The sequence below is a fragment of the Balearica regulorum genome, chromosome 3 (assembly GCF_011004875.1).
Source record: "Balearica regulorum gibbericeps isolate bBalReg1 chromosome 3, bBalReg1.pri, whole genome shotgun sequence".
Classification (NCBI taxonomy): Eukaryota; Metazoa; Chordata; class Aves; order Gruiformes; family Gruidae; genus Balearica; species Balearica regulorum.
Window position 1 is genome coordinate 105026590 of NC_046186.1, and position 142592 is coordinate 105169181.

General features: G+C 39.8%; 3 protein-coding genes and 1 long non-coding RNA gene across 8 annotated transcripts; 2 read left to right on the plus strand and 2 right to left on the minus strand.

Moving 5' to 3' along the window:
- Window positions 1-2801: 2801 nt before the first annotated feature.
- On the minus strand, window positions 2802-15789 carry BPNT1 (3'(2'), 5'-bisphosphate nucleotidase 1). 2 transcript variants are annotated; one of them, XM_075749295.1, is made up of 10 exons: window positions 15453-15767; window positions 14688-14779; window positions 12097-12221; window positions 8739-8843; window positions 8403-8510; window positions 7844-7892; window positions 6754-6845; window positions 5558-5755; window positions 4581-4686; window positions 2802-3365 (listed from the first exon to the last, which is right to left on the minus strand). In XM_075749295.1, exons 2-10 carry the CDS (start codon window positions 14704-14706, stop codon window positions 3217-3219), a joined length of 951 nt encoding a protein of 316 aa, XP_075605410.1. In that variant the 5' UTR covers window positions 14707-14779; window positions 15453-15767; the 3' UTR covers window positions 2802-3216. The 2 variants fall into 2 exon arrangements, with proteins under 2 accessions (XP_075605410.1, XP_075605411.1); XM_075749296.1 differs by lacking the exon at window positions 14688-14779 and having other exon boundaries at window positions 15453-15789.
- A 46-nt stretch (window positions 15790-15835) lies between these two features.
- IARS2 (isoleucyl-tRNA synthetase 2, mitochondrial) lies at window positions 15836-44746 on the plus strand. Its single transcript, XM_075749292.1, has 23 exons — window positions 15836-16229; window positions 16758-16880; window positions 17952-18108; window positions 19279-19427; window positions 19518-19567; window positions 19666-19775; window positions 19861-19951; window positions 20331-20446; window positions 21550-21719; window positions 22627-22717; window positions 22938-23089; window positions 24102-24262; window positions 31707-31809; window positions 32451-32544; window positions 37912-38020; window positions 38810-38912; window positions 39931-40056; window positions 40496-40627; window positions 41247-41353; window positions 42174-42319; window positions 42483-42673; window positions 44124-44268; window positions 44402-44746. The coding sequence occupies exons 1-23, from the start codon at window positions 15984-15986 to the stop codon at window positions 44551-44553; spliced, it is 3024 nt and encodes a 1007-aa protein (XP_075605407.1). The 5' UTR covers window positions 15836-15983; the 3' UTR covers window positions 44554-44746.
- Window positions 44747-44942: 196 nt separating this feature from the next.
- On the minus strand, window positions 44943-97669 carry RAB3GAP2 (RAB3 GTPase activating non-catalytic protein subunit 2). Of its 4 annotated transcripts, none has more exons than XM_075749289.1 (35): window positions 97417-97669; window positions 85863-85927; window positions 82418-82541; window positions 80788-80869; window positions 78679-78726; window positions 78487-78562; window positions 78239-78340; window positions 76576-76675; window positions 73723-73821; window positions 72712-72860; window positions 71632-71711; window positions 71430-71519; window positions 70470-70609; window positions 68533-68749; window positions 68070-68213; window positions 67718-67800; window positions 67120-67184; window positions 66626-66716; window positions 64363-64490; window positions 63561-63774; window positions 61976-62073; window positions 61010-61115; window positions 59832-59992; window positions 55632-55848; window positions 55100-55273; window positions 54875-54981; window positions 53815-53881; window positions 52959-53029; window positions 51004-51039; window positions 50323-50397; window positions 49865-50083; window positions 48319-48408; window positions 48016-48234; window positions 47147-47305; window positions 44943-46842 (listed from the first exon to the last, which is right to left on the minus strand). In XM_075749289.1, the coding sequence occupies exons 1-35, from the start codon at window positions 97523-97525 to the stop codon at window positions 46696-46698; spliced, it is 4152 nt and encodes a 1383-aa protein (XP_075605404.1). In that variant the 5' UTR covers window positions 97526-97669; the 3' UTR covers window positions 44943-46695. The 4 variants fall into 4 exon arrangements, with proteins under 4 accessions (XP_075605404.1, XP_075605405.1, XP_075605403.1 ...); XM_075749290.1 differs by having other exon boundaries at window positions 73723-73815; window positions 85863-85930; window positions 97417-97601; XM_075749288.1 differs by having other exon boundaries at window positions 85863-85930; window positions 97417-97601.
- Window positions 97670-97965: 296 nt separating this feature from the next.
- LOC142601112 (uncharacterized) lies at window positions 97966-104710 on the plus strand. Its single transcript, XR_012834716.1, has 3 exons — window positions 97966-98342; window positions 103430-103685; window positions 104281-104710. It is a non-coding gene; the product is annotated as an uncharacterized LOC142601112 (long non-coding RNA).
- The last annotated feature ends 37882 nt before the right edge of the window (window positions 104711-142592 follow it).

Sequence of the window (142592 nt, forward strand, 5' to 3'; positions counted from 1 at the left end):
GAGGCTGCCCGGCTGTGTGGAGGCTGCCCGGCTGTGTGGAGGCTGCCCGGCCTCTGAGCGGCCCGTTGGCCTCAGTGGTGGCGGGTGCAGCCCGGCGGCGGGAGCCGCGCCTGATGCCGGCGGTTCTCCTCTCACAGCAGCCCCGGCGGTGAGGCAGAGCCTTCCCGAGAGCTTTGCGGGAAGGCGTTAACTGTAAAAGCTCTAGAGCTGGGTGTCTGGCGGCAGCCGCAGGGATAGCTTCAGTCCATCTTCTGTATGTAATGATACAAGCAGATCACACAGCGCAAGGTATACTGACACATTTGAGAACAGCAGTTTAACCCACCTCTTTTTGTAGAACGTTACTTGATACGTTCCTTGCAAACGCGCTGATTTTGCAGTGGGCCTAACTAGTTTTGGAGTGAATTACAAAATGAGGTGTCAGCTTTTTTTCCCCAGGAGACAGACTCAAGTTCACATTGTTGCAAGGACAATGCAGTGTTGCTGTGCCTTCCCCCCCCTCCCCCAGTCTGTTTTATAGATGGTACTATAGTACCTAATGTGCTGGCAGAGAGGTTCTTAAATGCTTGATCGGTGGACCAATGCTGCTTTCTGCAGCCAGAGCATGACTGCACCTTAAGTGCTGGCTTTTATCCTCGATTCCTGCTACTGGATTTTTATCTCAAATTTCCTTAGTATCTTCCTGTAAGTATGGAAAGTGGTTCCATACATAAGTGTTTTTACACATCAGGTAGAAGCTCGTGTATGCCATGTGTATTCTACTCCCATTGAGGTAACTGTAAATGAGTGGAGACAAATTACAGCAGAATTAGGGGCTTATGCTGAGGAAATCTTCAAACATAGCAAGTTTCAGATGTAAATAAGGAGAAAGAGACATAAATGAAGATTACTAACAGTGGCTTCTATACTTGATTTTGTATTTTAATGATTACATGGAAAGACTTATTAAGGCAGGCTTTGTATTGTCTAAGTCATTCTACATTTTTTCTTAATGTCTTTTGCAAATTCACATGCAGACTTTGATGTGAATACTAAAGTGTGCATACCCAAGAATCCTGCAGAAGTTAAAGGTGAGGATTATGCATAATTGAGGCAGTGAAATTAATTAATCTTGTACTTGCTACGTGGTTCAAACTTCAGTCACGATCAGTATGTGGAATGATTAAACTTATGATGGGTCAAAATATGAAGAAGGCTGTAATTAAGCCAGCTGAATCTGTCTTGCGGGCTCTTACTAGTCATGCGCTTGAGGAGGAAAGGTAGGTTATAGATGAAAGGAGTAGAAGTATTGTTGTTCCTATATATGCAGCTTTAATCCACTGTCCTGATAGCATTATGGACTGGCTGATGATGACAGAGTGAGCTAAGTGATAATTGTGCTAATTCATCTGTAAATGTCGTGATAAGCTGACCTCACTAAGGAAGGAGCTTCCTTAGATCCTTGTCCATGTGTGCACACAGAGAGACTGGCACAGGAGTTGCCTTGTTCGTATCTTTTGGTGTCAACATGTTCCTGCTTGCTAGAAACAGAGCCAGCTTTAAGCCAATGAAGTCATATTAGTGTTACCCTACTGTGAGGAAATGATCTAATCTAAGGACTCGTAAGTAAATCAGAGTTGTTAAATACCTTGTATGATGAAAAGAGAAAGAAATGAATATAACTTGAACACACTGTTGAAAACTGAATTTTGAAATTTTCTACTGTATGGAAAACATAGCTTTTTGTATTTTGAAGTTCAGTGCTAGCTTAAAGATGGTTTGAGTGGATCAAGAGTGTAGTTATTCACAGGACTTAATCTTGTGGGCTGGGAGGAAATGAGAATGGGTGCAGGGCAACATGCAGGCTACTGTACCATTCATAGCGTCAGCAGAGGTTATGGGGCGGGGGGGGGGGGGGGGGGTGGAAGTCATGCTGGGAGAACATAGGCATTCAGTCTGTATGGAAGCAAGCAGCCAAGTTTAGGAACCCTCCCTGACACCCCAAGCCTGAGAACCTGACGTATTCCACTCTCCTATCCACACAGAGAACAGGAAGAAAAGCCCAACTATGTGTTGTCTGTTGAAACTGGCATCTCTTCAAGGCGTGCCTCAGTATGTGTCACATCATCAGGGAAAGGGAGGCCCTAAGACTCCTTAATTTGAGTGAGGGACTTGGGTCACAAAATCTGGAGAAAGCAAAGTACCTAGGGGCCCCACTGGTTCAAGATACTCCAGAACCCTAAATTCAGCTTGAAGAGACTTAATCCATTTTGGCTCAGGTTGCCAATTTTAGCTAGTCATAGGTTATTTACATGTCTATGGTCCACAGGAGGAGGAAGTGGTAGTGTCAGGTTCCTCAATTCTTGGGGCTGTTGGAAAGGTACCTGGACTTTGTTTCTCTCAAAATTTGGACATGAAAATTTTCAAGTTCCAGTATTTCTGTTGTCAAAGTGACGTAGGATGCCCAAAGCTGGACAAGACTCAGGTGGCATAGACCCTGACAGAGGCATTTTAAATCATCAGAGAGGTGCTGGGAACTCCTCCCCCTTTTGCAGTCTCCTTGGGTTCTCCTCAACTGAGGTGTCCTGAACCCTGCTGTATTAACTCTTCACCAATCCTCAGTGGATCCAATGATCCAAGAACCCCAATTTGAGATGTCAGAGGCACAGCTAGACTGTGTCCTGGCTCCTGCAAAACTCAGACAACCCAACTCACCACAGATAGCAATCTTGGCCATCCCAAAACTGAGTGCAGATTGAAAAATTCAAATATTCACTTCTAAGAATCAGAACTGTCAACTTTATAATAAACGGGCTAATCCATCCAAGCAAATTCTTAGTCCATTTGTATTTAACACAATAAGCCCTTGTTGACAACATACAACATTGAACAAGATCAGGTAAATGATTTAACATGATTTTGTGCCCTGAATATTGAGGTGATTTTTGGACTGTAGTGTTACGATTAGCCACAGTCATACCACACGAAGAATGAATACTCCCAAAGAATACGGAAAACTATTGAAGAAATGTGACTGTTTTGGTGTTGCCTGCTAAACAGCAAAACAATCTGATCCAACATATACCTAGAGATTCTGTATGTAATTTTGAAATTATTGAACACCTTAATATAAGAACTCAGTTCAGATTCTATAAAACAAAATTTCAAGCTCAGTTATCTTCTTTCTTCAAGCTCATTTTCTCAGCCTTCCAGGCCAAGTGAAGGTGCTTTACTGCTTTAAGGCACAAGTGATTGTTTAACAGAGTAAGGAATACGACTGGCGTAATAGTCATAATTTCTCAAAGTGGCAAGGACCCCAGCTGAATTCATGTGTTTCACTTCCTTGTTATACTGAAATGAATTTCCATGGATATCAGTGATCTTGCCTGAAAAGAAAAAAAAAAATATTCCAGCAAACAGGAATTGGGAGAGAGATAATCTATTTTATCAGTACAAGTGATGGGGTACACACGCCTGTCTTGAGTTGTGAAATATCTTTGCTCCAAGTTTAAGTGCAACAGTTTTTTATTGACTGAAATCAAATAACTAATGGCTTTATTTTCTTTCAGCAATACTTAAATTCCTTGTGTTTCAGGAAAAGGAAAACAACATCTCTTGTTCAAGAAAAAGCCAGGGTAAATCTATACAACAAACTCTAACGTAATACAGAAATATCCTAGCTGGTTTTAAATGAGTTTCCAGAAATGACTTAAGAGCAACACAGACCTTTATGTGAGCTAATTGAACCATATAACAAGGAGGCTAAATACAGCACTGTGCTGCCCCAGATTGGTTGCTTTTTTGTGCCGAGCTAACCTGTTTAAAGCTATCCCAGTTACCAACACTAGAGCCTGCAGAGGAGTTAAATAATGTCATTATGAAGCTTGTTATCCTTGCTTGACAGATTTTAGGAGATCAAAACCTACAATTTTAGCACATGGTGGTAAAAGGTCTATCAATGTGAACTGCAGAGAAAGTATAATTATAATACTTAAATTCTCGTCAGTGAGACTTTTCATAACTTCCCTTACCCCCTAGAAAGGTAAAGTGGCTTATGTTGGCTGGAGACCACTGATTTTACTGAATTACATGAATGGTCAATTTTGGAGTTTGTACATCTGAGGAACAACTGCATGATTTGGCCTATTTTTGTTGCTTTAAAGAATTCAATGTCCACATATTATATAATATGTTACTAAGAATAAACTACTATATCCAGTTAGTAGGACAGTGTGGTTTTACTGTGAAATAGTATCTAACAGAGAAAAAGCCAGTTTTTCTGAAAATATTAAAATTAATATAACCAAAATTTTGGCATTTGGCTTTTTGAATTATTTGACAGTTATTAACTATATTAGTCCAGGGCAAAACCAGATCATATCATGCTTTCCAGAGCATAATTTGCTGCCACTTTGGAGTTACTGTTGATTTCAAAGGGCTCAAAGCTCCTAGTGAATCGTGACTATTTAAAAATAGATACATACTGTCATTTTTATTTCCAAAGACATGTTTTGAAATTCCTTTTTTTCTATGAAAAATATAAATAACTTTAAATTGATGCAGTTTCACTTATCTTAGAATTTTGAATGCTATTAACTTACCTCCCACAGCATGTAGAATAGCTTCAGGTGCACATGTATCCCATTTCTTGCACCCAGGACTGGCAAATACATAAGCAGATGCCTTGCCTTCTATAAGTTGAATGATCTGTTATGAATAGTGAGTGACAATCATTACAAAGAATCTAGGTATTTAGAAACAGGTAAAAATAACACCAGGAAACAGGCATTAGATGAGTTTATGTACTCACAGTCAGAAAAGGAACACCAGGCATTTCCTTTCCAATATTACAAGAAATTATATTAAGGTTACATTATATTAAGTATTACCGTTCTGCATGATCTGTTTTTCTTTGTTATAAATACAGTCTATAGGATGAAAATCTACTTTTAGTTTCAGAAACAACAACTCGCATCTTGTGCAAGTACTAAGAAAATAAAGTGGAAACTATATCCACCACCATGTTTTGGTGCCATTTTGGGCCTTGCATATTTTGGAGAAAAGAGATTAGAGGGTCTGTTTTTTGACAACCATGACAAAACTAAGCTTTCAAAACTGCACCGAATGAGTATTCCCTATACGCAGAGAAGTTTTACAAAGGAAATATCACTGTGTGCTTCTATTTTTTTTTATTTTTTTCTGTCCTTTCATGTGTGCTGCTAGATAGTTGGAATAAAAACTGTATTGACGTGAACAGGACGAAATGTCCAGTAATTGTGATTAATTGAATTCTTATTTAGTCATTCTGGTCTTATAACTTTTTATTTTCTCTCCTAGAAACAGAATACTGGGGAAGATGGACCTCAGCCATGACCAGCATGGCTACTGTTATAGATGTACCTGTACCAAATTCTTTCTACCTCACAGCAGACTGAATGTTAAGAAAAGTTGTGCTGGGGAAGGAGGAGGAAGTCTCCTGTATATTCATGCAAGTAAGCATATTATTTCTTTAAAAATTCTTTTTCTTTTTCAAAAAGTACTACCGCCAGTAAAACCAAAAGATTTGGAGTTTTCATACCTTGTTTCCTGCTCCTCCAACTCTGATGACGCTATCTGGGTTCAAGGCACTGATGCAGTCATTTACCAGGGTGCTGCTGTGAGAACGGGTGGTGATGATGATGTGTTTCCCAGCAGGTGCTTCCGTGAGCTGAAATCCAAAGGCACCAATGCCCAGGACTCCCCAGATTGTCCTGCCCAACTCAGCACCAGCTCCTGCCTACGAAAAAGGTACACGGGTCCGGGTGACGGTTCATCACAGTGATCAGCATTTAAAGCACAAATGGAAAGGAGTACCCAGAGACATTGCGTATCAGAGAGTATAATATTAATACTGGGTTATACATTTAAACAATGGCACTTAAAAAGAACTACTCCAGAGCCCAGAGTGAAAAATTGGCTCTCTTTCCCCCTAAGGCAATGACACCATTTACCCTTTTCTTATCTGTGACATTGTGGTGGTGCATTACATCCTGCCTCCGATGACTGACAAATTAATATTTGTATATTTCTGTACTTCATGCAAAATCTGTAGCTGAAAATATCTTGTCATTTGAAATGTTTTGTCATACATATCACATACAGAATCAGCTGATGATATGCATTTTGTCAACTCAAGAGGTTTTTCTTTAACTTCTGGTCAGTTTAGTTAATTAGGCTGCATCATGAGCTTTCCCTCGCCTCACAGATAATACTGAAATAATCTCCAAGGATGTGTAAATGCCTGTAGGTTGGCCATCCTGTACTTACACCTGAAACCTGGCGTGATGAACTCTAACCCAGCTGTCAGTGACAGGTGTGCTTGGTTTATTTAGGGCTGCAGATCTATGGCAGTTACTGCACATCACAAATGCACCTAATGCATGGATTTACTAAAGAATTTCTAGCAAAGACTGCAAAAATACCAATTTGTACTTGTTTTACAATATGTACTTTATGTACTGTGGTAATATGTGCAGTACATGTGTAATATGCACTGTATTAGTGTATTACAGAAGCCTCAGTATTCAGTATGGCTGTTAGTAGGTCTCTGAGATTCAGTTCCTGTAAAACAACATTCAAAATTGTAGATATTTAATAAAAACACCACCACCTTATATTACAACATTAACTCCACTACACACTGCTTTTCACTTGAAAGTATGCTAACTAGAAATGGCTTAGAAATGACAGTTAGAAATCACCTAATGCTTTTAAACAAATCAATGCATTTAATACCTCATAGTTGTAGTATGGCTGGTTAATAACTCCTGCTATTGCTTTGCCTCCATAAGCAATTCCAATAAGAACCGTTACGTGGTCAAGGAGACCTGTACAGAAATAATGTGAATGTAGTTATGCTTGGAAAAGATAAAGCATATATATATATATATATATCAAAAACCCTAACCCTTCAATAAAAGTCCACAAATTGATATGCAGGGTGGTATCTTAAAAATGCAAATACCAATCAGGATTTTCAGGTGTAATAGGTTGGTTGATGTAATTTTTTTAATCATTTAGCCTTGAGGTCTGCCAAAAAGAAAAATGCCTCAGAATTCTTTTAATAGAACTATGTTATAATTAAGACATAAGAAGTTTAAAGATACAACTAAATAGCAGTATATGACGACATTCTTCTGTAATTGTGGTGTGAATTCTTTAATGGTATTAAGAACCAGCAATTTGCTGACAGTTGTACATCTCCTTCCCTGAAAAGGGAAAAAGAGAAAATCTGCCTGAAAGATTTTATATTAATCAACTAAAACATGCAGCAGAAGGCTAAAATGAGGTTTCAGCATGTTGTTTTTCACCCTGCCCCCCCATATTTTAGGGTCTATTTCTATGGACACAAATTAGGCTTTGCTGAAAACAGTTTCTTCCCATCACTGTAGAATTATTATTTAGGGGAAGATGGTGTTTTATTTTGAAAGGGCTACAAATACAGCTGTGGTATTTGGGTTGTATGAAGAGGGGGATGTAAATATAATTGAGCATATTCCTGTGTGAATGGGAGATTTAGTCCCTCAATTCAAAGTGTATGTAAGTTTGACTGAAAACTTAAGACAACCTACCAGCAAAGGCAGCCCTTTGCTCCCTGAAATGATAAAAACTGGTGGGCAGTCAGTAGCCCATCAGGAATATTCAATACTGGTTAGAACTGAATGGAATGATTAAAAAATTCAACAGAACTCAAAAAGTACAGAAACATCATCAGCCTTATGAAACAATATTGTATGTAACTTCTATCATAAAACTATTTATGTGTACATGCTATTCTATTACATTGCTATAATTTTTTGAATCGGCAGAATTAGGAGAAGCCAACCTTCAGTGTACTCCTTGGTTCCATCCAAGGGATCAACCCATATTACAAGCTTTAAAAATAAAAAAAAAAAAAAAAAAGGAAAATTAACAAATACAAATCATGTAAATTACCATGCAAAGTATATGTTTTACTGTAGTGCTTTTATTTCCTTATGGCAGTAAGGAAAAAGAGAGATCAAAATTTTTAACATTATGGTATGACTGGAGCCTACAATACTATTTCACACAAAAAAGTTTAAAAACTGACTGGAACTTCTCAGCAAATATCTTAGAGGTATGAAGGCTTAAACTGAACGTGGAAATGACATTACTTTCTTATGTCCAAAGTAGATTCCTTCCAAGTAAATCTGAATCACAAGTTGTAAGAAGCAAATTTCCATTTTCTATTATTGCACACAGGGATATGCAGCATTTCCAGCTCTAGAGGTGTGATCCTCATGACTACATTTCAGACCAAAAAGAAAAATTGGCAACATTGAAATAACCTTTTTTCTTAATACATTCTTAGCTAAAATCAGTAAGTAAAATATGAAGACGTATGTGTAGCATTATCACATTACCTCTTCCTCTTTAATTCCTGTGTACTGAGCAGGACAAGTTTTCTTCAGTATTTCTTCACAGTGACCATCTTCAATTAATTCCTCAGTTACCTCATCATTGGACAGTTCCTAACAAAAGGATTCTTAAAATTATTAGGAAAAGGTGTTGGACTCACCTTGATTTGCCTTAGAACTGTGGATTTGCTTGCAGCTTACTTGACAAAACTAATGCAATAGAAAGACGAAATGGGATGGAAATAATTTATTTTTGGTTTAAACCAGATAATTTCCTAAAACTTGCAAAAGCAAATTCCACCACAAGTTAAATTGTTAGTATGAAGTAAATTAAGTACTTACTTCTTCTCCTATGATTGTCACCTTGGGAAATTTCCGTGCAAGGGAAGCACAAATGCTCATTTGTACCAGTCGGTCAGCTTTGGTCTGCAAGTCATTGGCTCCAGTCTGTCAAAGGAGGGACAGGAATTTGTGTATTTCAAAACATCAACAACAACAAAAAAACCCACTACAATAGCCCCTATGTCACTCTGAGCATCTACCTTGTAATGAAAAAGAAGTCTAATTTGATAAATCATCAACCTAGTAAGTGATCTTGAGAGAGGCAGGATAAAACTGAAAGAAGCAGAGTTTCCCTGTACACCCCAGATCTAAGATGGACTGTTGTGATATTAGAACAATATTTACATACTGGGTTCTTGTCATGCACTGGTGCAATGGTACTGAATATGTATTTGTGCAAATACTACAGTATGTACAGAATAAATTAACACAAATATGAACCTAGATATAGTACAAGAAGAGGGAAAAGCAAAAAATAAGACGTTAACAGGAAAAAATATTTTAAGGCTCACTGGAGACACATTGCAAATTAGGAAAGAGAAGAAATAAAGGGAAGGTGTTAGTAAAAGGTGATTTAAAAGTCCAATTAATCTAGCTTGTTTAAAAAAAAAAAAAAATGATGTATAAACTTCTATATAGTAAGCAATTCCTTATTCTAGGAGAGAAAGATCACGGAGAGCCAGAAGCTAACCAATGCAATTGAACTGGACAGTAACACCCATACATTTTTTCCAGCAAGAAATACTAGAGAGAAAACAGCTGATTTGGTGTCTCAAGATGACATGAAACAATGACTGAAAGCCTTCCCAAAAGATGCAGTGTAGCCAAACGCTGGTCTGTTGCCAAGAGTAATTTCATCCTAAATGTGAATAACCTGCTCTATAGTGGAAGTGGGTAATTTATCAATACTTTCTCGCCTTAATCTTCATGTATGTATGAATGGAGGAGCCCTTTAGGTCTGGAGACAGAGTCCCAGTAAGAAATACTTCTGTTAGCACAGGAATTAAGAAATTCATCCAAGGATTTGCATCTTAGTTGAATCAAACAATTATTTTTTTATCTGCTTGTATCTTATTTGGTGACAACATGAAAATTGTTCTATCCAACTACAGGAATTAGCCATAAGAATGGAATATTCCATTTAGAATCATGTGATGGGTTAATTTTTGCATGCTCAAAATGTAGTCTGTCCCTTATCCAGTTGCCTATTTTTATGAAACTTGATATTTTTCTTTTTTCTTTGAATTTTCCCTCTCATCCCCTAATAAATTTGGTTGAATTTGGCACTGAGTTTAGACTTGGAAAGATCAAGTTATTGCAGAGAATGTCCTTTGTTCCAGGACACCAACCTAATAAAACGGCATAAAGTAGTTCTTCAAAACACTCATCAATAATGTAAGAATGGCTGGACAAAATGTCTACCTCCCAACTGGGGGTGGCAGGGTGGGGGAAAGTAAAAATACTACAAGGAGATGCAATACAAATGGAGAGTTTAGAGTTGACTGGGGGAAAGAAAACTCTGGACATCAGGAGAGGAGCTAGCTAAAAATTCAACTGTCCTTGAGCTGGTTTTCCTCATCTAGATAAATGGATGGGATGTCAGTGTGTTGAAGGAAAAGGAGCATTGTCTTAGTAGCTTTTCTAAAGCTTTCAATACAGCCAGTTGGAATTGGTCTTGATGTTTGCTGACTGCAGAAAGAGGATGGATGATTAGAAGCAACACTTTTCTGTTCTTCTGCATCTTTTCCCTTCAAACTGTAAAGCAGAGGCACATACAGGTTCTCTCTCTTGACATTCTTCCTCTTTCTTTACCAGCCACCTTTGACAAGAAGCTTGCAAGAATTCTGAGATTGCTAGTCCCTCAAGCAGGAACCCCTTCTGTTGATCACTGTTTGCAATCCAATTCTGTGTTTGTAGTATTCATGTAAAGAAAGTATGTATAACCAGTCTTATTTAGAACCAATATCACTTGTTACTTTTGATCATTTTTGTTATACTGTATTTATAATTATTTACTTAATACATTACAGAGATTAACTTAATCTGTTACAGAGCTTAAAATGTGTTCATTTGCTGGTTTTATTATATTAGAAAATGATTGAGCAACGCATTTCTGATTTACTGAGAAATAATATTCACGCACATGCATTTTTTTTAAAGTGAAACTGAATTAAACAGATAAAAGCCAGCATTTATTTTTAGTTAAAATTACCTTAACTTTGCTGGACCCTTAAAAATAAGCTTAATGAAACTTGTTTATGCATTTAACATTAACTGGTTAATCAAAGTGCAGACAGTGCTTCCTTTGTACCTCTGGATGCAAGTATTTTTAGGCTGTCTTGTAATACAGCTGCATTAGTCTTTACAAGAACCTAAAAGCAGGTTATGTGGGAAAGTATATTCTACTCACGTGTCTGAGAATTCTACTATGCATCTAAGTACTTCTGAAAACACAGATCATTACTCTCCAGGTTTGGTTTTTTTTAATTTTCCCCCATACACCTTATTTTAATTGCTTAGAAAAAAAGAATAAGGAAAACTTGCAAATGTTTTCTTAGTGGAGAATATAACTGACCAAACAGGGGGAAAAAAAGAAGTGTTATTTTTGCATCTGCTATCTGAACTGACAATAAAAGTCAAAGAATCATGCTTTTCTTCACAACCAGCTGAAAGTGCTTACAATCAGAAAAATGTAAATACCAGCAATTACTTCAATGTAGAGACCAAAAATGTAGATACTTAACACAGTCCATAACGTTGTGACACACCTGTACCAATTCTAGTACTGCAGCCAAACCAAAGATCCTGGCTCATCAGTACAGCTTACTAACTTACAGCAAATTAAGAACTTCATGCAGATGATTGTAATTTCATTTCTCTTTTCTATTTAGAATTAAATTTGAAGCTCCAAATTTATTTTGAAAACTCTGATAGACAATAAAATCTAAGGTTCTTTTTTGTTTTAAGAAACTAAACACTGATTTATCCTAATCTAAAACTCATCAAGGGCACAGTACTTTAAGCTGTGCTACAGATTTTTGACCATAGGTATGGAATTAATGGGAAAGATTTGTTATTATGAATTCTGATGTGCTCTCCAAAGCTTGTATTTTTTGAGGGAGAGGAATCAGGACAAAATTATGGTGTGTTTTTTTTTAAGTGTCTGAACATTCTTGAGAAATACTGGTCAAAAGACACTTCTCCACACCTCTTCTAATGCTTTATTAAGCAATAGTTCTTGTATCAGAGAGGTGAGGACTGTATCTCCTTCCCCAGTTGCTGATCTTCAGGAATAGGACTTTGACCTGTATCTACTCAGCATTAATAAGAGAAATTAAATTGTAATAAAGTAAAATACCTTCTCCACTATCCCCAGATCTCCTGCAGACATTACATTTCTAACAATTGTTGCAGCTTTTTCCGCAACAGAATATGCAGAGGCGACCACACGCATGAGTAGAGCTGGAGAAGCCATACTGAATGCTGAAAAGAAACAAAAAGCAAACTTGTACATTTCTCTCTTCAAGACAAGAAGGAAAATATTTTACATAACATTCCAAACAGATACAATTCAAGCTGAATAGGAAGGGGAAACTGTGAGTTACTGCCAGGAGTAGTAATGAAGTGAGCTTTGACCTTTTAAAAAAATACAATTAATACAGGGATATAAAACTATTTTAAACAAGATTTTTCAAATATCCATGGTCTCTCTGACAGTGAATCTACTTCTCCTCACTAAAATAAAATTTGGCATTAAATAAGAACAGCAGCAGCAAAAACTTTATCATAAAAGTTAAGAAAAAGTGTGGTTTATTCACAGTTCTCATTTTTTATATATTTTGAATGTAAGGTGTTTTTTTTTTTTCAGAACTGAACCTAGAGAGTTGGTTTGTGCCCAGACTCAAGTATAAGGCTACCAGACAGGATGACAAGAGCAACTTTAAATAAATAAGAATAGTAAGTAAATATAGGCTTTTGTAGATGGCCTAATTGTGGACACAAAGTAGGCTAATGATGTGCAGATACTGCAAACACTGCACTTGTATACAAAAGTTTGTTCATCTAAATGTTACCATCCTTTCTGTAGTTTTTTAACTTCTCTTGATTTCTTTAAGGAAGTCTATTATATCTTCCTTCTTCCCCTCAACACTGCGTGTCCTGTCATTCTTCCTATAGTATTGTATTCTACATCTGTTCCCCAGCACACATCAGTGCAATTTGCCATCCCTTCAGTTCCCAAACAGAAGAATAACTATCGCTTGTGCAAAAGGCTAGCAATCATCCATTCCTCCCAGCTTTTCTCTACCTCAGGAAAAAGAAGTATCGATAACCACGCTGTATTCTTTAAAATGTAGTGCTAATTGCTTTTTATGTTTTACTGTCTGTTTTTTTCTATCTGTGTGGATTACATGCTTTTTGGGTTGGGCTCATGTGTATGATATATTTCCAAGTAAACACTTGAGCACAGAGCTAGAAAAAGAGCTCATTAATCACCACATAGAAGACGATATATTAGGCTTTCCTCATAATCAGTATTTGCAGCAATTGCAGCAAGTATTGCGTAAGTGGCAATAGCTTGTTATACAATACCTTTCCTTTCTTCCTTAAGAAATCTACTCAGTAAAATATAACATAATGAGGTGATAAGGCTAGCTACTGTAGATGATATTGATGTGACCTCAAGTTCACATCTCTTTACAGCAAACAGCAATGTTAGAGATATCAAAATCCCAAATTTAGCTGGTTTAAGAACTTTTTCAGCATTTTAGAAACACTGTACGGTTATCTCTGAAGTCAGAACATCTCTGAAGCTAAAAGAGTAGAGTGATTGTGTAAGTACATTCAAAAAGCATAGTTGCTACTGTTAATTATTATTTACTACTCATGGGTGAGAACAAAGTACCCTGGAGTCCTGTAAAATAGCCAAGGTCCATACCCAAAGCGCACATGTGGGCTATCTTGGACTGGTAACAATGGTTACAGGGGAAATTCTGGAAATACTACCTGTGGCAAAAAGCAGCTCTCAAACAACTGAAAGTTGTTAAGCAAATATGTGCCATAAAACATGGGAAGACAGATACTATTTTAAGTATGTTGAATCATGTGAAACAAGTTAACAGGAAGGAAAATTGAATGTAGTTCATTCCATACTGAAAATATCTAGAATATGAGTGCTTCTGAGAGTAAAAAAAATTAGCATATTAGATGGGAAGTGTGGCTTAAAGAACTGAGCTCAGAAGAAGAAAATTAAGCTTTTATGCTCAGCTTCTCATTCTTCATTTGACCTTTTACCACACATTTGATCCTGCTTTGTAAAATGAGGTTAAAACTTGATTGTTTTAAAGGCTTGATTGATTTAATGTTGGCATTTAATCTTTCAAAAACCTCAGAAAACAGTACAGAAATAGTATCTTATATTCTTGAAGCTTGACCTAAGGTGTTTCTTGAGCACATTTTTCATGGACATTAAGGTAAACAAGTATACTTTCTCTCTGTAGTGAGCCTATATCTGAAATCTCTAAGCAAACCTTAAAATATTTTTATGAAAAACAATATTTATTAAGTGAAACTGAAATGGGAGGTTCAAGACCCCCTCCTCCCCAATACAAAGTAATTAACTAATGAAGTGCAAAGTATGTTATTACTGAAAAGGTGCCTTAACTTTTTACAGAGCTGCATCTCCTGTGTGCCACATTTTCTGGTGTGTTGGACCTTTTTGGTTAGGTTAGTGTGTGTGCTAGTTTTTCATATCTAAACAAACTAGTTTATAAGTTTATGGCACATTCTTTCTGATGAGGGCTATGTCTAATGTATACTTCCACAGCACATTCAAGAATACATTGCTTGCCTTGGACAAACAAGTTTGACTCTTATAGAACTGTACAGTTTACAAAGATTGCACAGCAACTATCCTTCAAATTAAATTTGCATATTACTTTCAAAACATACCTTGTCCTCCAAAGACCATCTATCCTTTCTCCTAGCCTAGCAACCAAATTGTTGAGTGGTCTCAACTTGACAAATCACCCTGCTTTTGATACCTACTAAAATGAATGAGTTCTTCAGTTCCTGTTACACATTTTAACTTTGAAATTTTTAAATATTACAGGATGGCTACAATTAATTAATCAAAACAAGTGTGAAAGCTTTGTTGATGTTGCTATCTCTGTGTCTTTTCTGCAAACAGCCATTTTTTCAAATTTGTAACTCCACCTGATGAGAGGAGAAAACGGACATCCCACACAGCACGGCTTTACCTCTAAGTGCTCAACTGTGACTTCTTCCTCCGTGCTCTTCGAAGCCCAAGTGACAAGAGCTCCCTATTTCTTTACAATAAACTTTGGCTCGCACAGAGTAAAAGATAAACTTTTCATTCTGCATAGCGTAAGGGAACAGGTTTACCCAGCAGAAGTGAGCTGGGACTCGGAGAGGGAATGCCTGGGTCACCTACAGGCTTCCAGTGGGAGAGGGCTGCGCCACCTCCTTTCACCCAAGCGCTCTGAGGCCTTTTGAGTTTATATTTAAAAGAAAAATAAGCCCGTTCCTGGTTCTCTTGTGATTAGGATTCGCGGTGGTACGCTGCCCGCAGTGCGGTCCAGACCCGGCAGCGTTACCGACTAGCGCTCTCTTCACGCGTTTTCAGTTGAGCATTGCGCAACGCGCAGCTGTCGGTGACGGCAAAAGCGCGCTCTGCGCCCGCCGCGGCGAACTCACCGTCTCCGGCCGCGTCCCCTGCGCTCCTCAGGCCACCGGGGTTCTCTCTCTCCCTCTCCGCCCGTCACTGTTCACCAGCAGCGTGCGGGGCGGTCTGAGCTCGCCAGGAGCCCTTCCTGTCGGTCTCCTGGCCAAACGATGAAGTAACCGAAACCGAAGTCCAAGCCCCGCCGGTCAGGTCCCGCCGCAGCAGCAGCAGCCGGGACCTCCCTGCCCGCCGATGGACCCGCCAGACCGCCCCTGCAGGCGGTGCCCGCCCCTATGCCGGCTTCTTCAGAAAGAACTCGCCCCGAGGGCGTCAGGCGGGCGCCATCGCCTTTACTAAATAACCCCGAAACGCCCTAAATCCTTCCGGCTCCGGGGAGGGCTGAAGCGCTCCCCCGTCCTGCCCGTCAGAAAACGTGTCTCCTGCGGGGAGAAAAACGCGTTGCTGCGTAGCGTGTCCCTTCCCGCGGTCCGTCGCCGCCGCGCCGCTTTCCGTAGCGGAGGAGGAAGTGTTTCCCTAGCGCGCGTCGCAGGGAGCCCGGGAGGATGTTTCGGGCCTGGCGGGGGGCGCCGCCGCTGGCCTGTGCCGGGGCGCGGGTCGGGCTGCGGGCCCGGGCGGGGGCCGCCTGGGGCTGGGCGCGCTCCGCCGCCTCGGAGGCCAACAGCCAGCAGCCCGTGGCGGAGAGCAGCCAGGACTCTCAGTACCGGGACACGGTGCTGCTGCCACGCTGCCGCTTCCCCGCGCAGCTACCGGGGCGGCTGCAGCCCGAGACCGAGCTGGAGACGCAGCAGGTAGCGGCCGGGGCCGGAGCCGGCTCGCCCGGGGGGCTGGTGTGGGGCTCCCCAGCCCGCCGCCGCGGCAGCGCTCCCGTGGGGGCGCGGCGAGGCTGGGCCCTGGGGCGGTAGGGCGGGGGTGGCGGGCGAGGTTTGTTTACGGGCCCGCCTTTTGCTGCCGTTAACTTCTTGTGGGCCTGGGCTTTCGCCGGTGCCTGGCCGGGCCGTCCGGAGTTAACGGTCAGGGGAAGAGCTCGGGGTGGGTAGTTAGAGTCTGGATACTCTCAAGTTTGTTATGGCTTCGTTTGGAGAGAGAGTCAGACCCTCTTGGTAGTGGAGAGCCAGAGTAGTAATGTTGGGCTCGGTATTATGCCTGTCTTGGGCTGTTTAAATAGTTTTAAACTACTAATGTTTTCTGTTACAAAGTTAGAAAGTTAACTTTCCATCTTTGTTTTCAATATAAATTTTACTATGAAGCTAAAATGCAGACTTTTTGGTAGCGCAAAGGCCTGTGATGATTTAGGTGTTTTGTTGTTGTCTCTGCAGAAATGTGGTTTTTCGGAACTGTATTCATGGCAAAGGCAAAGGAAAACAAAGCAGGAATTTTGTCTTCATGACGGACCACCTTATGCTAATGGAGACCCTCACGTTGGCCATGCGTTAAATAAAGTAAATATTTACTCATTCATACTGTACTGTGTCAAAGTGGTAAATACTTCCCCACAATGTGCAGTGTGTTCTCCACTCCCATTTAAATCCATAACCCTTTAAAGTGTTCTGTGTTTTGGTAGACAGGGCTTTTAAAAAGCAAGCATCACAGTTATGTAGATATCATACAGTGCCCTGGTGACATACATACCATACCATGACATCAAACCATATACCAGTATATGGTACCTATATGGCTGAGTGCTCATTTGTGAGGCTGACTGTTTCAGTAAAAAGAGAATATTTTTTTCTGGAGAAAGTCCAGCCTTCATTCCTAAGCAATATTAAGTGCACAATTTATTTGTGTATTGAACTTACCACACACAAACATATGGAGAGTGTATATTTTTGTATGTGTATATGTAATAATGTTACTATAATGCACAGTTGAGCTGTGCCTTGCTATTCTTTTTTTCTTTAGGTATTTTGTAAGTTTGTTATATTGCATTTGTTTTATTTTATCTGAGTATCTTCAATGGAACTATAATGACTAAATGTTGATGGTTTTTAAAATGTAAATTTCAGCTTCAAAATTATACTCCTAAATATTTTTGAATACGTTTAGATTCAGTCCTGAGAATGACAACATTACATATGCTACAAAGTGGGAAAGACTTAAATGTGACCCACAGCTTCTTAAGGTACTAGCGCTAAAACTTGGGAGTTGTGAAAATGACAAGTTTTGGTAGGCCATCACTTATATCAAAAAGCAATAATATGCCCTAGGCCAATACTGTAGATCCAGCTCAATGTTTTAAAAATGAGAGTAAGTTGGATTTGTTTGCTTCAAGTCTTGCAAGTTTATGAACTGTGTCTTTCAGTTATACTAAATGTGAACTCCTTTGATCAGAGGTCCTTTGAGGTTCTGCCAAAATACAGAATGATGGGCAAGAAAAAAAAACATAAATGGATGGTTTTAAATGTAAATGTATCATGCAGCCTTTTATATTTGTTAGTAACAGGAGGATCTTAACAATGTAGCTATTCCACATGGGGGAGCTGAAGTGATAACTGACCCTTGTGTCTCTTCAGATTTTGAAAGACATCACTAATCGTTTCTACGTGATGAGAGGTTATAAAGTACATTATGTGCCAGGATGGGATTGTCATGGATTGCCAATTGAGTTGAAGGCATTGTCAGAAGTCAGAGGAGCTGAAAATCTTTCACCAATGGAAATAAGACAGAGAGGTGAACTACTGTTTGCTATGTCTTTATAGAAAAAGTTGGCTTAAGTATTTGTACATCCTACTGAGCATATTTTGAATTTTATGCTTTAGAAATAGCTTTTATACTTTATTGGTTGCTTTTCTATTAGCTGTTGGATTGCTGTACGTTATTTGCCAAGCAGATTGAGTGCAATGTCATGTTACGAAGTGGGATAATTGAACACAGTCTTAACTTGTTGCTGTAATGAACATGCATAGCATTAACCATGGGTTTAAAAATACAGGAGTAAGGCAGAGGATTTGTATTTCTGGTTTGCTTAACTGTGTAGCAGCACGAAACTGATATTTATCAGATCAGCATCCTGTTGGGTTTTGAAGACTGAATTTGCTGAGGAGCTAAAAAGAAGCTCTTCATAACTTGGGAGTCCCTGGGCAGGGAGTTGCACCAGGTTGCTTCCTGAGGTCCTCTCTGACCTCAACTGTTCTGTGATAAAAATTGGGCTTCATCAGGACAGCTTGGCTCAATGTCATAATGCGGGATGTATTTCTTGACTCTGTTTTTAACGATACCACCAAACTATAGGGGTGATCCTTTCAGAGAAAGTTAGTCTGCATTATGTGGAAACTGTTCTGAAAAAATAATTTGAAATACCATAGGTATTGAAAGACAACAACAACAACATTCAGCTGCAGAACTATTTGTAATGAGCAATTTAAACTGCTTTAGCTTGAAATTGCAGCAATGAAATGGGCTAAGTTATTTTCAGATGCGTGTTGCTTTGAAAAGTTTGGATCAGCATCAGCAGAGGGGTTAACTTTCACTCTTATTTTACCTTGTTTGAGAATGCGTTTTGAGAAATTGCTCTTCGTAACTGAATATACTTCTTTTTCCCTCTTCCTTAAAAAGAAAGTTTGTTTTCTAGAGACACTTGTGCTTTATGTCCCCATATTAGTCAAAAAATGCCACTCCTGGATCTTTTTACTCTTTAGAGTAATTTTATTTATGTACCTACTTCTCTGAAATATATATTTTTGAGCCATAGTAATCTGTTTAATACACTTCAGTAATTGGCACACAGTTTCAATATGTTCAGCTTAGACTTTTCTAAAAAATGTCAATAGCATATTTTAAATGGTATTATATTGATCTTAGTGGTCTGAACCATGCGCTTATTGGAACTATTCCCTTCAGCCAGAGAATTTGCAGAAAGAGCAATTGAGAAACAGAAATCTGCCTTCATTCGTTGGGGTATAATGGCAGATTGGGCTAACTGCTACCGTACATTTGATCCAAAGTATGAAGCGAACCAGCTGAGAGTCTTCTACAAAATGTATGATAAGGTATGTTGAACTCTTGTTAAAGCGTGTTTTGTTTTGTCATGAGTTTTGATTCTCCTAACTTTCTTTTTTTCCCCTTCCTTTCCTCTTTAGGGTTTCATTTATCAGGACTATAAACCTGTGTTCTGGTCTCCTTCAGCAAAGTAAGAATTGACTTCTTATTTTGTCTTCAAAATTTTAGCAAGGATATCAATAGCTTTTCATGTTCAAGTGTGTTAACTTAGGTTTGGTATCTACCCAGAACAGCGTTGGCTGAAGCAGAGCTTGAATACAATGAGCAGCACATCAGTCGTTCTGTGTATATGAAGTTTCCCCTGTTAAAGCCGCCACCTAAGCTGACTTCAGTGATAGGTATGACTTCTGTATAGATTTTAAGATGGATAGCTTTTATTTTTGTTATAATTGTAAGTAAACTACTTTTCATTTACATCTGTAGATGGATCGTCCCCTGCTAGCGTGCTAGTCTGGACCACACAACCTTGGACTGTGCCAGCCAATCAAGCCATTTGTTACATGCCCGATGCAGCGTATGTGTCTTTCACTTGGCTCAGTCATCTGCATCAGGCCTTATCAATACTGATCAGCAAAGTTAAAACATTCTGGACTACCAGTACATTTTATTTAAGGCATATTTTTGGGGGGGTTTTGTGGTTTGTTTTTTTTCTTTAAGCGACACAATTTTAAGCTTTGTTCTATCTCTCTTAATATATTATTTTTTTGCTTTAATTTTTATTTTTTAAAGCTATTTCTTCTTCCTGATGTTATGTTATCTTAATTCTTTTAAGATTTAAGAGTGAATTTGACATGTAGATTGTAAAACATACTTTGCTGTCTTTTAGATATGGAGTGTTTAAACAATTTGTAGCTGTATGGTGTTTAATATATAAATATATATTTGCATTGTAGATATTCAATTGTGAAATGTACAACTACTGGTGAACACTTCATTCTAGCTGCAGATAGAGTTGAATCTACAGCTGCTGTTTTGGACACGCAGTTTGAGGTTATATCAACGTGTAAAGGTAGGTTTTAATCTTGTTGATCTTAAGTTGCTTAGAAATCTGCTTGTAGGTGTCTGGAAACAGAATTCTGATTCATTGTCATGAGTTGGGATTTAATGTGTCATTTGTGAACTCTATTAATTTGCCTTTATCAGTGATTCAGTGCTGGAAATACGTGTATCTAAAAAGGAGGTGAGAACGGTGATTTCTGTGACTGTTGTTTTGGTGTCTTTCCATGCCTTCTTTTTCAGAGGGGGAAAAATTATCCAGTTCTCTGCTTAATAATCTTGTTTTTAGCTAATCATAAAATTACCTGGAGGTGGTGTTCTCACAGGTTCCACCTTCTTGAATCACGTGATTTGCAGATAACATACAAAAGTAGAGTTGGATCTTCTTGAAAAGACATTCAATATTAGAACCTCTTTTTATCTTCCCATATATTCAGTAATTAGTTACATTTGTTACCTTTCTGTATTTTTGTACCTAACTGTCTGACAGCAGTTCCTAAACGTGCTCCTTCTAGGAGGAAAGCATTCAAAGAAGGCTGTTTTGTCACATGAAGCATTCTTCAAGCTCTGTGATTCTTGGCTTTTAGTAAGGCTTTAGTACTAAGATTTCTTTAGTGTTTTTTTTAACCTTAAATTGTCGCTAGTTTCATTCATGCTGTACTCTCTTTATTTGTGTGTAATTTAGAGAATTTAAATTAATTGTTGATGATTAATATTAGTACTTAGTGGCAGAACTAGGAATAGATCCCAAATGAAAGGTTTTTAGCCTACAAAATCTTTATCGAGATCTGTTTCTGGAACACCGAGATAGTGGTCCCCAAGGAATGGGAATGTGTCTCTACGTAGAATGTCACTACTAACAGAAAACTGTTGTCTAAGGTCGAAGAAAAGCTTTTTCTTCAAAGGAAAAACCTGTGTGCAAGATTAACAATGCAGAGAATTTGAAAGCATTTGGACAAGGACCCACAAACAAGATAAATTAGTACATCTGAATGTTATCCCCTGCATACACTTGCTGATCAGTTGTTCCATTTCTGCTCGCTCATAAAAGAAGCTGAATGCGTGAATTGTTTGTTTTCTCATCTGTTTGGTTTGGGGTTTTTTTTTCATCCCCAGGTGTAGATTTGGCAGATGGTTCTTGTGCTCATCCCACAATTCCTGGCAGAGTCTCTCCTCTGTTACCTGCAAACCACGTGACAATGGCAAAAGGAACAGGATTAGTTCATACAGCGCCAGCTCATGGTATGGAAGACTACAGCGTAGCTTCCCACCATCAGTTACCCACGGTACTTTAATTTTTCAGCTGCTGCTCTTGATTTCCTGCAACTGTTTGATCACGTGCTGCTAAAGTGATTGTTGTAATTTGTGCATAACACTTGAAAATGTTTTGAAGCATTCATGTAAGTGTGAGTATCACTAATGGCCTGCAGGAATGTAGGACTAACCTTAAAAAAGTGTGTATCAAAGTAAAAGGATGAAGTTTTTCATCCATCTGCTAATTAAAACTCACAGGGAAGTGGTAGAATAGAATCAGATTTCTCTTCTCTCTCTGTGTTTCTGGTTTTTAAGGATAACATAGACAACAATTCTCAGATATACTGGCTCTTGGTACTGACAATTGACTTTTAAAGCTATATCTTGCAGACCAGTAAAACACCAGTTATGTAGGTCATTATTACTATTCTTTTTCAGCAAAGCTTGTTTTAAACACATAAATACAGTTGCATTATGCATGATCAGTTTGTGTTTGATGGAAATGAAGATGCAGGATATTCTTTGTCTCTTTTACCTTTTTTAAGAAGTGGCTGTTGAGATATTCCAAAACCTGATTATACTCATATTTCTGGTTGGGGGTTTTTTTGAGAGTAGAGTTTTTCTTGGGGTTTTGTTTGGTTTTGGTTTTCACTGTTAATTTGGAAAGTCATTGAAATACCAACCAGTGAGTTGATGTAAGACAATTGTGGCATGTCTGCAAATGTAATGGTGCTCCCTTCTTCCGATACATTGAATTCACTTGCCTGGTAGATTACTAAATTGCAGTTCACTAAATCTGAATTGTACTTAAATATAACATACTTTGCTATTCATCAGAAAAGTAGTTACTCAGTAGTACTTGACTCACTTCTGAATACCAAAAAGGTAATTAAGTGCCATACGGTATTTTATTGACATGATTAACATATTTATTTTAAGGATTGCCTTGTGGATGAAGGTGGGATTTTTACCGAAGCTGCAGGCCCTGAACTTCAAAACAAGAATGTCCTTGAAGAAGGGAATGAAGCTGGTGAGTATTTAATGTTTAGAGTAACAAATGGCTATCAGTTACATTCCTGCAAGTATATTTTGAGGATTCATAATTACTGAATATATCTTGAATACGGATAAGGTACAGGCACTTCTTATTATGTGTTGATCATGGAAGGGAATGAATTGAGGTTAAAAGTAGCAGTATCTTCAAATCAGATTTTAATCTTGCCTCCTTTTTTTTTTTTTCCTTCTCTCAGTCATTCAGATGCTTCACACAGCTGGGAGTTTGTTAAAAGAAGAGAAGTATGTGCACAGTTACCCATATGACTGGAGGACTAAAAAACCAATGATTATTCGTGCCAGCAAACAGTGGTTTGTAAACACAGCAAGTGTGAAGGCTACAGCACAGGTATATAATTTTTCTTTTGTATGGAACATTTAAAGACAGCTGATGGCGTTTGGAATCAGCAAAACAATCTTGCTATAGCTCACTCCAGAATATGTTCTTCTCTAGGGTTTACAAACACTAGTTGAAAAGTACTAGTTATTTGTAGAAGTGATGAATGTTGTTGGGTTTTTTGTCAATATTGATATAATCCAGGATAAATACATTGACTGACATATTTGTTCATTGTATTTACAGGAGATGTATAAGTTTCTTAGAGCTACTGATTTTTTTTTCCCCCAAAATATTTTTTAAAATACAATGTTTCAAGGAATTAAATCAGAAGAGACAATTTTATCACTATTAAAATTACCTTTGTTGTTATGGTAGCCTTGCATGGCCAGACATCTATCTTTGCTCCCCTATTAATTTTGCCACAATCCTATTTTAAGTAACTTTAAAACATTTTTTTTTTTAAATGCAGTGCTCTTTGAAATTATGTGCATCCACACAGAAAACTCAGACCAGCACCTTAAGCTGTCTTGGGTAACAGTGATTTCATTCAAATTAGGGCATGAGGTGTTTATTCCATATTCATCTTTATCTAGAATGAAAGAAAATGTGATGGTTATTTAGCGGGGTGGGGAGCAAGTGGTAGCCCACACTTTAATACAGGCAGTATGTATCAAGGTGTGGTTTCAAAGTAGACGGCAGCACGAGGCACAATGAGCTGTTAAACTTCAGATAGAGAGACGGATCCCATTTCTAGCCCACTTTAGGGTGCATCTGCTAGAGAATCAGAGCTGGCAAAAAAAGCGTTGGTTGCTCTGTGTGGAGGTGTTGCTTCCAATAACATGTTCAAACTATGTTACTGAAGAGCAATATGTGGTGAAGTAAATGATATACGTGTGACAGTTGCCCGAGAATGTTATTCAATACTGGGAGTGGGAGTGTGGACCTGTACCTTTCTTTACTGGTAGCAAAAGCAGTGTTTGAATGCTGAAGCGTGTTCAACAGCTCACTGTGTACTTTATAGGAAGTGCTGAAAAAAGTGAAAGTTATTCCTACATCTGCAGTGAACAGAATGCTCGAAATGCTGGACAGAAGGACGTTTTGGTGTATATCACGGCAAAGGTGTTGGGGTGTTCCAATTCCTGTTTTTTATCAGAAGAACACAGGAGAATGCTTGATAAACAGGTATTTGTCTTGCTTTATATACTAAAAAATGAAAGAATGAGCAATGTCTGGTGTGCTGCAGTTATACAATATTATAAAACTTCTATTTAAGTATAAATGCATGCTTTTACTTGTAGTTGTTTTATACACAGAACTAATTCAGCTATAAATGAAAATCAAAAACTCATTTCTAAAGGTAATTCATATGTAAGTAATAGGAATTAATTTACTTAGATACTTAAGTTACCTGAAAAGTCCCCTTGATAGTAATTGCTGCTTTTATCCCTCATCTTCAAGTTAAGCGAGCTGCCAGCAGTCATTTAAGCAAAGAGTAAAATGCAAGTTGTAGTTAGAATAGATTACAACTGTAATTGTAGCACTGTAAATTGAACAATACCGGTATTTTGTCAGAATAGATTTTGCAATTGAATAAGTGACAACGAGATATCCAAAGTGGAATAATCAAATCAGTCGCAGAATAAATAACTGCACTTTGTTTCAAAATAAAATTAGAGTGTTTTTGAAGACCCAGCCTTAATAAACATAAGTGACCTTTAGCTTTATGATTTGGTATGTTGCAAGCTTCCGATGCTAGCCTTATTCCGCCATCTTTTAGTTAATAGAATCCAGAAATTGCCAATGCTGCATTTCAGGAATTCCAGACAATGTAATGCAGAGGAAATTCAAGGTCTGCTTTAAAACAAGAAACCTCAACCAAATACCATCCTTTGCTGTCTTTTGAGTAGTAGAGTTCTGCTTTTACCCCTTTGGGGAACAGAGGTTTTCAATTGTGAATGTTCTCTGAGAAATGATTTCATAAAAATAGTATTGTGGAGTTCCACATTCATTGTATATTTCCAGAATTGTTTTCTGTCTTGAGATATGCTAGTGTAACTCCATTTTATACATCTTAACCTTACAACCATTTATGGAAATTCATTATGGATAATAACATTGCGTAGCTGGAGATGAACTTAAAGTGTTGAAGAACTTTTTTTTTTATTCTGGTGTGTAATAAATAAACTGCAGAGTGTCCAGCATATTTTCCAGAGGCTGGACTGTGCATGTAAGTATAGTATTAGGTGAAGCTGAGGGTGTGGAGTGCAGGGAATGGACTTTAAGCAGTTAGTCCGTAGCTTCACTTAGTGTGGCTGGGTGTGTAGGTGCACAGATACGTACTTTGACTCTCTCTCAGTAGGCAATAACTGTGAGAAAAGACCACAATAACTCTAGTCGTTTATAGTACCTGAATAATGCTGACGCACATCAGGAAATAAAGGCATGGAGGCTCTGTAGGGTGTAAAATCATTTTACCTGCAAAAACTGTTACTATATTAAAAAAGTAAGTCTATGTTCACATTAAAAAATTACAATTTCTGAGGAATACTTATCATAGTCTGTCTGCAGAGTAGGCTTGAGTGTGTTACTTATGCTTGCTTAAAATTATTAAATATGTAGTTTAACAACAAAATAAGAGTGTAAGGAAAAATAGTTTAGCGTTTGGCACTCAGATGTGAAGGGCACCATGAAGCAACAGCTCCTTCAGAATGCAGAGGAGCTGACCCAGCTGGTACAGAAAGCAATTGAAAGGAGGGATGCATGGGAATTCCTTTAGATTGTAGGAAAATTACCTTGAAAGCCAGCGACCTGTATTAAAAAGGGTGTCTTTTGTAAGTGCTTGAGCTGTGGGAGAGGATTGCTGGAGTTGTAGGATATGTGGCAATTGGGGCATTTTGATGTGATAAACTCTGCAGTAGTTTAACAATTTGACCTTTGTGTGTAGTTGTTGGTCTAGCAGTCACCCATGGTGGTGAATGAACAAAGGGACAGTGTAGCGTGTTTGGTTAGAATTGATCTGGAGGAAAAAGAGAGATGTTTAAGAAAAAAAAAAAGGCATATCCAGTATGCTTGAAAAGTAGATTTATTTCATTTGACTGGCAGCTAATAATGCTCATTTATAAGCAGTACTCCTTACTTCTAACATGCTCAACAGTAGAGGTGAAATTTTCAAAGAAAACTGTAAAACATACATTAAATATTTAAAGTTAGCTGTAGCAGACTTCTGTAACCAGAGTAGGAAGAGTGCACAGAATATTGGCCTATAGAAATGACAGGCAAATTTAGAAAGAAGTCTGTCAATTCATAGGTCATTTTCCTGGACACCAGTTCTTACTGAAATAAACAAATTAGCCTAAATGTTTTGTTCCATTTGCATTATTATTATCATTTTGAAATCGTATCACAATAGGTTGCTGACATATTTCAAAAACTTATGAAGTTTCATACTCAGATTGTCTGAATAATTAATAGTATTAAAACAACAGTAAATAAAATAACTTGCATGTCAAAACAAAAGCTGTTTTCTTATCTTGAATGGTGGGTAAACATGCAGTAGCAGCTGCTCCGGAGTTTTTGAGTGGCTATCAAAAGTAACAGCATCTCCACTGGAAGTCAGTGTAGTCCACATGGAGTTGCTGTTACATATGAGAGCACCGATGGTCAGTCTTGAGTGATCCTGTCTATGTATCACCTGTAAAAAGACCTTTTTTTTTTTAAAAAAAAAAAAAAAAATCCCTAAAATAAACAGCCGTGGTTCCCTCTAAGTCAGTTTCCCCTGAATTTGTCATGTGAAAGGTTGCGGAAAGCTTCTCTTTCAAGATGCAACTGCTTGTCTCTAACAGAATATTTTTCCCACACCAGCAATCCTGTCTTTCTAACTTGAAAGCCAAGAGCTAGACTGTAATCTTGTATGTAGTAAGTCTGATGCAAGATCTCCATGAGTCATCCTGTTTGCTGCTGTGGCCCCCCATAGCCCTAAAAGACATTTGACTGTATAACATTGTTGTCTGAGATTATGAATTTAATATGCTACTGAAGATTAGACCCTTTATGTAGAGTATACCACATCATACTGCAATCAGGAGTTAAAAATTAGTATAACAAAACTCTATATGAGAGAAATAAGAGAGAACATTTTTTCATTATTGCAATTTTCAGTAAGAATTATGAGAATACAGGGGTAAGATTCTGTGCGATTTTTCTGCACAAGTGGAGAAAAAAATACTTTAAATAGAATACATGCACAAATAAACACTTACATTGTTTGTCAGCTTTCAAAATGTAATAGATTTTGTAAGAAAACATTCTGGTTCTAGGAATTCTGTAACTCATGGAAGAGAAGTGAGAAAGAGATCCAAAATTAAACCGAGAGATTTGTATTTCCAGTAGTAGCTCAGACCAGGTCATAAGTGTGAGATAAATACTTTAATCTAACCCCACACAATAAATTCTTAACTTTACAAATTCACTGTTCAGATATTGGTAATAATAAGTACTATTGCAAAAATTTTTCTAATGCCTGAGAACTTCTGTCTCCCTCTCTGTGACTTTGATTAACAAGTAACTTAAATTTCTGAGGGGGGAAAAAAAAACCCGCAAACACCAACCTGTTTTTGAAGTAGATCTACCCTGCACTCTAAACTGCTTTGTAAAATATTAAGATATTTCAGTGACTTGTAAGCAATAGCAACTTACCGTAACCTAAATACTTACTGCTGAAGTATCTACGTTCATGCAAAAACGAAGATAACTTGCCGTCTTCACTCTTGCTTGAAAAGAGGTTGAGAGAACATCAGGCACTGTATTCTTCTCCTCCTGACTATATCTTAATGCTGCCTAATTTCTGTTAACACATTAAATAAGTGTTCAGCATAATCAATATCAGACTTCAGAGTGATTGGCTGGTGTCGTGGTAGCGTGAATTGCCGTAGGGGTTTCAGTGTTAAAATGTAGCGAGTGACACGTAATGCAAGTTCTTCTAGATAGTGTATGAATACAGGGCAAAGTTTTACAATGGTGTTTATTGCTAACTCTGAATTATCGTGCTCACGTTGAAGCCCATAGATTATAAAGTGATGAGTAGTTATTTGAGAAAGGTGGTTTTCACTTACACCTTACATAAAAGTACTTTGCAAAAGTCTTTCTCCTTACAACACAGATACCTTAAATATAGTAATTTTTCTCTCTTATGGCAATAGTTAATCATAACTATCCTGGGAAAGGATTAGAGAAAGGGAGGGTTGTTTGTTTCTCTTGGGTTTTTCAAACTGTAGGAGGAAAAAGTATTTGTAGAAATGGGATCCTGGAAATCTTTGGGTTTAACAATCTCCTCTTATAAAATACTTGCCTGTTAATGTTCACTTATATTCTGTAGGGAAACTGAATATGATGAAAAAAACTTGCACTGCTAAAATATCTTTTTTACTTGATTTGAAACTGTGATAGAATTTTGAGAATATCGATCAATTATAAGTTGACTTCACAGTCATTGACTCTTTATTTCTTGTAAGTGACCGGTAACGCAAATCTGACCTTCTTTTAGTTGTTTTAAAACTTTTATCTGTAGCATAATCATATCTGTTAGTTCACGTGTCACGAAAATGTGTCTTTAAAATAATTCTGCTCTTCATAAATTAACAATATAAGCCTTTGCATCGCATAGCAATACACTTGGTAAAAGGTTAGTCCATAGTACATTTTGTAGTAATGGTGTACCTACAATGGTAGACAACTGTTGTGTGGCATTGGCAATGCTTACTTACTGTAAATGAAGTCAGTCGTTTTATGATGTTTTCCCAAGGGAAAATGATAGCGAGGTTTTATTTCCTTCTTGTCCATCCCCCTGCCTCCGATGGAAAGGAGAACAGTTCATCCTCACTGCAGGTAATACAGTTTGCACTAACACAGTGTTTCGGGTGTCCCCCCCTTTGTTAATTTCTCCAGGTATTTGTGTGATAGGCCTGACCTTAATCATTATCTCCTCCACTGAGGAGAGATGTCATTGCAATTAACAGTTGCAATGTCAGAAAACTGGTGGCACTTCAGGCTGTTTGTGCTTTACTTAAAGCTTAGAACATCTGACAAACTAAGATTTCTGCTCTTGTCAAACTGAATCCAGATGGTTGCTGGAAAACATTGTTTGTTAAGAGTATATTCCTACATGTTGTCCAAGGTAGCTCTTAGTTTTGGGCTGTAGCTGGTTTTATCTCCTTTTAAAAATCCCTACAAACAGTGATGTCATTAAATACCTGCTGAGAGCTTTAAAAATTTCTAAGTCGAGTTCATGTCCCTCCACTGAAGTGTATTTGCAGTATAAGAAAGTCACGTAGAAGACAAGCTTAGTTCCTCTTTCCATTTTCTACTTGGTTTATGGGGCACACTGGTAGCTTTTCCATGCTAGTTATGGGCATGATTCATGAGCATAAAAACTTTCTTGCTCTAATTGGATGCCAGAGCCATTAGCTGAGCACTTCTTCCATGAATCGCTCAACATGCACTAACATTTTATGTAGTAATAAGCACAGTTTAGGGTAAATCATCCTCCTCTTAATTTAGCTACTCCATCTTCTGCTGGTGACTTCCATGGGTATGACTTGGCCCATAGGAAGGTCATTGAGACTGTAGAGAGAGCTCTTCAAATTTTCACTTGAAGACAGCTAGTTATCCGTAATTGTCTTTAAAAATACACTGATCTTGCATTTGAGAAGAATTAAAGATGGAGCCTTCTGTTGGCGAGGAATGAAAAATAATGGTCTATGTTGCTTTTTTTTAAAATGGTCCCAGGCGCTATGGTCTGTGTCATCACTGAAGGTCTGGGTGTAAAGCCAGCCTCGTCACTGGAAGGTACTGACCCGCAAGAGAGAGACAAATTCAGTGGAATAGTTTAGTCTGGGCTGAGACAAAAAAACTTCTCCTTGGCTTATTTGATTTTTCCTGAGAGCTTTCTGAATCTGAAGATTTAGCCTGAAGGAGGCAAGCCATAAGGGATACTTACCAGCTATCTGTCAGGACTGGAGTAGTTGTTTGCTTTTGTCTTGGAGAAGTAACACTTCATAACTGGAAGTATAGGCAAATAGGCCTCTGTGCAAATATTTCTGAAAGGAAAAGATACCATTCAGAACCGGAGCTCCTAAATGTTGTTTTACCAAGATAAATGTTAGCAGATATATTACAAAGTCATAAATTGTGTCCTTTCATCATTAAACTAGAAGGTAAATGACAGCCACTCTAGCCTGAAAAGGTAAGAATGGCAATGGTATGCTTGTTGGCTGTGGTTTTGTGAGTGTTACTGGTTAGTGGGTTTTCTCTCCAGAAAACCTACTGGGACATTCTACAGGAATTTACTTTGAAAAGTAAATTGATTAATTGATGATTGATTGATTAATACAAAACTGTTAGTCTGTCATTGTGATTTCATTCCCACAATCAAGAGCAAGATTGCATTTTCTTCTTACTGTTGCACCTCATGTCATGTAATTAAATTATAATTTGTTCTGCATCTTCTTGGAGAACATGGGTTTTCATGCTTAAACTCTGTGTGTAAGAGTCCACTAAATGTTGTAGTGATGTAACTCAACTTATTAGCAGTACAGAAAAAATACTATGCTGAAGTCCAGATACAAAACAGCGTGATGACATTAAAGAAGTTAGATCATCTGCTTTTTGTGTTTTCAAGAAAATTGTGCCAGATTATTGTTTTACTTTTTCCCCTTTCACAATACTGTATGAAGAAGTTAGTTAATTGATTAAATCCTCATTTCTAGACTTCAAAACCAATCTCTGGTCGATTGGGTAACACCAATTTTAGTTGGCAGGTCATGATGATCTGCTGTACTCCTTAAATACAGCAGATGTTTTAAAAATCACCTCTTTAGTAAGTGGTCTATGACAAGTAAGACAAAGTGTGCGAGGTTTGCTTTGTTTTTTAAGCTATCTTAACTTATGTCTAGACTTGGCATTAAATGATATTAAAAATCAATTCCCCATGGCCTTATTACCTACTGGGGACAACGATTGAAAGAGTCATAAATAATGAACAGAACTGCATGCCTTGTGGTTGTGTTATCTGTTCACATCAGAAAAAATGCTTAATTTTTTTTATTTTCCTTATTTCTGTACTATCTATTTATTTCACAACCTTCGTGCTGCCATTTCCTAACTCTCCATTTCCACTTGAGTTCTCAAGGTCTCTTTATCCAGTGGAGAAAAGAAGCCTGTTGTCAAAAAGAGCAAATATTTTGGGGGGAAATAGTTGTTTAGTTTCTGTAAATCCAAGGTGAAAAAATAGCAAGTGAAATGGATTTTAGAAGTTTTCAAGCTGCCGGCATCTTTTTTTGAGTGCCCAGTTATTGAGTATTTGCAGAAAAAGCTGTTTGGAAGATAGGTGGGTTTCTGTATGTCCAGGTTCTACACAACCCTACCCAGCTTGGAAGACAAAAGAAAGAAGTCTTTTTAATACAGGCAGAAAGCTCTGTGGAGTCTTGTCTGGACTAGAAGCTAGAAAATCACAGGTTTAAATAGCTTGATCTCTTTATCAGAGTATCTCACTCCTTTGGATCTGGGATGGTTATAGAAAGGTACAATTAACATATCAATTCATGAACCCCCTTTTTTCCTTCTAACCCAGTGAAACCATCACAAATGTCATCAAAATAGTGGAGCAGCAAGGAACAGATGCATGGTGGACCCTTCCTATTGAACAACTACTACCAAAAGAGGCTGTAGCGAAGGTAATTATTTTACTTCAAATACAGAAGGTGCTTGAGACAGTTCAGTGATGGGAAATAATATAAAACCTTCATATGTTCCTATGATCCTTTTCAATCTTGTACCTCCATGAGAACGTGTCCTGTGAAAGGGATATTCAGAAAGTGGGATCCGAGTATGGCAGAATGCACACAATCAGATTTGTGCCAGGAATTCAGGGCAGAGATCTCCATCCCCCTTATTTTACTTCAGGAGGAAAGTGACATCCTAATTAATCAAATTATGAGCCCAAGTATATATTAAGTCTTTGTCATTAAAATAAAATTAAAATTTTTATTTAGTTCTTCCTAACTTTTTATTGTTCCTTTAACAATAGTATCCTTAAGCTAGCACACAAACTGTAGTGTTACTCTGCCATCTCGGGAGGGGAGGGGAGGGGGCAGTGTTTGTAATTTTTCCTTGTTCTGTTTTGGGTTTTCATCGGTAATTATCTGAAAACTATTGTGAAAAATTACCTAAATTATTTTGTGTTCCCTCACAAAGTTGGTAGCAGAGCCTGTACAAAACTGGTCCAGAAACCAAATCTACTTTATTTCTAGCTTTGGAAAGCATTGATGATACAGAGTATTCCGTTTGCATTGTTTAATAACTGTTTTTCCATTAGGCTGGTGGTCATGATGTTTTGGATTATGTCAAGGGACAGGATGTCCTAGACATCTGGTTTGACAGCGGAACTTCCTGGGCTCATGTTTTGGAAGGTACAGAATTAACATCTTGATCTTTCTTTTAAAATACTTGGAGGACAAAATAAATGTAACTGTTTTGCATGATAGTGTTGGCATCAGTAAAACAGAGTTAGATTATGCCAGCAGCAAACTGGCTGTGACTTCTCATAAAGCTGCTTTTGCTTGTAAAGATAAGGGTTTAATGTTGGGAAACTCATTTTCAGCATAGTTGAAGTTGAGATTTTTCTAATATTCTATTCTGACCAATTCTGCTGTGTGGCACACCACGTATCTTCTAATCAGAACATAACTTGTTTTGAGTATAGAAGCTTCATGACAGAAACGGCTGAGGTACTTTGCTGCTGGTTGATAACTGTTAACAAATTTCAGTTTGTGCTTGTGCATGCTCTGTGAAGCAGAACAAAATTGAGATCAGCTGCTGCATCTAAGTAAGTTTTGTAATTTTAACAGTCTAAGTGTACTTTTTCACTTCTGATTACTTTCAGTAACTAAAGCAGTTTATTGTGGCGTAAAATATTCATACTTGCTATGTGCTATTTATAACTCCTACTGTCAGTAGTTGCTACTCAGCAGGTAGCAGATACATATTTGTATAAAAATATATAAAATATACACTGTTTGCTTGGAGGATAGTCCAAAGCCAGGAGTCCCTTCTAAAGGAGGAGTCTGGTCCCATACATCAAGTCTGTTGGACTTTAAACCCTCAGTACACAATTGTGTGATAACAATCTTGCTGAATTATAAAACACGTTAGTACCAGAGGTTTTTATTTCTTAGCAACGTGGTCAGGCAACAGTACCATTGGCAAACATTCGTTTTCTAGAAGACCTTTACATATAGTAAAGTTCATACTCTTTAAAGATGTTTCTGGTTTGGTTTTGAAAGGTATAACAAAGTAGTGGTATTTTATGTGCACAGTTACATGCTTGCATTCTGTAAGGGCTTAACACCTCAGTACGCAGAAACCACCTCTAATCCTGTGTAGAGGAAAGACAATGTGTTTAACAAGGAATAGCAGAATCAAGACACTTGATTCACTGTTAATTTGTGTAAGGCTCCCTTATGGATTCTGTGATGTCTAATAAATCACAGTACAGACTTCTTCTTTCATGGAACCATTAAAAGTTCCTCTTTATCTAGTCATCTATTTTCATGAAACTTGCTAGAACTCGGAACATCTTCCTTTGCTGCCTGACATGGCTGGAGAGGGCCCCACTGGTTCAAAAGTCGGGGGAAGGACTAACAAGCAGTGTGATTTCGTGAGCCTCTTTGTCTTCAGAAATGACACAAAGCTTGCAGTACTCTTTTCCTATGTTATTGAGGCTCCCAGCCACTGCCAGAAGTGGAAGTACAGTCTCAGTGATTCACGTGAAATTACTGTTTTAATTTACCCTTTATGAAAAATGCACTTTGCAAGACAAGTTGTTGAATTAATAGTTTTGTCTTGTATTTTCCAATATGCTCTAGCTTCTAAAACTTTTTGCAGAACTTCTTCCTATGTCAATAAAAATAATTGGCAAGGCTTACAAACAGGCTGATGCAATTTTTTTCCAAAGTACTCTGGGGAAAAAAAATGGATGAAATCCATGGAGAAATCCAAAACTGCTTAGAGAATATCACAACAGGAAGAACAACGTCCCGTGGCTTAAACTCATGAAAACCCAGAGGGATATGAGAGCTGGCGTGCTACCTGTAGAGTGCTACCTGTTAATTCTGTGGTAGGAGATCAGTGATAACAGCAGTTATCGCTTGCCTTCTGATGACAGTGTCATGCATGACAGTGTTTCTTTCTCCACATGTGAATTCATTTCAGGGCAACTGGAGGATATAGTAGATGGCTAAAACTGTGAGACTAATGTTTATAATTGTTTTGCTCTACCATGAACTCCAGTTATTGAAAATTATAAATCAATGATCTGTCTGTTAGTAACCAGCAGGAATAAACAGCATTTCAAATTTCCCTGCCAGTTCAGTCTCGCAAAAATAAAGTTGTTTTCTTCAGCCTCTCTGCAACTTGGAGAACTTAGGCCTGAGTTTTCACTGGACTTGAACTGACTGTGTCCGAGCTTATTAAATGAGATGCAGCAATTATAAAATTCATCCCTTTAGCTGATGGCCACACAGATTGCTTTCAGAAAATACGGCAGGTTGGGAAGGGGGTGAGGAGGAGGAAGAGGAGAGAGAAATTCTGCAATATGGGGCTTTTGAACAGGTTAAAGGAATTGCTCAGTGACAGCAAGCTCAGTGACCTGAATCATAGGTTGCATGGATACAGTCGTATTTCCAGTGCTTGCCCTGCTGCGTTTCCTACCAGAGACAGGGCATCGTTCTGATGGAAATGACTTAAAGTTGCTCTTTTTTCATTGAATTACAGTTGGCTTCCTCTTTCCAGCCTAGGTGTGGCAAAGGTACTACTTCTAGCTAAATGACAAATTAACCAAACCGTTCTACATCAGCAGTGTGGCAGGTAGGAAGCTGCAACTTACACACTAAGAGCAAAGATTTAGCTACAGTAGTCACAAAACCAAAATTGTACACTCATAACTGGGTCGTGTGTAAATAAATAGTAGTTCCCTTGCACCATCGAGAGCAGATCCACAAGTGTAACGTGCTTTGAAAAACCCACTGCTACTGAAGTTTTCTTCAGTATATACTGTTTGCTTCATTAATGCTGTTTGCCTAACACTCTTTTCACTGAACAGTTTATTGTCGTGCTGTCTAATCCTGTTTCTTGCTATACATGCCTCAAATATTTTTTTTAAAATAACTGTTTCCCTAGTCTTTTATGTAATGTTAAAATTTCAGTCTGAATGCTTCATACAGGAATAAATTTATTTTCACAGTATTGCTGTGAGGTAGAAGAGTGTTAATATACTGCCTCCAAAAAGAAGGTGTGGTAAAAGCAAAATTTGGTTCAAAAGCGTTTGCTAATTTTGAATACTCAATGCTGGGGTGCCTAGGACTTTTTTTCTCTTTTTTGCTTTGAATTTCAGTTTGTGTTCGGCCTTCTGATAGTGCTTATTTCAGTAGCTGTCTTTGGAGTATCTGTTGTAGAGAATTCTTTTCGGTCTTAAAATTCTCTTTCAGGTCTTGACATTCTCCTCATGGGCAGAGGGCCATCTGCACTACAACCTTAAGAATATTATTTTTCAAAATTATTTCATATAAAAATGCATGCTGGACTCTATTGCAATATGGTGATATGCCATTGGTAAAAATCACACAGCTTTTTACCCATAGTTTTGTATCGCAATGATGGTAGTTCTCAACTTCATAACTTCCTTCCCTATCTTATTGGCTAATATTTAACCGAATGAATGTGATTATTTTACAACTTACCTATCTAAGTGTTTAAACTTTTGTGCTGACTGAGAGACTTGAATTTATCTTAGCTGATTCATTCGTGGCATTAAAATACAATACGTTTAATCTAAAAGTCAAAGTCTGTAAGATCAAAGATATGGAATCTTGAAATCCAAACCAGAAGGATCATAAATTGTAATTCTCTTTAATGACCTATGTACTATTCCTCAGTGTAAAATAAACAACTGCAAAGTCTTTTCGGGGTTGTTGGACATACTCTTCCATTTATGAAGGAACATGCGCGGTGTTCTAATTAATTTCTTTGTAACCATTGCAACTTTAACGAAACTGAGGTAGGGGAGTTACCAGTGCACTTAGAAGGCAGGCTTTGTCTATGCAAACCCCGTGTCTGTATTTTACATAGATAAAATGGTGAGGCCTCCATTAACTTTGGAAGCTACATTTGCCAGCCTGCCAGACATACCAGTTCTGGCAGAAGAGACCAATACAGTTTGTAATCAGTTGTTTAAATTCTTCTCTAGGTTGTAACTACTGGCATTTCCATGAAAAGTTCGGTTCTCTAAAACCAGTGGCTAGTAAACTAGTTGTAAATAACAAATGTGCTCTTATACACTTCTTCCTTACTGTAAATATGCTTTTTCTATCTTGTCTTCACAAGTATTTTTGCAGTTTGTTAATACACAGGCCAATCCCTACTTATTCTACTTTTAAAACCCAAACTCTTTGTAGATTTTCTTGAAGGAATAAACAAATGTGTTAAAAACCATAACATCCACCCACGCATTTTTCCTGTGCTAGCTGGAACTGTATAGCCTTGACCTTTGTAATGTTGAACTTCCTTTTATTGCAGGATGGATCTAAATATCGAAACTTCCATTAAGTTAAACAAATAAATCAAGTGTGTCAGCAGCAGGAAGAAACATTGTCTCAGGGGTCCTAGGGAGAGGATAAAAGGAGCCAGTAGATAAAAACTGAGCACAGAATATCTGGAAAATTGCACCACCAACTTTTAGAATCAAAACTAAATTCCTGCCAAATATGTGTATAATTTTGCACGTTTGTAGGCTTTGACTTGCATGTTCTGCTGTGTTTCACATTATTCTGTTCTTACTCTGATGGTGACCGCTCTGGGGCTGTTTAGAACGAGGAGGAACTTCTTGAGTCAACAAGTCTTGTACCTTTTTGTCCAGCGACTGAATTCCACCAGTAAAGCCATTAAAACTTCGCCACCCTCCTCCAGCCTTGTGGGAAAGCCCAGTTTGCTCTTTTGCTTTTCATGTGCGGTCAGCTAATACCTGGTCTGTGTGCCTTGTAGCCCATTTTTTTCTCTGATGCCAATGTTAGCTCCAGTTGTTCTTCTCTAGCATTCCGCTTTTTTCGTGTATTTATAGGGAATAATATTTCCACTGAGCCTTCACTTGGATAAGCTAAACAAGACAGGCTCCTCCAGACCCCTCTGTCCCACACCAGGCTTGCTGTTTCCCACGTTGTCCTAACCCTTTCCTGAAATGTAAATCTAAATCTAGTTGCAGGTGAGCTGCAGTCACTGCCAAAGCTTCCTGATCTTTTCTGAAAATACCTGACGCCTTACACAGGCTAGTCAGGCACGTTACACCTGTGACTTGTATCCCAAATAATTCCCAACTGGTGAAGTTTCTGGTTGTGGCATAGATTTTTATTAATTCTAAAGTATGCGATCTTTTCTTGGGTCCTTCAGTTTGTTTAGGAGTATTTGGAAAGTATTTTGCAAACTTCTTGTGAAGCGCTCTGAGCGTGATAGCATCTGTTTTCATAATTTATTATTTTGTTTGGGGGAAAGCAGGCTTATTTGTTGAATTTTGGAGTTCAGTGATCTTGGATTTAAAATAAAATTGTACTAATCAATCATTTGTATCACGTTCAAGTATATCTCGCACACCGTTTACAAACGTAACTTATTTACTGGGTTTAAAGAGCAGAATAAGTTTTACTAATCCCTTTCAGAGACTTCCTGTTAAGTGTATTAATTGCTTGAAGATACAGACTGATACTTTTAAAAAAATCTTGTTTTTAAAGGTGCAGAGCAAAGAGCAGATACATACCTTGAAGGAAAAGACCAACTGGGAGGTTGGTTTCAATCCTCTCTATTAACTAGTGTGGCAGCAAGGAAAAAAGCACCATATAAGTAAGTGAATGGATTGCAAACACATTGCTAGTTCATTTATTAAATATTGGGCTTTTGATAGTGTGGCAGTAAAGTGTTTAAACAACAGAAATCAAGCCATTATTAGGTATATGATTCGTGTTCTTACATTTTCAGTATAAAGTTTTTCTCAGGTTAGATTGTAATGGATTTATTAATTAATAGATGTTTGTTTCTCAGTCACTCAGGTATGTTGTATTACACTGTCAGATACAGGTCTGTTCTTTTGCTGTTCATCTCTCTCACTCCCGTAACCGACGGGATTATTACGGGAGGCACAGCATGAAAACCTCTTAAGATCATTGACTTGTGAATTGAATGGTAGGCTGTAAGGAATTCAGAATCACTCTGTGCGTGTCTTACACTGGAGCTGTGACATCCTATTTGTCCCCTAGAAGACGAAAAGCATAGAGAATGGTAATGCGGGTCAGTTGGAAGAGGTTGTGTGATTCGGGGAAATGTATTAGCTTAAAGAGTAAATGCTGCTTTAGTCTTTAATTCATCTGAAATACATATGCCTTGGATATCTGCAAACAATCTGTTGCTCACATGGCAAAATTAAACTATGAAAATAAAGGTGTATGCACTATTTGGGTGGTAGTGCAGCATATTCCTGGTTGGTTGAACTTGGCAGATGAAGCCTCAGACTTACCAAAATACAGGATTTTTGTATGTTTTGATCTATGAACATCCTTAATGGAAATGTATTCTTCACATAGATTTTTTTTTTTTTTTCCTGGGATTTTGTTTTCACTGAATTTTTTTCTTCAGGACTCTGGTAGTTCATGGATTTACTCTTGGTGAGAAAGGGGAGAAGATGTCTAAATCTATTGGCAATGTGGTTGACCCTGATGTAGTGATCAATGGAGGCGAAGTAAGTCAAACTCTTGAGTTTCTAAGAATCGCTAGTTAAAATTTTTCATTACCAGATTCTGTAGCTGCCTCGTGGCATGTTTTTCCTTAAGCAGCTGACTTGTAGCAGAACACTGTAATGGTTTTCTAAAGACTTTGGCTACACTGCAATTTCATTTGGCTGGAATAAAAACCTTGAGTTGTTTTGCTTTGGCTGTAGTGCCTAAAAAAACCATCCCACAACCTTTGTTCTGAGCAAAGAGAAAAGAAAATGCATTATATAGGTGTGGAATGGTTATTTTTAACTTGGGAATCTTGTTGATGAAATGATGGGGGGGTTAAAAAAAAACAAATTAAAAAATTAACCTTTGCTTTCAAATTGACTGAAACCTGCAAGCTGGGCGTAGCAGTACAGCAGCCAGAACAGGGATTGCACCCCAGCAATCTGCTCTCAGCCTGGGCTGTTTATTGGCTCTGGGAACTTGTTTCATTCGGGGGGGGGGGGGTGCACTGCAGGTGATGCTCCGAGTTTTTTCCCTCCCCAGTCCTGCTGTTGCTCTTTCTGAGACTGCTAAGCAGATTTTGCAGCGCTGTAGACAAAAGAATCAATCCTCACCAAGACTTGCTTATCTGATTCAGTAACACATGCAAGAGTCTCTATTCTTTCAAAATGGAGAGAAGCCGTTTTCAGAGTTGAAAACAGGGTGGAAAACAGTCTGAAGGGGGAAAAAATTGTAGTTTTAGATATTAACATTGCTATTTTAATGTTAAGCATTCAAAGGATTCAAGGCTGTAAGATGAGTTTATCTCAACTTACCCAAGTTCTAGCATTGCCTGTACGCAGACTGCTGCGAGTATATATTGTAGCCCTGGCTTAACAGTAAATCTTGCTAAAAGAGGGCGAAGGCCTCCAAATACAGCGACCTTCCAGGCGCGCGCTCACAGGTACGTTCGTGGCACTGACGGCGGGGAATTGCTCTGCTCGCCGTGCTGCAGGACCCCCAGCCGTCTCACTCGTGTGCCTTTCTGTCTCTACTTAGGATCACACCAAGGATCCTCCGTACGGTGCTGACGTTCTGCGCTGGTGGGTGGCAGAATCGAATGTTTTTACTGAGGTGTTGATTGGGCCCGTTGTACTTAATGCTGCAAGAGATGATATCAACAAGGTGAGAGCCAAATACGCCAACCCTCGTCATTCTAATCACAGGTCCTCTTTGTATTCGGGTTTGTGTTGGCTGAGTAGAATTCATTGCGAAGCTTTTCAGTCTTTAGACTAAAGAAAGCTTTTCCAAACTTAATTTAGGTAGGTTCTACTGCTTTTTACATCTGTGGATCAAACAGTAAAGTGCACTAAGGAAAAGTAGATTTTGCAGCATGCTTCGGTAATAGCCAGTCTTCTCTTTACTTTTCCAGAGGTCCCTTTGGTGTATGTTCTTCATGATGCTTTTGTAACTATTCAAACAATCAGTTTGAAAAACAGCCAACTTTTTAGTATTCAAACAATCCTCTCAGCTGACACCAGGACAGTCATTATAGAATATTACCATTTTGTGTTTCATCTAAAGTGCAGACCATTAAGGTTTAACTTTTCTGGTTTGTTCCTAGCTTCGGAATACACTACGCTTCATGCTGGGAAACGTGGCTGGCTTCAATCCAGAAACCGATTCCATCCCCGCTTCAGAGATGTACATCGTTGATCAATACATGCTGCATTTATTGCAAGATTATGGCAGCAAGGTAGGGGTAACATATTTAGATGAATATATGTGTAATGTTTTTCATTGGTTATACCCCCTAAGGAAAATTCTTTAAGTATATGAGTAAAATGTATGTGTCAAATAGGCAAATCATGACCACAAAGGTTTCTTTGATGCAATGTGCACTCCTTAAACCCATTTCAACTTTTGAGAGGAAAGCTTTGTTTTCAACATTCTTAACTTGGTTTTGACACCAACCAGTTTTTCTCATTCCCCTCCTGCCCAAGGCCTCAGGTTAGAAGTCTTTAGAAATAGTTAGAATAGGATATAAAAAAAACCCAAAAACCTCGTAGAGCTTTCGGAACCTGCTGTAGTCTAAAACTTAGTCATTTCTGTTACTCAGAACCGTTCTGCTGAATGGGTATAATTTCTGGGGTTCCCCCATCTTCTCCCCTCAAATTTGAATTGAAATTATTTCCTTGTCCTAATTGTTAACTGAATTAACTCTTCCCCCAACAACATTTTAAAGAAAAGATTCTCCCAGACTTTGTGTCACTCATTACAGTTTCTGTAAGTTCAGGTTCATCAGGGGTTGTCACTGTATGCCACGTGATGGAAACTGATACAGCGTCCTTATCTCTCTCTGCTCCCTCTCCCAGGTTACAGAAGCATACAAAGAATATGATTATAGCAAAGTTGTTCGATTATTGCAAGCATTCTGTTCCAGAAACTTGTCTAACTTTTATTTCAGCATAATCAAAGACAGGTAAGTCTGTTCCTGCTGCCTTTAAAAGGGAAAAAAACAAGTTAGTGTGAAATGAAGGTAATAACACTCCAGGTGAATGTTGAGTGAATACAGGTATCTCTGAGAACATTTCAGAGTTGTGTGTTGTGCTTTAGTGCACTGAAGCACAAGGTGAAAGCTCCGCTGCTTTCAGCCGAGTATTTTTGTCACCACGGTGCTTCTGTATTCTGCCCACTAGGGGTACTGAAGGTAATCATGTGTATCCATTTAAAACTAGGTAAAGTTTTGAAGATAGATTCGTGAGTCTGTATTTCTACCTAGAAGTGTGTGCCTCTGGGTGTGGGGAGGTAGGGGGAAGGGCTTTTAGTATTTATCTGGGAAACCCAAGGTCTTTTACTGGACTAAAAAACAGGTAAAGAATCCTAAGGATGTGACTGCTACCTTGGTAAATTTTGAAGGGGCTGTTTCATGGAGGTTATACCGATCCTTAGTTTCCAGAATGCAATAAATGGGAGAGAAAAAAGCACTAATGCTAAATTGTGTAGATGAACCAGAACAGGTTAACAGAGCTGCAGGCTCAGCTCCCTGAGAAAAGATCCTCTTCTATACAGGTGAAGCAAATTAACATGCCACATACAAAATCTCCTATGACATGTAAACAGCCTGTGGTACCTACACTGCTGTGCTTGCCGGGGAAGGGCAACTAGGAAAAGCTTTCCATAGAAAGGCAAGCTAGGTCAGGCTTCAGTAGTTTCAACAGCAGTCCTGAAAGCGTGGCTCTTCAGCAAGAACAGTAACGTGAACGTAGAGATGCTTTCCAGCTTTCATCTCTGTCTTGCAGGCTCTATTGCGAAGAAGAAAAAGATCCTAAGCGTCGTTCGTGTCAAACTGTGCTAGCAGAGGCTTTAGACATAGTAGTCCGATCCTTTGCACCAATTCTTCCTCACTTGGCAGAGGAGGTTTTCCAGCACCTCCCTTATAAGAAAGGTAGAGCATTGTGTAATTTCAATGGACGACTTCTAGTGCACTGTTTAATTGCATAGTTAAAAGGAATGCAAATACAGAGACATGCCATTCTTTTATTCATTTAATAAACAGTTGAATAATAAGACACTAAATTAAAATTTCCTTTGTTTGCTTTCCTTTCCAGACTCAGAGGGTGTGTTTCGTACTGGCTGGATTAATGCAAGCTCAGCATGGAAGAAGCCTGGTATTGAGGAAGCAATAGAAGGTGCATGTGCAATGAGAGACTCTTTCCTTGGGTCCATCTCTGGCAAGAATGCTTTGGAATATGAAGTTGTCATTGTAATTGAGCCTGGATTGCTCTTTGAATTAATGGAGGTAAAAGATGTGACTAAGAATAGTGTTGTCTGTGCAAAAATCACTAATTTCTGTAAACTTTCTTCTCCTTTGTGCTTGCCAGAAAGTCACAGACTAGTTGAGATTGTGTAGCCCAAGGCCCTTGCTCAGGCAGGGTCAAGCTAGAGCAGGCTGCCCAGGATTGTGTCCAGTTGGGATAGAGTTTTCAACTCCCCAACCTCTCCACAGGCCACCACTGCCAGTGTTTGATGACCCTCACAGTAAAAAAAAAAAAAAAAAAAAAAGTGCGTTTATGTTTTCTTGGAATTTCCTTTTTTAAATTTGTTGCCTCTTGTCCTGTCAGCACTGGGCAGCACTGAAAGCACCTGGCTCCATCATCTTTACCCCTTCCCACCAGGTGTTTATATACATTAATAAGATCCCCCTGAGCCTGCTCTTCTCTGGGTTGAGCAGTCCCACCTCTGAGAGATGCATACAAGAGATGCTCCAGTGCCTTCATCATCTTTATGCCCTTTGCTGGACTTACACTGTAAGTTCACATCTCTTTTACTGGGGAGCTCACAACTGGACCCAGCACTGCAGCTGTGTCTCACCAGGGCTGAGGAAGACTCACCTCCTTCAGCCTCCTGGCAGCACCCTAATGCTGCTGGGCACCTCTGCTGTGAGAGCATATTGCTGGCTCACAGTTCGCTGCTTGTCCACCAGGACCCCTTCTCTGCTACGCTGCCAGTCACCCCCAGTGTGTACTGGTGCCTGGGCTGTTCCTCCCCCAGGGGCAGGACTGTGCGTTTCCCTTTACTGAACTCCACAAGACTGCTGCTTGCCTGTTTCTCCATGCTGTTGAAGTCACACTGAACAGTGCAGCTGTGTGGGTATCAGCCACTCCTCTGAGCACTGCATCATCAACAAACTTGCATCACCCAGGTTATTAATTAATATGCTAAACAGTCCCAGCCTCTATACTGACCCCTGAGCTGCACTGCTGGGGCCTGGCCTCTCTGAAAGCACGTGTTCCAGTGCCACGGGCAGTGCTCTTCCAAAGTAATCAGCTTTCTTGACGTGAGGGTGAAAGTAACTTGACAATTCCTGCATGGGAACCTTGGACACTGCAGTTCAAGTCAAGGCTGTACTCTTACTCCTGGCAGGAGTAAGCAAATTAGACTCTTGGTTCAGATCACCCACTCTGATTAGGAACTGCTGTTTCAGCATCTGTTTTAAAGAAGGGAGCATCTTATAGCTTGCAGTGGTAGACCTCAGTTTTGATGCTGGATTTGATTTAAACATAATTATACACATGCATGTATTTAGGCACACACATGTGTGTAAACAAACTTGTGCTCTCTTTGTGACAAGGCTATGACAGCTGTTGCAATCACATACACAGTAATTCTACCCTTGCTTTAACATCTATGAGGAGAATGCTGAGGAACAAAACCAGGTTGCAAGTCTGAAACTTAACTCTCTTCCCTAGGCACTGCAGGCTGAAGAAACTTCAAGTGTTTCACAGCTGAATGAAATAATGATGGCTTCCCAGACAACTCTGCTGAGTGAGCTGCCTAAAGAGACACCTGCAGATGCAAACATCACCAAAGGAACCTTTCTGATTAACTTGGAAGGTAAGAGAACTATTCAGGGCAGGCTACTGTGCTAACAGCTGGTTCTTTTCTGCACTATACCATACACTGCTGTTCACCTGTGGAGTCAAGTATGTGACCTACAGCACCTTAGTAATACTGCTTTCTTTAACAGGTGGCGATATCCACGAAGAATCTTCATATAAAGTTATAGCCCTCCCCATTGCCAAAGCCAAATGCCCTCGCTGCAGGAGGTACACTTCCCCTTCCGCAACCACTCCCTGCCCACGGTGCCTGACAGTCATTGCTGGGAAAGCGGGCAGGTGAAGAAGAAATGCCTGTGCACAAGCTGCTCCAGAGTCCTGAAGTATAAAAAGCAGTGGCTTTTACGGTGGCCTGTAGAACCAGATGCTTAAGCCCCAACCTGAGCAGATTATCATGTGTTTTGGGAGGAAACTTATGTATATATACCTAATTGTGTATAACACTTTTCAGCTTAATAAAGAGTGGTTCAAAATAACTGCCTGATTTACTTGTTTTTAGCAACCTGTGTTCTTTCAAAGTTCACTTCCCTTTAAGTGAAACTCCCCAGTAAAAGAGCTATTGGAACCTCAGAGAACCAGTCCTCTCTACACTGGAGTGCCTGTTCCTCTTGCAAAGCAGAAAAGAAGAAAAGGTGGTGACCACCATTCCCTAAGAAGAAGGAAAAGGCACAATGAAACCTCAAGTTTTATTTAATCAATTTACACAAATCCACAGCAAATTAGACACAAAATAGCGCTATGTACAGAGTATTACTTACAATACATTACAGATTTGATTGGTGTAGTGTGTCAGCTCTGATGTGATACTCAGTTACAGTAAAATCCTTTACACAGCTGTACCAGGATACAGGAATGTAATGCAACTAAGAAACAGTTTTGGTTTTCCTTGTGTTCCATGATGACCAAATCTCTAGTGTATGCATTTCTGCAGAAGTTGAAGTGCTGTCAGGCAAGGTGGTACAGTCACCTGTACAATCTTCCATCTTTCCCCTACAGCTGTTTTAACCTCAGTTATAGAAATCGGTATGGAGGTACCTAAAATGTAGACCAGGGCTGGCCACTTACTATTCTTGACTCTGTGTAGGAAGTCAAACGTAGCATCAAAACTTCTCAAGAAGCCTTCAGCAGCTACATTGAAGTGCAGGGGTTAGGACCTGGGGATGCTGAACAGGTGAAGGAGGCTGGGTAGAAGCAGCCACCTATGTAACATTATTTTTAGGGGAAGTCTAACCCTTAGATGACAGCAGCAGGTGCTTCAGAAAGATAAGACCAAATTCTGTCTCCAGCAAGGCAGAATACTATGAATGTTTCTTAAATATAATGCAAGAGGAACTGGTTACAAGATGGAGCTAGTAATTTCAGCTGACTTCAAGACAAAAACAGTTTACACCAATTTTGTTTTTCTCTCCTGGCTTCCTTTAGGTAGAAAGCAAATGGTACTAACTGATGTAAGAGAATCATGTTTAATACCGCTCCAATAGTGAAGATACTCACTATGTGATTCCCTGTAGGTACCATAAATAAAAGTGATTTTTTTAAGGCTAAAGTCTGCAGTACTACAGCTCTTCAGTGAAGTTGGGTCAACTATTTAAGCAGGTTTTGACTACAAGTTAACATGTGCAGAGATTTATAGCATACTACCTCTTCTACAGTGATAAGATGGAACAATCTTACAGCAAGACATCCCTTGACCTACTTAAACTCAGCAGAGCTTAATAATAAAGGAGAAAGATGTAAATCCAGCTTTAGCTGAAGCCCATACCCTGGAAACAAGAGTGGGAGATCTGGATGAGTGGGTATTTGTGTCTGGAGAAGCAGATTCTCCTTCCCAAGCTGTTCCTCAGTGTGGGCTGTTCTCCCTTTGCATAAGGCCCCAGCACGTTTCATCCTATGTCTGGTACAGTCATCACTGTCATGTACCATGCAGTTACAGGGCGTGAGCCCGACACCCGCTCTAGCTTCTGAGAAAGCAGGTCTGGCTTTACACGGTAACTTCAGAGACTGAAGTTTTTCCTCAGGTGTAATTCTACAGCTTGTTTTGAAAAACAAATTGTACATGGAACATTGAAACCGCAGCTGCCAGCATGAAATACAGAAGTTCACAAGATGTGATTTTGTAAATAGACTAAACCTGCTGTCAAATATATCCAATTTAGACTACTGCAAAAAGCGCTCAAGTCAGAAGTAAATAACAAAGCATTTCAGATACTGACAAGTGTACTAGAAACTAAACATCTTTGTACTAGTGCAGAATTGAAAATATACTCCAATTTAAAATTACCTTCTGAAATTCTGGGATGGAGAGCACTGTTCTTGTCGTTGTTTAACAAGAGCCACAGGGAAGTTTCTTTCTGCCAAGTTCAGCCTCATTGTGTAAAATGATGCGTTACACCACTCCATGGCAGAACTGTGCTAACCAAGGCTGTCATGACGAGATGGCTTCCACAGCCTCTATCAGGTTCAAGGCCAGGCTATACTGCCCATGATTCTCCGGTAAGTGCTCTATGACTTTGTTGACTAGTTTAGCTGTTGTTGCAATCGGCACTTCTACATTTTGCAGTTCCTGGGGGTCCTATGTAAGGGAACAAACACAGCATTAGAGTAATTTTACAGATGATCATCTGCATGTAAGCCCTCCTGAACTTGTCTAAAACAGATTACTGAGGTTTAACAACTCAATTAAGCTGATGCTTTGACCCATGAAACTGCTTTACCCTTCACGAAACAGAACCATCACGAGTAAAAATAAGAACAAATTCCTGTTTCTGTTAGTAAGAAAGGGCCGTTCAGATGTAATCTCTGTCTTGGTGAGCAGAAGCTTCTGAAAAAAAAACCAACCCAAACGAACCTGTTTTCCCAAATTGAGCTTAACTTACCATAGCTTTGAGCCAAGTACATAGTGTTGGAGGAAGCCTAGCGAGGAGTTCCATACCCTCCTTTGTCTGCGTATGAAGTAAAGCGAAGGCCAGTCTCTGTCCAGCCAGTATGAGCAGCTGTGATGCAAGCACTTCTTTGTCAGTCACCTGAAGAAAGGCCTGAAAACAGAAAAATGTCAGTAACTAGAAACCATCTCCGCATGACACAGCTCACTCACACCTCCTCACTGGAGGCTTGAAAAGCTGTATCAAAAGAAGCTTCTCGATACTGAAAGGACAAACAGTTTTCAGACTGCTTGTGTTACCTGTTACTGTAATAAAGCACGTTATTTAAAGTTTCAAACAGCAGAAGAGTAAACAAAGGCAGAGAATTACACTGTACTACACACAGTGATTAGCACAACCACGAGATCTGTTCTATAGTTCAGCAACATATTCCTAACTTCCATATAATCTCATTTGCTTTTCCCCTCAAGAAAGCGAAGGATTTTCTTGTCCAAGGACTAGTAAACTTTTCCTAAAAGAAGACATTACAGGCAAAAAAAAAAAAAAAAAAAAAGATTCCCAAAACTATTTAATATAGTAAGGTAACAAAGGTGGTACTGGTTTACACCAGTAGTATAACTCCCTATCAATTTTCCACTACTTGCTGTATGCAGATTCTTGTTGGGAAGAAGGAAAAATGAGGGTAATTACTGGTCTTGAAAAAGTACTTTTCCAGCCTCTGACTTTTTCAGCCTGGGGATTTTTTGAGCCTGATAATCCTTGCCAATACCCTTCCAGGCATCTTAACTAAGTGAAAAACTAATTTTAGCAAAATATCTGACATAACGATTTTAAATCCAGACAGCATTAAAAGCTGTTATTACCTCTTCACCGAGATGATCCATCCCGTAACTATAGAGTTCACAGACATAATGCCTTTTGACCACGTCCTCAGAGATCTGAAGATACTGAGCCAGGTCCACAGCCAAAGTTGGCCAATTCTTCCCTTTTTCAAAAGGAAACAATTCCTCTTCAGAGACGTCTTTAGCCTCTTGTGATGAACACAGTGTTTGAACTGCTGCACTCACAACTTTGACCAAGAACTTGGAAGCAAAAATTGCAGGTTACGTCAGTATTATTTGAAATTTTAGAATTTTAAGAACTTTCAGTACAAAACTTGTATCTACCTGTTGTCGTATGGATAACACATTTGGATCCATATCCCCACTAGGTAGCAGCTGAATTGAAGTAAGGTCTTTGAAAAATGCATTTTTGCCCTAAAATTGAGAACCAAAGACAAGCCTCAGAGATACAGGGGAATACAAATAATCCATTTTGATCCAATACTAAGAAGCCTACTTATTTTTTACATTTAATTTGTACCGCATCTTCTATTTCTTTTTGAGGACAAAAATTCATATTGTAAGTTAAAGCCAAAGAACAAAACCAACTTTTGTTCATGCAATCATAACATGTCAAGGATTTGCTTTCAAACTTAAAAGTACCTGCCTGCTAAATTAGGTAGCTGATACACTACCAGCTGGAGCTGAAGTCTGGATATTTTTCCTGGTCTCTGGCTCTAGACCAACATACCAAGCATAATACGTAAGGAAGAAATCCAGACTAGCTGATACAAAAATACATTGCATCTATTACCTACTGATATCCTTGACACCGCTTAATTTTAAGGTCTCTTGAACTACAGATTAATCAAATTTCAGGTAAACCCCTGAACAATGGCACATGGTAGCCCTTTTTTCAGCCCATCATGCTCCAGCAGTGATATACTCAACACCAAGCATCTCTGGCAGTTCTGCTCCGTACTAACACAAGGAGTAGGGAAACTGGTACAAAAAAACCTGCGTATATTAAGAGATAGTGATGAATGTGTAGGTCTAGATAGTAGTAGGTAGGACAATGCTTTCCACTAACAGATAAGCAAAACAGAACGGCAGAAGAACAACGGAACTTATCTATGATAAAATGCTAAAACCAGACCCAACTGCTTCATCAGAGCTTGCACACAGACAAGAACCCATGGCAAAAGGAGAGTAGTATTCTGCATTTACAAAGTTCCAGTAAATCATTAAGAAATCTGTGCTGTATTACAGGACTAGACCATTTTCCCCCCAGCAGGAATTAAATGACAGTCTACACCAGTACATTGTGTTAAAGGTTTTTTTAGAATTGTACCGTAGCAAAGCTAGGAGAAGGAAAGCTCAATTTGTGGTACCTGCTCTGTATCAGGATCAAGCTCTGATTGGAGATATCCTGCATTTTAAATGCAGTGACTTTTTTTAGTAGTTTACATGCATTAAATGACAAGCTGTTTATTCTCTTTGAGATGCTCAGAATTCTGGAATAATCATCAGCAATAATGGATACAACAGTGACACTAACATAACATTTCTGACCTTAAATATTTATATTTTCTCTGATCTGGCACTTCTCAAAGCAACTAGAAAAACCTGTCATCCAGTGTTCTTACCATGCAGCATTTTCAGGTCAGCTAATTATTAAGGAGCTGATTTTCATGCAGCTGAGGTCACTATAAATCTTTTATTCACAAGGAAAAGCACCAAGTTTGGGTCTCAGCCTGAATTCTGGTGACAACTTCATTAATACACAACAGTGGACTAAATGTCTTTTGTAAAATGATGCATGAAATGTTGAAAGAGTGAAACTAGCATATATTATAGATATCAAGAAGAAGGATGCTTTCAAAAGACATACCTTGCTATCAAAGAGCGAAAGAGGCTTCACACTCTTCAGACAAAACCTCATGATGGCATACAAGATAGTACATAATACAAACTGGTGTTCAACAAGCGGGTAGTGAATGCGTTTCTGCTCAAGGGCTAGTTCTACTATCGATACCGGTCCTTCTACCGACACCCAAGCATCTTCGGTATCTAACACAGGAGCCTGCATTTCATCGCTACTAACATCAGCCTGCCAGAGCAACACAGAAAAGTGGTCACATACAAAATGGCACCTATATTGGCCTTCTATGCAAAAGCCATGGCTTTAATCACAAGTTCTCTGCAGTGAAATTAAAAAGAAAATTGCATATTGTCTAGAAGTTCATTAATATTTGTCTGAACAGTACAGAAATTACTATAACTGTGTTCTTTAAAATTAAATTTGAATTAGTTAGTTCCTTACTTTCTACACGAAAAATAAAAATTTACCTCTAGCAATGCTTGCAGGAGATCTGAACAGCAGCCAAGAAAAGCTGTCATTGCTGTGTCACCCATACCTACATCCTGTTAACAAACACTGGGATTTAAATTGTTTCAGTTGGAATCAAAACAGGCTTTTATTAGTTCTATATGTTTGAGAAGGCAGTTGTTGACATAAAACACCTTGTTAAGCTCAGTTTATTAAGCTATTGTATTTAAAGGTAAACAAATACTCACTGAAATACAACAAAGAATTGGAAATAATGGGAAAAATAGGAATAAAGCTAAACGTAGCCATTTACAAAACTGTCTCTCTAAAGAAGACTGAATTCCTCAAGTAATCACATCTAGTAAATCTCATTTAATGAGCATATCACTTGTCTTCCAGTAATTTTTAACTAATGAAATTACACATGAAAAATAACAGTAGTTCATCATGTTATAGTCTCAAGTGTACCTTCTATAACATTCAAAGTTATACTACGGTTCTAATTTGATTTGTCAGATAAAGATTAATTTATTTTTCTTAAAATTCATAACATTTCTTAAAATTCATAACATTTTCTCTAGGAAAAAACTCTCTGCATTTTGAGTTTTTCTGAAACTTTCAAGAATAAATCACCAACTGGTATTGAAATTAAGGCATTTTTATGTATTTCTTCCCATTTAGACAAAAGTAGTATTACTTGCCCGTCTGCATAATCTGTCCTTTGGAGCTTTTCCAACCTGTTTTAAAAAAAAATATATATATATATTTCAGCACAATGAAATAATTTTCACCATAAGGTATCTGTTACCCCAGGTTTTAACCTTTTTTTACTATTTTACTAGTATAAAACAATAAAATAGTTCATTACAGCCACATAATGCAACATACTGCATAGCATGCTTTCATCAAAAGATTTGATACAGATCATACAACTCAGCAATGACCATTGCTGATGCCCATATTTAGTTCATCCTTAAAATCTAGGATTAGAAATAAGGCCCCAAGGTCCTCATCCAAATCTCAAAGGCAGCTAAAAAATTCCCAGTGATTTCTATAATACAGAACTAGAACTCTAATACCAAGTGTGATATTAGAAAGAAACACTAGGGAACAAGGGAAGAGGACAGGAAGAGTGCATGCTCCAGCATATTCAGGGAGATAGAGAAGGTCTGATAAGAAAGGTATTACATGCTTTCCATGCTTTGCCTATCTGAGTTCTTCAGAAGAGACACCTCAACCAAATCCTGTTCAGGACTGTTACCATGAGGTCCAATCTGAAGTTGAATTACATGCTACACGTGATGAAGCACATACACAGAAGTGGAAGTTCTCTTCCACAGCACAAAAAAGTTCTCTTCCACACATAAACCCTAAGGACTAATTCCCAGCTTTCAAACATATAGAAATAACTACTAAAAGTTAGCAACATTTGTTACGACATGGTAGTTGTTTGAGGTAACAGATGTGTGCAGAAACAGGTTATTAAAAACCTTTATTCTCCTGCGTGCGAGGTGTTAATTTAGGCAGAGATAATGGTGGTGGATTTACATAAAGGCATGCAGAAAAACCAGAAAAAGTTTTTGCAGAAGAAACATCTCCTACAACTGCATACAACTGAGTCTATTTGCTGAAAGGAACAAAGATGATGATATTCTCTAATTCTTACAGAGTTAAACAAAAAGCAAAAGCAGAAAATGAGAGGAGCGAAGGAGAAGGAAAAAAAGAAGACAAGAGCGCAAATTCTTGTGGGTTTTGTGTTGGGTTTTTGTTTTGGTTTGGTGTTTGTTGTTTTTTTAAAATCACTGTCAACACTTGCCTTTGCATCTGGACTTCTATGCTGAAAAACACTTATCTGCTGCTCTACATCTGGCAAACCAACAGGCAGATTGCCCTTGCACAATTTAAACAGATCTATCACTTACTGGCAGTACTCTTCCTAAACTGTCTTCCAGTCCTAAACAGAATTTTATTCCAGTAAACAGATCCACTGCACATTTCTAAGCATGAAAAAACTGAAGTTTAACAGGGAGAAAACACTGCTAAAATTCAGAGCAAACAAGCTAGAACAGCAGCTGACTTACAATGGTAGCGATAGTTAAAAATGCTCGACAACATCCACAAAGTGTTCTGTGTTTTGCAAAATAAGAGCTGAAACATGCAAAACCTGGACCACAACATTAGGAAAAGCTGCTGCTTGTGGGAACCTGAAAGTTTCATGGCACTAACTTACCAGGAAACAGGCACAGAGAAAACACTTTATTTATTGTTTTCTAACTTAAAAATTTATATACGCACACACACACAGTTTCAAACTGTTTCACAAATACTTTTTGGCTTGCAATTACAAGCTAATGCAGCACATCAGTCTTAAGTACACATCAGCCAGTGCTGATCAACTATTACTTAAAGCTGCCTATCATTCCACGGATTTGATATTTCAAAATATGCATTCTATCAATTCCAAAATTTAGCTACATAGTAAGCCAAGTAATCAGGGCTTTTCAATGCTTAAATCCAAACTTATTAAAAAAATATTCCAAACTTACTAAAAAAAAAAAATCCAAAAAACCTCAAATAGTTTAAAAGTACTAGTTTCACTTTTCAGTTAACAACAAAAATTCAGCCTCAAAAAATACCGTCACAATACTGCACTCACCTTGTCCATTAGGTACGTAGCAGAAGAAAGCCTTTTTACTATGAATGTATTCCACATCATCAGAGCGATACCTAGAACAAACAAGCACTTGTAAACTCCAAGTGAATAGAGAAGAGATCTTACAAGTATGGAGTGGAAAGCCATGGGCCAAAGTTCCTTAATGGGGGGGGGGTGGGGGGGTGGGGTGTTTTTAAAAAAACAAACAAAAAAACCCATGGTGAATGAAACAAGAAGGAATTGAGAGTTATCCTCACTGCTTTATACTTGGACTCTAAAGTTCAGATTTCTCAGGAAGAGACTACCGTGGTGATCAAATACAGTCAGAAGTGAATGAATTGTTCATTAAAATTATTATATTTTGCAGACTGGCTTAAACATTGTAGGTACACAGAACCTTTGGCGGTAAGCATTAAGGTTTAAGACTAGTGCTTCAGGCATAGAGTGCACCTTGTTTGCATACGTAGTCTACAAAAAAAGACAATTATCACATTAACTAAAATAGAGTATCAAGAAATGCAACAAATGAATGAAAAGTAATTGCAAGAAGCATGTGCCACTATTTAAATATAAATAGTTTCAGAGCAATTTTATTTTAATATGTGTTTAGTTAAGCACATTAACTATAAGCAACCAACTTATTTTCATAGTTCTGATGGAAACTCAGTCTCAATATGAAAAACAAAAGCTTGAATGTCAGAAAAGCAGAAAGCTTTGTGGGTTGGTTGGTGTTTTGGGTTTTTTTGCCAAAATGGCCATCGCTACTATGAACTGCATACAACTACATTAGTTGACAAACAGTCATTTATTCTGTTACTTTACAATTTCAACAAAGATCATTTTTAATAATCACACTTACCATGCTGAACATGAGCATTAATGATGCATCTTAGATGATCTATAGACCTAATGAGAAAACATGCTTCCTTATGGGAAACAAAAAAAGTAAAAGAACAAGTTATTACATTATTCAAATCTTGGTTTAGATGTGAACTATTGATTCTTAAAGGACCTAGGTAGATTACAAATATTTTTGGACAGTTATAAAACCTATAAGTTATTCTGATATTGCAATCTTCTCTGATAAACATACACACACATGGCAAAGCATGTTTCAGTAATCATGAAACACACATATTTCGGCACTATTTTCAGGGCTTTGGTTTAGTACATGTACTGCTAACATACCCTTTGCTGCAAGGTACCTCTACTGACTGCAATCATTTTTCAAATACAAAATCCATTCGTGCTAGAAGGATTAAATTTTACTCCATTTCATTGTCATGGAGTAAGTTGTTAACAAACCCAAAGAAACCTTCTATTCTATAGCAAGGTGTTACGCTGCACAGATCTGAGTGGTGCTAATTTCAATTTTAATATCATCTGAACTTAGGACAACATTTTCCAATATTAGAGAAGCTACAGGACAGCAGCTGAAAACAGGGTATTTTTTTTTCCCTTTCTCTTATGACAATTGCTAGCAGTGGTCAGGAAATCTAAGAATATTCAAGGAATCTCTTTCCTCTTTAAATGGAATGGATTTTAGTCTAACAAATTTAGTATTCTGTGATCTAGTTTAGCATATCTAGAACAGAGGAAAGGTTCATCGCTATTTTGCAGTACTTAAACTGTTTTGTACTTGCACAAAATACAGTGAAAACCCTTTTCATGCTGCTTATTTGAATCCAGTTTCCACACTTTCAGTTTTAAGAATCTGATAGCTTAGAAACAAACCGCCCTGTCTTTTTGAGGTGCCATTCAGCCTCAGGACTTGCATTCATTTTCTCAATTCAATTTCTGCTTGCCACTTATCACAGAAAAATTGTAGCTAGTCACTTCCAAAGTCAATCTTCTTAATGAAAACTTTTATTACAAACTTGGTCTTAACCATTACTTCCCCACAAATGAAATTGTTTTACCTCTGGGTCCTTATTCCACTGCACTACATATTCCCAACAGCAGTGTGCATGGAGTACATCCACTTCAAGACTACATGGAAATTGCTGATATGCTAGTTGCAGCAGCTCTAGAAAGAAAATCTGAAGTTACAAAACAGACCTCTTCCCTCTATAGTTTCTGCTACTTCACAACTAAAATGTCTCTGCAGACATTTAGAATTTGAAAAATTCATGTTCTTTTCTTACCTAGGATTGTATCCAAGCCTGCATCTGCTTCTGATTCCTCAAGAAAGATATTAGGATACATTTCTACAGATTCTTCAGTACTACCCGTATTATTTTTGTGTTGGGCCAAATTCAGTACAAGAGGACTGAAGCCTTGCTTAAAAACCCACTTTGCTACGGTGTCAGCAATACCTCCTAGGACATTAAAAAAAAAAAAGGTATGAAATATAGTCAACATATCCCAGAAGATTTATGGTTCAGAATCAAAGGACAAGAGGAGAGATATGAGTTTTAACTACTAACATTAAGTGCATAAGCATAGCTCTACCAATTAGAAAACTTCCTAATCAACTCATTAGAGGTTTCCAATGCAGCTGTTACAGTAACACCCTTTTACAATTTTAAAGCTGTATTCTACATGGTTTGCATTGTTTTTTAAATTACGTAACCAGCAGAACAATTTCCAGTGCGGCGTACATCATTAAGTAGGTAAGGATGGCTCAGAAGTCTATTATAAAGACAATCAACTGTCTTTCCAAGAGGAAAAACGTACCTTTTCCAGCTTCAAGCAATTTCTTTACAGAAAGCCTGCCCAAAAGCTCAGTCTGGATTGATAAAACTCTTTTTGTCCTTTTGCTCACTTTGCTATGCAGTAGTGTTTGAAGTATCAGACAATCCTCTAACTGTTTCAGCAAAAGTTTCCAATATTCAGCATCTAAGGAAAGTGCTTCCCAGGATTCCGTGTCCGAACCTACAATTATTTGGGAAAACTAACAGAACATAGGAACTGCTTTAGGTCTGTTCACTTAAAGTAATACAGTTTTGTTTGAAAAAAAGGCATAGTATTGAAATTGAAAACTATATCCCAAGAGCTGCTGCATTTTAAAGAATAATTTAGTTCAAAGTATGTACATTAACTACTATGCAAAGATCAAATAATATCCCACACTGCTCACAAGACACACAGATTCTTAAATAAAAGCCTAAGAAAATAAAAGGACCTGAAAGGTCATCTTATAGGCCCATTTTTAAGTTCATATTTAGTTGAAAAGTAGGCCAGAATCCCTTTGACAAGATTTAATTTTCAATCCTCCACTAGATACACATTCCCTACATACATGATTAATCTACCTACATTTCAATTTCCTACCATATTAAAATATACATATATTATGCACCCAGAAATACTGGGTCATAGCACATCACAGTTCTGTGCATTATTTTTACAATTCTCATGGCTATCAGCAAACGCTCTGTCAGGAAGCCCAAGAATCTTTCCAGTAGGGTGCAGATCTGATTTTTAGCTTTGTGCACCAAGCCAGCAAGCTCTAGAGTTCTCTGGCCGTTAACACTTCTAGGCTTTAAGCCACAGGGTGGTAGGAAAAAAAAAAAGAGGAGGGAAAAGATAAATGGCTTTATGGAAGGGAAGTTTTGAGGGAAATAAAGCTGCTGCTTTATTCTTTTAAGAGCAGAAGAGAGGGTGACAAAGGAGAGAGCATATGGGTAAAGCTACATTCCTATTTGGGCAACACTGACAATTTTAATACACAGAATTGCAATTGTTAAGATTAATGTGCAAAAATACTAAGACACTTCCCAGTAATCTGGTTACAATTTATAGGGCAGTCTATTTCCAGGATTGAACATCACCTGAACTCCATCTAACCTGTTAAGACAAGTAGTAAAACACACATATGCCTAGTGCTATTTAGGAATGGAATAACTTTTTCCATCCTGAATTGCAATGCTGTGTGCAGTTTCAGTCTTCATCATGACTTTGTTAGAAGGTGCTTATTGCCAAGAAAAACAAACACCCATCACCTTATGAAGGCATAGTAACATAAGTGCTAAGAAAATTTATCAGTATATTAAAAAAATAAAGTAGGAAATTACAACTATGTTAAAATATGTTTACCATCCCAAGTTTAGTGGACTTCTCAAATTTATGTGGAAACTGTGTAGGCTTTAAGTTTTTCAACATCATTTGCTATCAAGGGCAAATCACTGTATAGTTCCCATCACATATTTAAATAAGTTTAGTAAAGAACTGTGATATATCATTCAATCGCCTCAGCATAATATTCTTCAAATTCAAAAACAAATTTTCAGGCTTGCAGGCCACCTGACCAAGAAGACCAAGCAGATGAGGGTCTCTATAGACAGACAGGAGCAGCCTCATGTTCACAAGCCCCGGTCCTCATGGGGGACTTCAACCACCCTGATATCTGTTGGAGGGACAACACAGCAGGGCATAAGCAAACCAGGAGGTTCCTAGAATGCATTGATTATAACTTCCTCTTTCAAGTGACAGAGGAGCCAATGAGGAGAGGTGCCATGCTGGGCCTTGTTCTCACCAACAAGGTGGGGAATGTGAAATTCAAGGGCAGACTTAGCTGCAGTGATCATGAAATGGTGGAGTTCAAGATCCTCAGGGGAGCAAGGAGGGTGCACAGCAAGCTCACTGCCCTGGACTTCGGGAGAGCACATTTTGGCCTCTTCAGGGATCTGCTCAGTAGAGTACGTTGGGACAAAGACCCGGAGGGAAGAAAGGTCCAAGAAAGCTGGTTTGTATTGAAGGATAACCTCCTCCAAGCTCAGGAGCGATGCATCCCAACAAAGAGGAAGTCAGGTAAAAATGCCAGGAGGCCTGCATGGATGAACAAGGAGCTCCTGGACAAAGCCCAACACAAAAAGGAAGCCTAAAGAGGGTGGAAGCAAGGGCAGGTAGCCTGGGAGGAATACAGAGAAACTGTCCGAGCATCCAGGGATCAGGTTAGGAAAGCAAAAGTCCTGATAGAATTAAATCTGGCCAGGGACTTCAATGGCAACAAGGAAAGCTTCTATAGGTATGTCAGTGATAACAGGAAGACTAAGGAAAATGTGGGCCCTCTCCAGAAGGGAATGGTAGACCTGGTTACCCAGATATGGAGAAGGCTGACGTAACGCAATGATTTCTTTCCCTCAGTCTTCACCGACAAGTGCTCTAGCCACACCGCCGAAGTCACTGAAGGCAAAGGCACGGACTGGGAGAATGAAGAACCACCCACTGTTGGAGATGATCAGGTTTGAGACCATCTAAGGAACCTGAAGGTGCACAAGTCCATGGGACCTGATGAGATCATCCACCAGTTCCTTCAGGAACCGTGGATGAAATTGCTAAGCCACTATCCATCATATTTGAGAAGTCGTGGCAGTCCAGCGAAGCTCCCACTGATTGGAAAAGGGGAAGCATAACCCCCATTTTTAAAAAGGGAAAAAAGGAAGACCCAGGGAACTATGGGCCAGTCAGTCTCACCTCTGTGGCTGGCAAGATACTGGGGCAGATCCTCCTGGAAACTATGTTCAGGCACTTGGAAAATAAGGAGGTGATTGGTCACAGCCAACACGGCTTCACTAAGGGCAAATCGTGCCCGACAAATTTGGTGGCCTTACTACAATGGGGTTACAGCACTAGTGGACAAGGGAAGAGCGATTGACATCATCTACCTGGACTAATGCAAAGCATTTGACACTGTCCCGCACGACATCCTTGTCTCTAAATTGAAGAGACATGGATTTGACAGATGGACCACTGGGTGGATAAGAAATTTACTGGATGGTTGCACTCAAAGAGTTGTGGTCAACAGCTCAATGTCCAAGTGGAGATCTGTGACAACTGACCTTCCTCAGGGGTCCATACTGAGACCGGCACTGTTCAACATCTTTGTCAGCGACATGGACAGTGGGATCAAGTGCAGCCTCAGCAAGTTTGCCAACGACACCAAGCTGTGCGGTGCAGTCAACATGCTGGAGGGAAGGGATGCCATCCAGAGGGATCTTGACAGGCTTGAGAGGTGGGCACATTCAAACCTTATCAATCTCAACAAGGCCAAGTGCAAGGTTCTGCACGTGGGTCAGAGCAATCCCAAGCACAACTGCAGGCTAGGCAGAGAATGGATTGAGAGCAGCCCTGAGGAGAAGGACTTGGGGTATTTGTTGTTGAGAAGCTCAACATGAGCAGGTAAGGTGCGCCTGCAGCCCAGAAAGCGAAGTGTATCCTGGGCTGCATTAAAAGAAGGACCAGCAGGTCAAGGTAGGTGATTCTCCCCCTCTAGTCTGCTCTTGTGAGACCCCACCTGGAGTACTGTATCCAGCTCTGGGGGCCCCAACATAAGGAGGACATGGACCTGTTGGAGTGAGTCCAGAGAAGGGCCACAAAGATGATCAGAGCGCTGGAGCACCTCTCCTGTGAAGGCAGGCTGAGAGAGTTGGGGTTGTTCAGCCTGGAGAAGAGAAGGCTCCAGGGAGACCTTACAGCAGCCTTCCAGTACGTCAAGGGGGCCTACAAGAAAGCTGGAGAGGGGCTGTTTACAAGGGCATGTACTAATAGAACAAGGAGTAATGGCCTTAACCTGAAGGAGGGTCAATTTAGATTAGATATCAGGAAGAAATTCTTTACTGTGAAGGTGGTGAGGCACTGGAACAAGTTGCCCAGAGAAGCTGTGGAGGCCCCATCCCTGGAAGTGTTCAAAGCCAGGCTGGATGGGGCTTTGGGCAGTCTGGCCTAGTGGAGGGTGTCCCTACCGATAGCAGGGGGGCTGGAACTAGATGATCTTTGAAGTCCCTTCCAACCCAAATCATTCTATGATACTATTTGCCCACGTTAGAATGATGACAACTGAATGTTGAGGATGTTATTCTATTACAAAGACAGCAATTTGCACGGACCTGATACGGTAAATAAATTATAATGGGGAGGTCCAAGATGACTTACCTTTTTCTCTGTCACACTGTCAATTATCTGTGCGGTTACAGAATGTCCAACGTGAGCAGATAACAAGGCAGCTGCATTATTTTCAGACTGAACACAAGCCGTACGCATTTGCTGCCACCAGGGGGAAACCGACTGAGTGTCCCATGACTCATCTATGGCAACTGCAGAGAAAGGGAGAGCAGGAAACTCAACTCGGGTCACTAGGTGTTACGACTAGTAAAGCAACAACCAACCCTGAAAGCAGCTTGTATTAGAAGCAATTTCCAATTACTCTACGTTCTCTTTTTGTAGATATGTAGCATACAATTTCTAGATTACCACACAAATTTAAAATAAAGAGCAGAATGTGAATTACTCATTCTCCAAGTTTCACTTGCAGGACACAGGCAATAGATCTAAATCACTTGGTAGTAAAACCTGCTGCACGCTTACTAGATCTAGGGAATATTACAAAATGACACTTCACAACGCAGACAGCTTCTTTTGTGATTTCAAGATGCCACATGTATTCAACGCACTCAATGGCTCTCTTCAGGCTGCCTCATGTTCAGCAGAATTAATTTATTCAGACAGCAGCACTTGCTTGTTCAGGCTTCCAGTTTCAAGCTAATAGTGGTGCCCTACGGTGAACTAGACATAAAGGAACCTGGCACAGACATATCCATAGCAGCTTTGTGTGAGGTAGGAGAATCAGTATTTATTCATTACACAACTTACCCCAAATAACAGCAGGCTGACTTTATAGAGTACCCTTCAAGTTACAGAGATGTTCAATATACAAATGCTGCTAGAATAATGGCGTCTCAATGAGTTAAAGCAACTCAAAGGACTTCTGAGAGCCAGTCAGCACAAGGGAAAAGGGCAGGACTATATACCCCAAAAAGGGAGGAAGGGGAGCTGGACAGCCACCTTCTGGTGCCAAGTAGTTGTGTCAACTTAGTGGAGAGTGAAACTGCAGGGCATGAAAAAGGCATTTAATTGTGACACTCCTCAGATTTTGACTGTATTTTAATTAGTTCATCAACATGCAGCATTTAGCTCTGTTACATAATTTGGGGGGGGGGGGGGGGAGGGGGACGGGACATGACCCTAAGTGATAATATAGGCTAGTCAGAGTGGCAAATTTCTAATAATAATTAGTGTCAGCTGTGTTTAAGTGTTCCAAATGCACATTTCACCTTTCATTTTGCTCAGAAGTGACAGCACAGCATGAAGGCAACTGACAGAATCTGGTTTGTCTAGAATATCTTTTTCCTTGGAAAGCCATAAATTGAGAAGGAGTGACTGTAAAAAAAAAAAAGAGAATATAGAATTAAAGCAACAGAATGAAACTCTAATATGGCAAGATACCTAATGCAAACACTTTCTCAAACAAATTTTGTGTCATGGAGCAGAAATGTTATATCCATGAACCCTTGTTCTATTAGCATAGAAAGTTAAAAATACATTGCATAAGACACCCTATGACAGACTTTGAAATGACACAGTACAATCTGTATCTTTCATTTAGAAAGGTATCTCAGAAAACACCCTCTTTTGAAGGCACAGCGAACTAATTCCAGTATATTAGCAATCTCAACTTGGTAAACATTAGTAGTTATTAATATTACAGCTGAAAATCTCACACAGGCAAGTGATACTGAAATAGGTATTTCCATCATTATGTAGTAGATAGAAAAGTAGCAAAAGACTAAAATTATATGCAGATGAAAGATAAAGATGATTGTCTGAACACTACTAGCGATTCTGAAAAATTTACTTCTAATTCTTTTCAAACTTCCTTGCTTGCAAAAAGGAATTGTAACAAATGAATCAGTACCTGAAAGTAACTACTCTGCTAATTTTTGATTCTTTGTAGAAGAAATCTTCAGCAAATCATCTTGTAGTCCTAAATGCATACTCTAGACATTCCTACTAGAATACTCACGTTTTCTACTAGAAGATTTTCTTCCCTTTTTTTTTTATTTTGTCATCTCTTAAGCAGGAACTATAAATATGAGCACCTAAAAAACTGAATGTGGGAGTATTTGAACGCAGCCTGAATACAGCATTAATCCAAAGGTCAACATTCAGAACTTTTTCCTTCAATGTTTTGTTTTCAAAATACTAAATCAGATTTTTAAAGTATGTAATAAATATCTTACCAACAAGATTTGAGGGCTAAAACCTGCTGATTCCAATGCATGACACATTTCCTCTGTGGAACTCTCCCCGCACAAACACTTCCAGAAGAAAAAGCTGCCTGAAGCAACAAATAGTTGACATTATGAATGGCATCTAAAGCCACAGCCTGTCTCCTCACACTTCTATGAAAGATCATCTATTGATCAGGTCCCAAAGAGTGCAATACAAAGGACTAAGTTACATCAGGACATCCTAATGGTTTACCCTTTGTAATAAACCTTCTTCTCCACTAAGGACTTAAGTGTTCCTACCACTACAGGAGTCATATAGAAAATGGATTTAACACAAAACAAAGGTTTACATATTTTGTTAAATTCAAAGAATGGCTTGAAGTGTTGGCCAAGTTTATCTATGGAGTAACCCATAACTGTGTGGCAGCATGTTGTATCTTAGATAGCAAGCTAGTGGTACTTCAACCAATTAAAAAAACCCCAAACAATTACATAGTTCATACCTTACCAGCACTACAAAAAGTGTGAAGGTCCCTTTGAGGCAGAGGAAAATTGGAAAAACAAGATCTTCAAGAAACTATCTAAACTGCTCAGCATGACATTCACATTTCAGTTATATTTGTTTACAGCTGAACACCCTAATACATTACTGGTGACCCCTGTCCAAGCAGGTGGGGACAAGAGTACTCCTCCCCCAGTTCTTAAAACCAAGTATAGTGTCATGGTAAAGAAAATGCAAATTTTAAGATTACTTAGAAACAGCCTTTGATCTTCATATAGATGAAAGCCAAGCTCTTCTGCTTAACTTTTCAGTCCCAATTCCTCTCAAAGTCTGACAATTAAAGCCAAAAGAAGCAGGAGGCTACAAAGTGAATACCATACAACACCTGTGCACAGAATTCGGTGTTTGCTCCAAAATTTCCCCAGAAAAGAAGTCATCTGGAAAGGCAGTGCCTTTGAGACAGATTTAACTCAAGCTGCTTCCACTAGTTATTTCTCAAGAGCCCCTCAAGGACAGTCCAGAATAGATTTGCAAACTAAAACAGACCACAGACAGCAACCCCATCCCACACCCCACCAGACACCCCAGACACTCTCCCCTCCATCCATAATATTTCAGATCAACATTGTCCAAAATCTCCTCAACTCCACAAGTGAAGGGTCCTTATTCCTTCACCTAACAGCCCTGTGCTGCCTCTGGTCAGGTTCCCCATCTCTGAGGCTAAAGTCAGTTCTGTCACTAACTGAATTCAAGGGGCTGTGATCACAAAAGAAACAGCAGGATACAGCTGCTCTGTAAGGTACCTAGTTACCACTGTTCAATTTAGTGGCGTTAATAAACGAATGAACAGTGATACCATCGCTTTAGGGTAATTACATCCACAGATGTAGTTAACTAGTATTAATCCATCCATCTAGATAGAAAGACTTGTCCTATGGCTAAAGGTAAGAGTCTGGAACTAGCACTGCCACATGCTACCTCAAGGCAAGCCAGCTTGGTAAGACCCCCATATTAAGGCTAAAAATATTTGTACTATCTTAGATTATATAATCACTCTTCAAGTACTTTGACAAACAGTTCAGTAGCTCTTACCTAAAGCCACATATTCTCCGTCTTCCATATTTTTCACATTAATCACATCCTTTTCATACTCCAGATACTCTAAGAACATTTTCACAGACAATACATCATCCTTCTCATCAGCAAACTGAACAGCAGTTTGGGTGTTTTCTTTCTTGTAGTTCTCCAGTAAAGTTTGAAGCCTATGAAAATCTTTTTCTTCCAGCCGAAGCAGTTTAGCCAAGTCCTTAAAACCAAAAGCCCAAAAAAATGCACATCACAAGACTAATGCAAATGGATGTTTTTCAAAACACAGTAAAAACTAAAAGAAAAGTCAGAAGAAGAAAAATATTTTGAGCATTAAAAGTGTCTTTAAAAAGGACCAAAATGATTGAATAATCTCAAAATCAGTTATGGCTTTTATAAATGTATAAGCATTTTTATAAATGATATCAAAAGCAAGCCAAATTATGATGCTACACAAGCAAATATCAGAATTTGTCATTTCTACTGGTCCCAAAATACCCTTCCAAATTTAAGAACATGCTATGTACTTTGGATAAAGGACTGAAATCAGGACATACTGATCCTATTTTCACTTCTATCTCAACTTTATGTGACTGCTAATATATATTACGTAGATTAATTACTAGGCATTTCTACAGTGGTAAAAAAAAAAAAGAAGGCATTCTAAAACAATTACTGCATTAAAAGTTCCAGGACACAAAACCAGGTAGCTTGCTTACCTATTTATTTTATCCGAGGCCTTGAAAACATTTTTATGCTTAAATCATCACTTGATTCTGTAAGACAACTGAATTTTGAAATTACTCACATTATCTGAAGGTGAAGTGTCTTTCTGTATGCTTTGGGAATTTAGTTTGCTAACTAGTTCATAAAGGTGTAACAGCTTTAACTTGTTTGCGCAGAACTGCAGTAGTCCTTCATCCACACACTCAAGCTCTGAGGAGAAATAAAACTGCATTTGAACTTGAATATATAGCCTGGAATAGTGAAACATACTTTGCAGCTGCATTTAACTCCTCCTCTATTAGAACTAGAGGTGTCTCAGTGTAATTTATTTTTATGAGGAGTATTAGAGAAAGATGGCAGGCTCATTTTTAAACTGAAGGAGGCTGACAGTGTAGAACTGAACAAATACAGATCTCTTGTTTTTTCCTGGTCTAAGGCCAAATCAGAGATTGCCAAAAAACTGAAATACACTAAGTCTCAAATATATTTTATCAAGAATACCAAACTATAATCTTCTATTCATTTGGCCAATATTGTAAGTATATTTCTTGCATCAGAAATGACCTTGACATCTACTAATATGAATTCAATTTAAACTCTGCAATGCACTGCCTTTTGTATTTCTACAGTCTTAGGCTCAGAAATTTCGTGTATCTATTGACATTCCGATTTCAGTAACAGTAATCGGAATATAGGAAACTAACACCAACACAATGTTGAAAAAAAAATCTCTATTCCAACTTATTCATTTTTAAAGAAAGCAGTTTATATACTAAAAGGACCTTTCTATACCAAAGTTATCTCTGAATATATATCATCTTCACCTGAAACAGCTTCTAAACATATTTCTCCCTCTGAACCCTTAAATACTTTTGATACATTGCTATTAAAAATCCTACAAACAAGAGAAACACAAAGAGCTTGCTATACAGTCACTTGATCTTTTCTTCCCAACCACAGCATTCACAGAGCCCAGCATCTGCTTCACATTATCTTTTATCTACTAAGCACAAGCAGAAGGATATGCCACTACTCTTCGGAAATTAGAAAGCTGGAACATCAGCCAAGTTTGTTCTTTATTGTGACTGCGAGGAAGTAATGTTATGCATGACAGTAAGAGATTAATGATGAAAAATACAAAGTCAAACAAACAGATCTCAGTAAGTATACAGTTCTGTCAATCTCTCTTCAGTGTAAAAGTGCATGTTTCCATTTTTCTTTGGGTTTTTTAGGAGCTCTAATAGAAATGCATAATGTTAGTGATTCAGAATACCAGACCAAAATTAGGTAGAGAATTGCATGTGTGAAGCTCTCCTCTATCTACTTCAAGAAAATGGTTAAAAAAAGAAAAAAAAAAACCCACACCACACACACACAAACTGATACAAGTGAAAGAAAGATTTCCTCTCAAGGCTTTGAAACTATGAAAACATGTTGTCACGTTCTCACGGAGGCAGGACAAGGGACACAGCCTTTCTTAGTAACAAATGGTTTATTCAGGACTTCCACACAACAGTGGTAGGGCTTTCTTGACTCCTATTGCTAAATCCTCATCTTCTAACAAACTGAAATGAATCCAGTGATTAAAAAAATAAAAAAAAAAAAAAATTTTAAAAAGCAGACTTCTATTGCTGAGAAGTCCCAACACATGCAAAGGAAGTGGCAGGCACATGCTTCTCCAACTCTATTCCTCAATATCCAGCTGGGTCTCCAAAACGTGGTCACCTCAAGCACAAAGAAGGATCATTCTAAATTGGGAGAACCAAGTGTATAATTTCAAAGAAACAATCTCGCACATTTTCAGCAACAAGATTTTGAATGGGTAATGACATTTCCTGACATTGGCTCTGAAATCTCCAGCAAAACATATGAAATACAACTTCAGCAAAGTTTACCAAGAGATATTAGACATCTGGCCAGAGCTCAGATCCTCAGTGATAAGAATTTTGTGTTTCCAGTACATAAAACTTCACAGATCCAAAGAACTATATATTTACTGCCTTCCTTGGGGAGAGAGAGAGCAAATTAAAACTTCTACAGGCAAAAGTCTGTGAAAGCTTCTTTGTTGTACTGGATGCAATTACCCAACCCAGTTGTTGGTTAGTTTGTTTTGGTTTTTTTAAGGTACTAGGCACATAGCAAGCATAGCAAAGCATACTTACTAGCAAGCTATTTGTAGTCTGCATTAAAAAAAAAAATAAAAATAGAAGCAACATCCTGTGATACCTAGCAGCAAAACTAAGCAAACCAAGTCCGGCCTCCCTGTGGAACAGTTCTACAATGTTACAGCACTGTAGACAAAGTGCAAATGCCTCTCTCTATTTGCAAAATAAGTATCGACCTACCCTGTTTTTTTAAATTATCCATTAATGTCTGAGTGATGTTTGTGAGAGATGAAAGTGGCACACGTTCACTTGTCAATATACTCTCCAGAGCCTGTTAAGCAGACATTCAACAGAATTAAACATTTATTTAATTTTACTGTAAAAACATATAAGGTAAGCCAACAATAGCACAACTTTGACAATGATTTTTCATCTGTATTTTGTCTTCGCATACACTTGTAGCGTAATTTGATCCTACAGAAAGGTCTGCTCTCTATTACTTCAACTTTTATCACAGAAGATGCCTTGGGGAAGTCACAAGTCAAAATTAATTCCAGGCAATATGTTGTAAAAAGAAAAAAAAAAAGAAAAGCAATATAGCTCCATTATCTGCTTCAAGTAACTCTAGGAAAAAATAACATATTTTGAAAGATTTAAAAATATTTAGCACTCTAATCTGACAACAGAACGAGTTTTTCCCTAATATTAAAGTATATAGGCTTCTAAATATTCACCTGTTTCTTTGTAGCAGGGTATTTAATATCAAGTATTAATTCCTTTGCTTCAGCTTCAACCAAATCTGCAAACAGAGACAATCACAACTAAATTAATATTTCTCAAATGCATTCTGAAAAGCAAGTCAACCCGCACTACAGTTAAAATGCACACAAGTTCATGCTATAGAGTTGAAGACACTATTACAAAAGTTGCCAAAGTAAATTTGAGGAAAACAAAACAAAACAACTGTTCAGTGGCATCTTGTACTCCAAATCTGTCTTCTGTAAGAAATATATATTACTTACAGGAAGAAGAATATCTAGAGTCAAATGCTGAACTCCATTACACAGCATAATGGCTCACAAATAGACCATGTTTTATGCAAGCAGAGTTTAATAAAGATTTACATGGCAGACAAGGCTTATCCTTGACCCTTTACAAAATAAATTTAATCTGGTAGTTTATTAAAAAAAGCTACTTAAAGATCATAATTCATAGCACATCCAGTTGTCAGAATGCACCGCAATCACACCCACATTTGTACACTTGCAGGGCAGATAATACAAGAATCATTTGTTAATATACAATCTTAAGAAATTATTCAGGAGAACCTACCCAGATCGGAGGTTTTAGCTTTGAGTAAAGTATTTAACTTCTTCACTAGATGCATATCCTTTGCTCGCTCACTCTTTTTATCACTGAAGGGAAATAATTTTGAGTGTATGAGTGAAGGGAACTAAAGTGAATGATTGTGAAAAAAAAAAATACATTTTTAAAATTATTTATGCTACTTCAAACTTGATTTTCATTAATGTGATGTTACCTTAATGCATACAAACCAATGAGACTATTACCAGAGTAATATTCAGCATGAGAAGGAACACCAGAACTGCTGTCTTTACATAAAACATTGCTTCAGAAAACAATAATAAAATTCATTGTGTTATACAGAGCACAAAGTCCTTACCTCAGTGCTAAATGGAAAGGTACGTGGACAGTTTTTACGCTTCCAGAGACTGGATCAACAAGGCATATCTGGTAAGTCTGCGGCTGCCAACCCTGACTGGTCACATTGTTTAAACCCATTATTTTATAACCAGGATACAACAACCTGAAATCAACAAAAAACACGGCCTTTGCAGTGAAGAATGAAGTTACCAACCTTCCCTTTCCACATACTGAATAAAAAGAAGAAAAATTTTATAAAACTAAGGTTTAACAACTGCTAAATGTGTTTATCAGGAAAGACTGTAAAGTGATGAAACATGACAAAACCTCCTTCTGTAAAACAACAAGCTGCATTTAGTAGAAACACTGTGGGCAACGCAAAAAGCACCTGTCAGCACTTTCCACTTTTACCACTGGCATATCCCAATAGCAGTTTATCGCAGCAGCACAGCCAATATGCCTACTTGCTAACTGGTTCTTACCTACAATATTTCCCCACGTTGAAGGCTCCTACCCGAGGCCCTTGCTGCGTGCTCCATACTTCCAGAATGCCTCTCCTCGGAGCATAGATCACAAGGAACTGAGCCACTCTGCTTGGGCCTTGTGCATTTCCAAAAGGTGAAAAATCCATCTTCTCAGTTTCCCTCTCATGAAGGTCCTCTACAGTCTGTATCCAACCAACTTCAGCATCACGGTATCCTTTGTAAGAGAAGACACAAGTTCATCAGCGTGCAGAAATTAATACATGATTAGTACACATCACTACCCACTTAAGTACTATTCCAGCAAGCTGTCTTGAACTTTGTTTCAAACTGTGCAACTCTGGTCAGACTCCTGGCAAGAACTGTGGTCCACTGACTCAGAACAGGGCCCACCAGAGGACAACTCAGAGCCAAACACAGGCTCCTGCAAAGCTCTGGGGAGAAACAAGTACTTCTGGGAGAAGCCACAAAAAAACCCCAAAACTCATCAGGTTTGTACTCTGGACATTACACCAATGCAAAAGCTTCTCGGAAAAGAAGGATCTGTAGTAAGCGTCCAGATTTCTCACGTTTCAAAATAACACAAGGAAGGAAATTTGCATAACCTACATAACAAGATATGGAAGGTTTTCATCACTAAAATGCAACTTTTAGTAACCCAATAAAAACACTCATCTTCCCCCCACCCTCTCTCTCTGGGTAGTGCAAATACTTTCCCTCATAAACTCTTCCTAAACAAAGAAGGCAGAGATGCTCTAATGACATCAATATGTAATGGTTTAGTAAGTAGAAATGAAGACTCCAAACCACAAGTGAAATACTAATGTATAAAACAAGCTTATAAAAGGATATATTATACCAAAAAAGTTGAAAAAAGTATTCACAACTCTGTTAATGAGAAAAGCTACGATTCGAAAGATTTAATTCAGTAGACAGCTTTGCTCAAAACGAAAACCCCAGTGCTATTTCACATCTCAACAGCTTCACTGGGGAAACACTGGCAAATTGTAAATGTGTGTCTGACTATCAAATAAAGCTTAGGACTCTAATAGTACTCTCTAGATAATATGAAGTTCTCTGTAACGAAGAAACAAAGTCCAAGAACATCAGAAAGCACATATTTTAGCTAATAAGCTTCAAAATATGAGAAAAGGAGAATGCACAGGGGAAACATGATTACTCTAGTTATTACACTCTTAGCATGTCGCTGAAGTAGCTACTATATTCATGACCACTAATCTTCTGAACTGGTAGTGTGGGAGAAAGAAAGAAGAGCTAGAGATTTTCTATCTGTTCTTAAAACTTATCTTCCATCTCCTAAATAGCTGCAAAATTTTAATTCTATGGAAAAAATAAGAGTTATTGTAACATTAAGTATAATTACAATTTGAAAGCTTAACATCTCTATTTTTTTCAAAAAGCCCTCAGTTTAGAAGAGGCTGAACACTCCCTTCTTGCGCAGTCACCATGATGAAATGAGAATCTAAAGTTGTATATCTTCTTACTGATTTTTCAAACTTCTGTCTATTTTCTCAGCAGAATTAAAGAAGATACTAGAGCTTCGCAAGAGAAAGAATTTTGGAGAAGAGAGCTAAAGCTCTTCTGAAAAAAAATATTTGGTCAAAACTTTCTGTTAGGATACAGTCTGTGGGGAGAAAAAAACCCAAAAAACCCCAAACACACACCCCATAAAATCCATACAGTAGAAACCAAAACAGACTAAATTTTTACTATATGCCATATTAGGACTTCAGAGATTGGTAAAACAGTACCCTTATGGACTTTATATTACATGTGCCTTTAATATTTGGTTTGTAGTACATTGTGTTATTAAAGTCTTTCGTAATAATGGAAAAACACTTGGAATTTAAGTCTGAACATAAGCAGCCAAGTATTTTGAAGAATATTATTTGCTATACTAATATACACTATCATACCTTTCCACATGCGAACTGCAAGTCCTCTTGTAACATCCAGTAAAATAACCCTTCCAAAATCATCTGTTACTGCTGCCAGTGTGTTACACGGAGAAAGACATATTCTTTCACCATGGCGACGGGAATCTGGAAGTCCAAACCTTAAAAAAAAAAAAAAAATCATCAAGCAAAACCACTAGATACCTATTTTTCTTCAGAAATAGTAAACAGAGTATCTTATAAGGACTAAGATTTCTCTTTTTTTTTTTAAGGTAACAACAGTATGGGTAAAATTAAGAGCAAAGTATGAAAAAAGTTTTTGTGTTGTCTACTGGGAGATCTTGTAGGTCTGTCAAAGTCCTACTGAAAATCAAAGTTCAGAAACTAGGATAAGGGATTGCCTTGTCATACACTGTCAGGCACAGATCTCAGAGCAGTCGGTTACTTTGTAAGCCCTCTATTGCCAACTAGTCTTGAGAATACTTAAAAAAAACCAAAAAACAGGAAAACCAACCAGGAGTTGATTTACTCTTTTACCAGCTTTCTTGAAAACATTAGGCTGCAACCTGTTGTTCCCATTCTCCTCTCTCCACAATCAACAGGGAAACAGCATACCTCCCAATTTTTGTGAGGGGCTTTAAACTATCTTAAGCAGCAAGCACTTCATTTGACTTCTTTGAAGCTCTTCAGAGATAAACTTCAGTACTGATATTTGTGAACTTATACCATCATTAAACTGTGCTTTTACAGGAATGATGAACCCCCACACCGGAAGTGAGAGAGATGAGTAATTTGTCCAGAATGATAAACTGAAATGAAACAAAGCTTAAAACAAATGACCTGTAAACTGCCTAAAACAAGTGACCGCTGCTTAAAGTCAAGAAAAACAAACATGTTCATCAATTATGCACCTTTCGAAATAATTCAAACAATTAAAAACACAAGAAATTTAAATCAACTGAGACAGTATGCAAAACTTACCTCACTGCCAGTGGGGTTGCAGGTTCAACTTTTGGTTTCTGTTTTTGGGCAGGTTCTTCTTCATGTTTACTCTTCCAACCAAGCCAGCCACTTGCAGTAGAAAAATGCATTAGAAGAATCATACTAACGGTCCTAAAAATCCTCAAACTATTATGCAGCTACTAAAACAAAAATAATTTAATGTAATTTTTTATGTTATTACCTGGCAGCACTAAATAATGCTGAAGTCAGTTTACTTGCAACTGCTAAGGCAACGTGAGACAACAGTGGCTGTGAGCTACCCTGAAAGAAAGGAATAAAGTGTTTAGAAAGTCAAGAAATAGTCAGCTGTGAGACACCCTGAAACAAAGGAACAAAGTGTTTCAAAAGCCAAGAAATAGTTCTTACACTGAACTCAACTGCAGAATAGTTTTTCAGGCCTCCTATGGACTTTCAGCTCAGAAAGCATAGCTTTAAGACTCTGCAAAATTTTAATTCATTGCCCCCAGAAAAGCCATTCTGACATCTCTTTACCATTTCAAAATCCTCCTGCAAGTCACTGGTAGCTCAGTATGTTTGTCTGCAACAGAAGTTGAAAAAACCCTGTGTATGATTTATCATGGAGAGTTAGCTGGTGTATGGCTTTGGCATCCTTGCAAATAACGAACGTAAGCAGTTTTTTTTTTTCATAAACATATTGGAAAAGCAAGCACAAAAAAAATCAAAATTCCAATTCTAGCATTTTCAATCAACTTTTGATCCTTATAAGGATAGCACACACGTAGGGTCTGAACATACAAGTCACACAGCTACATTGCCATCCTTCTCCTCCAATAGAAAAGAGGACGACGTAAGTGTGCTACAGGTATCATTAAGCATAAGTTACAGTTTTCTTCTACAAGCAGTAGTTCCACTCTATGAAATCACCACAGTATGTATACTCAGGCCATATGTGTACACATGGAGCAAAGGCCTCCAAAAATCCATAAGATGCGTGTTTACATAAACTCAACCTAATTTTTTAAAAAAACCTTAGGTTACTTAATTGGCAATAAATTAACAACTGAAAAAATAAAAAAAATTACTATCACGTTCGTTTTAAGATAAAGAAGAAGACTTCTCATTAGCAGGACCCTGTGGTAGGTACTGCTATCACATCTACTCCAAATCATTCCAGTTTCAGAAAATCAAGAAGAGGGGGAAACATCAGCATAAAATGAACATAATACTTCAGAAATACCCATACACAAAAGACAAGGATTAATTACTCAAAGTTTCAGCAAGTCAGCTTTGTAGCACATACCTCCAGGGCAAAAAAGAAACCAGTGAAAGGATTGGATCCAACAGTAACATACTGAGACATAGCAGGTGGGCTGTTTTTTATGGCTGCATTATATCCACCTATATTGGAGGCAGTCTTCATTTGATCAAAAGGAGACAGCGTCATGATGCCTAACAAAAACATTACAGTGAATGTCTTATACTTTCAGAACAAATGCATGCAATTGCTCTAGAAGACTAAATATATTCCTATCTTCTTGACTGACCAGCCAACATTCAGGGGGAAGGGAGGAGGAGCAGCTTTTACCACAGAAATTCCAAAGAACACAGCAGAACTAACTGAATGTACTTAGGTTAATTATCAAGCACAGTAAGTTTGTTTAGAAGAACAAAGCTTCAGCTGAGTTCAGCAGCAAAAATACATCTATCAAATTCACTTCACCTGCCTCGTTAGCCCCCTTCTGACCTCTTACTGCTTTTGTGAAAAGCATTCAAGAGAAATTAAGCTTACTGTCCCTCAGATTCGCCTGTCTGACAAGAACCCGGGCTTCTGCAAATTCCTAAGGAGTGAAAGTCTTTGAGAACCTAGAAGTCACTTTGTCTTTTTTGGAAAGGAGTAATCCCAAATTTTAGTTTCTTCAGGTGCTAGACTCAGGAAAGACCCATACCAGTCTAAACTTGCCTGCCAGACACCTCTTTAACCTGGCAGAAACAGGAATAACTGCATCTTATCTAGTCTCTCTTGGCTGTCTCTTACCAAACAAGAGAGGACAAGACAGCTACAGCTGTAACACCTTTTCTCCCCTCAAGTGGAAAGAGGAGGCTCAATAAGACTAGAAGAAAAAGTGAAATATATTTTTGATGATGGTTAATGTCACTACGACAGCTATTTCTATCCAAATAATACCACTAAGTGCTCTCACCCCACATTTAACAGGACAAAAACATTCAGGTTTTTTTAAGCCAAATATAAGAAATCACATTTAATTCAATAATTTAAGCCAAATATTTGAAATTAAACAGAAATGCTTACCGATACTAGCATGGTCAACAATCGTATCCACATCTTGCAAACCCCATTTCTTATAAGCTAATGGTGGAGGCTGCACATTCTCATTGCCAGATGCTGCAGCTGACAAAAGTTGATAAAACACAAAAAAATTCCTACTGAGTCAAAGACAAAGAAATAGCATAACAGAGGGGGGAGAAATTGAAGGAATCTGAAGCCAGAAAATAACTTAGTTTTAAATTAACGTACATCTGAACATCTGCTGAGCTAAAATGGCCTTTTGAATTACATACCTTAATGAAATTAAAACATTTTTTAAAATTAACTGAATAAAATTGCACAAGATATTACATCACACCTATATTTTGTACTTGCTGAGAGCTTTGTTTTACTAGTCACTTATGGTTTAATATCGTGTACAATTTGAAAAATGCTACTACAATTTACTTCCGTGGTCTGGGCATGTTTAAGTGGAAACTCCCCTACCAAAGCACTTGCAAAGTCAGCACGTTCACTAGGTATGTAACAGTGTGAGGTAAGAACAGTGGTAAAACTAAAGCAATGACTGAAACTCTTCAAAATACCTATTATGACAAACATCAATGACCAAGAATGAAAGAAGATAGAGCACTCTGGCTGCAGATATTACAACCAGCTGTAAGTGCTTCTCTGCAAATGGTGATCACTCATTGCAAGATTAGAACATGTTCTGGTTGTGAAAGTAGATGGATACTTCTCATTACAATGTCTGTCTCTTCTTTCTTATTTGTTGCATGATTCACAGAATATCAGTTTTTAAAGTTCTGACTTAGACGAGTTTTGCCTTCTCCTATGTTCCATGGAAATGCTACCTTTTCATTAAGAGGATAAGAACAGACATTACCAGATAGACCCAGGGAACCATTTAGCATGGTAGATCAGGATCCGAGCAGATCTAAAACCAGATGTCTAGGGAAGACTATTAGAACAAGGACACATACCTGATGTTTCCCTTAAACCAGCTTCTAAAGAGACCTCAGCCAGAGGTAAGCTCCAAGCACTCAGTAAAGCTCCATAGCTTGCTTCTCCACTAATCTGTCAGTTTTCCTCTGAGCCCAAGCAAGCTTTTAGCATCCACATCAACCTCAAGCAAAGAATTCCACAATTTAACCTCACACTGCATAAACACCCATCTACTTTTTATTTCGAATTTACTATCACCTAGCTTCATTTCATGCCACTTCATCCTGAGCTGGAAAAAAGAGTGAACAATCCATTCCTATTGGCCATCCCCATATGATTCAGAGAAGAGCTGTCTCGCTATAGTATTATTTACCACTCATCCCTTCTATGTAAGATTCAAGCCTTAGTTTAAGGGTGCTGCTGTCCCAACAGTTCCTAATGCTGTCAGATTCATTGCGCTTCCCACCTACACCCAGCCTTACAGCTGTCTGATGATGTGGCCTGCTGTATGGGAAACAAGAATCTGACAAATATGAAGTTCAGTGAGAACAACCATCAGGAAATTGCAAAAAAAGGTTGCCCAAAGAGGCTGTGGATGCCCCATCCCTGGAAGTGTTTAAGACCAGGTTGGATGAGGCTTTGGGCAACGTGGTCTAGTGGAGGGTGTCCCTGCCCACAGCAGGGTGGTTGGAACTAGATGATCTTTGAGGTCCCTTCCAACCCTAACCATTCTACGATTCTATGAAATTCGGGGGAACAATTCAGCAACAGCATCTGTTTAACATTTTACCTTGCAGAACTGTAACAGTGCTGTACTTGTGCAATCTACCACACAGTACTGTTACACAGTTCTCCTCTCACCCCCGGTAACTGACCCTGTTTCCAAATTAGAGTACAAACAGGCACTATACTAAAGGAACAGAATCAAAGGCTGCGCAATCAAAAACCAGGTATCAAAAGCTCTTAGACATTAACTCAAAGAGCAGGGACCATTACAGACATCATCATCACATCATTTATCACTTCCCAGAAAGTCCTTACTGGGAAGAAAGCATTTCACTGACAGTGAAATCAGCATCCTGACATCCTAAGAAGCACCTTAGCAGTACGCTGCGGGCTAACCCCAGCGGGCAGCTAAGCACCACACAACCGCTCGCTCACTCCCTCCTGAGATGGGGAAGAGAATTGGAAGAGTAAAAGTGAGAAAACTTGTGGGTTGAGATAAAGACAGTTTAACAGGTAAAGCAAAAGCTCTGCATGCAAGCAAAGCAAAATAAGGAACTCATTCACTACTTCCGATCAGCAGACAAGCATTTAGCTGTATCCAGGAAAGTAGGGCTTAATCACACGTAACTCTTACTTGGGAAGTCAAATGCCATAACTCTGAATGTTCCTCCACTTCGTCCTCCCCTCCTCCCAGCTTTTATCACCAGGCATAACATCACATGGCATGGAATAGCCCTTTGGTCAGTTGGGTCACCTGTCCCAGCTGTGTCCCCTCCCAATTTCTGGTGAACCCCCAGCCTGCTCGCTGGCGGGGCAGCGTGCAGAACAGAAGCAGCCTTGATGCTGTGTAAGCACTGTTCAGCAATAGCTAAAACATCAGTCTGTTATCAACACTGCTTTCATCACAAATCCAGAACACAGCACCATACCAGCTAGTACGAAGAAAATTAACTCTATCCCAGCCAAAACCAGTATAGAGTATTGTGGTAAGAACATACAAGACAGGCAATGCTACTCAGACAAACTTATGCTCCAAGAACATTTTCTGTAGAAGACGACATTTCCTTGTATGCAGCAGATGCCTATATACTGATGGACAAGCAAGGAAGATCCAAATTCCACCTTGATTTGATATTTAACAAACATAAGTAAATTTCATGTAAAATACTATTAACAGAGTCAGAAATAAACATTTCCTCTTAAACGTACCTCTTGCTACCTGATTGCGACATGCACGAAGGGACTGAAAGAGGCTGAAACCATCAATTGTCACAATCGCTGCTGGGTACAAGATACTTAGTTCTTCATTCTGTGGAAGAAAATGAGAGAAGGGAGACAAAAAAATGAATCACTGCTACTGTTATAATAGCTTCTTTTCTAGCTTTTTACACTGTTAACTACACGAAGATGAGGATTACATCCAGAGAGTTAATATCTAACAAACACTAGGCAACAGAATAAGATAAAACTACAGAAATTCAGTATTAAACCATACAGTATATGAATAAGTTATTTAGGCAAATAATTTTATATTTTTATCTGCTTTCAATGACTTTTATGTTTGCTTAATATATTTACTGGCTTAGGGAGAAAAGACGAAAGTTATAGTAGCTTGTGAAAGCCACAGAAAAACAAGTTTACCTAGAATGCAAGTACCGAGGGTTTATGAATCAAATTCTGAAACTGGATTAGCGCCTGAATTACTACTTGGGCACATAAATGCTGATTTGGTGATATAAATTCAAGACTCGAATTCCTTAATGCTTCTGTATTTCAAAACCGATCGCAAAATGTCATGCAAAATCGCACAAGCATTTGTATAAAGCAAACTTGGAAATTTCTGTAACTTCATTAGTTTTCTGCATAAAGCACGCCAAGTCAGCCAAGAGCAAGGAAAGCTGGCTTTTCTACTCAATAGCTTAAGCTCTGCAAGAGCCTCCTCTGCAGGAATTACTCATAATGACATGCAGGTTCCTAGCACTATCTCCTATAAAGATTGTTTTAATTTTCAGCTATCTTCTCTGTGAAATAATTAAAGTAAGTTCTTATGAATGAGTACATATAGCTCTTGCAACCAGTCAAGTTGCATTTCCTCCTTTCATCCATATATTATGCGAGTCCAGAGGAGGGCCACGAAGCTGATTGGAGGGATGGAGCACCTCTCCTATGAGGACAGGCTGAGAGAGTTGGGGTTGTTCAGCCTGGAGAAAAGGCAGCTCCAGGGAGATCTAATTGGGGCTTACCAGTTTCTGAAGGGGGCCTACAGGAAAGATGGTGAGGGACTGTTTATGAGGGAGTGTAGTGACAGGACAAGGGGTAATGGGTTCAAGCTGAAGGAGGGTCAATTTAGATTAGATATTAGGAAGAAATTCTTCACTATGAGGGTGGTGAGGCACTGGAACAGGTTGCCCAAAGAGGTTGTGGAGGCCCCATCCCTGGAAGTGTTCAAGGCCAGGTTGGATGAGGCTTTGGGCAACCTGGTCTAGTGGAGGGTGTCCCTGCCCATGGCAGGGGGGTTGGAACTAGATGATCTTTGAGGTCCCTTCCAACCCAAACCATTCTATGATTATTGTATTTTGTGCACATACACGAATAAACGGGAAATGAATGAAGCCTTCCTTTCTAAGGTTATCATAGAGAAAAACAGAACAAATCCATAGAGCGAACTAAATACTCCAAAAAATAAAAAGAAATTCTGAATCCTCAAACTATACAGGCACGAATACTTCTAGAACAAGAAATCCAGAGTCTCTTGTTCTAAGGAATTGTCCACCCATCAAAAACTGGTAAAGGACATAGAGGATTCACAGAGAAGACTCCCTTCCACACCCCATAACACTGCCACTTCGCTTTTGAAATAATCTGACAAAACCTGTTCTGTGACACCAGGATGCCTGGGAATTTCATAGGTTCTGCATTTAAGCTGCAGGACAGGATCTTCATTTAAAAGCTGTGCAAGAAGCAGTACTCCACTCTGGAAGAGAAAGAATAACGAGTATAAACATTCCTGTCCCTTTTCTTAGGGAGGCAAAAAGCACTATCTGCAGAAACAGAAGTTTTCTAGAAATAGATGTTTATTACAATCGCTTGCTTGTGGGCCTGCCATGCTGAGAAACATACCTCGGTGTAAAAACGAACGTAGCCAGAGGTGAAGCCGACCACAATGCAGGTCCAGTCAGGACGGCCTGTGGAACTCCTATTTCACAAAAACATACTAAAAGTTAAAAACAAATCCTGCTCTAAGCTACAGACATACAGAAGTGTAATGTAAGGAGACTGATGATGCATATATATAAGAATATTAATCCTTACCTCTTCTGACTTGCTAATGGGATACACAATACACTACTCACGCATTCACTAGAAACAGAAAGACAAAACTAATAAGCATATTTTTTCTCCAGTTGTGAAATTTTGCTCTACACAAGAGAGATCTTACTAAGTCAGCATTTTTAATATTTCAACAATATAGTAATGCAGCACACAATGTATCAAATTCATACTAAAAAGGTGAAAAACACCTTTTCATTTTAAGGACATTTTCAATTACAAGTTCAAGAATGCCCAAATAGATTGCATGATTGCTTATTACACCTTGTTAATGTAGTCTTTCATCATTCACAGACTGATTATTCTGCCAGTACTCTTCAGTAAAGATTCTTATCTAAAGTAATTTTTTTCTGATCTACAATGATATACCAAGAACAACCACTTTTTTTATATAAAACAACTGAACCACACTTATCAAAATAAATTTTTGAAATGCATTACACAATTCTTATATCCATTGCATTTCACCACTTTATAATTTGAGAGCATTTGAAGAGCTAACATGGTCTTCCCAGTTAATACAATAACTGAGCATGCTCAATGCACAGCAGGCAAAACATGCAGAAAGCAAGCAGATGAGCAGGCTTCAACATCTCAAAACAAATGTTGTTTAATTGTTACCACGATAGAAAGTTTTACACTGTCTGGGGAAACAGAAGCAGTACAAAGGTTTTATGAAAGAGTATATAATAAATTCAGAATGACATCCCAAACAGGACTTCAAGCATAAATGCTTGCAGTACTGTTGATTATTTGCATTGCAGGTAACCTCCATTCCCCAAGGGGTGATTAAATAATCAGGCTAGACAATTACAGAAGAAAAGCTTTCTAAATGCAAGTTTGTCATGAGTTACAATTCAATTACAACTATAAAGCAATGTTAAGTATCTCAGTGAAATCTCATCTTCCAATAGCAAAGCTTAGCCACCACAGAACGTTATCAGTCGAAGGCAACTTTGGGCAAGAAAAAAAATAGTCAAGTCTTACAACAATCTGACAGTAATTGCCGTATTTACACTTCCACAGAAATAGAACCTTCACCTACTGGAAACACTCACAAACCTTAAATCAAGATGTAGTGAATATAACCGTGCCTATCTAAAGCAAGCTACCTTTTCCATATGATAGTGTCTCTTGGGGCTGTAACAGTAGTAAAAAACAAAACCCAAACAGAATTTCTTTTCCTTTTTTTCTGTTTTTAAATAAAAGATGATAGGGTAATTTCAGTGGTAGTATGAGGGGGAAAAAAAAACCCTTAAAGAGATGCACATAAAAGAGTTTAAAAGTGTAGCAACAGCAGGTTTACAAAAAAGGATTATGTTTTTTACAGACTGGAGAGAGGCTGATTAAGTCAACACCTCCTGCAGCATAACAGAAGGTTGAAGCCAACAGGGAGCATGTTCAAAGACAGACAGCAACTCAAGGCTGCAGACTTAATAACGAAACGCAAAATCCTCTTCCATATGGGAGATTCGAGAAAGTGTCTGTCTGGTTATCTGAAGACAGATCGAGCAGAGATACTGTATAAATACCAAACGTATGACCAAAGCAAATTTTCCAAGTATGCTAAATGACTTAGAGCCCAAAACCATTTCTCGATGAGAGAGATGACTTTATATTTGCTTGAGCTTATGAAAGTGAAAAGAATTACTTCTAAGCCAACTTCATACATTTTCCGTTGCAACATCCCCGAACAAAATTTCATCCCCACTAGAAAAGTAGATTTTTTTACAAAAAAGGTACTTTTTTTTTCTATCTATAACAGAAACTTATAAAAAGCATGATAAGCCAGATCTATTAAAATGTCTAAATTACATGCAAATACACTGATTTGCACAGACTGTACCTCTGTTAATTTGTATGAACCTGTCCAGAGATATCACACTATGCATGAAGAGTGACCTTTGCAGACAATGTTTCTGATCACCCAGATCACTCCATTTCTGTTTTCAACATTAAAATGCATAAGACCATGAATGCACTTGGACAAAAGAAAAAAAAAAAAAGAAAAAAGTACAAGTAAAAAGCATATACTACTAATTATTAAGCATAAAAATGACAATTTAATCACAGCTGCATTTCAAGACCTACCCTTCTTCAACATTCAGAGAGCCGCTCCAGCCAACAGCATATTGCATTTCCTCTTTTCCCTTGTCACTGTGCTTCCATTTAGCTGCCATTAAGAATAAAGACACCATCTATAAAACTGTAATGTTTTTGCATCTCACAGATGTAGTTCTATTCCTAATCCTTCTCTTCTGTACAATACATCCTACTGCACTTAAGTACCAATTACAAACCTTGAAGACCATAAAAATAACACTACATTTTCAGTGACTTTTCTGAAGAAGTCTCATGTTTTCTCAGAACTGTACGTGGAACGACATACTACTAAAATTCTGAAACACCTATTTTGTTCAAAAAGATTTATACAGTAATATTTACTTCATCACATTTTAAAAGGTTCAATTAATGAAACAAGGATCCTTAGGAGAAAAGTACTAAGCAAGGGCAAACTTATTCTGTGAAGATTACTGAAGATGATCTTAAACAAATAACGAATTTTAATTCTAACTGCCAAGAAGGACATGGGAATCCTGCATTAATTCTGACAATTTTAAATCATTGCATCATAACAAAGATTAGAAAATACTACACTTTGTTATTCACAGGGTGCTACTACAGCTGATATTTGATTGTTGAATCATCCCCAGGTGCCACTGGACAACTAAAAAAAGTTAGTATTGGGTGCCATCTGTCTGACACCTAAAACCTGAGAAACAGGGACACTTCTGCCACTGTGTGGTACAGTTGCCACTGTGCAGTTCAGCAGAAGCAGTTCTCCAGCAGGTTAACAAAATCACCTCCTTATTCTTGATTCGGTAAGAACTTTCTGAAGAGTACTGTTATTTTTCATTTTTTATGAAAAATTAGCAACTAATCTACATCAGTTTTGGAACACACAGCTTTGCAGGGAATGACAAATGCAGCATGACAACTCAATGCAATCTGCCTAATTATGCAACTCTGAGCTTCAACAGCCTGTTTTTGTTTTAAAATGGTAAAATATTCCCTGTATCAGGAGGTTTCCCTTCATCATGCTCAGATACCACCAAGAGCAGCTGTTAACAGCACCAGCACCCTAGGCAATAGCATTTATGTAAACAGCAGCTGGCTAATCAGCATTCATATATTACTAAGGGTAAAAGTTCCAAGAGCCCTACTTTAGAGCAAAATATAAAGCCACCCATTCTTCAAGATGGAGAAGAATCTTCTATCAAACGTGGAAATCTCAAAAACAAACCACCTCAATATTCCCTCCTCCAAGTGACCCTGGCTCAGTTAGCTCATTTTTTTCAAGGGAAAAGAAAAATAAGGTCAAGTATTTCTTAATGGCCATAATTAATACAAAAGTTTTGTTGTTCTTATTAAGCACAATTAATGTCAATATCTCTGAGCATCTCAAACTGGGTAGTTATAGTATATATTAATAATACATGATAAAATAGTTTTCTCAGATCAAAATATAGCTGAGAAGTAAAGACAAAACAACTTACTTGCCAAGCAGTACCTAGAAAATGCATGATGAGTACTATAAAAAACAGTCCAAAATTCATGAAGGTATGACTTGGGTGGTAAGCAGATGAAGTTGGGAAAACAAATCTCATCCTGATTACTATTAAGTGTACTAGCATATATACTTAGTAGAATGTATACTTACGCACTAAAAAGACTGCTTTCTGTTCATTAGCTATTACCATCAGGTCATTTGTTGGTGACAAGGACAACACACAGTCCTGAAGCCAGTAATTTCTCTGGTTCTTGGAATTAGATTCCTCTTCTTCCTACATGTAAAGCTTTAGTCAATGTCTGCAAGAATTTTTAAGCATGGAACTTGCAAGATTCATGACAACTACTTGACTTGCCCTCAATATCAGTGCTGAATGGACTATTACTTATCTAGTCACCAGAGCTCCAACTTGCATGAAAAGCCATGAGAAATGCATCAACCTTACACTAATTCTATCTGTATATTTACAGAACAGAAAACAAAGAAGTACTCATCACTAACTATACTTCTCAAAATCTTCTCCTTTCACCAAAAAGACACTAGAAGAATGAGACTTAAAGTTTTATTATTAGTGACTGGAAAGAATCACTTTATTTATTCTCATTATAATCCATACTCGAACAATTTATCCAAGCTCATACACAGACCAGCATTAAGTAAATATCTGCATATGTGAAGAAAGTAATGAAGCTGGCATTCAAGACTAAAGTCTCATGGCAACATGCAACAGGTATCATGTGCCTTTCCACAACAAGGAACTTTACAAAGAAACAAATTCAAACCAAGTGCCAAGTTTAAAGGGTTTAATGATGGGTAAGTGAAGACTTCGATACCATTGTTATGTATAAAAGCAAAAACCATCTTTTTTTCTCAGAGCAACAAGCCAAATACTCGATTGTGGAACAAGTTATCTCCTGCTAACCATAGTTCAAAGGCAGGAAATAGGTAATAGGCTTTGAGCAGGCTGCCACAAGGTCGCTCAAAGATGATTCTCCTGCTTTCTTACCTCCATCCTCCTACCCTGATCACAGCAATACAAACACCTTCCCTTGTCCACAGTCTCCATTTCCACAGCCACATATCCAATCCTACCTCCTCCTAGCTCTCAAAAAATATCGCTCCATCCTCTAGTATCTCAGCAGCTATGCACAAATAAAAAACCCAACAACTTCAGTGTGATCATTTTCTGATCTGTGCAATTTATTCTGTTGTAATAAAGTTGTACCTACTTGAAAATATATACATTTACTCCCAAAAGGGAAAAAATGTAGGAAGAATTTGCATATCATACTCAATCGGCTATTCATTGTATTTATTTCTTCTCAAAAGGCTGTACCATAAAAACAGTCACTTTGTGCACATAAGAATATTTCGTATATCCATGACAAGGTCTACATTAGCACACTACAAACATCCTGCTAACTACCTTGTCCACAGGATCTCTTGATTTGTGCAAGACAATAACCTACTTTCATGTCATTTTTGTCTGTTGATGGATGCCAAACTCTATAGCAACATTTTTTCCCTAATTACTGGCATTTTTCAAGACTTCACAAAAAGGTGATGAAGTTGTCTGGGATGCTCATGACAACTTTAACTCCTCATGACAGAGATAGATGTGTCGTGTCCAAAAACCACATAACCAAAACCCAAAGAAAAGTCTTGTACTAATTTTTAATGTAATGATTTTCAAACTGAGGAAAATGAAACAGAAATTAAAGGCTTGTTTAAAGATTAAAAGGAATTAAAATTATATCTCAGACAGAGAACCTAATAAAATTATCTGTATGCATAAATAAATAACTTGAAATCTAAAGACATAAAATATGGCCATCTTCTATTAGTGACAAAAATAAGGTAAGGGTTAAAACAGGAAAAACACTGAACCTGTCAAAAGAAACTATTTTAAAAGATGAAAGAATTATTAAAATCAGTATTTAAGACAAGATTTGAACACCATCATTCCTACAAAATAGCTAATCAGTTCCATAAAGACACGTTACAGAAGAAAACTTTTTAAAAATTTTAATTTTTTATTATTATTATTTTCAATGCCTCCTCAGAAGTTGCTGTGTTCCACGAAATAGATACTTGTCCAGGTTACTTGAGTAATCCCAAGAAAATATGCATTTCACACCAACTACAACACACATCAACCAACAGTTAAAAGTTTTAACAAGGGAATTCATTGTTATATTATACTAATAATTCTCAACTCTGTGCTAGACTGATGCACACATTTTGGCGTGTGTTCAGACATACAGACTCACGTATTTATATGCTCCTACGCAGAAAAAAAAACTGTTATCCACAGCAAACAGGTTGTTCGTTCTGAAGAATCTGACCTGGAACCATTAGCAACTTTGGAGGAAAACATGTAAGCGGAGGAGAAAGAAGTCTTCAGCAAGAATGGTATGAACTACCTGGCAGAAGAGTCTGATGTTTTAAGGAAAAGAGTGAAAAATAAGACTATTCGAATCTAGCAACACCTGCTGGTTCTATCAAATTACAACATAAGTAGAAAAAAAAAAGCATTTGTTCTCCTGATTAAGGAAGTTATAAACATTACGCACATCTAACAACGACATGGCCTGAGAAACACACCCATTTCATGGCAATTATAGTGGAGCTGAATATCTATCCTATTTAAAAGTTTTTATACTCTTGTCATTCCCCCATTGGCGTCAGCGATTCACCCCTGGGAGACACCATGCTTGCTTCAACTTGTCACCTCAGCTGAAAAATCTGTTTCCCTGCTGCAGTAAGTAGTTACAAAGATAATGCCCAACTCCTTGGGCATACTTCCTGTATACCAAGATAAAGACAGCAGATAAGAGAGTTTTGTTAGCAGAATGAAGTCTGGATTCCTCAGTCCACCCCATCAGCTCTCTCTAACAGGGAATTAATCAAGCAATTCTGTTCAGATGATTCATTCCAGTGCAGAGGATTTCTACACAGACAGCTTCCCTAACATCTTATGCAAGTCAGCTGGTAGCTAGAAGTCTCAGCCTTACCAACAATTATAGATTAGCTGTGTTATTCTTAGCTGAACTAGTTGGGTAGAGGGATGTTTTTCCCCCTTTAAAGAGCAACTGTGCTGCCCCATCCTATGTAGGCAATTTGATCCCTCCTGTAACACCATGCTCGCATCACAACATAAAAGGAACACTACATGATCATTAGGAAGATGCTTCTACCAGTGTGTCAGGAGTTTTTGATTTATATTAATTCATGGTAGATTATCATTACTCCACTGTTATGCCCTACCGTCTCTGCCTAGCTATAGGACAAAAAAGATGTCTGCAGCTGCAGCAGCACAGAAAGATGTGTGTATACTCTAGTGAGAAAAAACCTACACAATACAAGAATATAAGTGACTATCACAATAGGTAACATTCAAGCTATATTTAGAAACAATTACAGGAGCAAGGAACAAACAAGCAGTCACATTGAAAACACCGGTCAAGATCCTTCTTGCCGAGGTGATAGCTATACAGGAGAAAAAAAACAACACACAAACAAATGAAGTCCTTTAAATAGGCAAGTTAGCAATGAAAATCTATATATGTATACACACATATATAAACAAACTTACAGGTTCTTGTGATTCTGCTTCATCCCAGGCTCCCCAGCCACCATCTTCCCAGCTCGTTGATTTGCCTGCTTTAAGAAAAGGAAAAAAAAAAAAAAAAAAAAAGAGAGAGAACAGTTTGTCACAGGAATACAGCACAGGCAATGAAAAACACAATCAAAAAGGATGCTAGTGGTTGTTTTCCTTTCCCCGCCAATGCATTATAACTTTGTTTATGGCAGATACTGAACGAGTTCTACAGAAAGAACCATGAAGGGGTAGGAATGGGTGTTTTATTTATCTGTATTTACTTCCATTTTTGACACTATGGATAAGTAATAATAGAAGATGTAACCTAAGTACAAACTGGAAACAGGTGTAACGACACCTGTGTCCAATTAATTCTGACAGTCTGCATCTAGAAATCACGGCAAGTAACATCCTACAGTGCCTGGTACAACAGATCATTGATCCTTCCACAGGGCCTCTCTGCACCTTACCAAAACAAATTATTCAATCAAATTTGTTTTTTTCTCAGCTTTTCCACAGCCATTTCAAAAGATCCAAGACATATTTGTAGTTTTATACAGCAACCTGAAGCAAAGAGTGAGCACATAAGGGGGGAAACCTTCTGCGTCCACTTGACAAAACTCTCCAGCAGAGACCTAAGACTTCACTGTAAAATTTAAGCTTTAGCTTGATTTATCTATTTATCACTACTCCAAAGGCAACAAAAGCCCCACCTTGTACATATTAGGCAGCTACAGAGGGAAAGTAAGAGAATAGCAGGGTCTCTCCAACCCTTCAGGACTTCATGTATACGCCCCCAGGTATCTTACTAAGTGACACAGGAAGACCTGTAACACCACAACAACCACATACGCACAATTTTATGATAAACAGTATTTCTATAAGTATCTTTCTTTCTATAATGGTGGATTTTGGGTTGGTTTAAGTCAATTGCAGGATCAGCCAGTAGCGATGTAATTTAAGGGAATGACAGTACACGGAAATTAGTCTGTGCAACAAAACATCTGAACCCAGGATAACACAGATACCACCACCACCCCCAAAGCTGCCTCTGAGGGGAAAATGAGGACAAGAACCTTCGCTATTCACCTTTTTGCAAGACAACACAGAGGAAAATTAACAACGCACTGATCAGTTTCAATTATGTCATTCAGAAACCTCAGAGAAACCACAAGCTTACAAAATGCCTCAAACACCAGAGGAAACTGAGATTCATATAGACAGGCTTGCTTCTCAGGTATCTTACAAGAATTAATGTATTAATTACAATTAATTATAAGAATTAATGTATTAGTCACATAAAAAACATCTGAAATGCTTTCATCTAAAAAATTACAGAATTTGATGTGAATTTAAAAGCCTAAGCAAAGGGCAATTATGCACAGGCATTTAGTAGTAAAAGATGTACAATTCTCAACCACCACCATCACTGGGACGAGTCAAGAAGCACCACTGTAGTTCAGTAGAAAATCCAAGCACTGACTCCCATCCAGAAGCACTAACATGAAATGTGAAGCACTAACACCAGTAAGACTTCAAGACTTTTCCAAGGATTTCTTTCAAGTTTTTCATTAACTGATATCATGGCTATTTTGACCTTAAGAAGTTTAAATGCCATGTCTCAAATTAGTTTAAATTTAGTTTTAAGCAAGCGAGATTTTGCCATTTTGGATGGTCAAACAGTCCAGACAAGAAGGTTTGTATCAAGAACACTCCAATTTTACTGGGTCTGAAAACTCTGGTTCCTTTACCACCAAAGAAAGGCAGAATCCAGTACAACAAACAGAATTTTGCATTCTATTTTGGCAGATTTTTAAGCTTCTGTATGACTAAGACAAAAAACTTAAAAAAATATTTTAGCTTAAGAAAGAAACCTTCCACCAATGCTGTTGAAAAGGTATTTCACAAGATGGTAGAAGACAAAACGCCCACTCCATGAATAACCTTTGTTAAAATTGAAAGGTTTGTACCATCTACAAAATGGGTGAGTCAGCCAGTTCTACTGCATCATCATCAATACAGATCTGACTGTACTGTTATTTCAGGCGTAACTATACAAGCAACAAGCTTCCGAGGGTCATCATCTCATCTTGTATTTGTCATCGAGAATTTTCCAGTGTACAAATATATAAAGGACAATTATGGCAAATACTTCTGAATATCAACTGCAAGAAGAAAGTAGTAACTAACTTCAATGTTTAATTTAAGATAGCTAATAAAATGCTACTTCTGTTTGCATTTTATTATCTCAAAAAGCAACAAAATCTCCTTCCTATAAAATTCAGAGAGGAAAGAAATCTGTCAGTGTGCCACAGTCCAGAGAGAAACATAACCTTATCCAAGAAACACAGTTGGGGCCAATGCGTTTCGCACAGCACAGACCAACCTTTCCAAGAAACCTCAGCCACTTCAACTCCGAGACTGAACACCCAACATAAAACTTTAACTGTGAGGATCTTGCTGCCTCTTTGCAAACAGCTACATTCTCATGGTTGTTGTCATCCTCCTTGGATGAAGCTAGATCAATCAATAAAGGATGGAAAACTGAGGTAATGGTGAGGCACCACCTCACTGATGAAGCTGTGGAGATCTTTCAGAACTGTGATCTGCTCTGCAAAGCCAGCATCTCCTCCAACTTACAAGGCTTTACAAGCTTGCTGCTTCATATCCAGACTCCACATTTTATAGACTGACCCTGCATGCACTGATTGTATGTATTGCTCAAGCTCATTCTTTCCTTCTTTCCATACATTAATTCTTTAAAAAAAAAATTAAAAATAAAATTGTTTCCTTATCCACTTCATTCAGACACTTCACCTGTGCAATGGCTAGCAAAGCAGGGTATTAAACAATAGACAAGTAATCTCTGAAACAACAGACAGAGAAGCAACAGAGGGATACACCTGTCATACTTTAACTCAAAGCACACTGTTACTCACTTGTGCCAGTGAATTACAAAATACCCCACAGAAGCTGTCAGCTTCCAGAGACTTTCCCATCTACCAGCACCTAGCAGTGCTGGTCAAGTGAGAGATGACAGAGGATCTAAGTTCTGTCTACAATGGAGATTTTGAAGAAATACCCCACTGTTCCCTTTAGATAATGTCTTACATTCCACAGTTGCTAGTTCTAATCTGTAATGTTACTAATAGCCAATACATAAACAAGCCCTAAACAGTTCTTGACTTGCAACATACTAATTTTTTCCGGTCCACTGTCCGGGAAAAAAAACCCAAGCTTTCCTGTGCAAACTTACATTTCTATTCATCTCCATCTCTGACTAGTAGTAGATGTCTGGTAAACAGTTCTCTGTATTTTGATAAAGCAGCAGCAATATGTCAGATTTTGCTTTACTGTGGAGATTGCAAAAGTAACAGTTCATCTACTGGGCCTACAAGAACCACTTCACCCTTTAATTTGAAGCACATCGCATTAAAGCTCTATCATCAGCACATTTGAAACTTTTGAGCTGCTTTAAATGCTGCATGTTTGCAACATTGGTGTTAACGTGTAAGAAAATTTGTTTCAAGCATATTTATTATAAACTTAAGACCCAAAGGAATAATTTCTACCAATAAGCATGTTTTGTTTAAATAACAAGAGGAAAGAGAAACCTACGCAACAGATTCAGACCAATGAGGTCTAGTTGAATTTGACCTGTTACATGCCAATATGAAAGATGTTTTTACTCAGTCTGAGACTTCTACCCCAAATCACAGAATATCTGAGTGCAGAAAACTGCCAGTGTCCTCCCTTCCAGAGCAGCATGATGACCTGGGGCAGGCAGCAGAAGCCTTTCCCTCCTGCCCTCACCTCTACGTTCCAGCTCTCTGCAGCAGGTACCAGAAGACACGGTTGGCACGAGCTTGCCCAGAAGCCTCTATATTTGCCCAAGTGGAAGAGCATGTGTTGAAAACTGGACCCCCAAAGCCACAAAGATCAAACTAACCCTACCTATAGTGATATATAGCTTTAAAACAAGCAAGTTTATGTTCATAAAATTTTTTTTTGTAATATATAAGAAAAATTTCAACTCATGCACAAGCTAATAATCTGTGCTCAACAAGCTTTGGATTATTGGCCATAAGTATCAAGTTGCATCAGCCAAAAATCTAATACTTATTGTACACTTTGTACGTATAAAAATGCTAAATAAAGTCATGCATCAATTTGTTTCATAACTTAATGAACTGGGTTTGGCTGGGATAGAGTTAATCTTCTCCATAGTAGCTGGTATGGTGCTGTGGTCTGGATTTGTGATGATGTATACACAGTAATGTTTCAGTTATTGCTGAAAAGTGCTTACATGGTGTCCAGGCCGCTTCTGTCTCTCACACTGCCCTGACAGCAAGCAGGCTGGAGGTGCACAAGAAGTTGGACAGGGACAATGGACAGGTGACCCTAATTGACCAAAGGGATATCCCATACCATATGATGTCATGCCCACTGATAAAATCTGGGAGGAGAGAAGGAGGGAGGGAGAGAGAGGGGTGAGGTTCAAAGTTACAGCGTTTGTTTTTCCAAGTCACTGTTACACGTGATGGAGCCCTGCTTTCCTGGGGATGGCTGAACACCTGCCTGCCCATGGGAAGTGATGAATGAATTCCTTGTCTTGCTTTGATTGCATGCAGAGCTTTTGCTTTGCCTATTAAGCTGTCTTTATCTCAAGCCACAAGTTTTCTCACTTTTACCCATCCACTCCTCTTCCTCATCCCACTGTAGGGGGAAGTGAGCGAGCGGCTACCTACTGCAGTTAAACCACGACACCTAATTGCATGTGCGTAGCTTGCTGGGTTTATGATCTTCCAGCATGTTTTCCATCCATGCTTTAAGAATTTATAAAATTAAAAAGCAATCATTGCTTGCACTATTACTTAAGTTCAAGAGTTTCAGATTTTTTCTATGTATATTTACTGCAATTCTGATACCTCTGCATTACATAATTAGTAAAGAAACAGAAACAGTTTCTCTTCAGGCCAAGGAATTTTAGAAATAGTTTTTAATCTTCTTGCTATTCAGTAATCCTAGGCCATTTATTTCCAAAGCTCCTCCACCATAGGGACTGACAAATATAATAAGCTGTTTTGCCAGCATTCCTAGGAAGCCCATTTTGAGACTAGGATCACATTTGTTTTCTCTACGTAAATGAGGGGAAAAAAAGATGACACTCAAACTAAGTTAGCTCGCTAATCTGAAAAAGAACCACTTGAGCAATTTCTCTTCCTTTAGATGGTCACAATTGCTTTCAACAGAATAAAAACCAACTAAGTTAAAAATAATCCAGGTACTACATAGACTCCTTAAAGTAATGCTGCAAATTTCCATGGTTTACAGTTGTAACTTCACTCCAAAGAACAAAGTTTGAGGCATCGGGGCCGGGGGGGGAAGCTTTGTGCTGCCATATAGCACAAGAAGCAAATGGAACAGATTACATACAAAATATGGTGTTTCCTCTTTCTTTCAGGTGCAAGTGAGAGCTTAAGTTATAGCAAGAAGGAGGAAGTCTATCCAGTAAAGCAGGTGCTAACGCAGAAAAAAACCCACTCAGGTGCAAAGATAATTTGGACAAAATACTCTGACGCCATTCTGTCACGTGTGTTGAGAGCACGTCATTTAGCTTTCCCTGTACCTCAGAACGTATTAACAATTACAGATCTAACAATGCAGACAGAGTGTGTATTTTTATGGTATTCTATGTGAAAATTGAAAGAAAGGAATCTTAAATTTACGTAATGCAATCTGGAAAGGGAGGATCTGATTAAAGAGGCAATACAAAAGAGTTTGTCAGAAGACTCGTCAATAGGAATATAGCAAATTCAATAAGAGGGATATAGAAACAGTTAAGAACCACCCTACTGCTAAATGCAATCTAGAATTTGATTTTGTAATGGTTTTTATTCTTTGTAACCTTGTTTGCAACTCAAATAAAAAGCCTGGCCTTCTATATTTCTGAATTAAATCAGTTGATCTGGATAAAGCAAAGTGTGCAAGCACAACTCCAAAGATGTTGTTTAGAGGAACTGGGCTGAAGAGCGCTTTTCTGGATGCTGTGAATGTAACAGGTCTGGATTTTGGAGAAGAGTTTCTCTGTCAAGCTTAAGCCATCATTCCTATTATAAAGAGAAGCAGTAAAGTGACACCTCATAGCTTTGACCAAACCCCCCAAATCAGGGAGTTGATTTTTTTTTTCTCCCCCTCCCAATAAGCAGCAGCATCTCAAAGCTGTGCGCTGTGCCACACACCACTGAAGTGACCAGCTCACTATCACAGTTGCAGGTATCTTCGCTTGGGAACATCCAACGACAAGTTTGGGTTTGGGGTTTTTAACTTATTAATTTCATTTAGGTGATGGGAGATAAACACATTTGGGAACTAAAAAACATCTGCACACCAGAAAAGGACTGATTATTTTTTTAAAAATTTCATATTAACACCCGCCAAAGTTTAGCTAGCTGCAGTCCTACCTGACTATGCCACTGAATTGTTGTCATCAAGCCTATCAAATGTTTTAAAACACACTTCAAGACCAGAATCTACTGAAGAACAGACACATCACTTTAAATAAAATGCAGTTAAATTCCTCAAATTATAAAGATTATAGAAAAATGTTATGTGTCTTTATTGATCAATTTTCTGCTCTTTCCAGTTAAATACCCATTAATTTCTTAATGCTAAAATTTTGTTACGCCTGTGAAGCTTTATCACATTTTGCAAATCAGATAGTTGTATAATGGAGTAAATTGTTACAGCTGTTTTCTGATCTAGCCAACATGCATCCCAAAACACCTTCAACACAGCAAGCTGTCAAATTAAATGTAGTGCAAATATCTATGCAAATATTTCTATTCCCGGTATTTGCACATTTCAAACAGCAGCTTTCAAAGCCACTTAGATACCACTAGGCTCAGGCTTCACAGAATATTTGTGCCTCATCATTAGCATTAACTTTTCATAAGACTCTTAAATTCTCATGCTTTATTACTCCTGTTCACTAAAATATGAAAAAGCATTCAAATCCTTTTTTCCTAGAAAATAAAGGAATGAGAACTCCATACGAAACATCTTTAACCAGCTTACTCCGTAATACCGTTTTTATTTAAGCCACATGAAGCAAGATCCACCCCAACATCTTTTATTCTTATACATACAATAAAAAAGTAGCTACATTTTGATTCATGACAGATCAATGTTCACCTCAGTCTATGAGCATTTCTTAAGTGATTTCAGCATTGTATTATTAGCAATCTTAACATATGACTGCATAATGCATGCAAGGAGAATGACATGAACCCTTCCTCCCAGTGTCTCCTGACCTGGCGGGAAACAGGCACCTGCAGAACTGACTTCACACCAGGTTCAGAGGAAGACAACGCCTTTTTTTTTTCCTCCCCAGTTTACCAGACGAGTATAGCCTTTGCACAAACTAAACAAACTGTTGGGCTACAGAAAACGATTAAGTGAAGCTGTAGGTGATAGGATGTTTTCCAATACCTTTTTCTACTGTTGAATGCGTTTAAATGTTTACCTGTACAAAAGGAAGGAAAAAAAAAATCAAGTTCACTTAGAATAAAAATGCACCATTTTTTTTTAAAAGTCAGTTACCTACACCTGTGTTTCTAAGATAGGTAGCACTTTGATAAGTCTTTTCAAATCAAATTTGAAATTGACAACCTAGATTAACTTACAATTAAATGAAATATGCTGCTATGTCAAATATGACTAGGTTAGAAGGTTCAGCTTTTTTATTCATACTAAAGGCAACTACCTTGAAACTTTTATTAAGGTCATAGTATCACACAGTGATTTAAAAATGCATTCTGCTTGCATTTTCAAAAGCAAACAAATTACTTTCATTTAAAATGTATCTACCAAAATGCTTTTACACTAATCAGCCTAGCTTTTAGTGTAGCTAGTACACTCACAGAAAATACTTTGGTTAGTTTGATTAGAATGAAAAAATGACGAAAGCTAAAACAGCAGGGAAAAAACCTCTTCGATCTATAAATAAGAAACCAAAAAAGCAAAGACCTACAGCTTCTAACAAAAACACTAAAACCCACACATTGAAGATCCTGGAGGCACCTTTCAAAAACATTTGTTATCCAAAATCTGAAAGGAGCTTTTGAAAATTCTACTAAGCACCTAAAACATTAAGTTATGACTCATAAAAAAAAAAAGTAATGTTAATTGAAATACTCTTTGTTAAATAGAAGTATTTTAAACACATTTATTTTCCTTAGGAAGCCAGCATTTTTCATTTAACTATAATGTTTAAATACTAGTGAAAGAATTTCCATACAAATGCTGCATAACTTAAAAAACCCCACAAGGGGAAAAAAAGTAAACAAAAGGTGCTGGTTCTCCAGTTTAAAAACAAAAAGTACCTGTAACTTTGGCATGTGTTTATTAAGCTACATTTATTCACATATAAGCAATTACATAAATATTAAGTTTAGTACAGAAACTGCCTTTGATGGCAAATGAACATGTTTTCTTTATTGAACTTAGCAGTAAAAACAAACTACTCTTTAGGGTTTTTTCCCTAAAGAGTAAAAAAATAAAAGCAGATTAAAATTCAAGTTTTTAAGTGTACAACTTTAATAAACTACTGTTTTAAAATAGTACATTTTGCCAATGGAACAGTTTTTACTAAAGCATTCCCTGACAAAAAAACATTTATTTATATCTTGCTTAGTTAAATATATTTGCCTTGGCTCTCATGCCATAAAAGTGTAATATGCACTTAAAAAACCAAAAAAACCCTCACTTGGACAAAATTTTTTTCTTTCCTTGGTGCACAACAGAAGCAGACACTTCCTCACTTATATTTTATTTACAGCCAAGACCTTTTCCATGTGAACAACGAAAAAGTCAAGGTATACGCCAATTATCAACAAGAAAAGGGAGTAATTTAGGACTGCCATGCAACAAGTCAGTTGCTTACTAAGAAAAATGAATGGATAGGTAGGGAAAAAGTTGTAAGAAAAAAAGGAAGAGAATGACAACCTGAATTAAATATTTCCAACCACAGCAATAAATGTGGGTGCAAGACCACGAGACTAACAGTAACTGGAGGATCTATACCATCTCATCTCAACCTGAGCTTCAAAACAACCCTGTAGTTTAGCTATTCAGTTGATTAGGCCACAAAGTCACAGCAACCCAGACTTGGAGGAACAAGCCTAAGGGGAAAAGAATCTCCTGTTCAACACAGCCCAACCCATTCTTTTTTCTAACTTAGGATACCTCCACAATTTACTTATTTCTAACTTAAGATACCTCTGCAAGTTGTAACAGTTTTTCTCCTTGCCAAAGATGAAGGCACTAAGGATTTCTGCTTCAAAATGACTAATTTAAAATCTTATGTAAAAGTCACTTTGAGAACTCTCACTTGCTTACATTTATGCTTGTTTACCCGGAACCATGAGAACAGCTATGGTATCAAAAAAATTACAGGCACAAATCCAAAAGATTTCAAAAAAGTCTAAATGAGCAATATTTTGAAAAATACTCAATTCTGATACTCTGCCTCAGTGACTGAATAAGCAAATATAAAAACAGACCAGAACACAGCCAACATTTTAGAACATGCATCTTCTTTGCTTCTATCATTTTTGTGGTTTTACAACATACTGTAGGTTTTCTTTCTTTACAGCTGCCATGTGATAAATCCATTCCAACAGAAGTATCCAAAAGTTATTTTACACAAACTTCTCTCACATGTACCACCAAATATCAGAGAAATATTTTAATTTCTCTCAGCACATACTTCTAGAAACACCAACACGTTACTATCTTTTGCTTTTATCTTCAGTATTCAAGAGGCACTAACAGGGCCCTAATTGTTCCAGAATCCCTCCTTTAGATATGGATGATAACAAAAGAAAAGCCATATGGAATCTGTGCATTTTTCAAAGCATTAGTAGAGTCAAAAGACAAGCACTAGTAGCAGCACTTAACTCTTTACTACCAAAAGTTTTGAACAGTGAAGACTGGCTGTATAAATTTCTTCCAGAATTACTTTCTTCCAAGGGCATTTCAACAAGAAAGTAAATTAAATTCAATCTTGACCACAAAAAGAAAGCAATAATAAAATATAACAACACACATACAGAAGTTCTAATGGTAAAGTTAACTAGCTGAACATATAGTGCACTCTAAAAACTTTTACACAACTGTTGTATCATCTTTTTACCAGGACCTGTAGTGACAGGATGAGGGCCAAGAGTTTAAACTGAAAGAAGGCAGATTTAGGTTGGATATAAGGAAGAATATTTTTTTTATATTATTTTAATTTACAAAGAAGGTGGTGAGACACTGGAACAGGTTGCCCAGAGAAGTTGTGGATGCCCCATCCCTGGAAGTGTTCAAGGTCATGTTGGACGGGGCTTTGAGCAACCTGATCTAGTGAAAGATGTCCCTGCTCGTGGCAGGGGGGTTGGACTAGATAGACTTTAAAGGTTCCTTCCAACATAAACCACCCTATGTTCTCCTCCTCTTAATTCCCCCACAGACTTTTTAAGCTTTTTAAACAAGCACCTTGCTGCTTTCTCTCATAGCTCTGTTTGTAGTTGAGAGAATTTTACAAACATCTTCATTAACCGCTTCACTTTCCTTCCATACTGTTGCCAGAAAGACAAAATATCAGCCAAATATAGTTATACAGAGTACAGCACAAACAACATAACACCCCAGTGTCTCATTTCCCTGTACTGTCTAACCTGGGTGTGGATCCGTCGGTCCTTCTTCTCTACTGACAATACAGCTTTGGTGACAGACAGCTCAGTTTTTGCTGCACGTTGCCTCACACAACAGAAATCTGGCCCACAACTTCAGACTGTAGCTACTGTAAAATTTACTGGATTTCAATTTAAGCTACTGTGCTGGTTTGGGCTGGGATAGAGTTATTTTTTTCTGCCAAACTAAGCCTTTAATATACTGTATTTTGCATCATTAGACAACCCCACATGCACAACGTTTGTTAACTTTACTAGAACATCCTCAGGTGACTGCACTCTCTTAGCGAACAAACCACAAACTTGCACCTCGGTGCCCGTGGCACACGGGGTCTGCGGCCAAAGCGCTTCACCTACACCCTGCAGGACAAGGGCCGGCATCTGAGAACGGCTGAACGCCCGAAGCTCCCGGACAGCAGGAAGATCAGAGCTCGTAGAAGATGCAGTACCTGTAGCACGACGCCGGCCCTTTACAGCCCTTTAGCACAGCAACGACGCCGAGCTCTCACCTACCCGCCGTTACCCCCCAGACGCCCCCGGCACATCCCTGGGCAGACGGGGGCGGTCAGAAGAGCGGGGACGAGCGAGCCCACAGCCCGGCCGGCACCCGCGGCCTCACCCTCAGGCAGCCCCGGCTGCGGCCACCGGCAAGGGGCACACGGCCCCGCCGGGACAGGCCCCCGTCGCTGCATGGCTCCCGCCGCACAGAGCCCCGAGCGGGCCGCGGGGAACAGCCCCGCTACCCCCCGACACGGCCGGCCCGGCCCGAACCGGGCCCCCAGCTCCACCACCACACCGCGGGACGGACTCACCGCTCTCCTTGCCGGTCGCAGCGCTGCCCTGGCGACGGTGCGGGCACAGGAACTCGCGAGCCGCCTCCAGGTCCTGGAAGTGCCCGAAGGGAACCAGGGCGCACGACATGGTGGTGCCGCCGCTGCCGCCGCCGCCCAACCCGGAAGCGGTCGCAAGCTTCCCTCACTCCCGGCGCCGCGCGGCGCATGCGCGGCGCCGAGCCGTCCCCCCCCCCCCGTGCTGCGGGAGCTGCCACGTGACCCCGGCCGCCGTGTACATCACACACACCACCCCCCCCACACACACACACACACCCCCCCAAAACGGCGGCCGGGGCCTTCGTCTGCTGCGGGCCGGGGCTGTGCTCCTCCTCCTCCTTCTTCTCCTCCTTCTCCTCCTTCGCGACCGCCGACTGGTCGACGTGGCTGCTCGCGGTGACCCCAGCGGCGCAGTAGAGAGGCGGCAGAAGCCGCTCTGAGGAGGCGGGATCGGCGGTGGCGAGCGCTGCTTCCCCGCCGCGGTTCCTGAGGGGAACGGCGGATGCGTGTCCGTTTTTTCCCCGGCCCCTGAGCCTGCAGCGGGATGGGGCCGCTGAGGTAGAAGCTGCCGTGTGCCTGCGGCCCTCGGGGCTGGATCCGCTCACGGCCCAGGGAGCGGGTGTGAACGGCCCGGTCTTGGCAAACCCGTGAGGAAGAACAGCCGCCCAGCGCTGTGTTGGCTTGTCGGGGCCCAGCCATTACACAGCCAGTGGCAGTAACCGGCATGAGAGAGTTGCATTGCTGACGACGGCTGCACGCTTGGCAGGGAACACAAGGGAGCTTCCCGGCCAGCCTGGGTCTAAAGTGCTGCGAGATGCTGATAGAGTTTCATTATCCGGGCCTAACGATGAACCAAGGCGGCCCTACGCACCTATGTTCCTTTGATTAATGGGGAACACCTTTAACGGGTAGTGAGGACAGGGTTTCTTTCTTAATTGCTCTTGCAAATAGAAAGCTTTTGTTTGGGTTTAATGTCAACTAATTTCTCTTCCTTCTCTGGACACTGAGGCATCTCAGTGGCAGCGGCGATTGGTGATTATGATGGGTGAGATTTGCTGGGGAGTGACATTGGTATAGTGTTGACAGCTGATCCACAGCCTCAAAAATCTCCCCTAGGGCAAGGAGAAAAAACCCTGTGTGTGAGAAGAACACCAGGGGATGCTTTCTGGGCCCCAAAGAAATAGAAATTGCCCTGACCACAGGAATTTACTTTTTTAATGGATCCTACTTTACCAGGCTTTTTTATACATATAAAATACAGTTGTTTGTTTTCACACAGATGTCTTTTATTTGGTAGATAAGAATCTGTGTGTCTTAAGTAGTTAAGAGCCGAAATGATTGAGCAAATAGTCCAAGTCATTCTGAAAGTTTGGTTTGTGGTGTAGATTTTTTGGGTGGTCTTTAACCACTTTGTAAGACTGCACACATTTTTTACTAAGAGAAGTTTCATTCCAAACTGGAATCCATTTGGATTGTCCCAAAGGCACAGACTGTATCAGGCTATAAACTCTAGAAAATCTCTCGTCAGATTTTCAAAGAAACAGGCTTTAACTTACCCTGACAACTTTTTAATGTCTCAGCTGTTCTATTTTGTTGCAGTAATCAGGACACAATAGCAGTTTTGCCCTTAGCAACAGCAGGGACGTTTTGTTTTTACATTCAAAATCTGTGGCTCCTCAGGCAATACACAGGATGGACTTGAATTTAAGCAGATGAATAATCCTGTGACTATTCAATACAGAATCATTGAATCCTGTTTTTCTGACTGGGCATAAAATTACATGCTGTCTACTGATAGGAAGGAGGTGCTTCAAAAATAAGGTCGCAGTGTGGGAAAGCAACTAGTCTTGAGGAATGGCTAATGACTTTAAAGACACTGTAATTAAACATTTAAAGCCTGTGGGGAAAAATACTAAATGACATTTTAGATCTGTAATATGCACAGTCACTAGTAATGTCAAGTGAATAAATAAAGAGTGTGCAAAAAATTAAATTAACAACCTGGTTTGTCATTCTTTAGTGATGCTTTCATCACATTATGAAAATGTTCTTATTTAGAGACTAGTGAACAGTATAAGGCACTGTCATATCCCTGCCTGGTTGCTGTACACAAAGAACTCAAGTTACAAAACTGCCAAGGTACCAATTAATGCATAAAATAAGGCAATGAATAATTCAGCAAATGAGTTAATATTTCAAGACAGGGTCGAGCCCTGATGAACTCATGTTATCACTTTGGCTACCGAATTACCTTTTGTTTATTTCTTATACCTTCTTCAATAGTTACTAATTTTTAAATCTTCATTATATGGGAGGCTATTAAAAAAAACCACTTTTGAAAACCTCTGGCATAAATATTGAGCAATGTTCTTGAAGCTGTTCAGATAAATGTTTAATATCCAAAATTAACAATACATTTACAGTAACAACAATACTTTGCACTTACATAGGTCCTGTCATTTGGAGACCTTAATGCAGTTTACAAAATTGCATAATTACGGATGTTAGGGACTTTCACTTGGGAAATGAAGGTAATGAAAGATGAAGTGATTTGCTCAGCGTAACTCCACAGATGTGTGGAGTACTGGGAGTAAAACTCTGCTTTCTTCATCATCAGTGATGATCTCCACCTGTCATTCATTCATGCTAGTTAGCATAAATGAATGCAATTATACCAGCATATGCAGAGTCCTGCATTTGGTCTTTGATAATAAGTGAAAATGAAACAATTTAGTAATAGTTATAGCAGACACCTCTATACCGTAATGTCAACTTGATACACACAATCACCTTAGCAAATAAGCGATGCGTAAGTGGCTTCCAAGTAATGCAATTAGCACTCATGGGGAGGCAGCAAGAATTAATCAGCCTTCGGTGAAATGCAGAGAACAGAGAGAATATGGAGAATCTCAAACAGTCGTCCTTGTACCAAGCCTTTCACTGCGGTCTAATCACAGCTAAGCACAGAACTGCATCCTTACGGGCCTGAATAATTGATGTCTGTCTCTTATACACCAAATATGCGTGGTTCCCAAAGCTTCAATATAACTTATGGTGGTTTGTCACCTCTGAACATCAACTTGCATGTTTGTATCTTTATCTAAATTTCTCAATTCAGATTTATCTGAAGATACATAAAATACAAATATATAAAGATATAAAAAGAGCTGTATGTCACCAAATTATCTGCCTTGGGATATCTGTAACAAATCTTTCCGTCTCTCCAGCGGACAAAGCATTGAATTGTTTGTGCTGAGCTCCCACAGGAGCACGAGGCAGAGCTGGGGCAAGGCTAGAAGGCTGAAGATTCATTACTGCTGTTACAGACAGTTTATGAAATTTAGTAAAGGTTGTATGTGAAGAACAGAGGATGGAAATTTGCACTTGATATTTCTCTTTTCCTATAAATTGCATTTCTTGCATATAAAAAAATACATGCTAAGCCTAAGTTTGTGGAGGGAAAACAACATCCTGAAGAAATTACTTCCATTTTGTCCCTAGACTAGATGTTCTGATTCACTGCAAAGGCAGGATGAGGGTGAAGATAGGGAGGGCCAGACAGTACATCTGATCGTTCTGAGTTGGGTTAAGTCTGGATTTAAGCAACCCTTTTTCCTCTCTACATACTTGGGCGGGCCACTGCAGGCAGCTCCAGCTGAAATTTATCTGTATCAGCCTGTAAGGCTTAAATTGTGGCTGTGCCTTGCTCTAAATTCATCCTTTGGAACTTGGGGTAATGTGGAAGGCATGAAGACTAGTAGAGAGATGTGTTTACTATCCTGGCCTTCAATTAAAAGAATATTTTCACTCAAACTCTAGATAATCTGAATCCTAAATTCATATTCCAGATTTTTATTGTTGAAGTAATAAGATTTTTAAGATACTCTGGATCTTTTTTCATCATTGAATGTTTGTGATTGATGCTGTCCACTCAGAGTTTTATCTTTTGCATTTCTGATTTTTCACCTAAAGATGTGGTTTAACAGTGTTTTAACAGAGAGCCAAGGCATGTTCCCACATACAAATACCTGTAGAGGATGGTGAAAACCCCTAAAGTTTTCTTTCCGCAGTTTCCTCTGCAGAAAGGCAGTCTTGGGACAGAAGGGATCTGTACCTACATATCCATCTGGGAAATGCCGGGCCTCCTGGCTGGAGATTGCAACACTTAGTCCCCAATCTTTGTGTAACGAAGTTAGCCGCATTCCTCCTCGGTACGCTTCAGGCCCATGTGAAGTTCTAAGTGCTGGGATTTGATTCATTCTAATGCTTAATAATAGAGTATTTTAGATCTGTATATATGCATCTAAACCATACAGACATACTGTGTTGTGCACACTTGATTCCTGTCCTGTGCTGAGCCGGTATTTTTTATTCCAAAAGCCTGTTCTGGGAATGAAAGCAAACCCTATCCTCTGACATATCTGCCAGTGTGTAGCAATACAATGTGCAGCGTCAAAGCCTAGAGGAAGACAATCTGTCTTGCTCCTTTTTTTTCTCACCTTTCTGGGCCAGACTGGCATCCCTGTCTGCCTGTTATCCCTGCCTGCGGAGGGTAGCTGTTGCTAAGCAACCGTGGACCAGGCACCACAGCCTGGTTTTAAAACGGAGAATTAACTAAATTAGTTTTGATGAAGACAAGATACAGCTGAAGAGCAGACAGGAGCAAGGGAAAAAAAAAAAAAAGAGAAAAAGAAGAAAAAGAAAAAAGAAAAAGCAGCTGTGGTTTGCTCTAGAGAACAAAAGGTGTCCAAGCAGAAAGGGGAGTTTTGAAAGCAAAGAGGGAATGATGTATGTGGCCCAAGTGGAAGCAATAAATAGAGAATTAGCTGTTCTTCAGGGCAAGCAGTGTCTCTATGTTTGTACATCACCCAGTACAGCAAAACTCCAAATCTAGGGGTCTTCAAGGACACTATCATAATATAAACAAGGGAACAAAACGTGCTGCCACAGAACCTTCTACCTCCGCCTCTTGCTGGTCCCAGTTTAAACACAGCCTCACAGCCTCCTCTAATAGAAGATAAAGAATATGGAAAGAAAAGTGAGGCAATGTACCAGTTCAGTTTTCCGTCTTGGGGAATTGTTAGCTCCACTGATTCCTTGAGCCACCCTGGCTTGCATGACATCAAGCCTGCAGCAGCCTTGGGTGATGGCACAATGACTGGGGACTCACCATATATTTTTGGTAACCCTAACAATGTCACTGCTGCATTCATACATAGCCCATAAAGAATTTTCTTCCAATAAGGACATTCTGTGCTAAGTGTGGCCAGATCTCATCTTTTGTATTGCCTGAGTTCCCTGACCTCAGAATCCAAATCATGGTCTAGTTATGACAAATCAATATGAATGAGAATTCAAATATTGAATATTTAGTCTGGAAAATTTACAGGTCCAGAATTCTTTGTTACAATTAATTTGTGAGTGAATCTGAACAAGCTTGACATAGTTTTCTGGTGTTCCGAACATTGAAAACAAAAGCAGAGAGAAATCAGTAAGGTGATTGCTTTTCTGCAATGCAGCTTTGCTTGTAGTGGGTATCAGTCAATCATTTGTTCTGTTTCTCTCCTGCTCTGAAATGTCAGCAATAGATTTTAAGAGCTTTTCGTTCACAAATATATCTTTAGACAATTTCCAGATACTACGTTGAGTTTTACATAAAGCAAGATAGTTAAATCTCATAGTCTTATTCGGCAACCGAGTCCAATAAGATGAATTTCTTACATAATTCATATCTCTGAAGTACATATTTTTAAATAATTGGTTGTCTCGGTAGAATATTATATATCGGGGTTTTCAGCATGTAAGCTAGAACTCTCTAGAGAGGTGCTTAAAAGTTAGGGACCTCTCTTGGTTTCGATATTGTTAAGAATGCAGCTGACATATCTGTAGATGCTGTATCATTCCTAATTTACTAACATGCTCTCAATCAAGAAAAAAAAAACACCTCATTTTCTATATTTGAAGTTCATCTTTTCAATGTCTTTATTCACTACAGTGAGACTTTGATGTCACAGATCTGAGAGAAGTATGAGGGAGAGATATAAACATAGAGAAGAAAGGATGCCTAGTCTTCGTGATCCTTAATGAGAGAAAACCTGAACGTCAGCAAAGCAAATCTGCCATCTCGGAGGATGAGTTCGGAGTGCCATCTGGGGGATTTAGGGCTGATACAGCTGGCTGGAGGGCTGAGAGATTTACCCCGCGTGGTGGATCTAACTGGATACCTGTCCCGTCCCACTCAGGGGGTGAGGGTGAGGTTAACTTTTTAATTCTCTGCGCGGTAAGCAGAAGTAATGACAATTACTTTAGAGGTTCAAACCAATCATGAATTTACTTAAAATTCAGTGGAACTACAAAAGATAGAGGCTTGGCAAAGGTCATAACAACGCTCAAAACTTAGCAGAGCTATGAAAGGTAAGGGTTTAGTAAAACATGTGATGATATTACCCTAATGTGCCAAAAATTGAGTTAGAGACAAAGAGAGTGATAGAGAGGAAAAGAAAGAAAGAAAAGAGAGAGAGAGAAAGAGAGAGAAAAGATAGCACCACCCTTGGATCCAGCGATGTTCTCTGCTCGTAGTTGTAGTCTTCAGGTGGTGGGCGCGCGCCGAAAACTTATGTTTTCCCTTTTTATAACCCGATGTGCCCGCCCCATAGGCGGGGGTCTGTCATCACTGAGCAGGCACAGTGTGTGCTCAGGAATGTTCAGAAATGTTCTAGAAATGAGTCGGTGGGTTGTGGGGGTCTCACCCCCCCCCCCCCCCCTTCAGGGCTGACCAAGCAAGTGGTGATCTGTCACAGGCACGTGGCGCACAGGGCACAGATGGTCTTTGTTTACGTGTTTCAGGAATAGAGGAGTGGTCTCACAGGACGTTATCCTGCCTCCGCAGGCTCCGTCCTTGGTCAACACTCCCTGGTCATCATCAACCCATCCCTGTCCACGTCAAGACGGGTATCTGTGACATTCACTCGTTATCAGGGCCTTACAATACCTTCCAGCAGTCAAAGCATTCACTGCAAATATCTTATCAGTGAACTTTTTACTGAGTTGTTCAGTTTGCAAACTCTTTGCTAACCTGCCCTGATTTCTGAGTACTTGCAGAAGTGTTTGGATGAATAATTTTCAATCTAACGCCTGTTCTCAAACTTCTCTTCAATATGTTTCTGATCGGTGACTGGTTACTTAATTTACATGTGATTTTTGTTCAATTTTGTTTGGGGTTTTTTTGCCCTTTTTTTCCTTTTAAAGAGGGAAGTAAAATACACTGAATAGTAAAGAGTGGTTAATAAAAAAAAATGATGCTAACATAGGTAACCTGTCTGTGATCATCACCAGAAGACAAAAGGTCCATCAGTCCCTATCCAGGCATTCATACAAAGTTGGGGAAACGCTTCCCTAAAGTTTGTGCGTACAATACCGGGTTTGTGTAAAAGTTTTACAAGTAACGTTAACACAAACGCCATCTAACATAACAGCTGGCTAGAGTGCTAATTGCTTGTAATGAAATCGTTACTGGAGTGGAAGCAGAATGCAGGCCTGAGATGTCAAAGCACAGCGGTGTGGCAGGAGTTGGGGGCACGAGACAGCTTGGCCTGGGTCAGCAGAGGCTCTCGTTGTAAAATAGATCAAGCTGCATTCATTCGCATCATGCTGGTTCCAGGTATCACCATAATTCCCTGGAGCAAGAGAAAAATTCTTATCCCAAATAGTGGATTATTTTAGTCTCGTCTGGGTATTTTAGCTTGTTGCCAAATATTTCTCTAGAGAATCCCTCTAGGGCAGGGGAAGGCATTCCTGGATCATTTCCAAGGGATGTTAGGATACTACAAGAGCGGGGCAGTGGCATCTGCGCTGTCGATACGTGTTTCTGATGTCCCCAATTTCACATACTGTTTGTCTTATCTTTAATCTTAATATATGTGTCCAGACAAGACAGGGCAGGTTTTGTTTCTAATGGCAATTGATTTATCACAGCTTCATTTCTTTGCATCTGTTTTCGTCTTTCCTGAAGGCCAATAACAGTAATAAGAAATTATCCAAGGTCTCTGCATGCAAATAATTCTTTTATCACACTTGAGGCAGTTTTCTACGGTCTTGATAAAAATGGGATTCCCTGTCTATCAACCATCAGCTTAAAAGGTGTTTCTAGTTAAAGATCTGTAAGAGCTGAATCTGGTTATTTTCTGCAGTAGCTTAGATGATGACATGAACTAAACAGTAAATGAAAATACGAGTGATTGCAGATTCCTCTCTACATAGATGTGAGCAGGCTGAGACTGAGTAAAAAGCAGATCCTGAGCAAATACATTTATATAGCGTGGGTTTGAGTTTTTTTCTGAAATAAATATATCTGGTCAAAAGTCATGAGACATATTTTCCTATACATAGAGAGAAATCTCAACCTCATCTGTGCCAGAGTAAGCTTTACAGCCAAGCATTACATTTGGTTTTCATCCACAGTTTAAGAACAGAAGAGCTCAGCACCGAGTCGCGGCAGGGCTCTTTAGTGATATTTTGAGAACCACGAAATTTGTTGTTTGTAAGCCACGCAGCCCTTTCCAGCTGCGATCAGGATAGTGGTAGTATCTGAAAAGTGTCTGCAAAACTGAAGCCTGCGAACTACCATTCTTTCCTTAGCACATTCATTTTATTCTTTTGCACATTCAGAAGCATGAAAGAAAAGGTAAGAGAGGAGATTATAAGTAAACTAAACTAAGGGAAGTATATCGTAGAGATGCACACAGATACGCAATGTTGTCTGTAATTTCTCTTTCATATTTCTGCATTGATCTCTAAATTATTTCCTTTTTTTCTTATGGAGGAAGCACCTCATCAGCAGGAAACAAATAACTGAATTTGTCTTATCACCCTCAGAATAATCTTTCTTCCTACCAATTTTTCACATAGCAAGGGGCTTATCCACACATGCACAGAAGGTTCCAAACCTACAGTCAGCACCCAAATAGACTCTCACGGGTATTTTAGAAAGGAAAAAATTTTGCTAGTCCTCTTGACTCTTTAATCCATGGCAGTGGTTATTCATGACCAGAGCAGAAACGGGATTGGCACTACCTATTATTTTAAATAGTGTGGATGTGGTCAGTGTGACTGGACTTGCAAATTGGACTATGGCTGAGGACGTAGCGTCTCTGTTGAAGTGCTTTCTCTATCTTCTTCCCACCTAGCCAAGGTAATGAATCACATCAAAATCAGAATGCCATTTATTAAGGTGTACTTAAAGATCTGTGAACATGTTTTTTCAAATGCTAAGTGAACAGTAATCTGTCTTTTAAATTGCCAGTTAAGAGCATCAGTAGATAACCAATCTGTTTATATAATCATGGAGAATTAATGTCTGTTAAGATATGACCAATTTACATCCTTTTGTCATTTGTTCAATTCAGCAGGATTTTATTAACTTTTCTTATTTCTATATGTAACTCCAGAGTAGTAGAGACCAAATTCAGTCTGTTGTTGTTAGAAGACATGAGGAAAAGGAACATCCATAAATACCTCTGAGATGATGCACTTCATGTGCAAAGCAAGCAGCTGGATGACACAGTTAGGAGTCCAGGTCTCGGCTCTAACCATGAAAATTGCATGATTTATGCCTCCTGAGAGAAATAAACAACCTCGAGAGAGAGAAGGGAGACAGACCAGCTGATAGCTTTAAGCTCTCTGTAATTTATTTAACTTCATAGTGTTACGGGCTCATTAGATTGGCCAGTGTCACAAGCACCGAGTGTGCCAGTGGGCTAACAGTTAATCCCATTAGCGTTAGCTGCTTAGTTTCTAAAACTGGAACCAAAATACTGGATGACAGTCTTATTCAGCTTCGTTATTTTAGCTAGACCTCTCCTGCAGATTTGAAGACCTACACAGCATGAAAAAGAAATTCTCAAAAGAAATTAGGTTGGCAGGGAAAGAGTTCCTCTTCGCTCTTTCAAACTGCCTGCACAGAACAGCGTGTGTTTATCGTGCAGAAAGAGAGTGCGATTACAGGACTTACATAAATGGCTTTCTAAATTGGCATTTTAAACAAATGTTTCAAGATGATCTTGTCTGGCTATACCTATTATACTAATTTCATGTCATAAAAAAAATGCTAACCCCCCCCCTATTATACAACTGTACTTGTATAGGTTTCAGGAAGAAAATTTTATTTCCTGCATTTTTATTTTTGCTGTTATCCTTTCAAGAGTCTATCAGAGTATTACATTCATGAAGTAGAAGCAAACTGAGTAGGTAGCACAGCCACCTCGTCACAATCTCATCTCAGGAACGGCAGTAATTCTCTTTATACATCAGCCATGTGGTTCTAGGGAGAAGATATTCTGAGTTCTGTAGCATGGGCATCAATACCTTAGCCTTTACATTTTTTTCACAGGTTCACAAAGATAACATGTCTTTCAAATTTAGTTTGGGAGGTTATTTTTGGTAAATGCAACTGCAGCTGTGATTCACTCGGTAGCAATCAGACTTTGCATGCGTGCAGGAGGCAGAGATGCTGGGGGGGGGGGGGGGAAAAAAAATCAACCCCAGAGACCCTTTCTTCCCTAGAAGCACTGTTTTGATTTGGTTTTAAATTGCAATGGTGTTGCAGGAAAGACTCCAAGCTACGCATATATTGATAGTCCCTTTACATTTCTGATGGCTGATTAAAATCAAAGGAGTGATGGCTGATAGGCAAAAGCAGCATGCAGTTTATCTTCTAAAAAAAGCATGCAGTTTGTCACGCTCCTGGAGTTAGAGGAGACAGTTCTGGAGTTACAGAGCGTGCAGCTCAGAGCGGGATCTGGTCCTGTGTTTTCTAGTTTGCTAGTAAAAACCAATGTGATTCCTACGTGTTGCTGTTAGAGGGCAGCAGATAGCCTGAGGAAGGTCTCCGGACGCTGTGGCCTAGTTCTGCCAGGGCTTCGTGGCATCTGCGATGGCACAGAAATGTTGCCCAGCACTCATTTCAACCTCTGAGTCTAGTCAGCAATGAATTTTCTAAGTTTTAACTTTTCAGGTTAATATTTTCCACGCTCTATCTTTCTCAGCTCAGGCTTTCTTGAGAATTTGGTTTCACAACCATCTTCAGGATGGCAATTAATCTAAAATCTGTCGATCTGCTAATGCCAAAAATATTATTACCAAGCATTTCTTCAAATTACCCAATGCTTCTAATTTTTAGTGGAATTTTTAGAAAAGTGTAACGCTGGAGTCTGGAGCTTTTTTAATTTCTATAAACATACCAAACTCTATTATAAAATTCTGATACAACCACTTAAACCTGTTGAGTATCTGCTTTTTAAGTCTGCAGATATTTCATCAACACTGTGCTTTTACTCTCTTTATTAGGATATCTCCATGTCCTTCTCCTTCAGCTCTCATCATTTGTGATCTCGGGCGTGGAGAAAAAACAGACAAACAAAAAACTGGCCTAGGATTCTGAAAGTTTTTTAAGTTTCAACTCTTTCAATGACGGTAATTTAACAATTAAAGTGTTAAGCATATCCTTACCTGGGAGACCATCCTGGGGCACTTAAGTCCTGCAGATTCAATTCCTTGGTATAGGAACTGTATCTTTAATTTTTGTACATTTAACTACACCAATTTCCAAAGGAAACTGTACACCCAGCTCTGATACCTATAAATACTAGTCTAAAAAAGGCATTTAATTGGCTCCTCTGAATTTTTTTGTTTAAACAGCAGAAAGTTCAGACCTGAGCCTTCAAAATATTTTCTTTCCGGAAAAGAGTAGGATCTTCCTCTAAAGGTGCCATGCCAAAAAAAGGTAACAGTTCATTACTTTACTGACTGCTTGAACTCAACAGCCCGAGAAATTTCATAAATGAATCCAGGAGTCACTGTTGTCATTCCACATCAGTGTCATAGAGTTAAATTTTCTTTCAAAGATTGTGCAGGCAACAGCATCGAGATCAAGCTGGTTTTGTTTGTTATTACATTACATAAATAATCAATCACCAGATATCTGGAAATGCCACAATTAAGACCATAGCCAAGACTTGCAAGCACACTTCTCCCCGTATCTCATGACTCATCCTCTGCCGACCAACTTCCGTGTGTGAGGTAGGAAGGATCCTACAGGAACCAACTCATCCCAAACACATCCCTGCCATATTCTCTGTCTGGCCTGTACATCTGAGAGAACAAGTGTCTCCTGGAGAAAGCAGAACATCGTTATGTAGGCTGTATTGCAATGCACACATCCAAAAGACAGGAATTGAAGCTGCGCATACAGCCTTAATTCTGGCATTTCTGACTCCAAGTGCTTGACTTTTAAAGTGCTTGAGTTACATCTTCTATTAAAAAATGGGCATCACTTTACCTTGTTGACCCAGGATTGACCCAAGACCTCACAGGTCCCAATTCCATTTAAATCTCGGAAATTCTCACTGATTTGAAGAGAAGCAGGACCAAGCCTTTATTAAAATAACAGAGTGCCTGAGCCACTCTGGACCCTGCTTCTCAAAGGTGCTAGGGGACATCACAGCCCCCACAGATTCTCCTCCGACCATAGCAACACTTTGATTGCAAGGGCAGCAGTATCTCCTGTGTCTCACAAAATGGAAGGGGTTATTAATACCATAGCCAAAATAATGAAGATAAAAAACCATGGGTGTTTTCTTCCTTTCTGTCTTGTCCCGTAGACAATACCACTAAACAGCTTACAGTTTAGAATTTTAATAACTCTGAGTTGTATTAAAAATTCAAGGGATTTGTTATTGCACAATATCTTCCTAGTGGTAAACACTCAAAATAGTAGAAAAGTCAAACTATAACTTGCTATTTCAATAAATTAATACAGTTTTTTCTTCCAATGAAAATAAAAGCCCTTTTAGCAGTGCAGAGATTTCTAAGTTTAGGTCCCATTAAAATTTCTAAAGGCATGTACATAACTAAATCCAATCAAATTCACTGATGAAATAAAATTGCTTCCTTCGGCGCAGTTTCTTCAGAAAGTCCAGTTTCAGCTAGAGAAGACCATTTCCCATTGGAAGCGCTTTACTTACCACCCATTACTCATTGCTGGATTTATTGAAATTAATTAATACCACTTGTGAGATATGGGGTGTCTCATTAATGAAGAAGTTATACAAAAGGTATACTGTCGGACTACTTTTCATTGCTTATGTTGAGAAGAAAGAAAATTCAGGAACAAGGTGATAGAAAACTTTGATTTTTGCAGGCCACATTTTAATCTGGAGAAAGCAGATGCAAATCCTTTGAAAATCAGTGCCTGAATTTTGTTAAGCAAAATAGATGAGCATGGCAAAGGAGTGAACCATTTTAGGACACGGTGGGTATTTGCGAGATCTCAGATGGGTACAGAGGGGAAGATAGTAAGAAAAGCAAGAGAAAGGTGGTGGGGAAAAAACAGGAGTAGAAGGAAGCTGCTTTGATCATAAGAAGTTGCACATTTGATACATCAGTGTCACGGCTCTAATGGGACTCAGCTGTTCTCTCCAAGCCCGTAACAGAGACACTCGGCAGAAGTGCTGGGAAGAAGATTCGCGTATTCTGTGTACAAAATCGTCACATACGATGCTCTGTTTTGGAAACTTCAGCATGACCTACGGCAGGATTACTATGATTACGATCTGTAGTCTCACAGGACCTCCCAGCTACATGAGCACAACCGGAAGGATTTTGTGTTCTAGCACGTACCCCTCGTAACCCCTTGTCCATGGGGCCCCGATTCCAGCACCTCAGCCCACCTTGCTGTGCCCCACCGGTTCCTCCTAGTCAGGGTGACTCATAGGAAGCTACTGAGGACAGCATTTCTGCTCATCTGTGCCACCAAGGCTGTACAACAGGACTAAGATAAGGAAATAAATGTCTGCGTATTCCACATTTAGCCCTATACGTTCAGAATCTTACCTCATCAGGTTTTGAGGGTATTTTTGTTTGGTTTGTTAATGCAAAATTAGGATGCAAACTTTGCCTAGAAGTTCTACTTCATCATTAAATCTTAATTAGAAATGTGCATGTTTGGGAGTCATTTCTTCTTTCTCCGCTTTCCTGGTGAGTCTGTTTTGACTATTGTTTTTTCTGCAGACTAATCTGTGATTTTGCACTTCAGGGACTACTATTCCTTTGGAAGAATTATTCAGAAGAATTACACAAATAGTTAGTGTACTGCACAAAGAGACCTTCAGCAGTTACTGAGTTTCAGACTGCTTCTCTTGGAAATCCTGAGTAAACATATCAGCCTGAGTAAAGATGCTGAACAGAAATTTTTCCTCATAAATAAAGAAAATTAAGAAAGTCAGAGCTTTGCACATGTGATGACCACTTGCACCTCCAATATGTAAATAAATAAGTAAATAAATCCATGTTGCAAGGGATGTTAGTGAAGAAAAGTGTAGGCTGTGGAGAGCACTGCGCCATGAGAAATTTTTCATCTGGACAATAACCAGGGGGCTTTTTTTACAGGTTTAGCCTAAATAAAAGTTAGGTTTAGGGTTGAGAGAAAGAGAAAGCCTGGAGAGCTGCAGCTGCAGTGGGGCTAGAAAGGGGCACCCGAAGGGAAGTGTGGAGAGACCCAGGTTGTAAGAACCTTTTTTCTGGGTAATGGCTGGTTGCCCATGTTGAAGGATAATCCTCAGATTATGGTTATTTTTAGGGTTAAGATCCAGGTTTGGGTTGAGGGAAAGCCTAGAGCTGCAGTTGGAGCGGGACCGCAAAGGAGCTGCCAAAGGAGAGCATGGGCTGCGAAGAGAATGGGCTGCAAGAAGTTCTTCTAATGGTAAAGATGATACAGGGTGGACATCAGCCAGTCCAGTGAAAATTGTCTGCTCTCCTGTTGAATGAATGAGCTCAGCAAAATATAATCTACTGTTGTCTTCCTTCCCTTTCTGACATTCATTCTGTGGATGGTTAATAATGACAGCCTATTTAAACAGAATATCTTCTGGTTAAAAGTGCCAACACCCAGAAGCTCCAGGCTCCTGTACCACTTTCATTGTAACCAGTTAAAGGAATTATTCATTTCTTCATTAAAAATCTTACTTTCTCTTAAGCATTTCTGGCTGACCTGCGGTAGCTTAAGAACTCATTCCATTTTCCCATTCGCATATTTTTCAAGTCCTCTTTTTTCCTAATCCACTTCTTGGTTTGTTTTTCTTTTTTCCAGTGCGCATGTATTACACCAAGGTCAGTGACAGCAACAACTGAACTATATTTTTGATGTGCATTAAGTTTTATTAAAGAAATTAGTTCATGACTGCTGAAACAGGTATTAGTAGCAGGAGTAATTTGTTTCAGCTGAAAGCAGAAGAGAAAATGTCAATGATGTGCTAACTTTTTTTTTTTTTTTTTTTAACTGAAGAACAGGATAGCTCCAGAAAATAAAAGGTTTCTTTGTACTGATTTCTCAGTGTAGAGTCTGAGGCTGTCCAGGAATAATTCTGGTTCACTGAGACCAGCCCACAGGTGGGGAATTAGCAATGATGCATTCTCAAATAAAAGGATCAACCTGCAATCCGGATACAAATACCCTTGGATTTTCATAGTGTATAGAGCTGCACCCAGATGTGAATATCACTGCTGGTACTTACCTCCTGTATAAATAAAGTTTTAAATCTGAATAGGGTAGATAGATAGCAACAACTTTGATGCTTTTTAGCCAGCAGACATCTCAACAGAAAACTTTGGAGTCGTGTGCAGGTGCCTGTGGGCATTTGTAGAATGCGACAGACCTTAAGGAAACAATATCATATAGAACAAGAACAGCATGGGTTATTCATTTTCAGAATGATATGAACAGAATGAGAATATTAAATAAAGAAAAAGAAAGAAATGCCCATTACCTTGTAACGGATCCAGGAGCTTTCTCCGGTGGACCCCTTTCTGTATGCAAGCTAAGCTGCCACACGCCCGGTGCTGCAAGCTTTGGGGGCTGCAGCAGATGCGGAGAGGATTCTTCCCCTGGCAAAGCTTTCAGCGAGGTGGTTTTGGCTTGGTTGTGCATCAGAGAAAGAGGAGAATGAAAGCCTAGAAGATGCAACTGCTCTTGGGCTACGTGGGAGCACATTGGTTCAGGAGCGGGACTGGGTCCTGGTCTGAGGCTGCTAACTTCTGAGGTGTCCACCTACACGTCTAGCTACAAAGTTTGCTTAAGTAATTTCTGAAAAATGGCTGCAGTGAGGATAAAAGAGCAGTCCATGATCACTTTTAGAAGATATTTTTATTGTTTGGATACTCTGACCTAGTTGAATGTAGAAATGTAATTTGAGCAGACAGCCAAAATGCCCGCTAATTAACTTTCACTTCCTCCAACGTCACCTGAGGAGCAAGCTGTAGCTGGAAATAATAAGGAGACCTCTAAAACTTCACTGTTTCATTTTTTAACTACTTTGTCCTAGCTGACCACAGTTCGCAGCTGGGGGAATGAACCTGGTTGCACTCTGTTGCTAGCACTGGCCTGTCACAGAGAGCTTTCTATGGCTGTGTTTCTGCAGACGGGAAGAATGTGACTTAAATGTCAGGTCATTATACCAGATTAAAACAAGAGATGCTGAGTTTTGCAGACCACCAGCAGAATAAAAGCTTACAGTGTACAAATGTAAACCAGTAGATGAAGCACGTTCCCTCGACCCAGGGAACGCAGGCTGAACTTTTGCAAGCAAAGGCTGAAAAACACTTTTCATCTGGAATTAGAAAAGGAACAGAGCCAGCAATGCTCTTTCACCTCTGTACAAGGCTGTTCCAGGTATTACCCCATAATCCCCCAGAAATCAAGGACAGTTTTACTTATGATCTTTATAGGTGGCAGCTGGGCTTTTATTTTTGCTGGGGAAAGATTAAAAGATTCAAGACAGGTGTACTAAGATCACACAGCTACACTTATTCACCTTCCCAGGGAGACAGGAGCTTCCCCCCCACCCCCAGCTCCACAGAGGAGATTTCCTTTCTGTATGCCTTTTGATGGCTGAACAAAAGGAGAAAAAGAAACCCAGTACAAATAGACTAACTTAGAGAAACCAGAGATATTCTGGCCAAGCAGGGAAGCAAACCTCTACTAGTACCCTGAGTTCAGTGTCTTCCTTTGGAGCTCAGTACATCTATCTTTTGAACTGACTGCAATGCTCTTACAATTTGCTTTTTCTTAATGGATCTAAATGGTGCAGCAATACCCTGCACATTCTCCACACACGCATGTAGCCAACATCCCAGCTACCTGCAACCACTGCAAAACTATCTGTTTTCTAGAGCCCCCAATGCATCCCATGCCTTTTAACAGCCAACCTGTTGCGAACAGGCACGCCAACCCCAAGGACAACCTGGAATACAACTGTGCAACCCCCCTAGCTTTGGAGCTCCGTTTTACCGTTTCTCTTTCTGCCACATAGAAGAAAATCCCTGCTCAAACAGGTCCCAAAAGCACTAGTATGTTTTTTTTTTTTCTTCAAACTGGCACATAAATACATGTCTCACCATGAAGCAAACTCCTCAGCACAGTTACACTAACTCTTTTACATCATCCTGGTTCCAGATCAGGTCACTGTGCAGAGGGAGCCTGGGCAGCTGGCTTAGCATAGCACTGGGCTTAGAAACATGTTGCTACTTTACACTAAAAATTAATTTTCAGTCCACCTGCACTTGTTTCAAGCTACAAAACTCACCTCTCCCAAAGAAGATACAGCCCTTATCCTCCTACCACCTCCACAACTGCATTGCCCTCCTCTCCCAAGCAGGAGGCAAGCCTTGACTGTTGCTCTATTATCAAAACCACATCCCCATCACTCCCAAAAGCACAGCCCACCTCTCCCAAAAACACACCCTTCTTGACTGTAACATTCCCCACTCCCAGTTTCAAGTCCCCACCTTTCTCTCAGGTGGGTGTAATTTAAGCTTAAAACCTAAACTCACTGGCCTTATTTGATTTATTCTTGATTTAGGTGAGATTTTCTTTGAACTTTGAGTCTCTATTATACAAAGTAAATTAGTAGGCAAGACATTACAATAAAATACTCTCCTACATCATGAAAGGCAGGTTTTATTTCATTTTCACTACAAAGATGACAGTTGTGTTGCCTTTCCTCTTCTTTAATTAAGTCCAGAGTCTTTCTGGACTTTATTTAATTATATTATAATAGCACTATAAGAAGTGAACTTATTTGATAATTTACAGTGGTCTCTCTTAAAAAAACCCTTCAATATCCCTTGAAATTCTCTCTTGAAATAGTTAAGCAGTGTTACTTCTATCCAAATCTACTCTGCGCAGAGGAAAGTTCACTGCCTGTTTAATAGATGATATAGCTTAGGAACAGATTTTTCCGCAAACCTTATGTTTTCACTCGGATTTTTGGAAGTTCAGACTTAAGAGTGGTGCAGTAAGTTGCTGGGGAAACCCTTCAGCTCCACCTGGCCTTCCTCAGCCCAGGCAGACGGGGCTGAAGCAGCCAGCTGCATTTCAACTCTTTTCACTTTTGGAAAAGCACCCGCCTTAGCTCTCAGCACCCACGGCACTGCACGGGCAACCTCAGCTCTGCCCTCTACACCGCACCTACCAGTCCCTTACAAGAGTCTCGTTTCCATAAACTTGCACTTAAACCACTGTTGTCCTCTCCACATTGCACCTCAAACGGTAACACTCCACCGTCAACAAATTCCCACGTGAAAACTCCCACAAAAACGCACAATTCTCCACTTGAATATTTCCACAGGAATACTCTACCATCAGCAAGGTGCTACATGAAAAGATCTGTCTTAGCACTAAGATTCCACCAGACATTGTCAAGAAACTACGACACGCCTCGCCCCAATGGTGGGCAGGTGGTCACACTGGGAGAACCGCTGGACTTGCCTCCAGCTGCCCCTTGGTAGACAGCTGGAGGGGTCATTCCTGGCTGAAACGTGGGCACCAAGCTGGTGGGGAGCAGCTTGTGGGGACAGAGGGCTGCAGAGCACCGGGTGACACCGGCCGCCGGGCAGGAGTCAGTGCTGATCTGCTGGTGCAGACAGAGATCTGCCAAGCCCAGGTGGCCACCTGGCTCACCCACGAGCCTGGGATACATGGGGGCTGGGAACGCTCAGTGAGCCAAGGGGCTTCAGAGGTTGCCGGGAGGCCAATGCGGTAGCACCCCGAGTACGGGGGTGCCATGCTGCTCAGGCTGCCAGGAGGTGGTGAAGGGTCCTCTCCTGCTCACAGGGGACAGGGGCTATGGAGGGCTCAAGTCCCTTTGCTGGTGAGGAGAAAGCAACTCTCACCCTCATTACATCACCTCAAGGAGCCACCCGGCAGATCAGGGCTATAGAAATCAGAAGAAAAGCATTTTAAAACATATTTTTTTCCAGGCAAAGGAAATTAAACCAGCAGCAGCTTCCCATGGCCAGCCCTCTCAGCCATGCTGATGCTGCACCACGTGAAGGCAGGAGCTGCCCCATCCCTCGGGGGAAGGTCCAGCAGAAGCGTGGGCATGCCACACACCATGGTTACTTATGCTGAAAACGATTTAAGTCACCGTATTGGGTTTGCACGGCAAGGTTTGGGTAGTGGGGGCTACAGGGGTGGCTTTTGGGAGAAGCTGCCGGAAGCTTCTCCTGTGTCTGATAGAGCCAATGCCAGCCGGCTCCAAGATGGACCCGCCGCTGGCCAAGGCCGAGCCAGTCAGTGCCTCTCTGTATTTAAGAAGGGAAAAAAAACAGAGCTTTTGCAGCCGGAGAGAGGAGTGAGAAGATGTAAGAAACTCTGCAGACACCAAGATCAGTGCAGAAGGAGGGGGAGGAGGTGCTCCAGGCGCTGGAGCAGAGATCCCCCTGCAGCCCGTGGTGAAGACCATGGTGAAGCAGGCTGTCCCCCTGCAGCCCATGGAGGGAGGATGAGGGGGTGTAGAGATTCCGCCTGCAGCCCATGGAGGACCCCACACCAGAGCAGGTGGAGGCACCTGAAGGAGGCTGTGGCCTGTGGGAAGCCCATGCTGGAGCAAGCTCCTGGCAGGACCTGTGGACCCATGGAGAGAGGAGCCCACGCCAGAGCAGGTTTGCTGGCAGGACTTGTGACCCCATGGGGGTCCCACGCTGGAGCAGTTTGCTCCTGAAGGTCTGCACCCCATGGAGGAGACTCATGTTGGAGAAGGTCATGAAGGACTGTCTCCCGTGAGAGGGACCCCACACTGGAGCAGGGGAACGATGAGAGGACTCCTCCTCCTGAGGATGAAGTGGCAGAAACACCGTGTGATGAACTGACCGTAACGCCCCATTCCCCGTCCCCCTGTGCCGCTGAGGGGGGCGGAGGTTGAAGCCGGGAGTGAAGTTGAGCCCGGGAAGATGGGAGGGGTGGGGGGAGGTGTTTTAAGAGTTGATTTAATTTCTCATTCCTCTACTCTGTTTTGCCTAGTAATAAATTAGATGAATTCCCTCTCTCAGTTCAGTCTGTTTTGCTTGTGATGATAATTAGTGAATGATCTCTCCCTGTCCTTATCTCGACCCACCAGCCTTTCGTTATACCTTTTCTCCCCTGTCCAGTGAAGGAGGGGAGTGATGGAGCGGCTCTGGTGGGCACCTGGCCCCAGCCAGGGTCACCCCGCCGCAGTGACAGAGGGCAGTGACAGTATAATGTCTGGAGCGTGCTGCCAGCGCTCAGACTGGTGTTACGCTCGCCCAGTGCATTAACAGAGAGGTTTGGATTCAATCATCTCAGCTGTTAATCCTTTCAAAGTCACAGGAATCAAACATATCAATTTTCTGTTAAGGTTGGTTGGAAGGTTACGTGGGCCTGCTCCTTGTCAAATTATACATAATTCCCTCTTTCTTAGGTATGCTGGGACAAGCGTTGCTCCTGGGAAGAGGCGAGAGACGTTGCTGCCCCACAGAAATTGTGTATTTCCGTTCTCAGAGCAAACATCCTCTTCCCTTAGCGTGCAGTTGCGGGCTTGGGTAGATAACAGATACAAAGCTGCGTTACAGAAATTTGTTGGCAAAGCCGATGCCATGTCTTTATTTTAATTTAAAAGGGCAAACATAGCTGCTGAATAACATTTTATTAAAAAAAAATTGTTTTCAGTAATTCTGCATTAAAAACTTAACAGTCTTCATCCGTCAAGTTTCCAGACAGGCAACGGTGAGAGAAAGTCTCTCTTTAAAAACATATTCAAAGCATTCGGAGGCATTTCTTTCAATGATTGACTACTGAATATTCTATCTTATTACAACATTTTTGCAAATAAAACAATTATTTTTCTTCACTTATGTTATCTATCATTATTATAAATGAATTTATTTTAGCATTTTTTCCTGAATGTGAATTCATTTAGTTACCCTGTATAAGTTAGTAAGGCCACAGTCTGCTTTCCTAGCCCAAAGCAGGTAATTTCTTTTGTCTTTGCTGAATTTTGACAATTCTTCCTCATTTTTTCATGCACATCAAGATACTCCATTGCTGTAGTTCACATTCCTTTATTCCTGACAGATTGAAATTCCATTTGATGAAACTCAAAACTAAACAACCCACCCAACAACTTACACATTAAGTCAATTTATTGATGTGCATCAAGTTTGACATCGTACCAATGATTCCCTAAGCTGCAGTTAGAAGGACAAACCTGCTATTTATTCTGTAATCCCTTCAGCTGGAGATCAGACATCTCTTTGTAAAGCAATTTTTTATAAAAGCATGGGGAAGTCTTCCTGGCACCCATCTGGTTAATATATATTCCCAACCATATTTCAGTTTTTCTGGTAAAGTAATCTTATCCACTTGCTTTGCAACTTAAAACATCTTGCAGTGGCCACTGACTACTAATCATGAGTCTGCATGTGTCTTGTTTCAGAGCTCTGTTTCACCTGATTTATTGTGAAAGGCAAAGAAGGAGGGGCAGTAGCTACAGACTGAAGTTTTACAACAAAGTGCAGCCTTGTCTCATTTCAATAGCAAGAAAACCGAGCTGTAAACTAAATATCAAGTACATCTGAGATTCAATGCCTATTAACCTTGTTTTGTCCAATGAATATCTGTGAACATTCACTTTTGTAATAATAGGTGAATGTGTAATAATGAAATAAAAATTGGGTTTATCCCAAAATATTTATTTTTTTAAAAAGAAGTAGCTGCACCAGACTGCAGGTGCCGACCCTGCCGAGGTGCACCTCGAGAACCTGTGTTCGCTCCCTGCTTGAAAGGGCCGTTACCAAACGAAACGTTAACCTAGATCTAAATTATCAGCCCTTAAGGGGGCTGTTTAGGCATCTATCCACCATCTACCAGTGCCGTGAGTGGAGCATGAGCAAGTCACGCCGGGTTCATAAGCAGGTTCCCCGACTCCTGTGTCACTAGGCTCCGGTACAGCGTCCTCCGTGGCTCTCAGCGCAGTGCCAAGGAGACTCCCTGCTGTCAGAGGTTAACATGAGCAGGTGTTTGTTATAAGAAGGACACCATCTCCATCATTTTAATTCAAGGCACGATCATGACTGTTTAACAAACAATTACAGAATTGAAGAACGTACTACGTCCTTTTGCCTTGGTTTTTGTATTTTTTGCCCGTTAAGGACTCGTAAAAGTGATTTGGATGAGCTTCAAAACTTAAAATGAAGGCTTTAAAAAATACGTGGATACTTACACACATGTGCATTACACATTAGCAACATCTGCAGCATAGCTATGAATACTACAAAGAACTGCGGCCAGATCCTCAGGAGATACTATGTCTGTGGAGCTATAGCAGTTTACATTAGCAGTGGGTGGAGGCCGAAGAATCCGATGACCTCCGAAATGAGTCTGGTAATGATAATACAACTTCTGCTGCAACAAACCATATTAAAAATAAACAAACAACCCCCCTGCCAGGTGCTGTACAAAGTTGGAATGTTTTATCAGCCTCAGCAGAGGCCAAAGACTGAGTGAATTCAAATCTTATTCATAAATACAGGCTTTCAAAGTCCAGGCAGAGAAGCTGGGATAGAAGAGACTTCCGAGAGAAACTTCGGCTTTCAAGCAATGATAGGGTGAGCTTCCAGAGTTTCCTCTGAACTGGATAAAATCTTCACATCTGTGAACCAGGCACCTCACAGTGGAATTTAATTCACACACGGATGTGGAGAAAACAAGGCGATTCAGCTGGGTGGTTTTGTTGTTTGAACAAAGTCAGATGAAGAAGCATTAGTCCAGAATATCGAAAACATCCCGTAAATGACTCTTTCCATTCTTTGGCCCAATTTAACTCTGGGCTGAAGCTGTGAAGCTGTATGGGACTATTTTATAAACTTAGCTGAGAGCACGATGTGGTTTTATATACACATTTACACAGAACATCTTGCATAGCACTCTGCAAACAATGACTTAAATACTGGTAATGCATCAGCTATGTAAGCAAATGTGGCAGCAGCTCTATTTCAGTAATAGCTGGCACAAAGTCGATCCCATCTTACGGAGAAAGGAATGTTGGCCAGGCCATCAGAAGGAGAATTATTCCCCAGCCCGTTTCTAAAGGAGTGATGGATTCCCACCCTCCTCCTGGATGCTGGCAGCGCGAGGGAAGGCAGGACCCAGACCACAGCCTTCTCGGGAAGCCCGCAACGCAGGCGCTGCAAAATTCCACGCTGGGTAGAGGCATTCTCACTTTTTGCCCCATCGTGCTTTGGGTATATACGTGATGTCACCTCGTCTAGTTCCTGCCTAACAGCATTTTATAAACACTCCTTGGTTTTAGCTTTTAAGTACTTTTCAGGAAATAACGGCAAGGGTTGAAATGTGTATGCTCCCATCTGAACTTGAGGAGCACATCTTATCTTTAACGACACTGCTGGTCCTAAGCTTTTCCTTTTTGTCAGCAGGTTTGTAGCCGTACTCTTGCTTTATAACAAGAAATCTCTGATCAGCTCTCTTAGGGGAGAAAAACGAGTTATGTAGGTAGTTACCACAGTAGAAAGACCAACCGGTTGAATTAATGATAATACCACAAGATGGTGCTGGACATTTCATTGACACAGGTCCTTGAAACTTTTCAGATTGTTGCTTAAGAGTTGTTAGCTTTCTATTTTCTCTGACTAAACCTCTCCCAGGTTGAAGTTTACTGTGAACCTGTGCTGGGTCCCTGCATGGGGATACCCAAACGGGCTGGATAACAGGGTTTCTGGTTTATACTTTTCTTAAAGCATCGTTGGTGTTGCTTTACAGTTGTGCATCCCAAGATGATTTCATGGCAGGTCAGCAAAGCTTTAATCCTACTATGGAAAAGCCCTCCAGATTAATACTGTTTCCCAAGACGCCCTGTTAGTCACAGCAACCCAGGATGATGACCTGACAGCCTAACTCAATTTTCACGGCAATTACAATGCCTTTTTTTTTTGTTTTCAAAGAGAAAAAAAAAATAATCATACAAGCAGGAGCTATATAATTTCATTTAATTCAATAAAAACTCCAGAAAAAAGACATCTCAGAAAAGAGATTACCTGCCTGTTGTGGGTTATAACGCACTCTTGAACAGAAAGATCGGGTCATTAAATTTTTTCTCTCTAAATGTCTCTCTAAAATGAAATTTTCAGCATTGTGAGGTTTAATGAACCATTTCTGACATTTCCAGTCCATGACTGATAATGCTGTTAACATTTCCTAAACAGATGTTTAGGAAGAAAATAGAGAGAACATTAAAACGTTCAGGTCAGATTCTCAGTGACAATCAATGGACCTGCAAAGGTTTATAGCCACTGCAGATTAGGCCTTTAAGTATAAAAAGCATTTCATTCATGCTTTTATGAACTCGATGGAGTTTAGATCTTGAAAAAAATGCTCTGTATTTTATAATGGAAAGCATCCAAATCTGGAATCTGACTATCCTAAAGTCTAGAAGTGTTTATCTTCCCATCTGAGCTTGAGGAGCACATCCTATCTTTAATTTGCGGTGCCTCTGTGCTCCACAGGATTTGCTGTCTCCTTTCCCACAGACAATACCTCCTACAATCTCTTTTTCCAGCTGCTCTGCTGACTTTATAACCCAGAGCAACACAGCAGACGCGGACTTCTAATATACAGCATCAGCTGCATCTCTTCACTTGTTTATTTTCCTTACTGATAGAGATGAGTGGTTTCAGTGGCAACAGGAGTAATGTGTCCAGCTCCCCTTTCACCTCCAGTCTGGAATATGCTAGTCATCTCTTGTCCTACTTCAATTTTACACCTCTTCACTGTAATAGAGTCTTTTCCCCAAACTGCATGCCGTTCACTAAGGCATGTGATGAAAGTGGAAAGGGTGTGACACTTGTTTATAGTCAGCATCGCTCCCAGGCCTGTGCTAGCGATGATCTTCAAGAGGAAAGGTTAAAATCCACTCGCCATGTTCACTGAAAATATTGACCGTATTTTCTAGATGTAAGATCAGAATGGGGTTTATTTATGAATAAAATTGTATATGGTGATCTCACAGTCTTTTATTAGGAAAAGAATACATTATTTTCTCAGATTGAATACCAGAGAAATTAGGACACAGAAGGTTCAAGAGAATTACAGAAAAACTGAGTCCAATGTTACCTCTAAATTCCTGGATTTCTAATTTTCTGTCCATTCCTTTCACAATTTGCACACACTACATTATATCAAATAAGAATTACTTAGCATTTAACATTTCATTTTAAACAGTGCAATCAACTGAAAAATCAGCAGCCCACAAAGTAATTCTGGGTCTGTTTTTAAATACAACCATCCAAATATTTTGCCATAGCTTCTCATTATTGATTTATTACTACTTGGTCATTTTGCAGTAATTAATGTGACCTTTTTTAATCTATTATGTAAATGCAGTATCAATTACATTTCTTGCAACAACACCCACTGGAAAGAATACAATTGTTCTTAAAATGGCATTATGGAAAATAGTATATTTTCCTAGGCATTCTTCTGTGCATGTGTTGCAGAGTGTGAGGTTGGCTTTCTTCCCTTTACCTTTCAGTGTGGCTGGCAGAACGATTATTTCCTATTGTTATTCTAAGTGGTGATAGAAATGTGGTAGATTGCTACATAAGTAAAACTAAAATTTTTCATCTAAAGAATTCTCTGTTTTCCTAAGCGCATTCAAGTTTGGAACATTACTTGGATTGCAACAGATTCTTAATGGGAGCGAGAAGCTTGGTGTTTACATAATGTCTTCTGTACCAACTGTCTGGTTTCTGGAAAATGTGGTGGAATATTCATACTCCGCACCCTACGTGAATGATATTGTGGCCTTCTGACAAGTGTAAATTACAGAATAAAATCTGCATTTGGAGTCATTCATAGGCCTCTCACAGTGTCTGTCACTGCCAGTATACCTGCTTGGTTTAGGATTCCCTTGCTCTACGGGAGCCCAAGGCAGCCTCAATGGAAATGAAACTCATGGCCTGATGCTTTGATCATCTCACTAGTCTCTCCATTACGTCACCCTTTCAACTTCCTAGCCAATGTCAACGGGAGGGAAAAAAACTAGGATTTTTGCATTGCAAAATGCTACCTAATTTATCATGACACTTGTTACAATGTTGTTATTACAATACTTCCTAACTAGACCTGACTATAAGTAATGAAGTAATGAAGAGCTAACACTCGGAAACTTCCTGCCTCGTCCTTGGGATGTTTAGGAATACAAAGAAGCCGCGTTGTCTTGTGATTTCAATGGGAACAACCAAGCCAGCCACCATTCTGCCTGCCCTGGCCCATGGCATCGGGCAAGGCAGGGCCACGAGGTGCAAAAGAGACTCCGCGTTTAGGGCTTGATTTTCCATTGCCCTCAAACATGCGGGTTGTGTACGCCTAAGCAAAAAGTAAAAACCCTGCACATTTTGCGCTTCCCTGACACATACAGGCAAGATATAGAGTCACTTTCTGCCACTGTGCTTGGTGCCTTGCTCGATCCTTACTTGGCTGGTTCTCCTAGCGCAATTGTTGATGTTTACTCTACTTGGGCAAAGTAATCTCTGAGTCTGCTCATTATGTACCATTATGCACCATTCTGAGGGCAAAGCATATTGAGTACAGGGTTTGGGTCTATAAGGCAACTTTCACAGAACTTTGGGGAGTTTTGGTTAGAAACTGTCCCTAATTATCTGGAACCACCATTGACGTTGTATAAATTCTGACATGTGAGTGTGTTAAAGGAGTAAGGGTAATACTTCCTACTGCTGGGGGTATTATCATTATTCCAGATAATGTGCACCATCACAATACTGACTTAAAACTTGGCTTAGCAGAGTGTAATACATGACTTGGAGCAGTCATTGAAAACTCTTTGTGAAAACTGTGGCAAAGGCTAATGTAAATAAAGGAAGATCAAAGTAAACTTTGAAGTAGGAATGGAGCTTGACATAGCCTAGCAAGACATACTGTACTTAGGCATAACCCAACAAACTGGAAATATTTCATTTTCAATTTCCTGTCCAAGATACCAGCCTTAAGACTTACTTTTATTATTATTATTATTATTATTATTATTATTATACATTTTGGTTCTCCCTGCCATTAAGTACAAGCTGTGCTGGTAACTTATTTTACAAGCTTTCCATAAAGATAGGGACTATATTTTCTTTTTTTGTAAACACTGTTGATGATAGCGCTTTATCATACAGCAGAACAGTGCGGTCTACCAGATCCACTAGCACACGGCGAATGCTGTCGGTGCCCCCCACAAAACCACCATGCAGCAAACAGAGAGCTCAGCAAAGGCCCAAGAGAAGGTGTCGGGGTGTAAGTGCATGAGTACACTTAGCAGTCTCCTTTCATCCACCTTCATTTTCATCTTCATGTAGAACCTCTCATACAAGCTACAGCGCTGGAAGCAGTTGTGCCGAGTCCCATTTTCCAAACCTGTCAAATATACTTAGAAAAGGCTTATCTCATGGTTCCAGCTGCAAATGTCTACGGAGGCTCTTGAGGGAAGCAACACCTTTCACTTATAGCCACACAGGTCTTCGCAATTCTCAGTCTCCAAAGCTGGAGGCTCCGTGGGGCAATCCTCCTGCTGCTACGGCTCCCCAATGCCTACGGATGGGGCCTTTTTCCTGCCTTTCATTCTGCAGAAGAAGGTCAATGAGCATCAGCTGCGGAAAAATCTGCACCTACTGCAAGTGCCTACCGCCCCTTACACACAGCCTCCCGCCTGAAGGCATGCTCCTGTCAGTGTCTTCTCACTAACATGTGCAATGCAGCTGGTCGACCACTGGGCTATAGCAATGAGCTAGAGAGAAGGCAGAATCCCTCTTGGTGAGTTATGTCTACTGGAGACAAGCCTGAGCAAGAATCTCCAAATCCTAACCTGGATTTCTCCAGATCCCTTGTGTAGTCACATCCTACAGGGTAATGGACATCTTTTATTGCTGCGTGACAGACAAAATTTAAGTGACTTTGATTTATTACTTGGCAAGCATTAATAATGGCTTCTGATAATTTTCTCCTCTGCACAGAGAGTACTGGCTCCATTCTCCTGCTCCTTTGGAGGTGTGACAGTGGTAGAGATGTCCCACTCTGTTCGTTCCTGGAATCCTTGAAGGACATGGTGCTGGGGAAGCGGCGTGGCTGCTCTGGACTGAGCAAGATGACAAACAGCAATCTGGCAGCCGCTTGCCTCCAGCCCTCCTGGCTGCCCTCCCAGCTGAGAGCAGAAGCCATAAGGTGACAGAAAACTCCTTTACATTCCCACCACATCACTCAGCCGCAGCCAGCAAAACACTTGGAAATCAGGACCCCATTTTGAATAGTTCTTGAGTGTGACATGAGGACAGTCACCAGGAGAAAAGCTCCAGGTCTAAGTGATCCCCAGAAGATCAGTTATAGCATAAATTCTCACATTTCCAAACAGACCCAGCCCCTCGTGGAGATTAAAGTAAATCCCAGAGAACTTTATTTTAGCTATAATCCTAAATATCAACAAATCTGGATCTGCTGTATAATATTAGATAACTCCTGTCTTACTTTCATCTTCGCTGTGTCAAAGAACATCATCAGCTTTGACAGTCAAGTACTCAGAAATAAGAAAATACTTGAATGCCAGCTGTTTTGTTCATACAGAGGAGCGGCCGCCTCCTAACATGCAGTGTACCACTAGCTGGATTAATTGCATTACACGCTCTTTTCTAGAGAAAGAAACTATACCCAAGTGAGCAATCTCAGGGCCTACACTCAAAACACTGATTGCTAGGTCAGTGCTTTCATTATTACGGGTTCTTGGTGGAAACATAAACCACGAGAGCAGAGAGCTCTCATGGTTTGTACAGCTCAGCAGAACGTACAGACTATTCAGTTTGGATGTGTTTTATTAACATTGAGCATTCATTTCACACACAAATAGCTTTTGACATTGTTAGCACTTAGGTAACAATTAGAGCCCCTGTTATCCAGTGTATTTGGAAAAAAAAAAAAAAAAAAAGGTCTTTTTCATCTGCCTTTGCAACATGAGGTGTTTCTGTATCATCTCTCTGCCTTAAGGGATGTGGTATGATTGGTATATCACAGCTCGTAAGGAAACCAGGCTCTAGGGATGCAGCTGTGTTGCCAGAAAGTCTGCACACTATAGACATGTCTTTTGTGCGCTGCCAGTAAGTTGTGGCCGTGACTATATCCCTAAGGGTTCCCGAAAGGTTTGGGGCTGTAGGTGTATCTCTGTGCTGCCAGAAAGCCTGTGGTTGTGGATGCCTTTGTCTACAGGGCTGAAAATTTGTGGGCTGCTGATATATCAGGATGTGCTATAATAAAGCCCGTGTGCAGTAGATATATCCCTCTCTTCTGCTAGAGACCTTTGGGCAATTCCAGAGCTATTTGTCTCCGCAGCATTTGGGACACACGCTGCTCTATTTGCCCTAGCATATCTGCATGGTAATAAAGTTGTAGGTGTGATAACACACTTGTGCCAAATTACTCTCTCTATTAGCATATGCGCCATCCCTCTGAGATCTCAAGAGGATTTAAAATTGCTAATTAAGCCTCCTACACTGGAGACGAGTCAAGATTATTATGCCCATTTTACAGATGCGTGTTGCCATGTTCCCTGGAAGGCGGGTGTGCTGCCTGCTGGAGGTGTATGTAAAAACCCCGGTACCCATTCTGGGTCCCTCGCTAGCTCTTAACCAGATGTAACACTGATCTGGAGAGCAGCTGAAACTAGCACTCTGCAGCGAGTAATAAATCTTGAAGCTGAAGGCAAAGGGAGCTTAGCTGGCATGTATACAGCATATGCAGAAAACACCACGTATGTATTCATTGCCCTGCTTTCAAGAACTGCAACTTTTGATTCAAGGACGAGTCCCAACTCCTGCTGCAGAACCTGGGCAGTGTCAACAGACCTAAATACTAACTTCAGTATGACTTCGTAGCACAATATAGCAGTCTGTGCTATGTGCATTCCCAAAGGAATGAATTATCCTGCAGGACAGTGTGCAAATACGTAACAAGGGTCCCATCCGAATCTTCGTATTTGTGCCTGCTGTGTATTTCCCCCTGAACAGTTAATCGGCTCTAAGGATGCAGTCTAGACAACGCTTTCTCTTGCTTTCTCAAGCTAAAAATAAGGAAGTGTGAAAAGATGTTGAACCCAGACAGACGTATAACAGACCAAAATTTTCAGAAGCTTATGAGGATTCCTCTTTTTATGTTCACTTATTAGAGTTGCACCTTATTTTGTCCTCTGCACGGAAAGAAATACCGATGGTCTCATTCAGTAGTAAAATAAAGCTGACTCTATTTTCCTCTGAATACTTAAAAAATACAGATACTGATATGTGTTTAGCCAGGAAATGCATCTGATCATGTGCCCAGATGAAAAATCAGGCTCCAAATACCCATCTGGATTCAGAAATAAACTCAACACCTCGGGCTCATCACTAATGGAAAGAATGACACACACAAGCATGACTTCATTGTCATAAGGGCTTGAAAATGTACATCCAAAACGTTTGTAACAATATACATTTTATCAGTTTTGGAAGCTGCTAAAAATAAAGAGCCAAACGATGAAGCAGTGCAGAGTATCTACAGGGAAAAGGTGCTTTGTGCCAGTAAGTCAGGGATATTACCTTTGGCTCACAAGTCCGCAGTATTTTTTGGCCATACACTCGAGCTGGAATCATGCAGATGCTGCAAAAATGTAAGAGAAGCAGAAGATGTCACTTGCTTCCTTAGGCTCAAACCCCACATTTTAAAAACTGTATTGAACTTTACATACAACATATGTTTTTCTACCTGTTTTTCTTCCCTTGTAATAAATACAGAAAAGCAGCCCTACAGCTGGTGAATATTGCAAGCAGTTTTTGCATAAATATTTCCCGGTTTGAATGTTTAAATGAACGTGCTTGGTGCATAGCCATTAAGTATGCAACTGCCCTAAACTTGACAAGCTGGAGAATCCCAGGAGGTGGGTTGTGAAGTGAGCAATGGGTTTTGTCCTACTCGTGGCTGAGTGCAGACTCTGCTTCATTTCCACCACCAAAGGTCCAGATGAACTTTGCTACCCCACTGGTTTGCTTTGCTTTGAATGGATTTCTACCCATTTTGTATTTCCGCTTTGTAAGGACTCCAGTAAATTAATTCACTGGCGATGGTACATGATAACAACGGCATTGTAAGGAAATAGCACAAAAGGATTTGCCAAAGGTTTGCTTTTTGAACCTGCCGCCTTGAGGATTTCCATTGCAAAGGTATTTCCAAGAGCTACCTTCCTCCCACCAGAGAGCAGACACCGTGTGAGCTGTGCGTCAAGGCGGCTCGAGATTGGAGGTGCAAACGTCCCGGTGGAGACTCCTTATCTTGCACGGACAGTTGTTCAGCCCGGTGCGGGGGACCCTCAGCTCCACCTTCAGTTACTTCAACAAACAAGGCTACTGCTACCTCCCTGACCCTACTGAGGAAAGCTAGCACCAGTGCCAAACCAAATCCTGCTCTCTCCTGAGGCTGCAACGGATGACCTGCCAGTTGGGCTGATGGCCAGCATCACTGGTAAGTGCCAGATTGCAACGCTCTCTCCTCAGGCAACAACCAGTGAACCCAGAGTAAAAAGTGTGAGAAGCTTGGGGCTGGACTGCAGCTGCTTTGGGGTTCTTTGACCCTCAGAATAGGCAAGATTCTCTAAAAAGGGATAAGACCTAGTATCAGGCAGGAGAGCCTGCAGCCTCTCTGGTGTACCAGGAGAACCTTATTCCAGGTCACCCATGGGACGTGGTAGGGAGTAATGTGGGGAGGGGGTGGGGGAGGAAATAGCTTGGAGGATCCTGCGTCTTTCCGGCAGGGAACCCCACCAGGTGATAGCTGGAGAAGCTTGGACTCGCTCTTCTTTCCCAGACCTGCTGCTCCATCTGCTCCAGCAGTTTCCAAGCGCTGCCAGCGCCGTATCGGTTCTCGCAGCTGCGTTGGTGGTACACGAATCCCTCTCTTCAGAATATTTGTAATCAGCTACGATTTTGATGTGTTGCCAGTATTTTTTCTTTCAGCAGCTCCTCCAGGAGTGAGGAAATACTAAGTTTTCAATCATTGCTATTGTGGCAATACCTGAAGAGAAATTCACAGAAGAAAGACGAGGTACTTTTCCGTGCTGATCGCTTTCTTCCTGCCAGATTTCAAAGCGTGAGACAAATAATAAAGGTGTCAGAGCTTCTCAGAAGAGGTGGCAGGAACCTTTCACCACGTGAAGTGTTAGCCCAGCAACAGGGCTCACGGTGCATTGCCTATCTCTATAGAGCCGACAGCTGAATTCGGCCCGTGTGGATTAAACAGACTAATAGAAGGTGATAAAGGAAATTCAGCCCTAGGTAAATAAAATAAAGACACAAAGCCCTCGAAGACAAAACCGCTTGTGTGCAAAAAGTCATCTCTCACAATGGTGATAGTAGTCTTCCCCTCCTCCTGTCCCAGGAAAGTGTCTGTGGCAAGACCTGGGAAGCTGCTTTATTTCTGTGACACCCTCCCGCCTGCAGATAAAGTTCACAGGAGCTGACAGCGCATCAGGATTTTATTAGCAATTTTCCATTGCATCATACCAGACAACCACCAACATGAAAACTAATGTTAGTTGAGCTGGTGTGACACGGGATTTGTTCTAACCGAAAAGTATGTCTAAACCTATTCCATCAACACTTTTTGTCGTGTATGAGACATGTAATGATTAATGTAGAGAGACTTCATCAAGAAGGGCCACTCCACACCCTCATCCACGTATTATCAATTCCCACCTATAGAAAACATGTCCGGGCAAGACTCGACTACATTTGCTCAGTGAGATGTTTTCTCAGGAAAATAATTAGTTTATTCATCCAGAGATTAGGGAGCTTGATTTCACCTCTCCTTTAAAGGACAGAGTCTTTAATGACGCAGCACTCCCCTGGCGATACCACACAGCGGTATTTTCCACGTCGGACTCAGACCTGAACCTCCTGGCTCAGGCATATGGGTTGTGCTAGCTGCTTTCCACTAAGAAAGCAGAGCTGGAGGACGCATAATGACTTCTAAGGACCGTGTAGTTTGGAGTCCTGGACTTTTTTTAAAGTAATTATTTTTTTTAAAGAAGTAATTGATTATTATGATTATTTTTTTCTTAAACTGAATAATTAGGCATAATCACTGTTGCAGACGCATGGAAATACTTCTTCCCAGGGAATAAGCTATATGTTGTGGAAATGCTTCAGTGTTACAGTCCGTTTTTATTAGTTTGTTTGTTCTAGTCTTTCAGTTATACTGACGTAGTTAAAGCATTTTCATCTGGACAAAGGTTTTTGTTTTCGACGGCTAGTTCACTGAAGCTACTATTGCATGTTTGTAAATTCTGGTTTAGATGTTTATAAACATTTGTTTCCTGAATGCCATCGGTCAACTCAAGCCAATCTCTGTCATGGAAATATTTTTACAGTGAGAAGGTAGCTATTTTCACTTTATGTGATGTTTATTTGGACAATTCTCCTTGTGCCCTTCCCCAGCTCCCCACTCAGGGGCACCTTCCCAAACGTTTGCTGTGCAGGTGGTTGAAGTCCAAACACAAAAAGCAGGGCAGTAGGCTTTCATTTCAAACCCTGTCTCAGGACAGCTGGAATTTTATAAAAGCAAGCACATATTTGTTAACTTTTTTTTTCCCCCCCTCCTAATTGTCTATAATTTGTCATTTTGTTTGTTTGTTTCTTGAGGATTGTTACTAGAGAACGGCAAATGAATAAAATGCAGTGTGGTTTGAAGCAGATTGACTGCCAACTTGATTAAAAAAAAAAAAAAAGAGGCTGTAATAAATCAGTGAGTCATCTGACATTCACAGGAAAAATGTGGGATGTACAGTAGGAAGGGAAAATATAGAATGGAAAGGGTTGCTGCGGCATGCCCTGTTCTCCTGCCGTGCCTGTGTTACTGATGGCTGGAGATTGCATCTTAACCAGCACGGCCGTTCCCGCGTAAGAAAGAAGCTGCTGCACGAGTATTTCACAGTAGGAAAAGGAAAAGGAGACTTCATAGCTTGCATTGAGGGTATCACCAGAAAAAAAAAAAGGTTGAGAAAGAAAAAATAATAGAAATTATCTCTGGGTATTTTTATGCGTGGCATAGGTTGACGGAAATCAGAAAACCTTTCAGAAAGCCAAGCTGAAGTCATTAGTGACTGTGACAATGGGGAGACAGTAGGGCATGAAGAAAAATGTATTCTCTCTTAATTACACTGTAGACTTTTTCCCTTGGGTTCTCTCTTGGTTGGAGTATTAATGCTTCGTAGTTAATTAGCTCTTCCCTCTGTCGTGGTTTAACCCAGCAGGTGGCTAAAATAACCGCACAGCCGTTCGCTCACCCCCCCCACACATAGTGGGGTGGCAGAGAGAATCAAAAAGAAAAAGGTAAAACTCGTGGGTTGAGATAAAGACAGTTTAATAGGACAGAAAAGGAAATAATAATAATAATAAAAATAATAATAATGAAATATACAAAACAAGTGATGCACAGCACAATTTCTCACCACCCAGAACCGATGCTCAGCTAGTTCCTGAGCTGCCCGCCTCCCAGCCAACTCCCCCAGCTACACACGGAGCATGATGTCACATGGTATGGAATATCCCTTTGGCCAGTTTGGGGCAGCTGTCCTGGCTGTGACCCCTCCCAGCTTCTTGGACGCCCCCCTCCTTCTCGTTGGCAGGGCAGTACGAGAGGCCGAAAAGTCCTTGACTGGCAACAGCTAAAACTATCAGTGGGTTATCAACATTATTCTCATCCTAAATGCAGAGCACAGCACTATACCAGCTGCTAGGAAGAAAATTAACTCTATCCCAGCCAAAACCAGGAGACCGTCTTTCAAAGCAGTTTTATTATATTAATTAATATGGCATTGTTAACCTATTAATCCTGCCAATTGGCTTGAGGTATTGCACAAATGGTTAAAAACAAACAGCAGCTGAAACAGAGCCATTATTTATCAAAGTTTTTTTTAACTTGAAATAGGCTGCTGAGCCCTATAAACACAGAGACTCCAGGATCCCTGCCTGCAGGAGATTTCATGCAGGTATGCTAAAGGCCATATAGAAATGCAGGTCCCAATCCTGAGATACGGTCTCAGGTAAAGCCGTAAGTCCTGATCCAACAAGCCTTTTCAAGTCATACTTAGCTCTCAAGATGTGAACCATCTCACAGGAGTTGAAAGAATTTTAAAATTTCCAAAGACCTAAGTGGTGCATTGAAACCCCACTGATGCTGACCCCCACTGTCAAGATTCACTTTGTGGGGGGGGTCACAGGGGAGTGGAGCTACAGCATCAAGGACGCTTAGGCTGGCAGATGCCAAGATGCTTTCGAATTGTTGAAGCCAACCTGCAGAGGTCGTTATAAATGGCTTCAGGGAAGATGTGGGAGACAGTAAAGCAGGAGGAAGAGCTGGTTTTGAGACAAGCAGTAATTTAATGTTCTGCAGAGGGTCACCAGTAAAATATAGAGAGTGCTGTGGTTGAGTCTAGACAGCGCTTGTACTGAGCTATACTCGTGGTACGACACATTGGCACCTCTCGTAAGCTGCTATTTTATTCTCCAGGATCTCAGGTTTCTTTACAAGAAATATAGAAAGGTAGGAAAAAAATGTGTATATAAATAAAAAGGCTTAGAGGCTGGGTGGAGAGCAGAGCAGAGCCTGCACAGAACTTGGGACTCTGCCACGGAGAGGTCAGAGGAGTCAACTCAGCAACGACACATGAGATATCACCATTTTAACAACTGCTCTATTTGCTTGTGTAATGGCTGGATGCATGGACCGGGCACACCCTGCAATCACACCCCCCCCCCGGCTGATGGTGAACAAAAGATCTCTGGCAGCTTTCAGCTGTGTGCACACAGTGGCAGAGCCCTCCTTTTAAAACAAAATCCAGGAGAGAGGGGTAGCTGTGGCCATTGCATCAGCACATTTTTGTCACAGAAAAGAGGAGACACAGGATCACAGATCTACCCCACTGACTGCAACTTGCTGTCTTGTAGAAATGTAGGTTGGGTTTTTTTTCTCCCCGTAAAGAAGAGACAATCCTTCAACATCTACCAAAGTTCCTGGATATATCTGATATATGAGGCAAACCCCAGAGTTCTCCCTTCTTAAGTGTTCCTTCCTCCCAGGTGAGGATAAACCATGGAAAACCGTGGGAGTTACTTGGATGGGTCAGTTCCAGGTGGAATTTTATTTGGAAGAAAAGCATGATTCTGACGGAATACCAGCAGCATTATTTATTGTATTATTACATGCTGAACTGTAATGCATTGCAGCCCAGCTTTAACTGAGAAGCTTCACAGTCATATTATAAACAGGAACATTAGCAGTTTTATCATCTTGTTCCAGGTAATCATCTTGTTCCATATAATTATTAGCTTTCGCTTCTTGGATGAAGTAATCTTTGAAAATCTGTTCCTATTTAATTAGCCACATTCCCTACTGACTGCCACAGGCATCTCCTGTGCAGGTGTAGTCTTGAAGCTGTAAATTCATTTTCAGAAGCGGTTCCAAGAAGGAGCTGCTCAGGCTGGAATCTGCAGCAGAAACCCTCTTCTGCATCAGTCTTACCATGTAAGACAAGACGACGATCTGCTCTGAGGCTGTGTAACAAGCTCACTTCTGAGCAGGGAACCAACCAACCAAAGAGACCTGGGCAGGGGTAGGTTTTCTTGTTATTCTTTTGGGCTCAGTGCTCGGAAAGCTTGGTTACTTGGCGTTTAGGTGTACTTACCATCATCCAAAAGCAGGTCCCAATTAACTGCTCAAAAGCCAGGACTGAATGAATAATGGCCTGCTGATGAGCTTTGTATTCCCATTGACTGAGGGATAAGTCCTGCGATTGCACGTGCACGTTCATACCCTGCCCTCGGTCCGTGATGTTCAGCTCCACGTGATCTCCAGCTTTAGTGCCAAAGAGAAGGATGTGCATTAAAACTGAGAGCAGTGTATGGCCACTCCCAGGATTTCAGTTTGTTTCCTGACCGGATGGGGTTTGGTTTTTTTAGGCAGAGTGATGGCAGTTGTGATTGTCATGGAAAGAAGAGACTGGAAAAGTTAATAAAGGATATGGGGAAAAAAATGGGGCCTTAGTGTCTTCCACAGTAAATCAGAAATCAGTCTCTGAGCACCTCTGCCGCATTGTAAGGCAGGGCAGAATCAAAACAGAGTGACTGTGCCGTAGCCTTTTGACTAACGACAGCAAAGAAAGAAAGTTTCCAGCCTTCTTTCATTTACAAACCACAACTATGTCAACTTGCCTAGGATGCAGAGATTACACAAGCTTACAACATCTCCATTAGAAAGGGAAAAAAAAGGAATATACTGAGTTCTGCCAGCCATGGTAATCCAGCAGCCTCCAGAGTTCAATGAAACAAGGGACAGGGGGGTGGGGGGAAGGAACAGAAAGGCTGCGATGAGGCAGGAGCCCTTGAGAAGGTCCTGCTGGAGAGGGTGGTCTCCCACCATCGGACACCTTCTCCAGGAGTTTCCCATTTGTCGCCTCAGTACAATTGTGCCTACTCTGAAGCACCCAAACCTTGATTTTAGGAAGAGGAAAGTTCAGTATTTAACTGCCCCGCCTGAGCTATAGATGATCTCCGACTTAGAGAGAGTAATAAGCATCTGCTAAGAAGTTATTTTAAAAAATGAAGGCTGAAACTTTCAAAAGAGTTGATGAGGTGTTTGCCTCAGACCACAGACTTCAGAGAATTATAAAATCCCCATTCTAACTGTTTGGTTTATCTGTTAAGTTTTTAAACCTAGATCTCTGTAGTCTTGTCTCAGAGTTTCACATGGAGCTTTGGAAATCAATTCCTGGCTTCTCTCTCCTGGTGCTGCTTTTATAGGAGCACGTATTTCCCCTGATGTTGGCCCAGCCTTTTCCCTCCACAGAGTTACACAATGCGCTTTGGGTAGTGGCAAATTCAGCTCTAATCTTTTCATCTCCAGAAGCAGCTGATTTTCTTTAGGTGCTGTAAGAAGAGACTTTGGGAATCCTCTGGAGGGGAGAGACTGGTAGGTCAAATTCTGCTCTGTGTTCACAGCTAGAATGAATAGCCTAAGGTAAAGGGAATCCTCCTCTGCTCCAGAAGGTTTATTCCCCTGACCCCAGGCCATAGCAATAATGAAGTCCTTTGAAATTATTCCACAGTCCATGATAACCTTTGTAAATCCCACATCAGGAAGGGATTTGGCAGCGTTATAGCTGCTGGCAGTGCATTATTCTTTCTTTGACCCTCATCCAAAGCATGTTTGTGTTGCAGAAGGCAGAGGGAGTTTTCTCTGAATGCCTGTGCGCAGCACGGATCGGGAAAAGCCGTGAAGGGTCTCTGTCTCCTCTCTGCTCCTTGCTGCTGTGCTGGACTCCAGTAAGGGTAAAAGCCAATCTTCATGCGATAGTATCATTATTATTATTATTAGTCTTGGATGATATCCCAAAATGACATCAAGCTCACTAGAACATATAATAAGTCATTAAGAGGATTAAACTGAGCTTAAGCTCTTTCTCACTGTCAATATCTATTGCCTACGTATTGCATCTGAAACTGAGGAGTCTCTGTCAGTCAGAGCCTGTTTTTCATTTCCACCAAAGGAATTTCACAGAGACAAATCCATGAGTTTCAGGAGAGATGCTCTTGGTTTGAACAAGTATAAAAAGGATGAGAATCAGGCCCCTAATATTAATATTAATATATAAACCTTCTGCTTGGCTACCCACCATCCTTCCTTATCCCTGCCATAAAGATATTGATGCTGGTGTGATTTCTGCGTAGTTAAAGGGGGGCCAACTCAAGGGAAATTGTTGGGGGGGAATTGGTAGTGTACTGCTCTTGGCATAACTGAAGGTTCATCAGAGCCCTATTCTACTCTGTATATTGTCTTTGATGTACACCTGATAGTGTCTGAGCACTTCAAAAGTGTGCAGGGGTTCGACCTCACCGGTGGCCTTGTGCAATGTGACAGTATCCCATTTAACAGGGGATTACATGTTCACACTGCCAACCTGTAAGCTTCTGGCTTGGCACACAGGAGCCTTAGGCTCCTTACTGAGTCAGTTAAGTCCCCAGTCACCTAAATTAAGTATTCTGAATTATCACAAAGAGATTAAAAACCTGACTTTCAAGCATGGCTTCTAATTTGGGGATATGCCATTTCTGATTGTTCTAGGAGCATCCTGACCTTGATTTGCACATGGTAAAAACTGCAGGTCCCACAGACTTGGAGGCATTAAAGGCCAGGCCTCCAACTGGGCAAACCAACCCAAACACAAAGAAAATCAGAAGCCAGTTTTGAAAACAAGCCCTATGGCTCTCTGCCAGAGAAAGCCTGGGATAATTTGTAGGGGGCTGCTGCCCTAGGTTTTGAGCCCAAATGCCATACCTTCCCCACAATACTATCCTTTCCTCTTAATCAGAGAAGTTATGGAAAAGTCTAGAAGTTATGAGTCAAGCCAAAGTATTTCTTTTTTTTTTTTAAGCAATAATGCAAATCTCAGGAAAAGAATGTATTGTAGATACGGACAAATATTTCTTTGGCTAGGAAGTTAGTGGCTATTTAAAGAGGGGCAAAATAATTTATTGGAAGGAGGGGAATATGTTTGGCTTCTTCCTACAAATATATCACTTCTTTGTAATGACAACGTTATGAATAAGCATGTTATTTCTTGATCTGTAATTATTGAATTTTTTCTGTAAATGTTCTTGTGGTTGCCCTGGCTGTCTCTGAGAAGTGCAGGGTTTTATTGATCATTATGGAGTTGTTAACTACATAGCATTGATTTGGTCTTTTACCTTTTCTCTGCTCTTTTTTCTTGTTAGTATTTTCTCTTGCTTTCCCAACAGTTCTGCCTGTCTGCTCACCATTGTGTTCTGCTTTTCCTACAATGAAATATATTTCTCAAATACTATAAGCTGTAACATGTGCTGGGCCATGCAAGTAATGTACCTCACGTATATTCGCTGCATACATTTGGCGCACCGAACATCAAGCACTGCTGGAAACTTGCACAGTCTAAAAGGATCTTCTTGTAACGATAGAAAGTTAAATTTTAAGGCCATGATCTGCCTTCTGGACTCAGAATCCAAGGAAAATAGGGTTCAGAGAATAAAATACCATGTAATTGCAGTAGTCAGTACTGCTGGATCCATGTGTAGAACTAAGCCCTAACTGGCAATGCAGGTGAAACACCATAAAAAGCGAGAAAGAAAAAGCTATGCAATGTGCTGGTAAAAAAATAGTTGAGAAAATGGATCTTTTTTTTGTTCCACTCTCTTCAAGTTAATTTACTCTCAGACATTGCTACAAAAAAGGGAAGGATAAAAATAGACAAAATCATGGCATTTTCTTAAGAGGTTGAATTATTAATGGAAAAGCAAATTAATAACATTGGTATTAAGCTGTATGAAGCACCTCTTGACATAAACAAAACAAAACAAAACCAGTGGGGAATTCTGAAGTTGCCGGCCTGAACTACTTGATAGTGTAGAAACAAAAGCCCTTTGAAAAGACTTCTACAAATCCTCACTAAGTCCCTATATCTTGGGTAAGCCTGAGTTGACTAACTGAATGATAAAAATGTAAACTTTCATATTTGGGGTCAAAGATAAAGAAGTCTCAAATGAGCTTCAAGTTTTCTTGTGAATTTGGTCCAATTTCCTTAATCTCTGCTTCCTGACCAAGCAGAAAACTACATGGGTTATGAGTCTAGGGACAGATGATTTCACAAGCCTCAAATCAGTAGGTTTCTTCTATTTTGAAGGTTATCTGCCTTGAAAGAATAATTTTAAACTGAGTTGTCCCTTCTGTCTTCCTTTCCCTCTTTATGATGTTGAAAGGCAGCCTGAGAAGATTTAACCTCTAAATCATATTGCCTTGCTTTCCTTTCACCTCATATTGTCTGGATTGTCAATTCTGGGTCTTCACTAGTTTTTCATGAACATTTGTTGGAATCCTATAAGGACACGTGTCAATACTTTTCACGTGTTAGTTAAAACGGCCAGGAGGAGGTGATGTGAAGGGAAAGATACGCTCAGTGCTGGATAGCTTAGTAACAGAGGCTTCCTTCCTCCAACATGTTAATTAATTTAAAAGCCAAACAATAAAGTGCTTTTCAGGAGAATATACGGATGGAAACACAGAGCCATCATCATTCCTTGTAAGCTTGCGCTACCAAATGAATGCTGATGTCATGCAGTCAAATGATGCAAGCGTAAGTACAGTTGCCTTGTTTATTCTGGGGCTACATCTAGGCCTGGCAGCAAGTTAAGGAGCACACTTCAGGTATTCACGAATCACAAAGAACTAAAAAAATACCTCTCTTTCAACATTTGTTTTTTTATTTCTACATGGCAGGTCATTTTCAGCTGGTATTCTGTGAGTGGCACTGTAACTCACCTTCACACCTATTTGGACATTTTGAAGAAGGCTGTGCTGCTCGTTTCTGTCATCACTTGTTGGCATAACTTTTTAATTAAAACCTGCAAGACCAAGAAGACTGACTATGCAGTTGTCAGTGATTGATTTACAAGAAGTGTCTTGAAAGATCTCTTTATGAAAGGAGGTTCTTTGTTATTCAACCAAAAGGAGAGCACGCAAGCCACGGACATGTTCTCAGAATCTGAGAAGGCATTAGTCATGACCAAGTGAGAATATTCGTTTGAAGTGCTCAGGAAATTTGGCACGATAGGTCCCATTTTAAAATCAATCCATTTTCTCAGCCTTGGGGGCATGAAGTGAGACGCAGAGGAGAACTTTGACATCATCCAATTGTCTGACAAATCGGATGACTAGTGGAGTTGTTGTTTGAACAAAACATTGGGATGGGCAAATGATTCATAACACTACCAGGGAATGATCTATGTGGAGCCTCTGGAATGTGAAGTCAATCCGTGGTATTTTTACAAGAGTGAGATGTTGCTCACCTCTAGCAGTAAATGTCTTAATTTCTTCTGTTAAAATTGTCTACATGGTGCTGCTGGAAGAGATCAACAACACTTGAAAATGATGTTTCTATGATAACACATTTCTGCAATGAATTATTAACTTCCTAATTAACCCTCTTCCACTGTATTAATAATCCAGCCAAAGACAATTGCTGCAATATTTTTTGTTCCCATTAACTCTGTATGCTCATCAAATTACTTCATCAAATGATAATCAGAGTTCATTTTTGCAGAAGAGACTGAAATGTCCCCTTTACGGATGCTAAAATGAAATTAGGTGTGCCTACGTACAGGTATACTCTCACTTCCAGCTTAGAGAAATGCAAAACAGGCCACTGTTGCAGTCCAGGTTGGCTGACGTGGTCATAGAAACCTCATTACCAGCCCACACCAATCTCCCTGTAACATAGGCAGTGGAGCTGCATGAGCGATTTTAAGGGAAAGCATAGTGTATACAGGTCACTTGTGATTTTAACAAAACAGCAAAGTTCTACCTTTCGGATTGGAATAGGAGATGCTTGCATTGATCACGTAGCTCTCAGTCTCCAGAGAACACTCAGTGTTTAAATAGCTGAAGATTACCGAATCCGTATTTTCTCACAGAGAGGCAGGGAGCAGGCTGCTATAAACATGTAAATATTCAGCCTGAAGAAATCAGACCTAGCTGCTCTTTTAAGAGAAGTGCAGATGACAAAATTGCAGTGTATGGCTAGTGACCGTCACAAGCAGCGATATGAAATGATAGATCGCAGTCCCGCAAGGGTGCTAAGGAGCAAACTTGAATTGTCTCGTGATCTCTTAGAGTTTGAAAGCAATTTTCAGAGTGCCCTGGTTTTCCACTGGGATAGAGTTAATTTTCACAAGAAGCTGGGAGGGGACACAGCCAGGACAGCTGACCCAACCTAGCCAAAGGGGTATTCTATACTATATGACATCATGCGCAATATATAAGGAGGGGAGCTGGCTGGGGAGGAGGGATCACTGCCCGGGGACAGGCTGGGCATCAGGTTCCGGGCGGTGAGCATATTGCAATGTGTATCACCCACTTTGTATATTCTTTTATTAGTATCGTTGTTGTTATTTTCCTCTTCCTTTGCTGTCCTATTAAACTATCCTTATCCCAACCCACAGGTTTTACCTTTTTCTTCCGATTCTCCTCCCCATCCCACCAGAGGTGGGGGAGGAGTGAGCGAGCAGACCCGTGGTACTCTGATGTGGTTGGCTGGGGCTCAGCCACAACATAGAGGTAAAATGAAAACTAGCAGAGCAGCAAGCGGATGTGTCCTGCAGGGTTTATAAGAGTTACCGTCAGGAATGACTTAGCAAAAGACAGCAAATCTTTATGGTCTTTCAGAATTTCTATAGGTACCTCTACTTCCTACGACTGTTGCTGCAGCTCATGGGTTCAAATACAGGCCATGGTCACTGCCACCTCACCCCACGCGGCTCCGTGGTATGTAAGTGTTGGCAAGCTGTGGTTAGGGCTGGGACTTGCCAAGTTTCCCAGGCTAGGCTTAGATTAGGAGCTAGAGGATTTGGGGTCAGCAGTTCATATGGGGCTAGTCTGGGGGTCTATAAAGACCCCAGGTTGGAATATTATGTGTGAATTTGCTACTATTTGATATTTTAAAGAGTAACTACCGGCAGTGTAGCAATTATGCTGTAGTGTGCCTTTTCTGAGCGATAAGGTTTTACTGGCAGTTACACAGACCTTTGTGGTCTCTCTCAGAAGACCCACCAGTATGCAGACGCCTTTGGAGAACACTTTCAAGATAAACAGAGAATAATGAATACACTGCACTGGCTGCTCTACCAAGGCAAAGCTGGAGAGTTCCAGGAGAATTACCCAGGGACAAGCTGGACAACCTTTTTGCAAGTACTGCAGGCAGAGGCTCTGAACATTATGGGGTGGTTATCTATTTGCAAAGCACCCAAGGCTGCAGCGCAGGCACTGGACACAGCCAAACAAACAGCATAAAACCCACTGCAAGCTCCTTTGATCTTGTGTATGCGTTGGGATTCAGTCAGGAGATTTATGAGAGCAGCCAACGCTGCGCAGACCAGCAGGGCTGAAAATTGCACAAGAGCCCGGCACAGAGAGGAATACCGAAGCCGCTGGGCCACCGTCGTGACAAAGTCCTTTCTCTTGCACAAGATCCTTGCGAGGCTCTTTCTGACTCCCGAGGCTGTAACATCCTTCTGTACAAAGAGAACCAGGGGTACAACAGAATTGCTAACCTGCTGACTGATGTCCTCTATTTACATGGACCACAACATCCCCCACACACACACCCTCCCCCAGCTAATTGCCCCCTGTTTTGCCATATTCCGAAGCATCTCATCTTTGCTACATGAAGACCTACAGCATTACACATTACATTTGGATTACACTTTACTGCCTCGTCTGGTCTCCAGAGTGTGAACTGAAGATGGGGTAGCGTTAAGGGAGCAGTTTTGTTGCATTTAGCAACAGGACTGATATTAAGAAAGTATGATTTTAAACCCCTTCCTCTTTTTTTTTAAAATCCGCTTTAGGCTTTTTGATGCCACGGCTCCCCCGAAGCAGTAAGTAGCACACACAGGCAGATTGGCCAACATGTTGTGCAAAAAGAAAAAGGAGCGAGAGAGCGACCAGTTCCAGCAACTGCTGGACCTAACCCAACAGAAGGCCCTAAAGCATTTCCCAGAGAATCCTCAGAGGATTGAAACGGAGCTCATTGCTTGGAAAGAGCCCTGACACAGGCATTGCAGGGGAGGAATGTCAGGGATTAACTTCTTTTGTGATCAGCGCTAATGACTGCATCCCGGAGTACTGCGGTCTGGAGAAGATACAC

Bases quoted from the DNA above. Each gene is read 5' to 3' on its own strand.
- BPNT1 (XM_075749295.1), bottom strand. The intron at 6,846-7,843 runs GTTGGCTTCTCC...ATTTCTGTACAG, and splicing joins AACCAAGGAGTACACTGAAG to GTCTCCTTGACCACGTAACG. The intron at 3,366-4,580 runs GTAAGTTAATAG...TTTTCTTTTCAG, and splicing joins TATTCTACATGCTGTGGGAG to GCAAGATCACTGATATCCAT.
- IARS2 (XM_075749292.1), top strand. From the start codon at position 15,984: ATGTTTCGGGCCTGGCGGGGGGCGCCGCCGCTGGCCTGTGCCGGGGCG. The intron at 19,952-20,330 runs GTATGTGTCTTT...TTTGCATTGTAG, and splicing joins TGTTACATGCCCGATGCAGC to ATATTCAATTGTGAAATGTA. The intron at 38,913-39,930 runs GTAAGTCAAACT...GTCTCTACTTAG, and splicing joins TAGTGATCAATGGAGGCGAA to GATCACACCAAGGATCCTCC.
- RAB3GAP2 (XM_075749288.1), bottom strand. From the start codon at position 97,525: ATGTCGTGCGCCCTGGTTCCCTTCGGGCACTTCCAGGACCTGGAGGCG. The intron at 82,542-85,862 runs GTAAGTTTGTTT...CTTTACATGTAG, and splicing joins AAGCAGAATCACAAGAACCT to GAAGAAGAGGAATCTAATTC. The intron at 51,040-52,958 runs GTGAGTGCAGTA...TTTTTAAAACAG, and splicing joins CTACGTACCTAATGGACAAG to GTTGGAAAAGCTCCAAAGGA.